The sequence below is a fragment of the Oncorhynchus clarkii genome, chromosome 22, assembly GCF_045791955.1.
Source record: "Oncorhynchus clarkii lewisi isolate Uvic-CL-2024 chromosome 22, UVic_Ocla_1.0, whole genome shotgun sequence".
Taxonomy (NCBI): Eukaryota; Metazoa; Chordata; class Actinopteri; order Salmoniformes; family Salmonidae; genus Oncorhynchus; species Oncorhynchus clarkii.
Genome location: NC_092168.1, coordinates 11,874,179 through 12,018,357, shown reverse-complemented (window position 1 = coordinate 12,018,357; position 144,179 = coordinate 11,874,179). Strand labels below are relative to the sequence as shown.

The window sequence follows — 144,179 nt, the reverse complement described above, 5'->3', positions numbered from 1 at the left end:
TGAGTCGGATGCAAGGGATATACTACGGACGCCCGATCAGACCCAGATCGCCGTGATTAGTTGGAAAGGGAAACGTAGGTTTTCGCGGAAAAAGGTTGGGATGTCTTGTGTGGATCAGGCGACGAGTGGCTAATCTGCCCTTGCCTTCCGTTCTGCTAGCTAATGTTCAATCGCTGGAAATTAAATGGGATAAACTGAGAGCACGTATATCCTACCAACGGGACATTTAAAAACTGTTATATCTTATATTTCACCGAGTCGTGGCTGAACAACGGGGGCCAGTGTATTTATGTAAACAACAGCTGGTGCAAGATATCTAAGGGAGTCTCAAGGTAGAGTATCTCATGATAAACTGTAGACCACACTATCTACCTAGAGAGTTTTCATCTGTATTTTTCATAGCTGTCTACATACCACCAGAGACCGAGGCTGGCACTAAAACCGCTCTCAATGAGCTGTATTCCGCCATAAGCAAACAGGAGGAGACCATAACTGACCATAACTCTATCCTCCTGATTCCTGCTTACAAGCAAAAATTTAAGTAGGAAGCACCAGTGACTCGGTCTATAAAAAAGTGGTCAGATGAAGCAGATGCTAAACTACAGGACTGTTTTGCTAGCACAGACTGAAATATGTTCCGGGATTCTCCGCATTGAGGAGTACTCCACATCAGTCACATCAGTCAATAAGTGCATTGAGGACGTCATCCAAACAGTGACTGTACTTAACCAGCTCCGACGCTCGTTGGATGTGGCAGGGCTTGCAAACTATTACAGATTACAAAGGGAAGCACAGCCGAGAGCTGCACCGTGACACAAGCCTACCAGACTAGCTAAATAACTTATATGCTCGCTTCGAGGCAAGTAGCACTGAAACATGCATGAGAGCATCAGCTGTTCCAGACGACTGTGTGATCACGCTCTCCGCAGCCAATGTGAGTAAGACCTTTAAACAGTTCAACATGGCCGCTGCCTCAACTGAGAAGGATGAAGAACAAGGTGAGCTGCCGCCTCTGATCTGGTCCAGAAACATGATAACTGTGCAGTCGCTGAACCTGCAGCTCTGGACATGGCCCTGATGGCAAACCACGAGCACGTAAGATAAATTGAGGAGCTTCGAGCCAAGCTAGAGAAACTGACCACACAACACGGCTTTGGTCTACAGCGATTTGCTGGTTCTGACAAGGATACATGATTTACACAAGGTACAGTAATGATTTATTATTATCCAGCATTACTATTGTTTATTATTTACTATTAATTATTATTATTAACCCCAAGGTCATCTTACCTTTAAAGAACATGTTCATTGTTATTTAAAACTAGGCTAGTATATCTTAGCATAAGTAGCCTCGTTGAATGTATATTGTCTTTACATTAGTTTTCAGTTAACCCCAAAAAATGCTCCCAGGTCGTTGCTGCAAATAAGATTTGGTTCTTAGTCCACTTCCCAGTTTAAATAACGGAACATTTAAAACAAATTCACTGCTGTGATGATAGCTGCTGTGAATTACATTACGAATTGCAGTAACAAGAAAACAGGCTACAATAACAGCTAGGTCATGTCTAGTACTACTTGATGCTCAGAGAAGATGGGCAATAATAGTAGTAATAATAATCGTTTTTTTTGGTATTCAAATACTCTGGGTCCGTCTTTAGATACAAGTGTTACTCGAAGAAAACCAGTGAGGGGCAACTTCATTAAATACGGTACTTAAGAGAATATTATTTGATCTTACTGTAATTGTTAAACATGATTTACTTTTTGTGTTATGGACCGAATGTAAAGACTATATTGTACTAAAATGGTTTTCTTTATGTTCAGACACTGCCATCAATCGACGAGTTCTTCTTGTTTATGACTCATCTGTCGTTGGGTCTGAAGCAGAAGGATTTGGCCCATTGGTTCAGCATCCACCAATCGAAAGTGAACTGGATTATCCTCTCTTGGGCCAACTTCCTCTACTGTCTGCTTGGATCAGCACAGATATGAATCCCCAAGGAAACCATCAAAGCCCACCTGCCACCTGAGTTCAAGGACTACCCAGACACCCAGGTAGTGATCGACTGCACTGAACAGACACCATCTTCACTACTACTGCAGAGTGAGGTGTTTTCTTCCTACAAGTCACACTGTACTTTTAAAGGCACGTTGGGAATGTCACCACATGGAGCTGTCACTTTTATGTCATCGTTGTCTGCTGGATCTATAAGTGACAAGGAGATCTTCAAACAGTCTGGAATTATTTCCTTTCTCACCCCTTACATGGCCATTATGGTGGAGGAGGGCATTCTCGTAGATGACATTGTTCCGTGCAAGGTCTACCGGCCAGCTTTTCTGTCAAGACGCACACAGATGCCAGCGCATGAGGTTAGGGAGACCCAATCCATTGTCAGGCTGAGAGTAAAGGAGCACAAGCTGTTTGACAGTCATCCCCTGACCATCTCAGGCATCATCAATCAATTATTTGCAGTGGCGTGCCTGTTGGTCAACTATCAAAACGGACCTTTGGTCAGAGCTTGGGCCAAGCCAGTGTAAATGTACATGTGTTTATTTGCTTGCAGCAAAATATTAATTTATCAATGACATGTATCAATCATTTGTGTTTTAGTGAATATAAGTTTGTGTGGAGCTTGTATTGGCTTTAATTAGGCAAGGAGTTTAGGGGTGGGGGAAAGAAATCACGTAAACACAGAATAGCCAGAATGCAAGTGTCACGTTCTGACCTCTATTTCCGTTGTTTTGTATTTATTTAGTATGGTCAGGGCGTGAGTTGGGTGGGCAGTCTACGTTTGTTTTTCTATGTTTTGGGGCATTTCTATGTTTTCGGCCTAGTATGGTTCTCAATCAGAGGCAGGTGTCATTAGTTGTCTCTGATTGAGAATCATACTTAGGTAGCCTGGGTTTCACTGTGTGTTTGTGGGTGATTGTTCCTGTCACTGTGTTTGTTGTCACAGGATAGGCTGTATAGGTTTTTTCACGTTCCGTTTGTTGTTTTGTAGATAAGTTATTTCATGTATCGTTCATTTTCCATTAAAGAACATGAGTAACCACCACGCTGCTTTTTGGTCCGCTTCTCCTCCTACAGACGAACGTCGTTACAGCAAGCTTGAATACAATGTTAGAGATGTGAAATTGATTAACTGTTGAACATTTGCTGAATTTTATTTTTTGAAACAAATCTATTCCACTGTAGTTTTCACAAGAACATCAACATCAATACTTCATAATGCCACTAAACTTGGCACCCATGCAGGGGATCCATTCAGGTGCAAGATAGATACTTTTGCAAGTAGTGGTAAAAAAAAAAAAAAGGGCGTCAACCTTCTCTCTTATAGTTTTTGAAACCTGTAGATCTTCATACAGTGCCTTGCGAAAGTATTCGGCCCCCTTGAACTTTGCGACCTTTTGCCACATTTCAGGCTTCAAACATAAAGACATAAAACTGTATTTTTTTCAAAAACTGAAAAATTGGGCGTGCAAAATTATTCAGCCCCTTTACTTTCAGTGCAGCAAACTCTCTCCAGAAGTTCAGTGAGGATCTCTGAATGATCCAATGTTGACCTAAATGACTAATGATGATAAATACAATCCACCTGTGTGTAATCAAGTCTCCGTATAAATGCACCTGCACTGTGATAGTCTCAGAGGTCCGTTAAAAGCGCAGAGAGCATCATGAAGAACAAGGAACACACCAGGCAGGTCCGAGATACTGTTGTGAAGAAGTTTAAAGCCGGATTTGGATACAAAAAGATTTCCCAAGCTTTAAACATCCCAAGGAGCACTGTGCAAGCGATAATATTGAAATGGAAGGAGTATCAGACCACTGCAAATCTACCAAGACCTGGCCGTCCCTCTAAACTTTCAGCACATACAAGGAGGAGACTGATCAGAGATGCAGCCAAGAGGCCCATGATCACTCTGGATGAACTGCAGAGATCTACAGCTGAGGTGGGAGACTCTGTCCATAGGACAACAATCAGTCGTATATTGCACAAATCTGGCCTTTATGGAAGAGTGGCAAGAAGAAAGCCATTTCTTAAAGATATCCATAAAAACTGTTGTTTAAAGTTTGCCACAAGCCACCTGGGAGACACACCAAACATGTGGAAGAAGGTGCTTTGGTCAGAAAAAAACAAAATTGAACTTTTTAACAAAAATGCAAAACGTTATGTTTGGCGTAAAAGCAACACAGCTGAACACACCATCCCCACTGTCAAACATGGTGGTGGCAGCATCATGGTTTGGGCCTGCTTTTCTTCAGCAGGGACAGCGAAGATGGTTAAAATTGATGGGAAGATGGATGGAGCCAAATACAGGACCATTCTGGAAGAAAACCTGATGGAGTCTGCAAAAGACCTGAGACTGGGACGGAGATTTGTCTTTCAACAAGACAATGATCCAAAACATAAAGCAAAATCTACAATGGAATGGTTCAAAAATAAACATATCCAGGTGTTAGAATGGCCAAGTCAAAGTCCAGACCTGAATCCAATCGAGAATCTGTGGAAAGAACTGAAAACTGCTGTTCACAAATGCTCTCCATCCAACCTCACTGAGCTCGAGCTGTTTTGCAAGGAGGAATGGGAAAAAAATTCAGTCTCTCGATGTGCAAAACTGATAGAGACATACCCCAAGCGACTTACAGCTGTAATCGCAGCAAAAGGTGGCGCTACAAAGTATTAACTTAAGGGGGCTGAATAATTTTGCACGCCCAATTTTTCAGTTTTTGATTTGTTAAAAAAGTTTGAAATATCCAATAAATGTCGTTCCACTTCATGATTGTGTCCCACTTGTTGTTGATTCTTCACAAAAAAAATACAGTTTTATATCTTTATGTTTGAAGCCTGAAATGTGGCAAAAGGTCGCAAAGTTCAAGGGGGCCGAATACTTTCGCAAGGCACTGTATATCCTTTCAACTAGGATGTCCTCCTGTGCAGAGATGACAAAGTCACACCAGCTACAACCTGTGAGAAGGATTTGACCTTGCACCTGCCAGTAGTAGGCATGAGATCTCTTCAACTTCAGCTCTCCATTCTGTATCTTCAGGTAAGGGTGGTCAACATAACTTGGTACATTTGGGCACATGACTGCTAAGAGTCCACAGTGTGGTCTCACACTGCGATCAAATATGATGCCATCTGGAGAGGATCCGAACCACGAGGCTTCTGGGTGCACTACGAAGCCACATGGAAAGAAGTTAACATTCTTCAGTGTGCAGTACTCCTGTACAGCCACTGGCTCCATGGCCCCCTCTTCATCTCCATGGTCTGCATACCAGATCCCTTGAACATCTGCTTAGCTAGGCGGCCAGCTGAGGTCTCTCCCAGTACATGGCAAACATCTCAGAAATGAGAGGATGTTATTCTCATTTTCCTGAGCTGATGCCATTCTGGGCTGCTGCTCTGCTCCCTTGTAGCAACCTCGACTTTGTGTGACATCTCATAGGTTGTCTCTATATCTTGACGTGGAACTGCTCGTGATGGCTAAGGATGCAAGCACACTGGGAAGACTGTAGCCTGTAGCCATCTAATAGAAGTATTGGTGGAGAAGAGGCATCTGCAATCTTCACAATTTCACGGGTCTTTGGCTGTGGAAGTTGATAGGACAGCACACTGCCAGCTTGCACTGGCCCAAAGGCGGACTCAACCAGCTGACATTTCCATTGTTGTCACAAGAGGGCCAGTAAGTGGAGAAAAGTTGGCATACGTAGCTGAGACGCGGAGAAGGTCCATATCAGGCATGTATCCATAAAGTGCTTTGTAGAGAGAACTTCTGCAAAACATTTTAAAACCTTAACATCAGGTTGGAGAGATTGCTATAACAGACTTATGTAACTTTTCCAGAAACAGCACAAGCCCGAAAGTTCAAATAACATGAATTAAAATATACAGATTTATAGATTATTATATATATTCCCCCCAGTCTTTGTCCCAAATATTTGTCATTACATCGTAAAGACGCCACTGTTTAGGCTAGTCATCTGGTTACAAAAAATCATAAGAACATTTTTTCAAAATTTTTTCCATTCTAGGGACCAACAATTTACCTTATTCCATCAGCACACGAGTTAGTAGGTTTACAGAACTCTATCACATCAACCGGACCTGACTTCACACCCTAATTAACCAGGATTTACTGTTACACAGGCTGAATACTTTTCAGGTGCATTTTTTATGGATATTGATAGACTCACAAAGTGTTCTTGGCTTGTGCCAATGCTGTTCTGTGTCTGTGCAGCTGTTGGTGCAGCAGGAATGTTTAGTTAGAGTAGTGTGCTGTCTGGTAAAGAAGGGCCACCAGATGATTGCACATAGCACTTCCTGCAACACAGTAGCAGTGGCTTTCAAATCAAATCAAATTGTATTTGTCACATACACATGGTTAGCAGATGTTAATGCGAGTGTAGCGAAATTCTTGTGCTTCTAGTTTTGACAATGCAGTAATAACCAACGAGTAATCTAACCTAACAATTCCACAACTACTACCTTATACACACAAGTGTAAAGGGATAAAGAATATGTACATAAAGATATATGAATGAGTGATGGTACAGAACGGCATAGGCAAGATGCAGTAGATGGTATCGAGTACAGTATATACATATGAGATGAGTAATGTAGGGTATGTAAACATTATTAAGTGGCATTGTTTAAAGTGGCTAATGATTCAATTTCCAACAATTTCCATTATTAAAGTGGCTGGAGTTGAGACAGTATGTTGGCAGCAGCCACTCAATGTTAGTGGTGGCTGTTTAACAGTCTGATGGCCTTGAGATAGAAGCTGTTTTTCAGTCTCTAGGTCCCTGCTTTGATGCACCTGTACTGACCTCGCCTTTTGGATGATAGCGGGGTGAACAGGCAGTGGCTAGGCAGTGGCTCGGGTGGTTGTTGTCCTTGATGATCTTTATGGCCTTCCTATGACATCGGGTGGTGTAGATGTCCTGGAGGGCAGGTAGTTTGCCCCCGGTGATGCATTGTGCAGACCTCACTACCCTCTGGAGAGCCTAACGGTTGTGGGCGGAGCAGTTGTCGTACCAGGCGGTGATACAGCCCGACAGGACGCTCTCAATTGTGCATCTGTAGAAGTTTGTGAGTGCTTTTGGTGACAAGCCGAATTTCTTCAGCCTCCTGAGGTTGAAGAGGCGCTGCTTCACCTTCTTCACAACGCTGTCTGTGTGGGTGGACCAATTCAGTGTGTCCGTGATGTGCACGCCGAGGAACTTAAAACTTACTACCTTCTCCACTACTGTCCCGTCGATGTGGATAGGGGGGGTGCTCCCTCTGCGGTTTCCTGAAGTCCACAATCATCTCCTTTGTTTTTTTGATGTTGAGTGTGAGGTTATTCTCCTTTGGACCTCTATCACTGGTACGCAGTGCTTTAACACCATCTGTGAAGTAAAGATAAGTGTTATGAAAGACTGAAGTGAGAAACAAGAATGATGTGGCCCATAAATAACAATAAACATAGTAGTGTCTAGTCTTCTTAACTGGGGGCTCATTTAACTATAAAGGAATACATTGTGTCTCAGTAACAAAATGACCAAACACCGCATCAATAGATCTTTGCCAAATAACCTGTAAGGGGGCAATTCTAAATTCGGACCCATCATTAATAGGTATCTATTGACAAGATTAAACACTGACACTGTCTCCAACACATTTTGACCATGATGACAGTGTCCCAAAGGAGATGTTTAACAAGGTCTCTAGTAGCTATCTATAACCTTTCCCTGCTCTCATGCTGTGCGGCGTTTCACTCTTCCTTGTGGACCTGTGACATGCAGCCCAAACGGTGATCTCCCCTGTCAATGTATCTTTGTTGGATACTGTGTAGAAGACATGCATAACAAATATTTTTAGCTAGCAAGCTAACGAAAATACATACATTCTCAGGTAGATTCTGTCAACGTTACATAATTTTACAAAGTAACTAGCTGGCTACAGTTACTAGTTAAATTAGCTAGCTAGCTAATATGATTGTAGCTAGCTAACGTGATATCTGTCACTGTCTTGGTACTCACCTTCATAGTTGTCTATGTAGCCTCCTACATACATTGTGGCATACAGCAGGTCAGCCACCAGGGGGAGATTCGTCGAGGCCTGGTGACAGACGGAGTATACATCACGAGGCGATGGCTCCATCTGCTGGACGTGCCAGGTCTCGACGGGCTGATTGAGGAGTTGGTGAGTAATCAAAGGCTGTACAAGCCCCATAAAGCTGCCAGAAGGGCAGCACACAGGAGAGGACTGGGGGAAGGAAGGTGACTTCCGTGTAGTTGGAGACGGTGCCCGAGCTAAGATGAGGGAGTTTGAGTTTATGTGCCCGACAGGATACAGCAAGACCCAGAGCCCAGAGGATGGTATCCCGGAGAGGGTCTCGTGGGGGAGACCTATCCTTTACTTTTGATTTATTATTTAATAAACACCATTGAAACCGAGCTAATCATACTCTGTCCGTGTCTGATCTGTGTAAACGTCTTGACCCAACCCCCTGGTCTGCCACAACATCTTGAACCTCTTTTCGTTCTTGCCTGCTGGAGTCTCGGAGGCTGATTTAACAATTCGATCATTAATATTAATTTGAGGCAAGTCCTGAAGACACCTAGCAACAAACTGCGACATCGTGGTGATATTTCATCATCGATAACAACTAGACTGACTTCCGTTCTATAGTATGCGTCACCGGAAATTGCCACACCAGTAGGAAGTATGCTTAGAACGTTCGGTCATGGAATGTGCATAAGGGCTAGTATTTGTTATTCTTATCTCTTACTTTTTTTTATTTATTCTTCTTGAAACTGCATTGTTAGTTAAGGGCTTGTAAGTCAGCATTTCACTGTATTTCACCCGTTGCATTCAGCGCATGTGACAAATAACATTTGATTTGATTTGGAATAGTTATGTAAATAATGTTTTTCTGTTTTTTATTTCTAATAAATTAAAATAAAGGATCATGTTTTATTTAATCAATTTTATAATAAGGCTGTAACGTAACAAAAATAAAAAATCTAGGGGTTTGAATACTTTCCAAATGCACTGTAGCTTCCTCACTTATTTCTTGTATTTTTTATGTTTATTATTAGTTATACTATTTGATATTGAATACTGTACTGTTGGGCAGGGCTTGCAAGTTAAGCATTTCACGGTACTTGTGCAGGTTACAAATCAAACTTGTGTTGTACATGCTGTACCCTGCCCCAGGTCCATCTGAAGCAGTGTTTCCCAACTCCAGTCCTCGAGTACTCGAGTACTTTGATGGTTTTGACTGGTGAGTACTCATTGTCCGGGACCGAGCCAAGACCTAGTAAAACTCTATCTGACACCGAGACAAGACCGAGACCCTCAGTTTGTGCTAGTACAACACTGGTTATGGTGTTCCTCAAGGTTCCATTCTAGGACCACTATTGTTTTCACTATATATCTTAAAAACACAATATCAACTTTCACTGCTATGCAGACAACACACTGTTCAATTTCTTTGAAAAATGGTGAAGATCAAAAATTGCCAAAAGGAAGTAAATGGCGTCAAATGTTTTACTTTTAAACTCTGACAAAATAGAGATGCTAGTTCTAGGTCCCAAGAAACAAAGAGATCTGCTGTGGATCTGACAATGAATATTTATGGTTGTACAGTCTTCTCAAATAAAAGTGAAAGGCTCTGGAACCTGATCTATCTTTTGACAAAAATATCAAACATATAATTTCAAAAGCACCTTTTAGATAAGGATAAGGATCTTTGTAGCATTGCAAGAATCTGAAACTTTGTCAAAAAAAGTTTGCAAAAAAGCTACTCCATGCTTTTGTCACTTCAAGATTAGACTACTGCAATGCTCTACTCAGATAAGACACTAAATAAACTTCAGCTAGTGCAAAATATGGCAGATAGAATCTCAAAATGTGATCATATTAGTCCAGTGATAGCCTCGGAACTGGGTTCTTGTTAAGGCTAGGGCTGATTTCAAGGTTTTACTGGTAACCTATAAAGCATTACATGGACTTGCTCCTACATATCTCTCCGATTTGGTCATTCCATACATACAGAAAGTATGCATATGCCTTGACTTTTCCCACATTTTGTTGTGTTACAGCCTGAATTTAAAAGTGATTAAATTGAGATTTTGAGTCACTGATCTACACACAAAACACCATAAAGCTGAAGTGGAATTACATTTTTTGATATGGCAAGTCTAAATAAGTTCAGGAGTAAAAATGGGCATAACAAGTCACATAAAAAATTGCATGGACTCTGTTTGCAAAAAAAGTGTTTAACATGATTTTTAAATGACCCTATATCTGTATCCCATGCTCCTTTACATGCTTCTTTGCATGCTCCTTTGCACCGCCGTATCTCTACTTGCCCATTCATCTTCTGCACATCAATCACTCTAGTGTCTAATTGGTATATTGTAATTACTTCACCACCATGGCCTATTTATTGCATTATCTCCCTTTTCTTACCTCATTTGCACACATTGTATAAAGATTTTCTTCAACTGTATTATTGACTGTATGTTTTGTTTATTGCATATGTAACTCTGTGTTGTTGTATGTGTCGAACTGCTTTGCTTTATTCTTGGCCAGGTCACAGTTGTAAATGAGAACTTGCCTACTTGGCTAAATAAAAGTGAAATATATATATATATTTTAAACCCTGCCCATAAAATCAATTATTTACAAGGTCCTTCAGTCGAGCAGTGAATTTCAAGCGCAGATCCAACCATATAGGTTTTACAATGGTTCGTGAAGAAGGGCACCTTTAGGTAAAACAAAAAGATGCAGACATTGAATATCCCTTTGGGCATAGTACAGTTATTAATTACTTTGGATGGTGTTTCAATACACCCAGACAATACAAAGATATAGGCGTCCTTCCTAACTCAGTTTCCGGACAGGAGATAACTGAGGAAGGATCAAAAACATTGTAGTTACTACACAATACTAATACGAGTGAAAAGAAGGAAGCCTTTACAGAACATGCATCCTGTTTGCAATAACTCAACAAACGAATCATGAAAAAGATAAAGCAAAGAAATTATATTTTTGTCCTTGAAAATAAAGTGTCTCAGATTTACATTTACAGTGCATTCAGAAAGTATTCAGACCCCTTGACTTTTTCCACGTGGAGTGTTACAGTCTTATTCTAAAATGTATTAAATTAAATCCTCCTCAATCTACAAACAATACCACAGGTTTTTAGACATTTTTACATAAGGTATTTATGTTTTTTATTTTGAATAACTATCTACATAGGTATTCAGACCCTTTTGCTATGAGATTTGAAATTGAGCTCAGGTGCATCCTGTTTCCATTGATCATCCTTGAGAGGTTTATACAACTTGATTGGAATTCACCTGTTGTAAATTGATTGGACATTGATTTAGAAAGGCAACCACCTGTCTATATAAGGTCCGACAGTTGACAGTGCATGTCAGAGCAAAAACCAAGCCATGAGGTCGAAGGAATTGTCCGTAGAGCTCCAAGACAGGATTGTGTTGAGGCACAAATCTGGGGAAGGGTAGCAAATCATTTCAGTATAGAGATCCTTGATGAAAACCTGCTCCAGAGTGCTCTGGACCTCAGACTGGGGTGAAGGTTCACCTTCCAACAGGACAAGGACCCTAAGCACACAGCCAATACAACGCAGGAGTGACATTCTCTGAATGTCCTTGAGTGGCCCAGCCAGAGCCCGGACTTGAACCCGATTTAACATATCTGGAGAGACCTGAAAATAGCTGTGCAGCGAAGCTCCCCATCCAACCTGACAGAGTTTGAGAGGATCTGCAGAGAAGAATGGGAGAAACTCCCCACATACAGGTGTGCCAAACTTGTAGCGTCATAGTGAAGAAGACTCAAGGCTATAATCGCTGCCAAAGGTGCTTCAACAAGTACTGAGTAAAGGATCTGAATACTTATGTAAATCTGATTTAAATTTTGGTTATATATATATATATATATATATGTTTTTTTTAATTAAAAAAAGTATTTACTTTGTCATTAAAGTGTATTGTGTGTGTCGATTGAGGGGATAAAAAAAAACTATTTTATAAGAAGGCTGTAACATTTGAACAGTATGGTTGGTACTGTTTGTCCATTTGAGCGCTGTCTCTGATTCCAAAAATAACTCTGATTCTCTCATCGTCTTCGTTCTCAGTCATCTGGTGTAAACGGTGCGTTTGCTGAAGCGAACAGCAATATTGACAGATAAAAAATAAACAGCTGATGTGGGTGATGACTCACACAATAGCCCCAGCAATATGCTGAGACATTGGAGCACCTTAGGGAAGCCATAGAAAAATGAATCTGGTTGATATCCCTTTAAATGGAGGATAGGCATGCATCCTTGATTGGATTTTCCTCATGTTTTCGCCTGCAATATCAGTTATGTTATACTCACAGACAATATTTTTACAGTTTTGGAAACTTTAAGCCTTCCAGCGGTTACCCCTTGCTCCTGTCTTTTTCTAGTTCCTGTTTTCTAGTCTTCCCGGTTTTAACCATTCTGCTTTCCCTGAGCCTGCCTGCTGTTCTGTACCTTGTCACACCACCCTGGATTACTGATTACTGTTTTGCCTGCCCCCTGTTCTAGTAATAAACTTTTGTTACTTCAACACTGTCCTCATCTGGGTCTTCTCCTGCAACGTGATAGAAAACCATGTGTTTGAAACCGTTCCACCTATTCCACTGCAGCCATTACTACGAGACCCTCCTCCCCAATTAAGGTACCTCCTGTGATATGTATAAAGTACCAGTCAAAAGTTTGGACACACCTACTCGTTCAAGGGTTTTTCTTTAATTGGACTATTTTCTACATTGTGTAATAACAGTGAAGACATCAAAAATATGACATAACACATATGGAATCATGTAGTATCCAAAAAAGTGTTAATCAAAATATATTTTATATTTTAGTAGCCACCGTTTGTTTGCCTTGATGACAGCTTTGCACACTCTTGGCATTTTCTCAACCAGCTTCATGAGGAATGCTCATGAAGGAGTTCCTACATATGCTAAGCACTTGTTGGCTGCTTTTCCTTCATGCTGCGGTCCAACTCATCCCAAACCATCTCAATTCGGTTGAGGTCGGGTGATTGTGGAGAACAGGTCATCTGATGCAGCACTCTCTTTGGTCAAATAGTTGAAAAACAAATTAAAGTCCTGCTAAGCGCAAACCCGATGGGGTGGCGTATCGCTATAGAATGCTGTGGTAGCCATGCTGGTTAAGTGTGCCTTGAATTCTAAATAAATCACTGACAGTGTCATCAGCAAAACACCCCCATACCATCCCACCTCCTCCTCCATGCTTCACGGTGGGAACCACACATGCTGAGTTCACCTACTCTGCAGCTCAAGACACGGCCGTTGGAACCAAAATTGTTAAATTTGGACTCATCAGACCGAAGGACAGATTTCCACCGGTCTAATGTCTGTTGCTTGTGTTTCTTGGCTCAAATGCATTAAGAAGGAAATTCCACAAAATTAACTTTTAACAAGGCACACCTGTTAATTGAAACGCATTCCAGGTGACTACCTCGTGAATATGATTGAGAGAATGCCAGGAGTGTGCAAAGCTGTCATCAAGGCAAAGAGTGGCTACTTTGAAAAATCTAAAATCTAAAATATATTTTGATTTGTTTAACACTTTTTTGGTTACTACATCAAATCAGATTTTATTGGTCACATACACGTGTTTAGCAGATGTTATTGCTGGTGTTGCGAAATGTTTGTGCTTCTAGTTCCGACAGTGCAGCAATATCTAACAAGTAATATTTAACAATTTCACAACAAATACCTAATACACACAAATCTAAGTAAAGGAATGGAAGTAAGCATATATACATATAAATATATGGATGAGCAATGTCAGAGCGGCATAGACTAAGATAGTAGATAGTATAGAACACAGTATACACACATGAAATGAGTAATGCAAGATATGTAAACATTATTAAAGTTACATTATTAAAGTGACATGATTCTATATGTGTTATTTCATAGTTTTGATGTCTTCACTATTATTCTACAGTGTAGAAAATAGCACAAATAAAGAAAACCCTTTGGAATAAAATTTTATCTGATCTTCATCTAAGTCGTAACAATAGACAAATAGTCTGCTTAAGCTAATAACACACAAACAATTATATGTTTTCATGTCTTTATTGAACACACCGTGTAAACATTCACAGTGCAGGGTGGAAAAGTATGTGAACCCTTGGATTTAATAACTGGTTGACCCTCCTTTGGCAGCAATAACCTCAACTAAATGTTTTCTGTAGTTATATCAGAACTGCACAACGGTCAGGAGGAATTTTGGACCATTCCTCTTTACAAAACTGTTTCAGTTATGCAATATTCTTGGGATGTCTGGTGTGAACCGCTCTCGAGTTCATGCCACAGCATCTCAATTGGGTTCAGGTCAGGACTCTGACTGGGCCACTCCAGAAGGCACATGTTCTTCTGTTGAAGCCATTCTGTTGATTTACTTCTGTGTTTTGAGTCGTTGTCCTGTTGCATCACCCAACTTCTGTTGAGCTTCAATTGGCGGACAGATAGCCTTACATTATCCTGAAAAATGTCTTGATAGACATGGGAATTCATTTTTCCATTGATGATAGCAAGCTGTTCAGGCCCCGAGGCAGCAAAGCAGCCCCAAACCATGATGCTCCTCCACCATATTTTACAGTTGGGATGAGGTTTTGATGTTGGTGTGCTGTGCCTTTTTTTCTCCACACATACTGTTGTGTGTTCCTTCCAAACAACTCAACTTTAGTTTAATCTGTTCACAGAATATTTTGCCAGTAGTGCTGTGGAACATCCAGGTGCTCTTTTGCGAACTTCAGACGTGCAGCAATGGGTTTTTTTTTGGACAGCAGTGGCTTCTTCCGTGGTGTCCTCCCATGAACACCGTTCTTGTTTATTGTTTTACGTATTGTAGACTCATCAACAAAGATGTTAGCAAGTTCCAGAGATTTCTGTAAGTCTTTAGCTGACACCCTAGGATTCTTCTTAACCTCATTGAGCATTCTGCGCTGTGCTCTTGCAGTCATCTTTGCAGGACAGCCACTCCTAGGGAGAGTAGCAACAGTGCTGAACTTTCTCCATTTGTAGACAATGTGTCTTACCGTGGACTGATGAACAGCAAGGCTTTTAGAGATACTTTTGTAACCCATTCCAGCTTTATGCAAGTCAACCATTATTAATCTTAGGTCTTCTGAGATCTCTTTAGTTCGAGGCATGGTTCACATCAAATCAAATTCATTTATATAGCCCTTAGTACATCAGCTGATATATCAAAGTGCTGTACAGAAACCCAGCCTAAAATCCCAACAGCAAGCAATGCAGGTATAGAAGCACGGGGGCTAGGAAAAACTCCATAGAGAGGCCAAAAAATGTGCTTTAGTTGAAGTCATTAGCCTAGGGGTTCAAATACTTTTTCCAACCTACACTGTGAATTTTAAAATGATGTATTCAATAAAGACAAAAAAAGTACAATAATGTGTGTGTTATTAGTTTAAGCACATTGTGTTTGTCTATTGTTGTGAAATTGTTTGACTAATTTATGTAGAAATCCAGGTAATTCTAAAGGGTTCACATACTTTTTCTTGCATCTGTATACATGAATGAGAGAAAGAGAGAGGGAGAGCGAGAGAGAGAGAGAGCGAGAGAGAGAGAAATTCAGTTTAGCGTACGTTACTGAAGCTGACGGTGTTGTGTGCAGTACAGTCCATAATGGAATTATTGAAATGAGCCCAATGAGAGTTTGTGGTTCATTTCAGCGCTATTGCTTGGTTTGAATTAATGAATGTCTTTCTAAAATGAACACAACACACACATTCACAAAGCAGTTCTATATTCTCCCTATCCATAGAGCCTGAACAAAATACAGCCAACAAACATAATTTTTCTCCCTCTTCTTCATTCTCCATCCCTACCCTATGACACCAATAAATACTGTACCCTCTGACTACTCTGAACCTTCCTCACTCTCATCAAATCCCCCTCATCCCATCCACTGCCTTTGGTCCCTATAGCTTCACGCATAGGCTATTTACATCCCTCGCTGCTATAAATAGCTCCAGCACCCCCCCCCCCACCCCCCCCCCCACCCCACCCAGTGCATGGCAGGCACCCTGCATCTTCTCTGCAACACAGAACTGCAGTGCGCTGGGCTGGCAGCACGCATACGCCATGGCAGAAATAGGATGAATGGCGATGCAGTGTGTGTGCTCAAAGCACAGTGTCGCAGTGCCTCTAACTGGAGCAGAGAGATGAGGGATAGAGAGAGAGGTGGGAGCATGGCTGCTGTATTACACCAAACAGCAGGATAGAGAATGAAAAGGGAGTGCAGAGATTTAGAAAACCGAAAATAGATAGTCCTGATCGTCTTTGTAGGGACTTGGTTATCACCGTTATTGCCATTATAGTTAGTGAGGATTTCCATCGCACCATCTAACCCGAACATGGAGATAATCAAAATCACACAGTCCCGCACTCCACATTTACTCCAAGACACACAGATAGGAAGAATTAACCCAAATCTTCTCTTCAACAAACCAGATTGACAGTTCCTTCGGCTCAGCTATTTTCATTCCTTTATTCTCTCTTTCTCTCATCTTTTCATTTGGACAGAGATGGAAACCAATGCCTTGTGGGTTGGTCCACTGGGGATAAGTTCATAAGCTTGGTCTTCCCTTTCCTCCACCAGCCCTCAGCTTGGCTACTTATAGATCAGTCTGTGTGTGTGTGTCCCTCACATAGATCCAATGACGTTATTTTCTGAATTGTTCTAGTAGAACTTGAACCCAAAGTAAACACAGTATATGTATAAGTGACCAGACCCATTGGACTGTAACTCAGTCCACAGAAGAGATGGATGAAGGAAGATAGTTTCCTTAAATTTCACCACGTGTGTAACGGTTTTCTTGTGGTGAAGGAGAGGTGGACCAAAACGCAGCGTCGTTTCTATTCATGGTTCTTTAATAAAGCACTTCACATGAACAGACTACCAAAAACAAGACCCGTGAAAACCTAAAACAGCCCTATCTGGTGCAAACACAGAGACAGGAACAATCACCCACAAACACACAGTGAAACCCAGGCTACCTAAGTATGATTCTCAATCAGAGACAACTAATGACACCTGCCTCTGATTGGGAACCATACGAGGCCGAAACATAGAAATACCCAAATCATAGAAAAACAAACATAGACTGCCCACCCCAACTCACGCCCTGACCATACTAAATAATGACAAAACAAAGGAAATAAAGGTCAGAACGTGACAACGTGGTAATTCTATAACTACAGCAGACATATTTTGAGGAACGGAACGAACACAATTAATATGTTGGTATTATTTTACTCTGTGCAGGTATTTTGTAGATGTTACCACAACCTTATTTCTTTGCTAGTTCTTCCACCTAGTGGTGCTAGAAGGACACATCCATACCACAAAGAAACACTGCTACCAATGGTCTAATGGTTCATGTATGATAGAAGAGGGGGAAGAATTAGACTGGTTCTTCTACTCTGGTAGGAAATATTCTATCCTAATCTGGTCCCAGATCTGTATGTGCCATCATGTCATCTCACTCCTTAACCAGGTTTCCCTCCAACCATTTCATGCAGATGAATTACCTAATGCATAAAAAAATGTAATGACTGGCCTGATAGAAACAGGGAATTATGTTTCAATTTAGTAATTGCCAACAGACCATTTGTTTGATCGACATGATGGGATCTTTTTGTGTGTCAAATTAATTATGCGAGAAACTTGCAATGATACAATTTATTCAGGAGTGTGAAGTACTTAAGTAAAAATACGTTAAAGTACTACTTAAGTCGTTTCTTGTGGTATCAGTACTTTATATATTTTTGACAACTTTTACTTCACTACATTCCTTAAAATAATAATGTACTTTTTACTCCATACATTTTCCTTGACACCCAAAAGTACTTGTTACATTTTGAATGCTTAGCAGCACATGAAAATGGTCCAATTCATGCACATATCAAGAGAACATCCCTGATAATCCTTATTGCCTCAGATCTGGCAGACTCAGTAAACACAAATGCTTTGTTTCTAAATGATGTCTGCATGTTTAGTGTGCCCCTGGCTATTCGAAAAAAATAAAGAAAATGTGCCGTCTGGTTTGCTTAATATAAATGTATACTTTTACTTTTCACACTTAAGTATATTTTTGCAGTTACATTTAATTTTGATACTTAGGTATATTATAAACCAAATACTTTTACTCAAGTACTATTTTACTGGTTGACCTTCACATTTACGTGAGTCATTGTCTATTAAGGCATCTTTACTTTAACTCAAGTATGACAATTGGATACTTTTTCCACTACTACTGCAGTTGTACTAAACCTACAACGTGAGAAAGCATTAAGAGTTCATAGGCAGATTAAATAAGTTATGATGAACTTCATGGTGGCTAAGTGACGGACAGTGGTGAGCTTGATGCAAATTTGCAATAAATATTGAAGGTGTTATTTGAATGCTGGTGACATGCATGTCACCAGCATGATGATCGATGCTTGGCTGCTAATTGTATTTGATTGTTTTAAGGATATTTCTCTCATCCATATCTCATCATATAAGCTACCAGAGGGTTTCCTAAATGTTTTGTGTTAGCAATTCGTAAGGGACCCCCCCCCCCCCCCTCATAATCAAAACAACTTGAGTGCGATAAAAAATAGCATATAATGAGTTTTACTATGATGTCTGCAGATCATTGCTGGTGGTGTGAATGGGATTACCTAAGAAAGTTCTGTGTGGACTTCGATTGATGATGTTATAAGGATTCTGTGTGATGTGTGAATGAAATTTGGGGAAATAGTGAGGTGGTGTGTGAAGATATGACAATTACCGAATGTGTTGTATTTATAGAACACTAGTGTGAAGGAGGAATTTGTGAATAATGAATATCTAAAGAAAGAAAAGAAGAAAAGCACCACTTATTTTTAAAATTAGGAATCCAATGTGCCATTTGTTTATTTCTGTGTTTACGTGACTAATGCTACTACTTTTTGGAAAATGTGTATTATAAAAGAAAGAATGTAATTACAAAGACACAAAATACAACATTGATATGGACAATAATGCAGACTTTTTTTTTTGGGGGGGGGGGGGTACAGCTGTATTTTACAACTACAGTATTGCCGATTTATACTTCAGGTGTGTCTGTTTCAAGATAGGGAGCAAAAAGAGAGAATGGGGAAGTGTTGTAGTAAACGAAAATACAAGTCGCCCCGAATTTCGGGGCCTGCCAAAACGATGAGTCAGAAATTTGGGAATGGGGTGTTAGACCAAATAGTTAAATGGGATAAATGGACAAATGGAGCATTCCCTTAAGATGGGATACAGAGAGACATGTAGAAGCCAGAGAAAAACTGGAAGAGGCAGAGAAGCAGAATCACTGAAATAGAAGGACAGAACATTGAAAGTGTTAATGGTGACGCAAGTAGTCAAAAAAAAGGAAAGAAAGTGAGAGAATGGTAAAGAAAAAAGAGAACAGCCTTTATCCAGAATTTCCAACAGCCCCACCTGAGGCACAGCCCTTACTGCAGCTGATGTGCTACAGTGGGGGAGGGAAAGAAGGAAGAGGAGGAGGAAGAGGAGCTTGAGGAAAAGGTGGAGGATGAGGGAAAGACGGGGGAGAGGTGGGAACCCGCGGAAAGAAACAGTCGGAAATGGTCGGAGGTGTTATAACTGTGGTAAACCAGGACATTTTGCCAGAGACTGCCAAGAAAATGAAGGCAGGGAGGAGTGGAATGGACCTCCCAGAAACATGAGGGTAAATGACCCTTTCGGAGACCAACAATAGGATGAGACAGAAACAGAAAATGAGGAAGAAACACCCCTACAGATGTTACAACTAACTACTCTCTCAACAGAAAATCCACTAATTAACATTGAGATACTGGGAGAAACAAAATCCATTCCTAGTAGACACTGATGCAGCAGTCTCTGCCCTGAAGAAATCAGCTGTTACGTTCATTGGATGAATTAGACCAAGGTGCAGCGTGGTAGGCAAACATCTTACTTTATTAAAATGAACCCCGAAAAAACAACAAAATACAAAACAAACGTAAAGTTCTGCAGGCTACACAGCACCTATACAAAATGTATGCATCCTCATGCCCAGTAAATCTACTGTGAAGAGACCTCATGTGCTAAATTAATCTCACCCTATTGGGCATCAGCAAGAGCCAGAAGAAAGAAACTACCTCTCCCCACCGAATAAGTAATGGTGGTGGCTGAAACAAATGACACGATTCCATGGCTAAAGAAAGTACCAGACAAATTATGGGTCAAAGGGAAGACAGACATTGTCAAAACAAAAGGAGCAGCAACCGTGGTGAGCAAAGAGGCAGATAAAAGGCATAATTCCAGTACATACAGCATTAGTGGTAACTAATTAGCTGGTAACACTCCACCTCCCAGGAAGAAAACCTCAAGGGATTTCAGATTCGTTAATGATGCTGTAGATGGTCAAGTACCACTTGTGCCTAATACGGTGACCATTCTCTCTCAAGTTACACCTGGAAGCTGTTGTTTTTCAGTGATTGATTTGGCTAATGCATTCTTCAGCATTCCAGTAGCTGAGGAATCGCGAGATAGGTTCTCTTTCACGTTCCTCTGCAAAAAAATAGACGTGGACTGTCATGCCCTAGGCTCAGGAAATGGCTAGAAACCTGGATAGCTGGATGTCTCCATCAGGAAGTACGGTTATCCTGTTACTCCCTGATCTGTTTCACCTGTTCTTGTGATTGTCTCCATCCCCCTCCAAGTGTCGCCCATCGTCCGCAGCAGTGAGAGTGACAGCAGCGAGAGTGAGGCTGCATTGGAATCTGTTGACAAGCAAGTTGATGAGCAACATACTGAAGTAAGATACATTGACACGGTTCCTGTTCTCCGTCATGGATAGGCTTAGTCCTCCTACTCCTATGCAGTTAACAGGCAATTTAGCTGACAATTGGAAACGTTTCAAGCAGAGATTCAATATCTACCTAGCAGCAAGTGGTGTCTTCTGGAACAGAAAAATGAATGGGAATGGTCCCATGAACAGGAAAGCTGCTTCAAAAACCTAAAGAAGACAATCACAGAAGAGCCAGTGCTCAGGTTCTATGATCCAGAGAAAAGCACAAGGATTTCTGCAGACGCTTCACAGTTTGGCCTGGGAGCAGTTCTTCTGCAACAGCATGACGACACATGGCAACCCGTCGCTTATGCAGCCAGAGCCTTGACAGGCGCAGAGACAAGGTATGCACAGATAGAGAAAGAACTACTGGCGAGCACATACGCGTCTACAAACGAGACTTCGAAGTAGAAACCGACCACAAACCATGTCAATCATGTCTAAGCCACTGAATGATTGTCCAATGAGAATCCAGAGAATGTTGATCAGACTGCAAAAGTATGATGTGAAGATGATCTATACCCCGGGAAAGTTCATGTTCTCCGTCGACACTCTTTCTCGAGCAGCCGACAAAATCAAATCAAATCAAATCAAATCAAATGTATTTATATAGCCCTTCGTACATCAGCTGATATCTCAAAGTGCTGTACAGAAACCCAGCCTAAAACCCCAAACAAGAAGGAGAGCTTCGACACACAGAAAAACACTGAGAATCAGGCCTACGTCGACATGATCGTAGAATCACTTCCTGTGTCTTCTGAGAGAATGGAGCAGATCAAAAGAGAGACCGCAGCTGACCAAACAATGACAGAGTTGAAAGAAACAACACTGATAGGATGGCCTGCACAGAAAAACAACTGTCCAAGGAGAATACAGGATTACTGGATGTGCAGAGCAGAGCTCACCGTTGTGGATGACATAGTGTTCAAAGGCAACAAGATTGTCATTCCCATGACACTACGCAAAGAAATGCTACAGAAAATACACGAGGGCCACTTGGGTGAGGAAAAATGCAAACGACAAGCACGAGAAGTAATGTACTGGCCAAGAATGAACCAGGAAATCAGCCAGACCACTGCTTCATGTGAACTGTGTTTCACCTACAGGCCAAAGCAGCAAGCAGAGCCGCTAATGCCTCATCCAGTACCCAACAGACCCTACTACAAAATTGTCAAAGGTCTGATGAAAAAGGCACATGATGGGAAGGAGTATTTCCTAATAAAACTGATGACCTACCGAAACGCACCACTGCAGAACGGACTTTCACCTGCACAAATAATGATGGGACGTCGCATCAGAAACAATCTACCCATCCATGAGGACTCGCTAACGCTAACACCCAGAGGTGCTCACAAAGTCAAACTCGCAAAGGAAAAACAGAAAGACAAACAAAAAAACCTGGAGATCATGTGCGACTCCGAGACATCACTACAGAAACCTGGATGCAGCAAGGGTGTGTGCAGAGAAAAGTTGCACCGCGATCCTATGAGATCCAAACGGAGCATGGATCACAACTGAGACGAAACAGAGTAGATCTAAGGCTGCAGCCATTCACTCAAGGGACTAAGGATAATCAGGAGGATACTGCTGAAGCGTCAAATGCCTTTAGAAATGGACAATTCAGTCAGAACACCCTGACTGACAATGAACGCTGTCCAACTGTTTCAGGAAGCACTTCAGCAGAACGACCAAAAAGGACTGTCAGAGCCCCTGAAAGGCTCATTGAGAATTGCAACAAAAAAAATACAAAAATAAATAAAAGGGGCACCTGGACTGAATGTTTTGTCAATGTGAAAAGAAATAGAGCCACAATAGAGTATTGTTGGACAGACTATATTTAGTTGAAAAAAATATATATTTTTAAGTGGAAAAAAATTGGTAAAGAAATGTGTGTTATTGAAAATGGCATGTTATGCAGGTTGAGTAAACAAATGTGACGTGTAGTTACATAGAAAAGTAGTTTTCTTTTAAAGGAAAGAAGATGTGTTGTTATGTGTTAATAACATTTAGACTACGATACCCAGCAGGCTATGCGGGAGGCAGATGGTTAAAGAGTTTTCTAGCTGAAGTATATGTTCATCAAAAGTAGTTAAACCTACGCCCCGGTATGTCATTATATAAGGAACAAACATAACACTTGTGTTCTCTGTTTGTCTGTTGTCAGTTCGTCTTGCTTGTCAAGTCAACCAGCGTTTTTGTGTCTCAGGTCCTGTTTTTTCCAGTCTCTTTTTCTAGTCCTCCTGGTTTTGACCCTTGCCTGTCCTGACTCCGAGCCCGCATGCCCCTGAGCCTGCCCGCCGACCTGTACCTTTGCCCCCCTCTGGATTATTGACCTCTGCCTACCCTGAACCTGAGCCTGCCTGCCGTCCGGTATCGTTGCCCCACCTCTGGTTTTCTGCCCTCTGCCTGCCTTGACCTGTCTATTGCCTGCCTTGACCTGTCTATTATTTTCCAGGGATATCGTCCCCCTGCAGCAGACAGGTGGAAGCGCTCACTGGCCGGGATTACTCATATACAAACTACCCTGTCATGATTAACTGGTGTGATGCTCCATAATTATGGAGTGGCATGTGCCCTTGATACAATTCGAGATGTATCTTATTGATCTTAATGATAAAAAGTGTCTGGTTTTATGTGTTGATTTCGCTTACTTTTAATATGTGTTTTTATAGAACCTCCTTTAATAGTTTCAGCCATAATCTAATTCTTACCTTAAAATGTAACAATAGTTATCACAGAGTGATAAAAGGAGGGAGTGTGATGGAAATGTATTTTCATGCCTATGTCATCGTATGTCTAGCACAATGCTGCTTTTATTAAAACGCCCTTTTCAGGGTTTCGTCAGGCTTCTATTGAGTTTGTGAACCTCTCTGGCCGTGATAGTAAAGCTTGTCTCATTTACTTTAAGTTTGAGTCTTTAGTGGTGAATTTCCACGACACTATCTTAAATGATTTTAATGTTGTTGTTTTTTAAAATCTTGGTTAGGCACACAGTAGTAATTTATTAGAATAGCTGACTGAAGATCTACGGACAGACATTATCACACTACTGGCAATGGGCTAGAATAAGAAGAAGTTTGCCAACATGGATCATATGTTGGCAAAGAGATATGTGAAGGTATGGATTTTTTTTTACCTGTATCTTCTTGTATCTATTTATACATGTCTGATCTTCTGTCTGCAATCCTGACTCAGTTTATTTTATTATTTTTACCAGTCATCTTTGTTGTGACTTTAACACTATTCTGAAGACTGTTGTTTATCTAATTATATAACTATGTTTAATTGTTACCCAATTCAATTAATCATGTAACAGTTAACTAATTACAATCTGGGGCACCACGAGAGTGGTTCTTTAAAGAGTTACCATTTTTTATTTTTTATTTATTTATTTTTCACCTTTATTTAACCAGGTAGGCAAGGCCATGGTGGCGAAGTAAATACAATATAGCAAGTAAAACACTGGAATGGTTGATTTGCAGTGTTTCCAGTTTCAGAGATTTTTGTAGTTCGTTCCAGTCATTGGCAGCAGAGAACTGGAAGGAGAGGCGGCCAAAGTAGGAATTGGTTTTGGGGGTGACCAGAGAGATATACCTGCTGAAGCGCGTGCTACAGGTGGGTGCTGCTATGGTGACCAGTGAACTGAGATAAAGGGGCACTTTACCTAGCAGGGTCTTGTAGATGACCTGGAGCCAGTGGGTTTGGCGACGAGTATGAAGCGAGGGCCAGCCAACGAGAGCGTACAGGTCGCAGTGGTGGGTAGTATATGGGGCTTTGGTGACAAAACGGATGGCACTGTGATAGACTGCATCCAATTTATTGAGTAGGGTATTGGATGCTATTTTGCAAATGACATCGCCAAAGTCAAGGATTGGTAGGATGGTCAGTTTTACGAGGGTATGTTTGGCAGCATGAGAGAGTTTACAGTCTAACCAGACACCTAGGTATTTGTAGTTGTCCACATATTCTAAGTCAGAACCGTCCAGAGTAGACAGGCGGGCAGGTGCAGGCAGCGATCAGTTGAAGAGCATGCATTTAGTTTTACTTGTATTTAAGAGCAAATTGGAGGCCACGGAAGGAGAGTTGTATGGCATTGAAGCTCGCCTGGAGGGTTGTTAACACAGTGTCCAAAGAAGGGACAGAAGAATACAGAATGGTGTCGTCTGTGTAGAGGTGGATCAGAGACTCACCAGCAGCAAGAGCGACATCATTGATGTATACAGAGAAGAGAATCGGTCCAAGAATTGAACCCTGTGGCACCCCCATAGAGACTGCCAGAGGCCCGGACAACAGGCCCTCCGATTTGACACACTGAACTCTATCAGATAAGTAGTTGGTGAACCAGGCGAGGCAATCATTTGAGAAACCAAGGCTGTCGAGTCTGCCGATGAGGATGTGGTGATTGACAGAGTCGAAAGCCTTGACCAGGTCAATGAATACAGCTGCACAGTATTGTTTCTTATCGATGCCATTTAAGATATCGTTTAGGACCTTGAGCCTGGCTGAGGTGCAGCCATGACCAGCTCTGAAACCAGATTGCATAGCGGAGAAGGTATGGTGGGATTCAAAATGGTCGGTAATCTGTTTGTTGACTTGGCTTTCGAAGACCTTAGAAAGGCAGGGTAGGATAGATATAGGTCTGTAGCAGTTTGGGTGAAGGGTGTCCCCCCTGTTGAAGAGGGGAATGACCGCAGCTGCTTTCCAATCTTTAGGAATCTCAGACGACACGAAAGAGAGGTTGAACAGGCTAGTAGGGGTGGCAACAATTTCAGCAGATACTTTTAGAAAGAAAGGGTCCAGATTGTCTAGCCCGGCTGATTTGTAGGGGTCCAGATTTTACAGCTCTTTCATAACATCAGCCGACTGGATTTGGGAGAAGGAGAAATGGGGAAGGCTTGGGCGAGTTGCTGTGGGAGGTGCAGTGCTGTTGACCGGGGTATGGGTAGCCAGGTGGAAAGCATGGCCAGCCATGGAAAAATGCTTATTTAAATTCTCAATTATTGTGGATTTATCGGTGGTGACAGTGTTTCCTATCCTCAGGGCAGTGGGCAGCTGGGAGGAGGTGTTCTTCTTCTCCATGGACTTTACAAGTGTCCCAGAACTTTTTTGAGTTTGTTTTGCAGGAAGCACATTTCTGCTTGAAAAGGCTAGCCTTGGCTTTTCTAACAGCCTGTGTATATTGGTTTCTAGCTTCCCTGAAAAGTAGTATATAACGGGGGCTGTTCGATGCTAATGCAGAACACCATAGGATGTTTTTGTGTTGGTTAAGGTCTGGAGAGAAGGGCTATATCTGTTCCTGGTTCTACATTTCTTGAATGGGGCATGCTTATTTAAGTTGGTGAGGAAGGCATTTAAAAAAATAACCAGGCATCCTCTACTGACGGGATGAGATCAATATCCTTCCAGGATACCCAGGCCAAGTTGATTAGAAAGGCCTGCTCGCTGAAGTGTTTCAGGGAGCGTTTGACAGTGATGAGTGGAGGTCGTTTGACCGCTGACCCATTACGGATGCAGGCAATGAGGCAGTGATTGCTGAGATCAACAGAGGTGTATTTAGAGGGCAAGTTGGTTAGGATGATATCTATGAGGGTGCCTGTGTTTACGGCTTTGGGGTGGTACCTGGTAGGTTTATTGATCATTTGTGTGAGATTGAGGGCATCAAGCTTAGATTGTAGGATGGCTGGGGTGTTAAGCATGTTCCAGTTTAGGTCGCCTAGCAGCACGAGCTCTGAAGATAGACAGGGGGCAATCAGTTCACATATGGTGTCCAGAGCACAGCTGGGGGCAGAGGGTGGTCTATAGCAGGCGGCAACGGTGAGAGACTTGTTTTTAGAGAGGTGGATTTTTAAAAGTAGAAGTTCAAATTGTTTGGGTACAGACCTGGATAGTAGGACAGAACTCTGCAGGCTATCTTTGCAGTAGATTGCAACACCGCCCCCTTTGGCCGTTCTATCTTGTCTGAAAATGTTGTAATTAGGGATGAAGATTTCAGAATTTTTGGTGGTCTTCCGAAGCCAGGATTCAGACACGGCTAGAACATCCAGGTTGACAGAGTGTGCTAAAGCAGTGAATAAAACAAACTTAGGGAGGAGGCTTCTAATGTTAACATGCATGAAACCAAGGCTATTACGGTTACAGAATTCATCAAAAGAGAGCGCCTGGGGAATAGGAGTGGAGCTAGGCATTGCAGGGCCTGGATTCACCTCTACATCACCATAGGAACAGAGGAGGAATAGGATAAGGGTATGGCTAAAAGCTATGAGAATTGGTCGTCTAGAATTTCTGGAAATGAGAGTAAAAGGAGGTTTCTGGGGGCGATAAAATAGCTTCAAGGTATAATGTACAGACAAAGGTATGGTAGGATGTGAATACAGTGGAGGTAAACCTAGGTATTGAACGATGATGAGAGAGCTACTGTCTCTAGAACCATCATTGAAACCAAGTGATGTCATTGCAAGTGTGGGTGGTGGAACTGAAAGGTTGGATAAGGTATAGTGAGCAGGGCTAGAGGCTCTACAGTGAAATACGCCAATAAACACTTACCAGAACAGCAATGGACAAGGCATATTGACATTAAGGAGAGGCATGCTTAGTCACGTGATCATAAGGGTCCAGTGAGTAGTGAGGTTGGTTGGGGTCACGGCTATTCAGACAGCTAGCCGGGCCATCGGTAGCAAGCTAGCATTGGATGGAGGTCTGATTTTAGCCACCTCGTGCGTTTCCGTCGGTAGATTAGTGGGGTTCCGTGTGGTAGAGGGGATCAATCCAATTGGCAAAATAGATATAGTTATAGTGACGCAAGAAAAATTGTCCGATAGACCTATTCAGTTAGCAGCCGATAAGACAGCTAACGATTAGCGGATGGGCATTCAGGTAACGTTGCGACGGAGGGGCCAGATGGATAACTCCATCCGGCCGATAACGTCGGTAGTCCAGTTGTAAAGGTCTGGGGGGGCTCCGCATCGGCAGTAAAATGGGTCCGGATAGGTGATTGTAGCCCAGGAGTGACTGATGGAACTCTTCAGCTGGCTAGCTCTGGAATAATTGATGTTTGCTCCGGGATCGACGTAAGCCAATAGTCACACGGATAGCAGCTAGCTAGCTGCGAGATCCAGGTGTAAATGTCCAGAGCTTGCGGTTGAAATCCGGGGATATGGAGAGAAAAATAGGTCCAGTATGTTCTGGTCTGAGTCGCGTTGTACAAAACTGCCGATAGCTTTTCGAGCTAAAGGATAGCTGATGACCACAAACCATGGTTAGCTGAATACTAACGTAAACTGGCTAGCTTCTGGCTAGCTTCTGGTTAGCTTCTGGCTAGCTTCTGGCTAGCTTCTATTGTGGATTTCAGATTTGAGGTAAATCATTTTTTCTTTTTTAATTTATTGGTGAGGCGGGTTGCAGGAGAGTGTTTTGAAGTTGAGTTTTTGGAAAAGAAAATATATAAAAGATATGCGAAGAAAGGTGTAAATATATATATACACGGAACACGACAAGATGAGGACAAAGGACGTCTGACTGCTATGCCATCTTGGGTAACCAACCATCTCCCAAATCAAACTCTAAAGGTCTTTACCTATCACATCTATAAACAGTCAACTTATTAATCATAACCTTGTATCATATCACCATTCTGGACAGTCGTAACCTCCTTGCATCTGTAAAAACCAGAACCTTACTTATGATCCAGTACTTCACAAATTGGTTTAATTATTTGTTTACTAGCTAATTAAATGGGAACACAGGATAAACATACCCACTTTACATTGGTTATTTACTTGAACGCTGAAAACAGGTCCCTAGCAGAACGACAACAACATTGATGCTTGTTAAAGAATCGATGGAGAGGGAGAGAAAGAGGGACAGAGACCTACAGTAACCAAATATTCCTTAATTGAATTGTATTTTTTTTTCTGAATGTCAAAAGACTGAAGGAGGAGACCAGCCTAAATTTGAACCTTCACCTATGTTATTCCTTAATTGAATTGTATTTTTTTCAGAATGTCAAAAGACTGAAGGAGGAGACGAGCCTCCTTGAAGAAAAGCGGCACAGCTGGACATCAACGGCGCTGTGCTACAGGAGTGGGTTGCTGAGGTGCAGCAGTGGCCTGAAGGTATATTAGTTTCTGAACAAATAGAGCAAAAACTCAAATCGGACAACCAGAAAAAGTTTATTCAACCCACAAGCATGTATTTTTATACCTTACGACTAGGCACCACCTTGCATGTCTACGATAAAGCATCATTCTCTATTGTTAGGCAGAAACACAGTATGTTCCTCTCACTGGTAGTGTCATGACCTGCCTAAGTCTAGGACTTTCTTGGGCGTGGAAGTGTGTGTGTGTTAGTGTTTGTGTAACTGGCCTGCCTTATGAGGAACTGAAACTAAACTGTTGCTCTTTTGCCTCCTTCCTTAGAAATATTAATATTCAGCGACATGTTTTGAACAGAATGTGAACTTTCTGCACTTCCCCTAGTCTCAGCAGTGTAGTGGAATTGTCAATAATTTAGCGCTTTACTTATTACTTACAGGTAATGCAGTGGAGGGAGGAATGGCCTTCTCTGCCTCTTGAAGAGAAGATTGAGTGAACTGACACAAGACCAAGGAAACACCAGGAACACCTAGCAAAAGCTGGCCCTATTGCTGAGAGCTCAGATAACAACTGCTATGCTTTCTGAAATCATTCAGCAACCCTGCCTCTGCTCCCTCGGGAGCAGCCTGGTCTCCTGACGTTGACCCCTGACCCCTCACCTTCTGAACCCACCCAGAGAAATATAATTTGCCTTGTGATGCGCTAGTGGAGAAGCAAAGTGTTATTTCAGTGCATTTGTTGCCATGTTTCCTCTCCTCACCTCCTCTCCTCCCGTTTCTTCCGGTTGTAGACTATGGCAACATCATCAGCTTCTAAAATAAGTAAGTGAAGTAAAGGTCTTCATAAATAAATGCATTAAGCACTAACAAGTCACTGTGTGTGTGTGTGTGTGTGTGTGTGTGTGTGTGTGTGCGTGTGTGTGTGTGTGTGTGTGTGTGTGTGTGTGTGTGTGTGTGTGTGTGTGTGTGTGTGTGTTTCAATCGATTACATAGTATGAATTCATTATTTTGACATAATAAAAAGTGTTGATGCAGCCACTGATGCCACTTGCAATGTCACAGCATATGATTTGATAGTTGTTTTGCCAAAATTAATTGATGTCTGTTCAATACACAGTTCACAAACTATAGCCTACTAAGAAAGGCACCTGTACCAATGCTGATTGATATAGGTTATGAGCAGTGAGCCTATCTACTAGTTATGAGCAGTGGATTGGTCCTAGGATTGGTCCAACTTAGTAGACCTAGTGATTTTCTTGTGAGTAATGAGAAAACAATCATCAAAAATGATGGGAATATTGCATTTTGTAAAGCAAATACTTAGATTGAATATGTAGGCAAATTCCGACATCAGTGGACCTGCATTAGGGGTGTCATGAAGAATTAGGGCATTTTGAGGGGGTTGATACAGTATTGCACTATTTAGGCAGCGCAGGGTTCCTGTTACCATTTGTAACAGGGAACAACTTATTAGGCTATAGCTTATTATATTACCAACTGACCTTCAAATAGGCTACAGACAATTTCTTCGACCTCATGGCTTGGTTTTTGCTCTGACATGCAAAGTCAACTGTGGGACCTTATATAGATAGGTGTGTGCCTTTCCAAATCATGTCCAATCAATTGACTCCAATAAAGTTGAAGAAACATCTCAAGGATGATCAATGGAAACAGGATGTACCTGAGCTCAATTTCGAGTCTCATAGCAAAGGGTCTGAATACCCATATATTCAAGATGGACATTTATATAATTCACAGATATTAATATACTGCAAAATTCACCTGAGCTCTGTAGACTGGTCTTCCCTGGCTGTCTGACCCTGCTGGGACCCCTATCACCATCTGATCCTGCTAAGACATTATGTTGTGTACTGACTGTGCACTAGAGGGTTGGTCGGCATCTTTCATGCTGCGGGAGGTCAAACAGATGACTTTGGGATGAAAATATTTTTGTTGTCCCGTAAATGATTTGGAAACGGTCCTCTTTCTGGATTAAAATCACATTTTTCACATTATTCACACACTCAGAATTGGCTGCTTCAACATCAACCTCTTCGTGTTTACATTTTTGGCATGGATTTAATTTGGGCCATACTGGTACCGTCGTAGCCCTATCTGTTTCCTTCCATATACTTCCTGTATGCTTTTTACAAAATAACTGTGATGTTCATCTCAAGCAGTCAGTCAACCATATAGAGAGCACACCCATGACAGTGAGTTGAGGGTTACATAGGAGCTGCAGCACAATGACTCTTGTGAGTAGCGTCCATACGGCTATATTTATAGTGTATATTTTGTTGATACATTTTTTTACTAGGATCAATAACTTTTTTATTACTAAATTTAACAATTGGGACTTTCTATCTTTAGGAGAAGTGAATTGTGATTAATGTTTTAATGTAGACTAATAATAATGTAATATTGTGCCATAGGAGATCAAGGATTTAGGTTCAGAATTTATATTTATCAGCCTGTAAGGATTTGCATAAAAGAAGTCTCCATTACACTTGAGGCATATAGTACACCATATGATTATTCCATATACTACCACAGCATAGGCCTAGAATGTGAAGCTAGCACCAATGTGTAACTGTACCCTGAGATAATTTGGTTGATTTATAAATACATTTAAAAATATAAATAAATAAGAAGAACTAACATTGTAATTCTAATGACCAAGTAAAGAAGCTAAACAGACGCTCAACGAAAATAAATGACAGCAACTATCCAAAAGTATCACAAATGAAAGTTCATTGCCTGTTTTATCAGGCTTTTATTGGTTTATTCATAGCCGACAGTGGAGCATTTAATGTTTCTAATATTAACTAAAATAGTTTACTCATATTTGTGGCAGATTTCTCACCTTTTTCTAAATGATAGTAAGGCAAAAAAGGGAGACCGCTCATGCCTAAGAGGAGTGAATTGCTTAAGTACTTCTAGCCAACTATTTAAGAAGTGAGATATTTCACAAGAGTCTGGGACAATTTCCCAGACCCAGATTAAACCTATTCCTGAATGAAGAGTACTCTCAATGTCCAGGAATTCAGCCCCATAACTTTGTAGACTCATATGTACTGAATGACTGATTGTCTTCCAATTCACAACCTGTCAGCTATACCTCGCTGGGCGGTAACATTTAAAAAAAAATGTGTTCTTAGATACCCGCTTGGGAAAATAATGGTAATGAATCATTTAAATACTGGCAATGGAGGACATTTAATTTAACAACAGCTATGCTTTTGAAAGATAATTTTATCTCCTTTACTCTCTGTTCATATTAGTGGCTTTGTCTTCAGCAGGGGAGGCTCCTGTTACGTTCTGACCTTAGTTCCTTTTTTATGTCTTTATTTTAGTTGGTCAGGGCGTGAGTTGGGGTGGGCATTCTGTGTTGTTTTTCTATGTTTTGTTCTGTTATTTCTATATGTTTAGCCTAGTATGGTTCTCAATCAGAGGCAGGTGTCAGTCGTTTCTGATTGGGAGCCATATTTAGGTAGCCTGTTTTCTATTGTGTTTTGTGGGTGGTTGTATCCTGTGTTAGTGTTTTCCCCATACGGGACTGTTTCGGCTTGTTTGTACTTTTGTTCTGTTGATTTATTAAATATATCATTATGGACACTTACCACGCTGCACATTGGTCTGGTCCTTGCTACTCCTCGGAGGAGGAAGAAGAAACCCATTACAGCTCCTCAGTGGAGGAAGGGGAGGACTACCAAAATATATAGTGAAACATAAAAATCATTTTTAGATAAAAATGAAATAAATAGAACTACATGACTAATAATAACAACAAAATATAGTGCATTTGGAAAGTATTCAGACCCCGTCAATTTTTCCACATTCAAGTCCAAGTCAAGGTAAGCTTTCGGTTTTGTTAATTTATTGCCACCCGGGCCCGCCAGTGTTACTGCAATGCTGTACACTGGAGCGGATTTAATAACAGGTTAGTTCTAGTAGCTATTGACAATGGCGTTAGCTAATATGGTGACACCGCTGTAGGGGCTGCATGAGGCGGTTGTGGTATAAAAAGTTTGGAGTTTTTTTTTTCCTGGTTACAGACAGCTGTTGTGTTGGGCACTGAAGCGAAAGGAAACCATGAGAGGAGGAGAGCATGTAGATGTGAGAAGGAATTATACAACGAGCATTCTGACGATGCTGTTTGTATGTGGCTGCTATGAAAGTGAAAGATGCACACTTCTGTTTGGGTGGAGGGGTGGGTAGATCTGCTTTAATATTGATGGATTGTGGCTTCCATCTACAGTATATTTGTCTGCCTAATTTCCAAGCCCCCATATATATATATATATATATATATACTTTGTTTGGACACACCTTGTAAAATTCTAAAAACCTGTTTTGACTTTATCGTCATGGAATATTGTGTGTACATTGCTGAGAATCTTTCTTATATTTAATCAATTTTAGAATAAGGCTGTTACGTAATGACGTGAGAAATCAAGGGGTCTGGATACTTTCCAAAGGCACTGCATATGCACGCAGTACCAGTCCAACGTTTGGACACACCTACTCATTCAAGGTGTGGCCACCAAATATTGACAGTCGGAGACAGTAGTTGATATTGCTCAGAATATTGGACAGTGGCCGTGTGTGCATCATATTCTAATAGTATAGGAGCTCTTACAGTGTACAGCTCTTACAGTGTGTGTTTATCTACAGTGCACTTTTACTGGTGCTTGAATGGTAAATATAGATGACTGTAATAGTCTTTGACATTTGGTCATGATTGATGGAGTGACAAATGGCTGTTCCCTCTTTCTGTCACCAGGAAATGTATCCGTGTGTGTCTCTCCTGCTCCTGCTGATGGGCAGAGGTGGTACGTTTTTAAAAAGTCAGCAAAATCACCTCTTGATTTTTTTAAAATACTCACAATTATAATATGAGTCATCCTGTGTGTCTGTCTGTGTGTGTGTGCGTGTGTGTGTCAGCCATTCCCCTAGTGCTCTCCCAGGAGGTGAAAGTATGTTCCAAAACAGTGATCAACTCCTGCAGTGACTGCATCAAATCAGGAGCGTACTGCACGTGGTGCAAACAACTGGTGAGGAGAGCCATATACAGTAAGAAGTCTGATGTTTACATACACCGTAGCCAAATACATTTAAACTCAGTTTTTCACAATTCCTGACATTTAATCCTAGTAAAAAGTCTCTGTCTTAGGTCAGTTAGGATCACCACTTTATTTTAAGAATGTGAAATGTCAGAATAATACTAGAGAGAATGATTTATTTCAGCTTTTATTTCTTTCATCACATTCCCAGTGGATCAGAGGTTCACATACACTCAATTAGTATTTGGTAGCATTGCCTTTAAATTGTTTAACTTGGGTCAAACGTTTTGGGTAGCCTTCCACAAACTTCCCACAATAAGTTGGGTGAATTTTAGCCCATTCCTCCTGACAGAGCAGGTGTAACTGAGTCAGGTTTGTAGGCCTCCTTGCTCGCACACGCTTTTTCAGTTCTGCCCACACATTTTCTGTAGGATTGAGGTTGGGGCTTTGTGATGGCCACTCCAATACATTGACTTTGTTGTCCTTAAGCCATTTTGCCACAACTTTGGATGTATGCTTGGGGTCAATGCCCATGTGGAAGATCCATTTGCGACCAAGCTTTAACTTCCTGACTGATGTCTTGAGATGTTGCTTCAGTATAGCCACAATTTTCCTCCCTCATGATGCCATCTATTTTGTGAAGTGCACCAGCCCATTCTGCAGCAAAGCACCCCCACAACATGATGCTTCCACCCCTGTGCTTCACGGTTGGGATGATGTTCTTCGGTTTGCAAGCATCCCCCTTTTCCTCTAAACATAACGATGGTCATTATGGCCAAACAGTTCTATTTTTGTTTCATCAGAGTTTTCATCAGAGTTTTCATCAGAGGACATTTCTCCAAAAGTACGATCTTTGTCCCCATGTGCAGTTGCAAACCTTATTCTTTATGGCAGATTAAGAAGCAGTGGCTTCTTCCTTGCTGAGTGGCCTTTCAGGTTAAGTCGATATAGGACTCGTTTTACTGTGGATATAGATACTTTTGTACCTGTTTTGTCCAGCATCTTCACAAGGTCCTTTGCTGTTGTTCTGGGATTGATTTGCACTTTTCGCACCAAAGTACGTTCATCTCTAAGAAAAGGAATGAGTCTCCTTCCTGAGCAGTATGACGGCTGCGTGGTCCCACGGTGTTTATACTTGCATACTATTGTTTGTACAGGTGAAAGTGGTACCTTCAGCCATTTGGAAATTGCTCCCAAGAATGAACCAGACTTGTGGAGGTCTACATTTTTTTCTGGGGTCTTGGCTGTTTTCTTTTGATTTTCTCATGATGTCAAGCAAAGTTTGAAGGTAGGACTTGAAATACATCCACAGGTACACCTCCAATTGACTCAAATGATGTCAATTAGCCTATCAGAAGCTTCTAAAGCCATGACATAATTTTCTGGAATTTTTCAAGCTGTTTAAAGGTACAGTCAACTTAGTGTATGTAAACTTCTGACCCACTGGAATTGTGATTAAGTGAAATAATCTGTCTGTAAACAATTGTTGGAAAAATGACTTGTGTCATGCACAAAGTAGGTGCCCTAACCAACTTGCCAAAACTATAGTTTATTAACAAGAAATTTGTGGAGTGGTTGAAAAATGTGTTTTAATGACTCCGACATAAGTGTATGTAATCTTCCGACTTCAACTGTATCTATGTGTGATTGATTTCCAGTGGTGGAAAAAGTACTCAATTGTCATACTTGAGAAGGTCAAATTGGGTTTTAAATATACTTCAATATCAAAAGTAAATGTAATTGTTAAAATATACTTGTGTAACAAAAGCAAATGTTCAAATAACTAGAAATTCCTTATATTAAGCAAATCAGAAGGCACAATGTTCTTGTTTTTTTTAACTAAAACACTCAGACATCATTTACGAACAAAGAATTTGTGTTTAGTGATTCCGCCAGATCAGAGGCAGTAGAGAAGACCAGGGATCTTGAACCATTTCCTGTCCTGCTAAACATTCAAAATGTAACGAGTACTTTTGGGTGTCATTGAAAAAGTATGGAGTAAAAAGTGCATTACTTTCTTTAATAATGTAGTGAAGTAAAAGTTACCCTAAAAAACTACTTAAATAGTACTTTAAAGTATTTTTACTTAATTACTTTACAACACTGGTGATAGCAGTGCTTAAAATATAGATATAAACAAGGCGTAGGCCTAAATACGATCACCTCTTTGAGACCCATGCATGGGTAAGCTAGGTGCTAACATGCATTTGGTTGTCTATGTAAATCGGTGTATGCAAACAGAGCTGAGAATATGCATGAAGGTGCTAAGCCACAGCATGTGGGTGGGTGTGCTAACAGCAGTACTAAAATATACATGTGAAGGCCCATTTGTATTTCCATTTCTTGGTAACACTGACAGTCAGACCTCTTGAAACCAACCGAGAGAGATGGTCTTAACTAGGGGTCCTACTAATTTAAAATTCATTCCAACACATTTTACTACAAATTCAGAGTGGATTACAGAGCAACTCAATCACTAGCTGCAGATTTGTAACTGGCTAATGTGATTCTCCATTTGCCATTACAGGATTGCTTCTGTTTGGCGTAGACAGAGAATTTTCGATCAGCCTTAACTTGGCGATACTATCTTTGTTCTCAAATCGGCCATATTCTAAAATGTCTGTGTCAAGTTGCAGGTAGTTGAAATTGCGACATTATTAAAATGTTTTTTGCTCCATGAAGTAATCCAATAATGTGTGTGCCATGACAAGCGGCACTTCAGGGTGGACCCACCTGTATTAATCAATAAGAGAAGATTTGAAATAGACAAGACGACAGCATGCACATAGTTGGATTACTTCATGGAGCAAAACATTCTCTATTTTAATAACGGAGAATTTTCTAAATTCAAATGAATCACCAACATTTTAGAAGATACATGGTTGGCCGACTCAAGAACGAAGATAGTGTTGCCTATGCTGTAGGGTGATTGTCCTAAAACCAGTTTTAAAATGTTTTATTTCAAAAACGATTTTTTGAAAAATATGTTTTTTTTAAACTAATTTGAAATAAAACACAACGTTGCTGTGGATTGTCCATAAATCATAAAAAAATGTTTACATTGAACTAATATATTTATTGCGTACAAACAGTGTCTGTGGACATGTCTTATTACCGTAACAATTTTTCAAGTTCCTGTTAAAACTCCAATCAGTTTTTGAATAGTTTTATTCACCCATGATGCATAATGTAGAAGAGTAGTCCTTAGATGAGCACAAGTTAAGTTAATTTGCTTACAATGCACTCAGAAAGTATTCAGTATTCAGATTTCCCACATTTTGTTACATTACATCCTTATTCTAAAATGTATTAGTTTTTTTCTCATCAATCTACACACAATACCCCATAATGAGGTTTAGACATTTTTGCAAATGTATTTCAAAATAAAAAACGGAAATATTAAATTTACATAAATATTCAGACTCTTTACTTAGTACTTTGTTGAAGCACCTTTGGCAGCAATTACAGCCTCGAGTCTTCTTGGGTATGACACTACAAGCTTGGCATAACTGTATTTGGGGAGTTTCTCCCATTTATTCTCTGCAGATCCTCTCAAGCTCTGTCAGGTTGGATGGGGAGCTTCGCTGCACAGCTATTTTCAGGTCTCTCCAGAAATGTTAGAAATGTTTAGGTTCATGTCCGGGCACTGGCTGGGCCACTCAAGGACATTCAGATACTTGTCCCGAAGCCACTCCTGCGTGGTCTTGGCTGTGTGCTTAGTGTCATTGTGCTGTTGGAAGGTGAACCTTCACCTCATTCTTGAGCGCTCTGAGCAGGTTTTCATAAAGGATCTCTCTGTACTTTGCTCCGTTCAACTTTTCCTCGATCCTGACTAGTCTGCCAGTCCCTGCCACTGAAAAACATCCTCACAGCATGATGCTGCCACCACCATGCTTCACTGTAGGGATGTTGCCAGGTTTTCTCCAGACGTGACACTTGGCATTCAGGCCAAAGAGTTCAATCTTGGTATCATCAAACCATAGAATCTTGTTTCTCATGGTCTGAGAGTCTTTTAGGTGCCCTTTGGCAAAGTCCAAGGGGGCTGTCATGTGCCTTTTACTGAGGAGTGTCTTCCGTCTGGCCACTCTATCATAAAGGCCTGATTGGTGAAGTGCTGCAGAGATGGTTGTCCTTCTGGAAGGTTCACCCATCTCCACAGAGGAACTCTGGAGCTCTGTCAGAGTGACCATAGGGTTCTTGGTCACCTCCCCGACCAAGGCCCTTCTCTCCCTATTTCTCAGTTTTACCACTGTGTTCTTGGGGACCTTCAATGCTGCAGACATTCTTAGTACCCTTCCCCAGATCTGTGCCTCGACACAATCCTGTCTCGGAGCTCTATGGACAATTCCTTCGACCTCATGGCTTGGTTTTTGCTCTGATATGCACTTTCAACTGTGGGACCATATATAGGTGTGTGCCTTTCCAAATGATGTCTAATCAATTGAATTGACCACAGGTGGACTCCAATCAAGTTGTAGAAACATCTCAAAGATGATCAATGGAAACAGGATGCACCTGAGCTCAATTTCGAGTCTCATAGCAAAGGGTCTGAATACTTCTTTTAAAAAGGTATCTGTTTTTATTTTTTATAGATTTCTAAAAACCAGTTTTTGCTTTGTCATTATGTGTGTGTAGATTAATCAGGATTTAAAAAAAAATCAGTTTTAGAATAAGTGTAACGTATCTTGAGGTGAAGGAGAGGCGGACCAAAATGCAGCGTGGGTGTTATTCATTGTTCTTTAATAAAGAAACTGTACATGAATAAACTAACAAAACAACAAACGTGAAAAACCAAAACAGTCCTATCTGGTGCAAACACAGAGACAGGAACAATCACCCACAAAACCCAACACCAAACAGGCTACCTAAATATGGTTACCAATCAGAGACAACGACTAACACCTGCCTCTGATCGAGAACCGTATCAGGCCAAACATAGAACTAGACAAACTAGACATGTAACATAGAATTCCCACTCAGATCACACCCTGACCAACCAACACATAGAAACAAACAAAGCAAACTATGGTCAGGGTGTGACAATAAGACTGTAACGTAAAAATGATGTAAAAAGTCAAGGGGTCTGAATACTTACCAAATGCACTGTATATGTCTTCAGAATGGCCTTCTCATTACCAAAATAGCTCAAATTGGGCAAAAGTCTGATTTAATTTGATCATAATTGTATAATTTAATTTTAAATATTTTTTTTTCAGTGTTATGTTTATCAGGCCTTTTCATTGGGGGAGCATTTTTTATTTTTTTTTATAGTAAAAATATGGATTTTATTTACTTTTTTGGACATCTAAAACTGCTTCGGTAATAATAATAATCTCATTAAAAAACATCATAAATATGAAATAGATAAGTACAGATGCTCATCTCAGTGATTCAAGAGGACATTTCTTGAAAAAATACACTTGAGAATTGTTTGGTTTTATGGACAGTTTTGTGAGAATTACCTTGTAACGGCTGATGGAGAATCACATTATCCCGCTGCAAATCTGTAGCTACTCCATCACAGTACTTTATTAATTGAAGCCAGTCTGTTCCATTCCCAGAACTTCATCAAACCAGGGGAGCAGGAAGCAGCTCGCTGTGACACCTGGGCTCAGCTCATAGAAAGGGGCTGCATGGAAGAAGACATCATATCTCCCAAGAATGACTTTTCTTCTTCTAAGAACATCTCCCTGTCCAACACTGCATTGGACAAGGGGGAACCCATCCAGCTCCGTCCTCAGGAGGTCAATCTGAAGCTCAGACCAGGTGAGGGTTCTCAAAATGGCCACCATGTAGTGATGTGACGTTTGATACCGGATATCTGAGGCATGGGTCGAAATTGCGAAGCAGCTAACTTCAAAGCAGTCTGCAGATACGTGTGTATCACTTTATCAGAAGTAAATCATGACGTCCGAAGATTCGTTTGATCACGTGCTTTTTCAAACCGTGTGTTGCAAAATGCGAGATCCCACTGATTTCGCCATGGTTCTGGTGCTTTCTTGGATTCCAAGCTGCTTTTTAACACCAACCTCTACTGGAACCCATACTTACAAATATAGTTTGGGTTTTGTACTAAAGGTTAGCAGGTAGAGCAGGTAACTATGTAACATTCAGGAAAGTGACAATATGATCCCATTTGAAGACACACTATTTTGAAAATTGTTTTATGTGAAACCACACTTTCTGAACTGTTGTTCAAATAATTTGTTTTATTTAGTATAGTTTAAACTTCTGTCTTAAGCATGATGGAAGTTGTGAAGGATAATGTAAGATGCAAATCTGGTATTCCAACTGACGAGAGGCAAACAAAGCCAATGACTTTCCGCTGAACCATGTAGATTTGAGGAAAAGAATGGAGAAAGATAAGTCAATCACACGCTGCTATTCATTGCTGACCATTGCATTGTGAACAGGTAATGAAGCTCCGAGTAATTAACAATTTTTCGGCACAATTTGGTGAAAGCACCAAAGCCTTCAGAAAGCCTCAGTTTCCCATCACTACCACCATGTTATGAAAATGGCTAAAACCACACCTGTTTTTAGCATGGGCAGAGCATTTTTTTCCACCGAATTAGTCAACTGGGTTGAAATTTTTATGGGTTAAATGAGGATAACAGAATTTCATTCAGGTCAGCACCAGGGATCAGCCAATTAACTAAACTCCTCAGCGAACATTTCCTAACTATAGGTGGCAGTAAATCACCAACCTTGGCTTTAAGCTCTCTATCCAACTCTATGGCTGTAACAGATTCAAAGTAGTCAAATGTAATCACGATAAAAGGATCTTAAAATGGAAAATAAACATCCTCAATTTCATCATTACTGTTATCCTTGCAGTGTATGTTTGTTTTTATGACAGTAATACATATTTTCATTTAATTTTTACTTTTCTCTTGGGCATTTCAGTTTTCACCTTGATGTTGCTTTTTTTCAGGACTGCCTCATACATTCACGCTGGACTTTCAGAGAGTGGAGGGCTATCCTGTTGATCTCTACTACCTGATGGATCTCTCCTACTCCATGGAGGATGATTTGAGGAGCATCAAGACTCTGGGAAACGAACTGTTTAACGCTCTGCAAGGCATCACAAAAAAAGGACGAATCGGTGACACCATCTCAGAACTGATCAAATTGTTCAAATACTATTTGATTATTTTATTTGCATTAGCTTCAGTTTGCCTTGGGTTCCACGTGGGCAGGGCTGGCACTTTTGGGACTTTTCTATTAGTTCCCTTCCAACAGCACAGCTAAAGTATTTCAAATGATTTCAAATAGTATTTGAATCCAGGTCTATCTCAGCTCCAATTCCTACTCAAAATCAATGTATGTCCATGGGTGTCCATGAATCTCATTTCTATAACCATTATCTTTTGCTCTAGGTTTTGGCTCTTTTGTAGACAAGACTGTCCTGCCGTTCACTAACACCAACCCAGAGAAGCTGAATAAGCCATGCGCCGAAACAGAGATGTACTGCCAACCTGCTTTTGGCTACAGACATGTTCTTAGCATGACGGAAAACAAAGTTGAGTTTGAGAGCGAGGTCAACAAGCAGCGGATCTCTGGGAACTTAGACTCCCCCGAAGGGACGCTGGACGCCATCATGCAGGCTGCAGTCTGTGGGGTAAGAGTAGTCTAATCCCACAGGGCAAAAATATGTTGAATCAACATTCTGTCAACATACTGACGTTGAACATCAGTGACATTTTTGGTTAGCCTGTTGTCGAAGCAGCATTGTGTATCATAGATAAGTACATAAGTTGCCAAGTACTGTACATCAACTCCTCCATGGAGTTGAGTGCAGACTATAGTTTATTAAATGAACCTCTGTCTCGCTACGCTTCAATACTTTAAACATTTTCATTCTTAAACACTTACTGTGTACCCATGTTTGTCCTCTGTTGTTGCATGTCTTCATTAGTTGAATCAATACTTTTCAATAAAACGTTAGTCAAATACACCCACCGACTGTTTCCTGATTGAGATCCAATTGGCACATGCGCATTCGCGCTGAGTTGCCATCTTCGAACAACAGCAATAAGGAAACAGTCGGTGGTTGTATTTGATTAATGTTTTATTAAAAAGTATTGACTTCACCTAATGAAGAAAGACATGTAGAGACTAGGAGTCAGAGGTTCATTTCAATGTAGAAGTAGTACAGTAGTAGTGGTGGTGGTGGTAGTAGTTTATCTATCAGACGCTTTTATCCAAAGCGACTTAGTCATGCTGTCATACTTTTGATGTATGGGTAGTCCCGGGAATCAAGCTCACAATCCTGGCATTACATGCTCTACCAACTGAGCTACAAAAACTATAGTCTGCGCTCAACTCTGTGGAGGAGTTGAGGTACTTGGCAAGTACAGTAGATAGGTAGCCCTATATAGACAAACAGGGAAATAGTCTTCTGCAACACAAAATTCACACGGAGATGTAGTCGGCCTATTGTTATTCCAACAATTTTCATAATTCAATGAAATGGAGCAGAATGATGAAATATAAGGTAAAAATATAAGGTATTTCTGTATTTTTACACAATACAATAGGCTGCAGTAAAAAAAAAGGGTACTGCTAGTGTAGCACTCGAAAGAGAAACTCAGGCCCCTAACAATGTATGATGAATACTTTTTCACCTCTTTTGTCATTCATTTTATATGACGCCCCAAATTGTTTTCCACAGGAAAGGATTGGCTGGAGGAATAGCAGCACTCGGCTTATCGTCCTGACCACCGACGATGGCTTCCACATGGCAGGGGATGGCAAGCTGGCTGGCATACTGGAGCCCAATGATGAGAGATGTTACATGGACAATAAGCTGTACAGCAAGAGCAATGAAATGGTATGTGATGACATGCGGCGCACTCAGATCAGTATCATTGGTCCTCAACAAAACTATATGAAACATACCATAAGAGATTATGAGAAATACGTAGTGAATGGAACCGCATGACTTTAGAAGCCTGCATTCCAGCCCATTTGTCCCTAAACAATTGCATTGTTGAGGTTGTACTAGTTAAGTGTCTCTGTATGTAGGACTACCCATCTGTTGGTCAAGTGGCTAATCAGTTAGAGAAGAACAACATTCAGCCAATCTTTGCTGTGACGAAGAACATGGAGAAGGTATACAGGGTAAGTGGACTCTTTCTTTCCTTAATTTTTCCTCTGTCTTTCTGTTATTCATTTGAATGTTGTCTAAAGGCCCTGGGTTTCGGTACCAATATTTTTGACACACTTCAACATATCTAATGCAGGCACTTATTATTCCTGTGACATAATCAGCACCTTTATTCCAGGAACTCAGTAAAATGATCCCCAAGTCTGAGGTGGGAGTGTTGTCCGCTGACTCCCATAATGTCGTTGAACTGATCAAAAATGCCTACAACGTAAGACATTTATAATCTTTTGTTATTAACTTAACAAATCACAAACGAACAAAAAAACTGTACTCCAAGAAATCATATTGTAATTATGTGTGAAACTTTACTTGAGTTCAGTGGTGGAAAAAGTACTAAATTGTCATACTTGAGTAAAAGTAAAGATACTTTTAATCGAGTCATTTTCTATTAAGGTAAGTCACCCAGTAAAATTCTACTGTCTGGTTTTAAATGTACATAAGCACAGTGGGAAAAGTAGTTAGTCATACTTGAGTAAAAGTTCAAGTAAATGCCACACATCAAATTCCTTATATTAAAGCAAATGGACAGACAGGGGCACGCGCCAACACTCTTAATTGACAAACTCAGTAATTGTGTTTAGTGTGATATTTATAGGTACGGGAATTGGACCATAATTTTGTCCTGCCTGAGCATTTGAAATGTAACAAGTACTTTTTGGTGTCAGGGAAAATGTATAGGAGTAAAAAGTGCATATTTTCTTTAGGAATGTAAGTGGAGTAAAAAAAGTACATATACCCTCAAACTACTTCAGTTTTACATTTAACGTATTTTTATTTAAGTACTTTACAACCCTGCTGGAGTTCATCATAAACTTGAAACTCTAGTATATCTAGGAATAAAGTGTCAGTTTGGATTTTCTTGGGTTGTTTTTTCTGGTGATGTAGCGTTGGTGTAACGGGATTCTTTCGTTGAAGGAGAGGCGGACCAATACGCAGCGTGGTTGAAGTTCATGTTTTTTTAATAAGAAAAACTATACATGAACAAACTACAAAACAATAAATGTGAAAACCCGAAACCAGTCCCGTGTGGTACAAACACTGACACAGGAGACAATCACCCACAAAACCCAACACCAAACAGGCTACCTAAATATGGTTCCCAATCAGAGACAAAGACTAACACCTGCCTCTGATTGAGAACCATATCAGGCCAAACACAGAAACAGACAAACTAGACACAACATAGGATGCCCACTCAGATCACACCCTGACCAAACAAAACATAGAAACATACAAAGCAAAATATGGTCAGGGTGTGACAGTTGGTGTCAGCTCAAAGACTGTTTTGTGTCTCTGACACAGAGGCTCTCCTCCAAAGTGACGGTGACTCATGATGCTCTCCTTGACAACGTGAGAGTCACTTACACTCCGCTCTGTCCTGAAGGGGGACCCTCAGGGGACAAAGGAGTGTGTAACAATGTGGGAGTGGGACAGATGGTAAGAGCTCAGCAGCAACACTATCCCATACCAAAAATAATATGGTAACACTTAACTTTAATGAATAAGCATTAATAGACTGTTGACAAAACATTCATTAAATATGTATTTAATTACTTGTAAACATGTACAGTGGGGCAAAAAAGTATTTAGTCAGCCACCAATTGTGCAAGTTCTCCCACTTAAAAAGATGAGAGAGGCCTGTAATTTGCATCATAGGTACACTTCAGCTATGACAGACAAAATGAGAAAAAGAAATCCAGAAAATCACATTGTAGGATTTTTAATGAATTTATTTGCCAATTATGGTGGAAAATAAGTATTTGGTCACCTACAAACAAGCAAGATTTCTGGCTCTCACAGACCTGTAACTTCTTCTTTAAGAGGCTCCTCTGTCCTCCACTCGTTACCTGTATTAATGGCACCTGTTTGAACTTGTTATCAGTATAAAAGACACCTGTCCACAACCTCAAACAGTCACACTCCAAACTCCACTATGGCCAAGACCAAAGAGCTGTCAAAGGACACCAGAAACAAAATTGTAGACCTGCACCAGGCTGGGAAGACTGAATCTGCAATAGGTAAGCAGCTTGGTTTGAAGAAATCAACTGTGGGAGCAATTATTAGGAAATGGAAAACATACAAGACCACTGATAATCTCCCTCGATCTGGGGCTCCATGCAAGATCTCACCCCGTGTGGTCAAAATGATCACAAGAACGGTGAGCAAAAATCCCAGAACCACACGGGGGGACCTAGTGAATGACCTGCAGAGAGCTGGGACCAAAGTAACAAAGCCTACCATCAGTAACACACTACGCTGCCAGGGACTCAAATCCTGCAGTGCCAGACGTGTCCCCCTGCTTAAGCCAGTACATGTCCAGGCCCGTCTGAAGTTTGCTAGAGAGCATTTGGATGATCCAGAAGAAGATTGGGAGAATGTCATATGGTCAGATGAAACCAAAATATAACTTTTTGGTAAAAACTCAACTCGTTGTGTTTGGAGGACAAAGAATATTGAGTTGCATCCAAAGAACACCATACCTGCTGTGAAGCATGGGGGTGGAAACATCATGCTTTGGGGCTGTTTTTCTGCAAAGGGACCAAGACTACTGATCCGTGTAAAGGAAAGAATGAATGGGGCCATGTATCGTGAGATTTTGAGTGAAAACCTCCGTCCATCAGCAAGGGCATAGAAGATGAAACGTGGCTGGGTCTTTCAGCATGACAATGACCCAAAACACACCGCCTGGGCAACAAAGGAGTGGCTTGGTAAGAAGCATTTCAAGGTCCTGGAGTGGCCTAGCCAGTCTCCAGATCTCAACCCCATAGAAAATATTTGGAGGGAGTTGAAAGTCCGTGTTGCCCAGCAACAGCCCTGCTCTAGAGGAGATCTGCATGGAGGGATGGGCCAAAATACCAGCAACAGTGTGTGAAAACCTTGTGAAGACTTACAGAAAACATTTGACCTCTGTCATTGCCAACAAAGGGTATATAACAAAGTATTGAGATAAACTTTGTTATTGACCAAATACTTATTTTCCACCATAATTTGCAAATAAATTCATAAAAAATCCTACAATGTGATTTTCTGGATTTTTTTTCTTCATTTTGTCTGTCATAGTTGAAGTGTACCTATGATGAAAATTACAGACCTCTCTCATCTTTTTAAGTGGGAGAACATGCACAATTGGTGGCTGACTAAATACTTTTATATGCATCTAAAAGGATTATAAACATTATAATTAATATAATGGCTAATTAGTGAAATGTGTTATACTTTAGGAATACATTTAGTTACCTGATACATAGCAACAAACATTATCCAAACAGACTAAAATTCTAAAAGAAATCCTCTCTTGAATTCCTCTCAGGTGTCTTTCAATGTAACAGTGACAGCGGATGAATGTATGCAGAGTGAAATTTCTTTCCTGATTGGTCCGTTGGGTATGAAGGACAAGCTGAAGGTGAGCTTGTCGACTCTCTGCAAGTGTAAGTGTAACGACCCTGTGACGGTCGATTCCTCGTACTGCAACGGGAAGGGCCAAGTCAACTGTGGCATGTGCAGGTAAGGCAGGCATTGGCCGGGATATTTAAAAAATAGCATACACAGTATTATCATTCTTATTTTGATTTAGTCAATATTGAATTCAATATGTGATTCATGATTCACCCTCCTTCCCGCTCTGCGTGCATTGAGTCACCTGAAAAACAAATGGCCTTCTAGGAAACATGATTGACATGATTCATCTATTTTCTATACTGTATTTTTTTCTCTTTATTCAGGGGGGACAAAACACAGTCACCATGGTGGGAGGGGGGGGACATGTAAAGTATTCACAAGCAATCTGTACATTTGCCTATTTTCCCCAACTCTGTGTAGTTGCAAAGCCGGCTTCGTGGGCCAGAAGTGTGAGTGCTCCATCGGGGAGAAGGACGAGAGCTCTCTGAGAGCGGCGTGCCGGAAGGACAACGGCACGGAGTGTGAAGGACGAGGGGACTGTGTGTGTGGCATTTGCCAGTGCTACACCTTACCAGGCGGCAGCACCTACTACGGCACGAATTGCGAGTGTGAAAACGAGAGCTGCGAGAAGTTCCAGAACAAACTGTGTGGAGGTGGAGTCTGATATATAGGAAAATACTGTATCAATTTGGGGGGGGGGTAGATAATAGATAACATAGGAAATATAGATGAAAACATATGCGTGCATTTGTGTATAACAATAGAAAGAACACGTTCTGTTAATGACAGTTCCGTTCTGATTTAAGCTACATTCAAAACTCTGACATAAGATCACTTCTCTGTGTTGAAGGGAACGGGAAATGCCGCTGCAAAAATTGCGAATGCAAACCCGGGTACGAGGGCACCGCCTGCCAATGCAAGAAGTCGGACGAGCAGTGTCGCACACCAAGCGGGAGTGTGTGCAGCGGCAGGGGCACGTGCAAGTGTAACCAGTGCAAGTGTATGGAGGGCTACCAGCGGCCCTACTGTCTGACCTGTCCCGCCTGCCAAACCACCTGTATAACCAAGGGGTAAAATGGCCTGGGCCCTCCTTTTCCACTCACATAAACACCTTTTTCACTGGCCCCTTGGGGTAATGTTGTTGGAGCCATTGTGTACACGTTAAAAGCCACAGGACAACGATGGCTATCATGGATCGTAAAGGAATACCTAGGAGAATAGAAAATACAATTTCTGGGTGTTGCCATCTTACTCAAAACGAAGATTTTTTTAATCAAAGCATGCATTTATGTGTTAATAAAGAAGAGAGGAAACGTTGAGCAATGACGTTTCTCACTATTTACCTCTTGTTCTTCTGTTTTCAGGAAATGCATTGAGTGTCTGGGCTTTCAGACAGGCCCATTCAGTAAGAACTGCTCCCAGGCCTGTACGAGTATTAGTGAATTCAAGATGGTGGAGACGTTGCCACCTGGTAAGCCTTGTGATGTGAGGGATGTGGAGAGCTGCCGGGTGTTCTTTGCCATTAAACAGTTGGACGGAGAGGACAACTACACCGCCCAAATACTAAAGACCAGAGGTAAGAGACATGTCTTGTGCAACTGAAAAGTATGCCCATGTTACCTTCATTGCCCACAGAGACAGAAATATGTGCCGGGGTTAATTGACCGCCCATATTGTTTGAAGGGCATCAGTCATCTTTTTAGTCAGCTTAATCTGGGTCCAGGAAATTTCCCCTACATGCAAATATACTCCATAAACTATCAGTTACATTTTTTCCCCAGGTAAGTGGCAACTTTGCTGATGTGGGAAAGCTAGATTTAACATGGTTAGACGCATCTTAATTGCATGTTAACCTGCTAGAGGGAACGACGTCAAAACGAAGTGTAACCAAGTGTTTTCACAGCAGAAACATAAACCTGTGATAGCTTCCAGGACTGCCTAAACTGACGTGTGTTTATGTCCGTCCTAAACGTGTTAGAGTGTCCCAAGTTGCCAAACATCTACGCCATCATTGGAGGCTCCATCGTAGGCGTGACTGTCATCGGAATCCTGATCCTGCTCTTCATCAAAGTCCTCTTCACATTGCAAGACCTGAAGGAGTACCGCAAGTTTATGAATGAGGCGCAGAAAACCAGGTGGTCAGAGGTGAGTGACATTTGCTTGCACATAAAAACCATCACTTTGTGGATGGCAAAACTGCACAGCAGTGGTCTACACTACACAACCTGGGGGGGGCGGGGGGGGGGGCTCGTTCCTAAAACACTCTTGCGAGATTTGATCCGTAATTGTACAAAGTCAAAAATCCACGCCAGCGTTGTGATTTTTATTAACCTTGTATGTCAGTTGCCCTAAATGTATGGCTGGCAAAAACGGCAGCTATGGAAAAACATGATGCTGTGTCTATCGCTCCAGACATCTGAGTTCCAAACATTACGGCTCTTCTGTAATTTCTCATTTGTCCTCTCAACAGAATAAGAATCCAATATTCCAGGAGGCAACCACCACCGTGGCTAACCCTACCTTCAGTGGAGAATAACTTCAGAGAAGTCAGTCAAGACATTCGGTTGGATGCAAATGCATACATTTATTGTTTCTGTTTTAATGTGCATTTATGTAGATTAGTTCATTTAATTTCTACATTGGTCTGTCTTTTTGTGTGTCTGAACATTTAGAGAATGACTCGAAACTTGTACTGCTGGAGTGTTGCTACATTATCTTATGTCTAGTTCGAGTCAATTCCATTTTAGCTCGATTAAATGCAGGAATTTGTTTAGAAAAGCACCGAATAGTTTTGTGCAAGCCTGGTTTTATTTTGTTAGGGATTATAAACTGGTGTGTAAAAAGTTGGACACGTTGTTCAACTTCATGAAACCTATTAAAGGCCCAATGCAGTCAGCGTAATTCTCCAGTGTTTTATACATATTCCCACACTGAGGTTGGAATAATACTGTGAAATTGTAAAAAGAATGATAGTGCCCTATTAGTGTAAGAGCTGTTTGAAAAGACCACCTGAAATGTCAGCCTGTTTTGGTGGGATGGAGTTTTGGTGCCTGGTGACATCGCCAGGCGGCAAATTAGTTGATAGACCAATAAGAAATAGTAACAAACCTCTCTGCCAATAACAGCTAGTTTTCAGTATTACCACTCCCAGACAGTCCTCGCTAAATTATTGCTTGAGAAATGTCTCATTGCTAAGATTTTTTTTGGTACAATTTAAAATGAAAACAATCACATGTTACTCAGAAATGATTTGATATCGAGATAAAATGGCTGCATTGGACCTTTAAGCAATTATTTTTGTAGCTTTTATGTAGTTATCTGCAATGGACCATGACTGTACATCATCATGAGTAAATAGTGTATAAAGAAGCAAGTGAATTATGAAATAAAACTCTCTTGATTTGATGGACTCCAGCTCATGAATCAAAGAAAGAGAATGTGATGCACTCTGCAGTCATCACAACAACAGAGCACATTTTTTTAATAACCTACAAACATCTACTTTTGTGTACACTAGCAGTGCTTCTCTCCCTTCCTTTCTCGATATTGTTAATATTCAAATTTATATTATAAACAAATCTCTCATCTTCCTATTGTGGGGGGGGGGGGGGGGGACTAGGGAGATAGGCGGGGGAGCTGGGTCTCCTACTCACGAGTGTTGAGGTTGGGTCCTAGCCCCTCCTTTGAGGGCCTGCAACCGTCCAGAGCACTTTCACAAAGGGAGAGCCATGGAGCTGAACTAACCATTCGCCCAACACCTCAGGCTTACATAAGCCTTGGGAAGGGGAGTTGAGAGTCCGCCAGCCCATGCAGCACAGGAGGGGAGCAATCAGTGGCAGCCAGTCAATGAGGGAAGCAGCTCTGAGGTGCAGGCTCTCTTTATCTCCTTCCAAGCACTTCCAGGCACCACCACCACCGCAGTACCAAGGGGCTGGTTAATGAGTTGGAGGAGCTGGAGGGAGTGGCTGTACAGAAGGGGCTGAAGTTCACCGGCACAAGCAGCAGGTGGAAGAGTGAGAGAGAGTGTGAGAAACCCTGATGCACTGACTCTGTCAAGGAGACTCACGCCCTTCACCTGACTGAGGTAGTTTTTTTTTTTTTGATGGGTGAATGTTCGTTGTTTTGTTTTCTTGTGTTTGTAGGGGGTTGTGGTGCATGGCGCAGGTGTGAACAGGCTTTGATTTCGTGAGAGGGTTGTTTAGTGAGCCAGCTGAGCGAGAGCTGGTGTAAAACCCTTCCTTAGGGCTGACAATGGTTTCAGAGTTGTCAGGAGTGAGCAGGTGTACGTGTGTGCGTTTGCGTGAATGCATAAGTGTGTCGGTTTCTGGAAGCCTGTGTGCATGTGTGCACTGTTTGTGTGGCCCTGCTTGCATTGTTTCTATGTTGTGTATCTGTATGAGCCTACTGTGTGGGTGTGTGTACGTGTATGCAATTACAGGTCATTATAAAGATGAGGGGATACGCATAGTACGTATGGCCCTGCTTGCATTGTTTATGTGTTGTGTCTTTACTGTTTGTCCATAGAGGTCTTTCGGTAACCTGCCTTGCTCTGAATTTTCCAATGACGTCTCTCCTCTCTAACCAGCAAGGTTTCTCGGGGCTCTTTATGTTGAGTTGCTGCATGACTTCAAGGGAACAAAAGTCTGAACCATTAGTGGAACAAACAGCTCCCTACTGTACCAACACATCTCCCACTTAGCATTCGCCAAATTTGAATGGTCCGTTTAGCTTGGTGAAGCACTCTGAAGGTCTCTGAAGAGCCCACCCATTCGTCATGTGACGTGGTGGTCCAAATATCACCAAGTGAGGCCATAGTGGTCCGATCCTCTGGACAGTGGATAGACAAAGAGGCCAGTGAACGAGGAGGCAGGACATTAGAGAAGAGAGTGGGTGGCTCAGGGAAGGGGCCTCCATGATAAAGAGAAGGCTTCAGTAATGGCCTGCATTCGATATCTGGTTCAGCTGTAGTTCAAACTGTGTGTGTGCGTGCAATTACAGGTCATTTCAAAGCTGTGAGGAACTGTGAGAGTTAATCACTTGTGCATTCCAAGAGTTTGGCTTGAGTGTTGGTAGAATTCACTTAATCTGAAAATCAGGGAGCTTTTAATCTCCAGACTATTATCCAGAGAGCTCTGGCTGAGGTTAAACCAGTACAATGTGGCACAACTACAACCTACATAAAACCAACAGAGGAAAGAGAACACATACTACAACCTATAGACAACCATAATACAAGTTACCAAAAGAGGATAAAAATGGCACATACAGGATCATATGTATTTTGCTTCCCTTTACTGTCTAAATCCACAGAGAGACCCCTACTACATAGAAACAACCACTACTGACAAAAAAACAAAACCACCATGCAACTTCATTGTTACCGAATAGAAACTTAACTTATCAGGTTCAGTTTGAAAGTAATTGATGACCAAAGCCCACTCAAACACAATTACATCTAGCTCTCTGTGGTATTCACCATGCAATTGTGTTCTAAAAATATGCACATCTAGTACTTTCTTCAAAGAATTCAACACAAGACCTTACAGTGAAATTAACAATAATTTCCATATACAGTGCATTCGGAAAGTATTCAGACCCCTTTTCCACATTTTGTTGAATTACAGCCTTATTCTAAAATGCATTAAATAAATAAAAATCCTCATCAATCTACACACAATACCCCATAATGACAAAGCGAAACAGGTTTTTAGATTATTATTATTTTTAAAAACAGAAATACCTTATTTACATTATTCAGACCCTTTGCTATGAGACTTGAAATAGAGCTCAGGTGCATCCTGTTTCAATTGATCATCCTTGAGAACTTGATTGAAGTCCCCCTGTACTAAATTAAATTGATTGGACATGATTTGGAAAGGCAAGATTCAAGATTCTCTGGTCTGATGAAACCGAGATTGAACTCTTTGGCCTGAATGCAAAGAGTCATGTCTGGAGGAAACCTGGCACCATCCCTACGGTGAAGCATGGTGGTGGCAGCATCATGCTGTGAGGATGTTTTCAGAGGCAGGGAGACTAGTCAGGATCGAGGGAAAGATGAACGGAGCAAAGTACAGAGGGATCCTTTATGAAAACCTGTTACAGAGCGCTCAGGACCTCAGCCTGGGGCGAAGGTTCACCTTCCTACAGGACAACAACCCTAAGCACAGAGCCAAGACAAGGCAGGAGTGGCTTAGGGACAAGTCTCTGAATGTCCTTGAGTGGCCCAGCCAGAGCCCGGACTTGAACCCGATCGAACATCTCTGGAGAGACCTGAAAATAGCTGTGCAGGGACTCTCCCCATCCAACCTGACAGAGCTGGAGATGATCTGCAGAGAATAATGGGAGAAACTCCCCAAATACGTAGTGTCATACCCAAGAAGACTCAAGGCTTTAATTGCTGCCAAAGGTGCTTCAACAAAGTACTGAGTAAAGGATCTGAATACATATGTAGATATAATATTTAAGTTTGTTATTTTCAATAAATTTGCTAACATTTCTACAACCCTGTTTTTGCTTTGTCATTATGGGGTATTGTGTGTAGATTGATGGGGGGAAACAATTTTATCAATATTAGAATAAGGCTGTAACATAACAAAATGTGAAAAAAGTCAAGGGGTCTTAAAACTTTCAGAGTGCACTGTAAATACCTGGTAATTGTCTGTACCATAAAATGAAGTGTTAGGCTAAATGTATATTCTCCAAACACACAACAAGGGCAGGAGGGAAAGGAAGTACCACAAGTGTCACGGCTGTTGGAAGGAGCAGACCAAGGTACAGCGTGGTGAGCGTACATTTTCTTTATTAATCCAAATGACGCCAAACAAAACTATAAACACTAAAAAAACAAACCGTGAAGCTCACAAGCAAAGTGCTCTAAACAAAGTCAACCTCCCACAAACACAGGTGGGGAAAAGGGTACCTAAGTATGGTTCCCAATCAGAGACAACGATAGACAGCTGTCCCTGATTGAGAACCATACCCGGCCAACCACAAAGAAATAGAAAACATAGAATGCCCACCCCAACTCACACCGTGACCAGATCAAAATAGAGACATAAAAGGGATCTCTACGGTCAGGGCGTGACAACAAGTGAACATGAGGAGGCCAAACACAATAAGACATCTATAGACTAAGGACAATTCCACAGAAACAGAATGACAATGAGACTCCAGTTTTTCACTTTGAAAGTACACCAAACAAAAAACATTGATTGCAAAGTTAAACAAACCAACTCTATTTCCCACTTTTAACAATTTCCACTGAAAATTTTACAAAAACACATTTTGTTCGAAGAACTGTGCAGGAGTAAATCTTGGTAACAGATTGTAGGTAAAATCTCCCTCAGTTTTTGTGACCACGTTTTTTTTTAACTCTGTTATATCTACTTTGAATTAAGAATGGGGTGTCAGCTATGATATAACACCTTGAGTAAAAAAAAAAGATGTTTAAATTCTAATTGGTACAGACTGACATCATGGGTCCCCGAATTGTACTATACAGAAATGCATAATTCTCTTCATGGTTATGTATCCTGAGTAGGTACACAAAGGTAGAAAACTTTAATATCCTCCTTTGCATGTTTGGGTATGATTCTACACACTGGCTATTATTCTAATGAGCTCTGCCCCCAACAAGACCACATTTGGTTTAGTCCAGACCAAATCTCTACCAATCATAGACTATGTTTCACAAGTTTGGACATCCCAGTACAGCACAGTAGAGTGGAGTCCAGTACAGTACAGTATAGTACAGTACAATACAGTAAATTATACTGTACTCTACTCTAGTGTGTTCTAAGGTACTCAATGACTGATTAATGAATGGACAAAGCCATCGATCACGTAACATCCTTCATTCCTATGTGAAGATTCAATAGAGCATTTGAAGCCAAGGATGTCAGTTAAGGTGGTGTTTCATGGATACATAACATGCACAGCTTGAGCTACTTCAAGAAGCTATCTCAGTGCTGCCCCTTCTCATTGAATATCTAAAGTTGAAGGCCGACCAGAGTACTGCAGGCTGCCATTAGCAACTAAACTATCCTAACTTCTTCTGTGTGCGATTTTAAAATAATCAGTTCGGGAACATACATCTGCTGTAATAGAAGCAATTATTGGTTCCTTGATTGTCTTCTAAATATACATATATTTTTTACACAAAGATCGACATTTTCCAAGTCACTATAATGGGGAATCCTGTTTTCTGCAAAGAATACCTGCAGTACCACGGGTCGGCCTTGAACTTAGTGGCTTCGGTGAGAGGGGTCAGTGTTCTTACCTGACTGTACTGCACTAAACTTTACTCTAGTGTTCTGTTCTGTACTGTACTGTACTGACTTCTACTCTACTTGACAAAATGTCAACCACTTTTCAACATCCATTGACGTCCGGTGTCGGTCGGTGCTCAGTGGGTGAGAGGGCTGGTTACAGTACAAGGAAAGAGAGGGGGCTCGTGGGTAGGTGTCAGTAAGAGCCGGGAGAGGTGACATTAACTGGAGAGAGAGAGAGAGAAGAGAGGCAGAGAGACAGAAGGAGGGGTTGTCCAGACTGTTTTCACACTTTCTTTGACCACCAGATGACAGAAAGGAAACTGTAATGAGCTGAACATAACAGTTATGAGCTGAACATAACAGTTATGAGCTGAACAGTGGAACAGTAGCCAGTGGAAAGGAGGACAGTAGCACTAGACCCAACTGTGGTTTGTGACTACTATGAATTTTCATTGTAGCTAATTCATGCTGCTATTCTGTTCCTCATTTTTCTGTCATTCTGTTACCGGTTTGGTAACAGAATTAAATGTTTTAATCCATTAATAAATTACAAAACAAATTGTTATCAGTAAAATGAGGGAGAGAAATGGAAAATATCTTAAAGATATGTGGCTTTTTGGTAAAGTTTTTGTGCTCTATTTGTTGTGCTCCTATGAGCTTTTTACATGTAAATGCCCATAAACATTGTGGGGTCTAGGAACAAGGTCGCTCGTCACTAGATAAGAGAAGGCACACACCTGTATGCATATCACCTCTCTCTTCCCATATATGGAGGGAGGGAGAGAGGGAGAGAGAGCGCAAAGTTCAGGTGCTGTTAAATCGCATGGTGAGATGTACAGGTAGTCTGCTGCTGCCTGCTAGATCCTGACACATCTCGCCCTCTCCTCTCCACTCCTGTTCCCTCCACATCAGGTGAGTCCTTTGTACAAAGTAACAAGCTAACAGTCGGTTTCTGTGTGTTTTCGCAAAGACGTCATGTAGAAAATGGGCATTTATGCGGCATGAGCTCTATTGATGTGGACAATTAAGGACAAATTATGTCTTGGTCGCTGTGGAACCATGGGAGGTTAGCCAGGGAAAATTGACCTATCAGATGTAGATATCAGCTAAAGTAGTAAAAATGTCTGCCTGCAAATGTATTGATATTGGTTATAGGAAAATCATTTATTTGAATGGAAATGGGATTTGTTTGAACAGTATATTGTTACAACAATATGTCTAAAATAAGCCAAATCAAAAAGGGTAGTTTTGAGATATTAATATTTTAAATGTCATTTATACTCCTTAATTTAATGAATCTGAAATTTGCATTACAGAATCTAGACATACTCCATATTTGAGAGAACACTCTAAAGAGTATAATGACATCAAGATGTTGTCTGTATGGTTGACAGATCAATAGGGTTTTACAGGAGGCATGTATCGGTCTAAAAAATGTCATCATGATTTTCAATGCAAAATGTGTGATGCTTCCTCCCAATGAAGTTCCTATGTGAGAATTCATAGCGGTGGGAAGTAGTGGTGCTGAGGGAGCTGCAGCTCCCCCAGATAAATCAGAATAAAGAAATGACAAAATACAATTTTACAAAAATCAACAACAACAACAACAATGATGTATATGGGCCTTTATTACACCTGTATGAGCGGCCAAAAATAGTCGCCAGTAGCACGGGGATAAAGAAAATGTCTCTAAACATTGGCTTGACGCTAGGCAATATTTCCTATCCTTACAGAAGGCAAATGTTGATATTAGTTGGCAAGGGTCTTATTACAACAGTATTGTGTTTTGATGTACACTATATATATAAATGTATGTGGACACCCATTTAAATTAGTAGATTTGGCTATTTCAGCCACACCCGTTGCTGACTGGTGTTTAAAATCGAGCACAACAGACCATGAAATCTCCATAGACGAACATCGGCAGTAGAATGGCCTTACTGAAGAGCTCATTGACTTTCAACATTCCACCGTCATAGGATGCACCTTTCCAACAAATTTGTCAAATTTATACCCTGCTAGAGCTGCCCCGGTCAACTGTAAGTGTTGTTATTGTGAAGTGGAAACGTCTAGGAGCGACAACGGCTCAGCTGCGAAGTGGTAGGCCACACAAGCTCACAGAATGGGACCGCTGAGTGCTGAAACACTCACTACCGAGTTCCAAACTGCCCCTGGAAGCAACGTCAGCACAATAATGGTTCAGCAGGAGCTTCATGAAATGTGTTTTCAGCCGCACACAAGCCTAAAATCACCATGCGCAATGCCAAGCGTCAGCTGGAGTGGTGTGAAGCTCACCACCATTGGACTCTGGAGCAGTGGAAACGCGTTCTCTGGAGTGGTGAATCACACTTCACCATCTGGCAGTCTGAAGGATTAATCTGCGTTTGGAGGATGCCAGGAGAAAGCTACCTGCCCCAAAGCATTGTGCCAACTGTAAAGTTTGGTGGATGAGGAATAATGGTCTGGGCCCGTAGTTCCAGTGAAGGGAAATCTTAACGCTACAGCATACAATGACATTCTAAACGATTCTGCACTTCCAACTTTGTGGCAATAGTTTGGGGAAGGCTATTTCCTGTTTCAGCATGACAATGCCCCCATGCACAAAGCGAGGTCCATACAGAAATGGTTTGTCAAGATCGGTGTGGAAGAACTTGACTGGCCTGTGCAGAGCCCTGACCTCAACCCCATCAAATCCCTTTGGGATGAATTGTAACGCAGACTGCGAGCCAGCCCTAATCGCCCAACATCAGCACCCGACCTCACTAATGCTCTTGTGGCTGAATGGAAGCAAGTCTCCACAACAATATTGCAACATCTAGTGGAAAGCCTTCCCAGAAGAGTGGAGGCTGTTATAGCAGCAAAGGGACGGACCAACTCCATATTAATGCCCATGATTTTGGAATGAGATGTTTGACGAACAGGTGTCCACATACTTTTGGTCATATAGTGTATTTCTAATCCCTTTTAAGACTTTTTATGTTAGATGTATTGTAAGACCCCTTTCCCATATTTGACCAGAAATCTAAGCATTTGCTTATTCCTAATTTTCAGGGTGGAAAATGGTTGAAAAAATGTATATACCTTAATTACTCAAAATTATAGACTCTTAGCCTTCATTTTACACCAAAGTTGATATGCTCCTATAAACTTCACATGTTAGTGCTCATGGGTCTTTTTACATGGTACACATTGTGGGGTCTAGGAACAAGGTCGCTCGTAACTAGATAAGAGAAGGCACACACACCTGTATGCATATCACCTCTGTTTGCCATATATGGTCACTAAAGTAATCGACAATCAAAAGTGTGCGTGTGTGTGCGTGCATGTGTGTGTGTGTGCGTTAGAGAGAGATGTTAGAGAGAGAGAGAGAGACAAAGTTCAGGTGCTATAAACAGGTTGGTGAGATGGGCAGGTAGTGACACATCTCACCCTCTCCTCTCCACTCCACTCCTGGTCCCTTCACATCCGGTGAATCCTTTGTACAACGTACCAAGCTAACAAACCGTTTCTGTGTGTTTTTCAAATCTGTGATGTAGCAAATGGGAGTTCATGTGGAATGAGCAAATGGGTGTTTATCTGGAATGAGCTCTGTGTTGAGGTGGACATTTAAGGAGAAATGATGTCTTGGTCATTGTGGAACCTTGGGAGGTTAGCTAGGGAAAATGGCCTCAACACGTATCAGATATATAGCTATCATATCATTTTTTGACTGCAAACGTATTCATATTGATTATAGAAGAAACATTTATTTGTCTGAAAATGTGTCTGATAATGTGTATATTGTCAGTAACAATATGTCTAAAAATAAGCAAAATCAAAGAGTAGTATATTAATATTCATATTGTTAAGGTTGAATAAATGAATGTGAAATTTGTTTTACAGAATCTAGACATACTCCATATTTGAGAGAACACTATAAGGAGGATAATTACACCGAGGTGTTGTCTGTATCATGTACGGTTCACAGATCATATGGTTTTACAGGAGGCATGTATAAGGTCTAGAAAAGGCCCATTTCATCATGATTTTCAAAGAAATTGCATGTGATACATATTTAAACACCATGTTAAACATCCTTCCTCCCATTGATGATCCTATGTGAGAATTGCCCGTACAATCTGATATACTAAAAATATTTTCCGCCCTATTATCCAATCATGACACAGGCAAGATAAGTGTCGTTGTGATGAATCATTATTGTATTACTCAACAGACCTCTGAACAGCAGTTATGGGAGGAAAAATGGTGCTGATAAGTTGACTCAAAGTTATTGTTTTATGATAAGCAAACACGCATTTATACTGTGGTTACTCTACAAGTAGAAAGGCTCATTATGAGCGCAACAGTCTGACTTATCGTCAATTTGAAATGAGCATCTTGTGAACAATCACTCACTTGGTTTTATTCCATTTGACAACATACAGAAACGAAAATCAAATAGTTTTCAATATCATGAATTTGGCTGGGATGTGCAAATCAGAGAGAGTGTTTTTGAGGACATACATACACTGCATGGAACAGAAAGGAAAGATAAGCTATAGGTTTAGCAGTGATACACATTCAAACAATATACACACACAAACCTACATGTACAAATGACCTCGACTAACCTGTAGCCCCGCACATTGACTCTGTACCGGTACTCCCTGTGTATAGCCTCGTTATTGTTATTTTATCGTGTTACTTTTTATTATTTTTTACTTTCGTTTATTTGGTAAAAAATGTCTTAACTCTTCTTGAACTGCACTGTTGGTTAAGGGCTTATAAGTAAGCAATTCCCTGTAAGGTCTGCACTGGGTAGACATGTGACAAATAACGTTTGATTTGATTTGAAACCAGCATGGAGCAACTACACAGTAACGAGTTGATGAAGCTGTGAATCATGGGTCTTTGTAGTTATGAGCCTTATATTTATTATTGAATCTACCCAGGGTGTTGGGGTGGGTCATTTGATTGGTTGACAAAACACTCAGGATACAAAGGGCACAATGTAATAGGCCTGCTAGTCTGTTTCAGCGATGGCTGCTGTTTGGTTTAGAAGCCATATGGAGACGAGTCTGTGGTTACAAGAAACAGACAGAGTGCAAACACAGCACAATATTACTTTATGGTCCACTGCTCATAAACTGAACTGGTCTTCCATGGTCTATCAGCAGCCAGCCAACTAGCCAGCCTGCCAGCCAGTCAGCCACACAGTATGCTGTTCCAGCCGGCCCTCTCATTCTCTAAATGAAGATTCTATTAATCGGGAGAAATAGTTCTGTTTAGTGGATGTTTTGCTCCTATATGTTGTTGGGGACTATCGCTACTTGATATTCAATTGAAGCCTTTTCACAGTGGACATTTGAATAAGAGTAGCCTACTCTGTGTCCGAGAAACCAGTCCTAAAGGTTTAACGCCTTGACAAGACCACAGTTCTCTATGTCTCCCTTAGATTGATCGAGAAATTATATTAGCATTATCATAAAAAATTGGCTTCGCCTCAGCAGCCAAATGTACCAACTAAATGACAAGCCATAAATGTGTCAATCCCTGTATTTACAGCATGCTGTACAATGGAATGGACCACGAAATTAAGCACACGTTAGACATATCTATTCATAATTCTGGCAGGTCCTCGATACAAATAAGGCATGAGACCATGATGCAAAAGTTGACATTCAGCTATCTGTCAATATATACCAATATAGCAATATAACTGTAGACACTGTAGTAAGGCACCATATGTTTTGACATTCACAAAATTGGAGACTGCTGTGTTTAAGACTGTGGTAACAATTGGGAGGTACTGAGACTTTCACTTCCTGCTTTGTGGCAGCTGTTTACGCTCCCCCTGCAATGGTGGCTTCAAAATATGTTGTTCCTTTTGTGTAGTACAATGAGCACAGACTTAGACACTCTTGAGCAGTATACTCCCGTTACCATTCTTTGACCTGAGATAGGAAATACTCTACTGAGGTCACATCCAGGAGTGAAAGTAAGGCAGTACGGTCTGGTACGGCGTGCCGGCAAAATAAATAGTGGGGGTATGGCATACCGGTAAAACATGATTAAAACAAAATAATTAAAGCAAAATGCCAAGAAAACTGTAGGCTATTACACTATTATGTATCATTGCCGCATGAAAAATGAGCAAATGGGATTGAAAACGTGTAGTATAGCTTATGCTCCAAAATGTGATGTGGTTCTACGAGAACACTCACACTTTGCCAAGGCATGGAGAGATGAGTGGCAGACAGCAGTAGACGTACTGTATAAATTCTGGCCTAATGGCAATTGCCAAATGCCGTTACACTTTTTGGTGTTTTGTGTAACAGATGTCTTTTTCCATTCACCACTGTTTGGAGTCTGGAAATATGTTGCGAGTGGATGAACATGTGCGGTTGGCCTAGTGAAGGGTTAGGGTTAGGGGTTAGGGTTAGGGGTTAGGGTTAGGGTTAGGCCTAGTGAAGGAGCTCTTTGAAGTGATTGTTTGACAATCAGATGACAACATCAAGACTGGTTGTGTTTATGCCACAGTAAAAGGTCAAACATTTTAATAGTTAAATGAGAAATCTTTACGGCTTGGCCCACAGAGATCCTATTGAATCAATGGGGATTCTGTATGGAATTCTATGATAACCCAACACTAAACAATACATTAATTGCACTATAACAGTGACAAACAGTGCCCACAAACTGTTAGGGCCTACATAAAGCTGACCCAACAGCAGTCCCAACACCTTACGACTGCTACACCTGGCTTTCAACGGAGCCTTGTCTGGCAGCGAAACAGTTAATTCAGCCTCATTTATTGCCTTTAAAAGAATCTAAGCTGATATGGCTGACTTGCTTGAACAAATGTGATTTCTACTGATGATTGCGATGTACAAAATATGGCATAAGGGGACGACAAGCGGATAAGAGGCCATCCGTAATTTCGATTAAGACATTAATGAGCGAGCAATGACGAACGTCGTCAATATAACTGTTTGTTCAGCACTTTTGAAATGTACAGCGACAGAATTCAGAACATGGGCAGCAGTTCTTACAGTGTACTCCCTGTACAACAAGTCAGAACCATAGGATAAATAAAGGGGGCATATAAACAGACAATGAAAGCTCTTACAACATTCAACGATTACATTTCTCTAAAACAGGTTATAGGCTACAGTACATGTGCACCACCAAGTTAGAACAGTAGGTGAAATTAAGAGGTGAAAATAGACGTCAAATAACACAATTCTATTATAGAATGTTGCGTGTGCTGAATTTTCACGTGCAAGCCAAGTGCCACCACTACTATCAGTGGCACTGTCAAAGCTGTACAAAAAAAAGTTGGCAAACAAGCACACGGCCACGAACTATGTGTTTACAAAACCGTGTTGGTGAAAGTAGACCAAATGATTAGGTTGAGGCACATGAGCTACTAACAGCGTATTACATAACATACACTTAGTATTACTTTCTTAGCTACAGTATACATGTCTCCCTGGCATATTACATTGTTTATGCAGCAGCATACAAGACATTTTTGGACTCGCGGCAGTTCTTTGTGGGCAAATTTTGTCATGAAACTTTGTCATTAGTCCGGCATACTCTGGATTTATCGTGGGAACTCTGAGAAAAAAACACACAGCCACTCCACTGAATAGCAGGCTAACATTAGTGATTGCTTTGCAATGCTTGAGGTTAGCCACTGATTCCTTCCAAAAGACTCATTGTTGAATTTGCGATTTCCAGCTTGTTGTGTAATGTTTATGTTCAATGACCGATGAGCACCGATACGTTTTATCTATAATTTCTCTTCATTATTAATCTTTATATGACAAGGATTAAAAATGAGTTGCCTGTAGATTGTCGACTTGATTCATCATGATAACTGCTAGCTTGCTAGCTAAGACTTTGAAAGTAAGATATTGACATGATCAGTCCAATCAAAGCTACTGTGCATATAACGTGATTTGACATCATTTTATCTGTGGCCAATGACCTTGAGCCTTCTTGAAAGGGCACTTGTAATATAACTCTATGGCAGGACCCAAAGGGCTGAAATTCTGGATGTCTACCCTTACTAAGGACTTAAACTTGGTGATGACATACTGTCTCCATGAGTGACAGAAAACTGAGCCAATCAAGGCGCAATGCTCATATTTTCTGCTGGATCGCCCCACCACAGAAAGCACTGAGCTAGGCTGAAACACCTGCATTTTGGAGCTGCCTTACTCAAGAAAACAAAAAAGAGACCATGTTTGTATGCAGCTTTATTAACTGAATTATATATATACTTTTTTATACATTGTTTGCAAACTAATATGAGATATGTATTAATGCCAAAATAATGACTGAAAAACAGACAAGCCACCCCCAAAAGAAAAAAATACATTTATTTATTTATTTTAAAAAAAATGTGGGGCTCAAAACAGGTGGGGCTCTGATTAGGCCCACACACAAGCGTGTGCACACAAAGGGCATCCAGTACAAGGAATACATTGAATCTACTTTCACCCCTGTCACATCATTGACTCTGCCAATGATCAACTCATTGACTTATGGATCAACTCCTCCCCTTAGCCAGTCATGTGAGGTAGCAGAGCAAGATAACACTAGGCAACAGTACAGATTATAGAGTTTGTGTCTGTTTTGATGATGTTTTTCGGTATTTCAAGCCCTTTGAATCATTGTCTGGAATACTATTGAACATGTAAACAACAGAATATGAATAGGTTAGCTTCATTAATAAATAGTGAACAACCACTAACTCACTCACACACCCCCACCCCCCCTTCCCTCTAGGTATCTTCTCCAAGCTGAATCTGGCACCATGCCACAGATCGAGGTCAAAACCCAAGTTGCAAAAGTCCTCAATAAAACCACGCCAGGGCTGCAGATATGGAGGATAGAGGTGAGAGAACAGCACATATTTCCTTTGTCATCACTACATAATGAATATGCCGAACATGTAAATAACAATTTAGGTTCATTATCAAACTTTTTCACACAATGAAATGAAATGCAATTGAACTGGTTCCAATTTTCCAATTGGTCAGGCCTTGGAGATGGTGCCTTTCCCTTCTAAAGCATATGGAAATTTCTATGAAGGAGACAGCTATATCATTCTATACGTAAGTAATCAATGCAACGTTATGATGCACCCAAAATAATACATACAGTGACATCCCAGTAACATCATGTCTCTCTCTGTCTGATCTCGTAGACCAATAAGATGAACAGCTCATTCACCTACGACATCCACTTTTGGCTCGGAAAGGACACCTCCAACGACGAGCAGGGGGCGGCAGCCATCTACACCACCATGATGGACGAGCACCTGGGGGGTGTGGCTGTGCAGCACCGCGAGGCGCAGGGCTATGAGAGCGACACCTTCCGTGGATACTTCAAACAGGGCATCATGTGAGCTACGTAGTCCACACCCTACACCTGCCTACTGCATGGAAAGAAAAGGAACAACTCTGATACAATGATTCCCATTGAACACAGACAAATTAGCAGCAGCTCACGTGTATCCAATGCAACGTCACTATTTACACTAGAGACAAGCAACTTAAGTTCCTCCAACTCATCACTCAAATAAGCCACCATGTTGGCTTAACCTTGTGGTGACGTACCTAACATGTAATGGTTTTCAGAAGCATCAGAGGTGTATTCACTAGGAAACGAGTAGAGACAAACAGGCTGAAACGGGAAGGGATCTACCTGAAGATGTCCAATAAGAAAAACACATTTTTGAAATTTGCGCTAATGAATACAATCCTGGTAATTGCCAAATAACAACAGAAATGGTTCCATCTGACAAAATTTATTGTGCATGTTTTTCTGCAGCTACAAGAAGGGCGGCGTGGCATCTGGGATGAAGCAGGTGGAGACCAACACCTACAACATCCGTCGCCTGCTCCATGTCAAGGGAAAAAAGCATGTGGTGGCTGGAGAGGTGAGAAAGCTCAAGCCAACAGTGACCCTTGTGGAATATACTGCCTTCACAGCCTCTGCTCTGCCCCTGACTAGGATGTCTACTTCAGTTACTATATTTTCTTCTTCAATTTAACTTGAGTAGAAACAGCTCAGCCGGTGCATGTCACTTCCTTTTCTGCCTCGGAACAAATGCAAAACACTTCATGTACAGCGGATTGAACTTAAGTTCAAGTGCATCAATTATTAGTCACATTTGCTGCGCCACTGGCTACCGTGTAGCTCCTCACTGACATAATCACAAGAAAGCCTATCAAGAAATTACACTGACGTGCCTTATCCATTACAAAAATTCCAAGGTTAAAGGTTGACTCAGCCAAATGACATTGCGACAAGCAGCACCTGAGATATTGAGATGAGCGAGATGCAAGCGGGACAAAAACAGCAGAGAAGTTGAGCCTATTAGTTGTTTGCGGAAATTGACCCATTATGCTGTTTATTTTCTGCATCTATGTCATATCGCTGAGTCTACCTTCAATGTTCAACTCAGACATACTACTAATTGTGAAAGCTGAGTAGAATAAGGAAGATATTGTTAACCCAACGAGTACCCCATAATGCCGGTGCGTTTTAGACTTCTAACCCCTTTTTCAAAAAAAATGTAGCTACAGACTTCTGGGTTGTACCATTGGATTAGTCTAGTTCATCTGCATCCACACATACCAACCATTCTGTGTGATTAACGGGGGCTGTGCTAGAGTGGTGTTTGTGAATCAAGGGTCCCGGTGCCAGGTCTTTTTACAGAAACATCTGTGGAGTCCAAATCATTGGAGCTACAAACTATTAAAATCTATCTATAAAAAGCTGAGACTCCCACAGGTATTCTACGATGCTTACGTGCGACACAAGAGTCTTTAGAAGATAAGGTTTCTACATAAAATATCATAGGAAATCCCAGGACATAATGTCTGTAATACTGTAATAATCTCACAAAGTCACTGTCCCAAACTCCAAACTCCATACAGTTGTCACTGACTAGTTGGATATTCAATTCCCAGTGAGCCAACAATTTCCCTACTTATAGCATTTATATTCATTTTTTATCAGATTTTTTAATCAACATTATTATGGAATTCATCTGTGTCTTTTCCATCCCCATCAATCCCCCTTTCCATCATCATCAATCCCCTTTCCATCCCTATCAATCCCCCTCTCCATCATCACCAATCCCCCTTTCCATCATCATCAATCCCCCTTTCCATCCCTATCAATCCCCCTTTCCATCCCTATAAATCCCCCTTTCCATCCCTATAAATCCCCCTTTCCATCCCTATCAATCCCCCTTTCCATCAACATCAATCCCCCTTTCCATCATCACCAATCCCCCTTTCCATCCCTATCAATCCCCCTTTCCATCCCTATAAATCCCCCTTTCCATCCCTATAAATCCCCCTTTCCATCCCTATAAATCCCCCTTTCCATCCCTATAAATCCCCCTTTCCATCCCTATAAATCCCCCTTTCCATCCCTATCAATCCCCCTTTCCATCCCTATAAATCCCCCTTTCCATCCCTATAAATCCCCCTTTCCATCCCTATCAATCCCCCTTTCCATCATCATCAATCCCCCTTTCCATCCCTATAAATCCCCCTTTCCATCATCATCAATCCCCCTTTCCATCCCTATCAATCCCCTTTCCATCATCATCAATCCCCCTTTCCATCCCTATAAATCCCCCTTTCCATCCCTATCAATCCCCCTTTCCATCACCATCCATCCCCCTTTCCATCACCATCCATCCCCCTTTCCATCACCATCAATCCCCCTTTCCATCCCTATCAATCCCCCTTTCCATCACCATCAATCCCCCTTTCCATCATCATCAATCCCCCTTTCCATCCCTATCAATCCCCCTTTCCATCACCATCCATCCCCCTTTCCATCACCATCAATCCCCCTTTCCATCACCATCCATCCCCCTTTCCATCACCATCAATCCCCCTTTCCATCACCATCCATCCCCCTTTCCATCACCATCATCCCCCTTTCCATCAACATCAATCCCCCTTTCCATCACCATCAATCCCCCTTTCCATCACCATCCATCCCCCTTTCCATCACCATCCATCCCCCTTTCCATCACCATCAATCCCCCTTTCCATCACCATCATCCCCCTTTCCATCATCATCAATCCCCCTTTCCATCACCATCAATCCCCCTTTCCATCATCATCAATCCCCCTTTCCATCCCTATCAATCCCCCTTTCCATCACCATCCATCCCCCTTTCCATCACCATCAATCCCCCTTTCCATCACCATCATCCCCCTTTCCATCATCATCAATCCCCCTTTCCATCATCATCAATCCCCCTTTCCATCCCTATAAATCCCCCTTTCCATCCCTATCAATCCCCCTTTCCATCCCTATCAATCCCCCTTTCCATCAACATCAATCCCCCTTTCCATCAACATCAATCCCCCTTTCCATCACCATCCATCCCCCTTTCCATCATCATCAATCCCCCTTTCCATCCCTATCAATCCCCCTTTCCATCACCATCCATCCCCCTTTCCATCACCATCAATCCCCCTTTCCATCACCATCATCCCCCTTTCCATCATCATCAATCCCCCTTTCCATCATCATCAATCCCCCTTTCCATCCCTATCAATCCCCCTTTCCATCATCATCAATCCCCCTTTCCATCCCTATCAATCCCCCTTTCCATCATCATCAATCCCCCTTTCCATCCCTATAAATCCCCCTTTCCATCCCTATCAATCCCCCTTTCCATCCCTATCAATCCCCCTTTCCATCCCTATCAATCCCCCTTTCCATCCCTATCAATCCCCCTTTCCATCCCTATCAATCCCCCTTTCCATCCCTATCAATCCCCCTTTCCATCATCATCAATCCCCCTTTCCATCAACATCAATCCCCCTTTCCATCAACATCAATCCCCCTTTCCATCACCATCCATCCCCCTTTCCATCACCATCATCCCCCTTTCCATCATCATCAATCCATCCTTGAGAACAGGTGGACATGAGCTGGAGCAGCTTCAACAAGGGGGATGTGTTCCTGCTGGACCTGGGCAACCTCATCATCCAGTGGAACGGACCCAAGAGCAACCGCATGGAAAAACTCAAGGTAATGAAACATTTTCGACCACAGCCATAGAGATACTACCGCAATACTACTTTAACAGAACTTTTCGGGTGACATTTTCGTTGTCTAAACGCTGCGAGCAAAATGGACAGATCTTGTCAGAGTTTAGTTCCTGTCTGTGCTTCAAGATTTTTTTATTTAACCAGGCAAGTCAGTTAAGAACAAATTCTTATTTACAATAACGGCCTAGGAACCGTGAGTTAACTGCCTTGTTCAGGGGCAGAACAACAGATTTTTACCTTGTTAGCTCGGGAATTCAATCTAGCAACCCTTTGGTTACAGGCCCAACACTCTAACCACTAGGCTACCTGCCACCCCATTTTACCACCCAAAGTTTTAATGAAGTGAAACTCTGGAGCGGTGGTACTTTCTTTTTACTTTGGTGCATCATGAATGAGAGATAAGTGAAAGCAGGGGTTCAACCACATTGCTTTCACACCTCCAAGCATGTCAGGTCAGTAATAACCATAAGGAAGAGAAGTGAGGACGGGTGCATTTTTTAAAGTATTCAAACAAGGCCCCTATGTAGGAAGACCTCTGCCTCTAAACCTAACGCTTCCAGCATGGAAAGTGTAACAGTATAGCTTCCGTCCCTCTCCTCGCCCCTACCCGGGCTCGAACCAGGGACCCTCTGCACACAGACAACAGTCACCCACGAAGCATCATTACCCATCGCTCCACAAAAGCCACGGACCTTGCAGAGCAAGGGGAACCACTACTTCAAGGTCTCAGAGTAAGTGACGTCACCGATTGAAACGCTATTAGCGCGCACCACCGCTAACTAGCTAGCCATTTCAAATCGGTTACACTCAACCACCTTTTCCGCAGCAACCAGTGATCCGGGTCACGGCACTAATGTAACAGTATAGCTTCCGTCCCTCTCCTTGGGCTCGAACCAGGGACCCTCTGCACACAGACAACAGTCACCCACGAAGCATCATTACCCATCGCTCCACAAAAGCCGCGGCCCTTGCAGAGCAAGGGGAACCACTACTTCAAGGTCTCAGAGCAAGTGACGTCACCGATTGAAATGCTATTAGCGCGCACCCCGCTAACTAGCTAACCATTTCACATCGGTTACAACTAAGAAAGGAGTGTGGTTCCAATGGCTCAATAAGGTAGAGCGTGGTGGGTTTGATTGTAAAGTACTGCCCCTGCACTCAAGGTGCTTTGGATAAACGCATCAGCTAAAAACTAGCATTCCAGAGCGCCCTAGTCCCCTGGTGGTGGTATGATTGGTGGATATTGTCACGTTTGTTTTTCTCTGCAGGGGATGACTCTAGCCAAAGACATCCGTGACAGGGAGAGAGGGGGACGGGCACAGGTGAGCGTGGTGGAAGGGGACGACGAGAAGTCTTCAGAGGAGGCCATGAAGCTGATGAAACAGCACCTAGGAGAGACAAGACGGGACATCAGGGAATGCATCGCACCTGACGACATCGTCGACCAAAAGCTGAAGTCCAGCGTGAAGCTCTTTCAGTGAGTGCTGACCACTGACATGACCTCAGGGATATCTATAACCTCCTTATGACCTGTCATAGACATGATAAGCTCTTGTGACCTGTCATTGACATGTACTGTAGCAGATGTGAACTAGCTACTGAGAGCGGGCCATTTTTCTTCCGGAATTATTTAAAAAAAATGATGTGTAACATTCTGTTTGTTCTGTGCAGTATCTCAGATGCCCAGGGGAACCTTGTGGTGCAGGAAGTGGCAGTGAAGCCTCTGACTCAGGACCTGTTGAATCACGAGGTGATTCCCCAATCAGGGAAAGGGGAGGGGGCATGTTAAAGGAGAAGGGGTTTAAAGTGCACATTGTTGCCACTTGTCTACTCAAGCAAAATTGTATCCAGAATTCAAAGTACAGTATTTGGGCGTGTGCTATTAAATTATATTGACTGAGCTTAAGCCTAATAAAATGATCAGGTTCGTACAAGAATGAGAAGATGATAAGGATAATGATAAAGATCCTTCTGCGAAATGTGTAAGCTAAGAGAGATAAGTATGTGTAAGTTTTACACTAGTTCTGTGATGTTTTAATGAGAACTGAAAGAGAGACTATTTCTGCCCTGTGACACCGAACAGAGATAAACATGCTTCCCCTTGAGGGCTTGCATGTGGTCTCAACAGTCAAAATTAGCCAAACTTCTAATACTAATACATCTAGATTACAAGGGGTACACAGAAAATAAATCCACTGTCTGTCTGCGTCTAAGTATTTCAGTAGCCAACACTGATGTGGTTTAAAACCATGAGAAATGAGGCTCACATGAAAATTGAGGATTACAGTAACTGGTTCTCATAGTAATTGGTTCTCATTTTTAGCGCAGTGAAAATGAATCTGTTGGGATTGTTACAGACATTCTCGGTATGCCACATAATAATTGTCCCTATGTACAGAAGTGAATAATGCAGTACTGGCACTCAGGAAAACAGTAAACCTCTTTGCTGGGCAGTAGAGGTATAAATAAATGTAATTTCATACATCCAGACATCTAATCTATATCTACTAATTTCACAGGACTGCTTTCTGTTGGATCAAGGTGGTACACGAATCTTTATCTGGAAAGGAAAAAAGGCTTCCAAGACAGAGCGGTCTGAGTCTTTGGATAAAGCAGAAGTGAGCCGCGCCTCGACACATATTAGTTTCACAATGGTTTTGATACCCCTTTGCTGTCCCCTATAGGCTTTTTAGGGGAATTCAGACTGACTGTTATAGGGGGTCCTAAAATATCAGACACCCTCGGTTTGTACATCCCATATAACAAATACCCAAACAAGTTAACCCTGAAAACCAGCTGAACACCTAAGACACTTATTCTGGTCCTGGATCTTAAGCTCCACTCAATGATTTACCCACTCTCTCTGACACCCATATATCTATAACATTCTAATCTATGAATACTTTGGTAAGTTCTTAGCAAAAGGAAAAATAAACAAAGCACAGGAATTACATTCCATGTGATCCCTACAGATGTACAATTTTAATTTGAGCCAGTTTGGAAAATAATCCTGCAGCAACAAGAAATGTGAACTATTATGTGGATTGTAATGAATGCAATGATTTTAGGGGTTGATACATTTTCATCAACAAAATAGTGATCAAATTAAGATCCCACATCTGTATTTTAACATCTAAAATCTTGGAATTCTAGGCATACAAGAAGGCGAAGGGCTACCCTATCTCCACCTACATCGAGATGGTGAATGATGGTGCTGAGTCTGCCGTATTCAAGCAGCTTTTCCAGAGGTGGACCGTGAAGGGTCAGACTGTGGGGATGGGCACCACAAGCAGCACAGGGAAAATTGGTGAGCAAGTCACACTGGATATACACTCAATGCACAGTAAAACTCAAATGATGTCAATTAGCCTATCAGAATCTTCTTAAGCCATGACATCATTTTCTGGAATTTTCCAAGCTGTTTAAAGGCACAGTTAACTTAGTGTATGTAAACTTCTGACTCACTGGAATTGTGATACAGTGAATTATAAGTGAAATAATCTGTCTGTAAACAATTTTTGGAAAAATGACTTGTATCATGCACAAAGTAGATGTTCTAACCGACTTGCCAAAACTATAGTTTGTTAACAAGAAATGTGTGGAGTGGTTGAAAAATGAGTTTTAATGACTCCAACTTCTGACTTCAACTGTATTTCTCAACTTGACTAATGAAACTAAGCACTCAGTATTCACTGGTAAAAAAAAATGTTTTCTTGACAATGCAGCCAAGGTTGAGCAGATCAAGTTTGATGCAACTTCCATGCATGCAAGGCCTGACCTGGCTGCCCAGCAGAAAATGGTGGACGACGGAACAGGCGAAGCAGAGGTTGGTTGGTAACAAGAATTCTTCTGTCACATCCTGTTATAACTAGCTTTGACACAATAATGATTCATAATCCTCCCCTTTAAACTATACATCCAATGGACACCAATATGTCCTATTTTCCTCCAACCAGGTGTGGAGGTTAGAGGACAGTGAGCTGGTGCCTGTGGACAGGAAGTGGTTGGGCCACTTCTATGGAGGCGACTGCTATCTCATCCTCTACAAATATGAAGTCAGCAACAGGAGTCACTACATGCTATACATGTGGCAGGTCAGAACACCCTGCTAGCCACCATTCCCTGTATGACATAGCTCTTTTTCTGCTTGGCAATCAAGCTTTTGTTAATACCAGAAAATGTTGATACGAGAAGAGCTTAATTTCATGACTTAGTCTCTGGCTTGCTTTCTGCAACCTATGCAGATAGATAACTAGGATGTGTTTGATGTGTGCAATATAGGGTCGTCATGCGACCACGGGAGAGCTAGCTGCCTCTGCTTTCCAAGCCGTGAACATCGACCGGCAGTACAACGGGGAGCCAGTTCAGGTCCGAGTGCCCATGGGGAAAGAACCACTCCACCTCATGGCCATATTCAAGGGCAAGATGGTGGTCTATGAGGTAAGCCCTCATAGATGTGTTCCTTTGTCAATTACTTTTCAAGGAAATTCTTGGAATGTTTCAAATCTATCGTCTTAAAAGATTCTCATTGGAATCTCATAACGATTGTATGTAATCATTCGATTGTAATCATGGTTTGCAGGAGGGGAGCTCCAGAGTCAACTCTAAACATGTCCAGCCGGCAGTTCGTCTCTTCCACATCCACGGCACCAACGAGTTCAACACCCGCGCCATTGAAGTGCCGGCACGCTCTTCGTCCCTCAACTCCAACGATGTCTTTGTGCTCAGTACTGACACTTGCTGCTATCTGTGGTACGGAAAGGTAAGCAGCAAAAATGCCATAACCTTGTAATCCAGGTTAAGCAGAGTAACAGGTCTCCAGCTAAGCATTGATGAGGAGAGTACAAGCAGTGGCGTCATGCCCAATGGCACGTGCCCCCTCAGATTTGCCCAGTTTAAAAAAAAATTCTGATGCTAATTCCGAAACTTTATTTTTAAGCTCAAATGTTATCATAATTATCTCTAAAAAAGATCTGTCAGCGGTATTTGGGTGGAGGGGCACAATGATTGGACCAGCCAAAAAGTACAAGGAATGTTTTTTTTTTTTAGATAAGCAAGAAATTACTAAATGTACTAAAGGTTCTTGGGTTATGATACTATATACTAGTGTGGCAGTTGTACTAAACTCCTAAGTCATAAAATATCCTAAATAATCAATGTGCATGATTAATAAAGAATTTAACAGGTATATACATATTTTTACATAGAATTAGGCGATTATGGCTCTAGATTGAAGGAAAAGGATGATTCAGGTGTTTGAAAATTGCACATACTTCGTGCCCCCTCTAAAATAATGGGTGTCTGATGTCCCTGAGTTCAAGGGCAGTACTTTACCTAGTTATGCGACAGGTATGACTCTCATCCCTTGCAGGGCTGCAGTGGCGATGAGCGAGAGATGGGCAAATCCCTGGCAGACATCATCTCCAGGAGGGAAAAACAGGTCATTGCAGAGGGCCAGGAGCCGGCTCACTTCTGGGTCAATCTCGGAGGCAAGTCCCAGTATGCCGACAGCAAGAGGTACTACACTTGATCCCTTGGTTTTATAGTTACCTAAGGGCCCTGTTCATCTGAATTCAGTTAGCAGATTTTAACTTGTTTTATTAATGAACTCAGAAAAACATTGTTTACAACTGAAAATTACATCCCTTTTTTGATGCCTTCTTCCTGATCCGTCTGTGGTCTCTGCCAAGGCTTCAGGAAGAGCACACAAATATCACCCCACGTCTCTTCGAGTGCTCCAATCAGACAGGCCGCTTCCTGGCCACGGAGATCACCAACTTCAACCAGGACGACCTGGACGAAGATGACATCATGTTGCTGGACATATGGGACATGGTGAGGGCCTGTCGTTTTAGCATTTATTTGTATTTATTAGGGATCTCCATTAGCTGCTGCCAAGGTACTCTTCCAAGGTACTCTTCCAAGGTACTCTTCCAAGGTACTCTTCCAAGGTACTCTTCCAAGGTACTCTTCCACTCTTTCATTAAGGCATTTACATCACAAATTAAACAAAAGATAAAACAGTACATCATATAACATTACACCACTACGTATCTACAATAGAAAATGTATAATGCCACCATACAACAATATTGCAATGAACGTGTGTGTAGAGTGAGTGTGCTAGCGTTTGTGTGCGTATGCCATGTGTCTGTACCTATTGTCCGCTATCATCCTCAGTAATTTTCTATCAAAGTTGTCAGATCCCGGTGGCTTGTTAATGTTGATAGACAAAAAAAATAATGTAATGACCTCTTCTGCACTCACTTAATAGAATTCAAAATTGCAATGCTTGTCTTTCATAATTTGTTCAGTTATACTTGAAAGTGTAGAATCAGCATTTGTTGCTGGCATGTCATGCCTAAGTTTGCTAATCTTGCCAATGAAAAAAAACATTTTAAAGTAGTTGGCAATATCAGTGGGTTTTGTGATGAATGAGCCATCTGATTCAATGAATGATGGAGCTGAGTTTGCCTTTCTGCCCAACATTTCATTTAAAGTGCTACAAAGCATTTTTACTATCACTCTTTACATCATTTATATTTGTTTCATAGTATAGTTTCTTATTATTTTTATTCAGTTTAGTCACCTGATTTCTCAATTTGCAGTACAACTTGCCAATCGGTTGTGCCTGGAGTCCAAACTGATTTACCCTGTTTCCCCATGGTTACAGTTTGGGTTCCAGGCTACTAGTGTACTGTCCTTTGGTGGCCACTATCAATCTACGGTCTGGAGGTCTGGTTCTTGTAAAACACAAGCCGCCCTGAGAGGACATCCTTCCTTACAAACCCTTGACCTCTTCTTACTCAGGTGTTCCTGTGGATCGGCAAGGGAGCCAATCAAATTGAGAAGGACAATGTGGTCCCCACGGCACAAGAATACCTGAAGTCCCACCCAGGGGGTCGGGATGTAGACACCCCCATCGTGATGATCAAACAGGGCTTTGAGCCTCCCACCTTCACTGGCTGGTTCCACGCCTGGGACCCACACATGTGGAGTGTATGTAGCAAGAATGAGTAATTATGAGATAATAATACACATTGTAGCAGGGTCATGTGCTTTTAACAAGTCTAACAATGCATTATAACTGCATCATAATGCATTACACCTGTTGGTTTCAAGTGTTACCAAAATGTGTTTACTCGGGGCACAAAATATTGATTTAAACAAGCTGATTATTATGTCCACAGGGAGGGAAGTCCTACCAAGAATTGAAGGCTGAGCTTGGAGATGCCACTGACATCATCCAGATCACGGTGGTGAGTCTACTCTCAAGCGCACTAACATAATCTGATTCACGAAACTTCTCATGTAAGCATTCTTTACAAATGCAGTGCATCTACAGTATGCAACTGGAAATGTATTTAAGTGTTAGTGTTAATCTTACTCACGGAAAACAATGTCCACCAACAGAGTGGCCGAAAGGTCTAGCCACCAGTTCACCTGGTGTTTTAACCTAGCCTAGCCATTTAGGAAAAATGATGGCATTGTCACAGAAACCAGTCAGATATGATTTTCTGCAACGGTTAAAGGAATGGTCTTTGTCTGTTTTTGGCTACAGGAGAGGACCACATCCAATTCCACTCAGAATAACTCCAAGAACACTGGAATACCACTGTTGCAACCTACCGTTCAGGCCACCTTCCCTGCAGACAAGCTGTTGAACTGCCAGACAGAGGACCTGCCCGAAGGGGTTGACCCCACCAAGAAAGAGGTAAACTACACCCTTGGAACTCCATGATTGGTCTCTCTTCAGTCTGTATTTCAGAGTAGCTGCCAGCTAAATGCATGCTTATCGTTCTCACTCATCTATTGTAACATGTACTATACCATACCTTTATCTTTTCCAGGAGCATCTTTCCAATGATGACTTTGCTCTGATCCTGGGTGTGTCCAGGGCAGAGTTCTACTCCATGCCCAACTGGAAGCAGCAGAATATGAAGAAAGAGAAGGGTCTATTCTAGGAGTATATCTACACCGTGGGCCTCATTTTGACAGTGTGTAATAACGGCACTGTTGTCAAATCTTCTCAAACTATATTTCAAAAGAAGTTTGGAATGCAAGCGTTCGAAATTCTGCATCTTGAATCTGCACTGTTATTTGTGCATCTTAGACCTGCAGAAATATTACTCTAGCGTGGACATGACATGATTTTTTAAATGATCCCCACTAAAACAAAAGTATATGGAGTATTTCAGACATGGTTGACACTTTTTCGCGCTTTCAAAATGAGGCCCCTCGTGTTTTGTCATCTAGCCTTGCACTTCTACTCTTAGCCAAGAGAGTGTGTGAATGAGTGGGTCGATCTCAAATAACTGTAAACAACATATTAAAGCGCCTTTAGGTTTAGTCTTGCAAATGATCTATGATTTGTTTTCTTGCTTCTGAAATGTCGCTGTTAAAATGTAGGCAATCGAGTTATGAAGATGACATTTGTAGTTGATAGAAAGGATTCTACACATTCTATTATTGGAGATTTAGCATAGGCTTCATTTGCAGCACTTTCCCCCTGAATTGCTACTTATGTCACAGAATTATATCTGGATATGTAATGTGCCTGTCAGGCATTTCAAAATAAGTAGAATGTGATGTTGGTTCTATACTTTATGTCCACAATTAGCCTTAATATTGAAAACATATCTGCAAAAATATATTTGCAATCTTCAGAGGACCACAAGGGCTTAGTTTATTAGTAGGTACTTTGTGTTTCATAATATACATGTTGAGGTGTAACATATCAATGAAATTATGACTGTCAAATGGAGATATCTATTGGGGTATTTTGTTTTTTGCTATGTTGGATAAGCAGATGAATACATCTCTATGAAGATCCTTTATTTGCAATGCTACAATGACAGTCAATAAAGATCCTATTCCCCAGTTTGTGTTTTCAATACCTTCAGCAAATCATAATGAATCATACTGATATGTGCATCAACTTTTAATGTGAAAACAAATGGCAGTGTGGCATATCTAATTGGGATCCAATTAATATATTCATCCCACAAAAAATGTATTTGTCAACAACAAAAAAGGTGTCATTTAAAATTACAGCTACGGTTTCAAGTTACACGAAAAAAGGAAAAAGGTCATTACATTATAAGTCAGGCAATCTTAGTATGCTAACCAATCCCTAAAAGAAAGAACTGATACTGTGACATACAACTACAATTACAAAGCACTTCAACTTTAACACAATCGTATGATGGTGACCAAAGTCCACAGCTGAATCCATAGTGGCGACATTCATAGTGGCTAATGATTTCAAGCAGCTGCTTACTAGATATCGAAAACAATTCATGGTCATTTCATCAGTATTAGTAACCTGCTGACAAGCTAGAGTTCTTAGTAAATGAGGCGTTTTGTGTATCACTCGTTAGAGGAATCGGGGCTCACTATCGGAGTAATGGTCAATGAGTCTTTGTGCTTCTCTGATGCCCGTCATGTAGGCCCCATGAGTGGTGGTGTAGAAGTTCGCGTGGGTGGCCTCGCCAGCAAACAGCACCTGAAGAGGCTGAACATACAGAGACCAGAGTAGAGGTCAATTCGGGGAGTAAGTTGAAATTCTACTCATCATTTGAAAAATCTTCATAGAAAACAATGGATAATTTCCATTTCATGAATATAATTTTAATTCACTGACTAAATTGAAAACTGAATTTACCCCAGGACTGACAGACACAAACACACAACTGACAGACACAAACACACAAACTTTGGTCCCTGAGTATTATCTTTACTGTAAATCACATGTGTTTATTGTGCAATTCTACAACGCATCATTAAAAAAAGAGGTCACAGTCTACAAAGCACCACCATAAAATGAATATTGACTGAGATCATTCTGAGTGATACCGTGGCTTAATTGATGCCGTCTCAAATGCAAGTTAGCTAACTTAAGAGACATATCGCTGGTTCATACACTTACAAACTTGACTGTGTGTGTACCAATATTAGCCATGTCAAAATACTGTACATGCTTACTAACATGTTATTAGGAAGTAGGTATGTCAAAGATATTAGTTATTGCAATAATGAGCAGTTAGAAGCATGCTTAATGTTACTAGAAGCTATCTTCATTTTAAAGTGTTGCCAACTGTACATGAAAGTTGTTGTCAGAATCATGTGCGCTCCGGAAGGGTTGTGAACGTCATGTACTGTACCTTTGCCTGTGAGTATCCAGCCTCACAGGGCAAAGGAAGAGGGGCTGCCAGGGCTGTGTGTTCCCTCACAGCGTCCACTCCTGGAGGGGGGTACGTATATGACCCACGGACAAAACGCTCACTCCCCCACTTGGACATCAGGACCTGGGCTGGCTCTGGTACTGACCAGCCAGTGAAGGACCTGAGCATTCTGCCAAAACACAAGCCTGATTGTTACTCATCCTGAACATTCTCACACAGTTTGCCAAAAGAATAGCTGACTAATGATGGGATTAAAAGTGATGACTGTGTGTTTCTGATTTAATTCTTCATGCATGCATTCTCACACAGTTTTTTTGCTTTGTGAGCAATAGCTCATGCTTGAATGTTGCAAAATAGGTTGTTTAAAAATAAGAATAGCTTATTTTACTTACGAGTTTTCTTTACAAAGTCACTTTTGTCATCAAGCACAAAACAATAGCAGAATAAAATGTCCTTAAATATTAGTGTGGTAAACCATTGTAGGGTATTTAAGGGCATAAAAAGCATGGAATCTGAGGCCATCTACAGATACCACCTTAAAGGCAGGGTGAAAGGTTCAACATGAATGTCACATATCTCAGTGATGAGATATGATGGCCACAACTCTCTCCCACACACTCAATGATTGAACCGTTGACCTGTACACCTGATTGATAAGCAGACCTGATACACACCTTACACACACCTCTCCCACTATCTTCTCGTCCAGGCTCTCCATGTGTCGGGCCTCCCGGCCTGTGATCCAGCCGCAGAGGACTGTGGGATGGCGGGCCACCGTGTCAAAGCCACAGATCTTCTTATACCACATGTCTCTCCAGGCCCCACCCTCTGACTGAGAGTGCTGGTATACCTCCTCATCCTCGGGCCCAGCGTCCCACACCAGCTGGATCCCGGCACAGTCGTGGGGCCAGAACCTGTCCTCGAACCGCAGGTAAATCTTATCCACTGTGCCGAAGCCCAGTCTCTCAATGGCGTCGGCCTTGGACTTGGGGAGTGCTGGCTCAAACATGGCCACTGCATTCTCTTTCAGGAAGCCTAAAGGGACGGTCACGATGACATGGTCTGCCATGAAGCACTGGCCCCCCTGGCACAACACTCTGACTGGACGGGTGTGGTTCTTCTCCTCCTGCAGGGCCCAGTGGATGCTGTGTACCGGCCTGTCACACAGCAAGGCTCCAGGCGGAAGGTTGTCCACGAGGGTGTCTGCTAGGGCCTGATAGCCTCCGGGGCCCAGAGAATTGAAGAAGCCCCCCTCCAAGGCCACATAGTGACCCAGCTGCGAGGCAGACACCTCATAGAGGGAGGAGCTGGCCTCATCCGTGCATTCGCTCCTCTTGCACCACTCGAATACCCTCGGGCCGTCCTCCAAGGCCGCCAGGGGTGACTGGGCGAACTCCTCGTCCAGGTAGCCCCCCAGGCTCTGACTGCTGTGCCTAGGCTCCAACTCTGATTCGAAGGCCCTGGAGGTGAGCCCGCTGAAAAAGGAACACACCTGCTCCACCTCTTCCACCGGAAGCTGTCGCCTGCTTTCCCGGAAGAAGTAGTCCCTAGGGGTGACAGAGCCTGGCAGGCACATGATGCTGGCTGAGCCTCTCTCCTCCAGCAGCAGGCCCTGCTCCTGGGCTAGCAGGAAGAGAGGGTTGGCCTCCTGACCGTGGATCCAGTTGGCCCCCAGCTCAATTACATTCTGGCCAAAGGGTCTTGTGGTGTAGACCCGGCCTCCGGGCCTGCCCATAGCCTCCAGGACTTGGATGTGCCGAAAGCCAGCTTTCACCAGGGTGGAAGCTGCAGATAAGCCTGATAGACCAGCACCAACCACCACCACTCTGGCAGCACTGTGTGGACTCATTCTGCAGTGAGCTGTCTCCTGAGGGAAGGAGGTGAGAATGGTAGTTTTTGCCCTGTCACCATAGAATCGCTTGGGACACATTCCTTCACCAAAAACTAAACTTTTCAATTGCATGCTGTATTTGTGCAGCTGTTTAACAACAAATAATAGACCATTTCAGTTGCTCAAAAGTTTAGCCAAAAATGTAAGGGACAGAGGGGTAAGTCGTGCCAAAGGTTTAGTTGAGTCACTCTTTGTTTATAGGAAACTATACACAAAATGAATCATGTGACCAAATATTTAAGAAGAGGTCATCATGTTATGGAGTCTGTGAAGGAAGAAACCACATGGAAAAATTTAGGTAAAAAAAGGTATTAATCAAGTCCAATTATTGTGTTATAGGTTTCATGATGCTTGTATCTAAGCCAAAATCTATAGTCTTAAAACTGTTTCACACATTAGTTAGCTACAAGATGAGGTCCTAAACCTATCATGAAAGTGTATCCTTGTAGCTGTGTGGGCTAATATAGTCAAAATGGTTGCTTTGGGGTAAATTGTGCCCTTTGGCGAGTTGAGCCAATGGCTAATCTATATAACCCATACAAATTATTACATTTTGTTCGTTTTATGCATAATATGAATAGAATTTTGAAGACACCTCGCATTTGTTTGATTCAAGTTGCCTCTAAGCCACACTTGAAGTGTTTTATTCCCAGGCATTATGCAAGGCATTATAGCTGGGATATGAGTTCACACCCGGGCCTGAGCCTATGTTAAAAGTGTACAAAAAAAATACAGTGTTAGAAATGTGTCGCTGTTCTCAATTTATCGCCGAGACCTAGCGCTGAGTGTCCTGGTAGGCGTAGTTCTTCCTGATGTCGTATTACCTCTAGGTGTAGATTATGTTTTCTCGGTTAAGTTTGTCCTGGTTTTCGAGTCTTCCTCCGTTTTTTCATGTTTTCACTCTCAAAATCACAACAATGCTTAAACCACATCAGGAGCACGTTTGAGGTCTTGGGAACAATCAATACAGTACATTTGGAGGGTGTAGTTGCCCTTTAATTCAATTGCTCGCTTAGCGAGAACGGGTTGTGTTCGGCTAGCGATGTTTTTTAACTCTACAATGTACAGTGTGTCAATTTCCTAGTGGGCATAGTTCTTCCTGATGTCGTATTACCTCTAGGAGCCAACGCTGTCAGCCTCGACGGTAATACACTCGTGTCCCCTCCATGGACTGACATACATAAAGCATCCTTTATTCTGGCTGTGAAGGCATCGGTTTCCTCCTTAACTAGATTTAATAGCTCGTCTATGGAACAAAATATGGGAAATTTGCATACTATACTGTTAATAAAACACACATGTCTACCACCATGTATGTGGCTAATGCTACTTCCTGATGTTGTGGTGCGTGTTCAGCCAGTGGTAAACAAGACTCACGAGGTGTGCAACATCCGGAAGTTGTCAGAAAATCCTGAAAATGGTGGTGGGAAATTATGTTTTATTAAGAGAGCACAAATATTTCCCCCATTTTTTTTAACCGAAAAGCCATTAAGTCTAGTTCAGGAGGAAACCGAAGCAAGTTTTCACAACCTTGTACGTGGCTTGATTCATGCGTCCTTCACCAAGACAAATCTTCCCGATTCCAGCCTTGCTGAAGCACCCCCAGATCGTCACCGATCCTCCACCAAATTTCACAGTGGGTGCGAGACCTGGAGAGGCCTACAAGCCACAGTGTCTCGCACCCACTGTGAAATTTGGTGGAGGAAGAAAACAAACTTCCTTCTGCTCTGGCAATATTTGTGATACATGTTGTCAGTAGTTTATAGAATAAACCAAACACATAAATAGTAAAATGCAGTGGTCTCTTAATTTTTTTCCAGAGCTGTGTACTTTTCATAGTCATGGTACGCTTTGTGTAAAATTGAAAGTAAAAAATAAATGTAAAAAAATAACTACATTTCAACAACAAACAAAAAGTGGATTTTTATCCATCCTCCCCGATTCAGAATATATAATTTTCAGAAAAGGAAATAAGGAAGAAAGTGGAGCATATTATTAATCAACATGGAGTGGAGGATAACACAGGCCTTCTAAAAGATCTAGTGAAGGAGAAGATAATGGACAAGAAAAAAAGGAAAGCAGTGGAAACGTTTGAGGGAATATGGAATGAGGGATTTCACAGAACTTTTGGAAGAACTTTAGGAAATGGAGTAGGACGAGTGTGAAGATGAATTAGATGTGAAGAGGACTGGCCACCCCACATAGCCTGGTTCCTCTCTAGGTTTCTTCCTAGGTTTTGGCCTTTCTAGGGAGTTTTTCCTAGCCACCGTGCTTCTACACCTGCATTGCTTGCTGTTTGGGGTTTTAGGCTGGGTTTCTGTACAGCACTTTGAGATATCAGCTGATGTACGAAGGGCTATATAAATACATTTGATTTGATTTGATTTGGTGGCAGGTGCAGTGATGACTGTTGAGAAGAAGTTGAGTGTAGAGGGAAGCAGTGTGACAAGGAAGGTTGGTTTCAAGTACAAAAAAAGGGATACGTGTTTCAGTAGCTCAGTGATGGGCCCTGACGAGAGTGTGGAGGAAGTTCCTGCAGTGAGGACCACCAAGGTCGGGCCGTGTCCGAGGATGTAAAGGATGATTCTGGGCCAGCGCGAGTGATATTTGTGTAGAGAATGGATCCTTCCATTTTGGATGATCAATATGTGGTGGTAGGTTGGGTGGAGAAGAGGTTTGAGACTGTTGAGTTGGTGAAAGTAACTAGGAGTGGACTAGGGATGATTTATTGTGTTTCTTCAGCCCAGAGGGAGCGGGTGCTCCGGATCACGTGATTAGAGACAATAAATGTGACTTGCTTTGATCTCCAGAGCAGGGCACCTTTGAAAGGAGTGATAACGTGGGTAGCATTATATGTTGAGGAAGATCAGTTGAAAGTGAAGATTCCCGGTGTCTGTTCGCCATTTGTTGCGACCAGGGTTAGGTAGGTGACTTTCTAAATGTAATCTGTTAGTTACTAGTTACCTGTCCAAAATTGTAATCAGTTACGTAACTTCTGGATTATCCAAACTCAGTAACAATCTGATTACATTCAGTTACTTTTAGATTACTTTCCCCTTAAGAGGCATTAGAAGAAGATAAAAATGTATGTTACCAATTGAACGACATCTATTGCAGAATAAATCAATGTTCAAGTTTACATAGCTGGCCATATATGGATGTACAATTTTACTTTATGGGTTGGTTATGTAGGCTGCTTTTAACCCATTACCTTCTACATATAGTAATACGATTAAATTATAAATGACATCTTTACATTAAAAACCAAAGTCTATCAGAATTACAGTCATTCCAGTAAATGTTATACCCCTTGATCTTCAAGAATAGGACTTGGAAATATGGAAGTATAGATTAGCCAAATTGCTTTACCCGAGCGAGCATAACCCAAAAACTAAGGACTTATTGGCCAGGCCTACTCTGTTGCTTATGATTTTGATGTCATGGTTCGAGTTGAAAAAAATGCTGCGCTCATGGAATGGCATGCTTTGGGCACTACTGAAAAGTGCTATTTACATGTGAAAAATGAATGCCATGTGCTGCATTTGCTATAGGCCTTAAACAATTTGAAGGCAATGCTACCAAATACCAATTGAGTGTATGTAAACTTCTGACCCACTGGGAATGTGATGAAAGAAATGAAAGCTGAAATAAATTATTCTCTCTAATATTCTGACTTTTCACATTCTTAAAATAAAGTGGTGATCTAACTGAATTGTGAAAAACTGAGTTTAAATGTATTTGGCTAAAGTGTATGTAAACCTCCGACATCAACCGTATATACAGTATATATATATATATATATATATATATATATATATATATATATATATATATAGAGAGAGAGAGAGAGAGAGAGAGAGAGAGAGAGAGAGAGAGAGAGAGATCCAAAAATTATCCAAAAATGGATGTAGCAACTACAGATTGCAATAATCAAAACTGGGGGTTGTTGCTAATGTTTCCATTAGGGCTATGGATTAATGTTTTTTATCAGCATGAATTAGATTGAGCAAATAGACATTTAGATTGGTGAACAGTCACAACAACCACCATAGCTAGGCGCAAATAGCTAAATGAGAGAGCAGCAGTGTGATTCACATCAATGTGCTATGTAGATATCAATAATAAGTGATATCCGTATCGCCTTTAGACTACACCACTGCTGTTGTCCTTACCTCCAAGTATTTATTCAAATGGATTAATCTTTAGATGCCAACCGCAGTCGCACCACTGTAAGACATAGCTTGGACTGTAGCCTGGTTGCAAAAACCTATTCCTGAGCTTTTCCAGCGATCCCATCAAACATATTTGGTGTGTCATCAGGGTGGTTTCTGACTTGTGCTCAGACATGCTCAAGTGGAACAAACTTAAACTTGCACCTTTTTTCAATGTTGATTTAAATGGCATTGAGAAAACAAAGAAGTGTGAAAGCATTTTTAATACGCTACTCCCCAACCCTGGTTGCGACACAGATCCTGCCGGAGAGCGTTGGGAAACGGAAAATAAGTTGTCTGTTCTGTTGAGTTTTGCTGTAATCTTTGGCAGATAAGGTTAGGGTAGGAAGTGAGAGTTATCCCGTGAAATACTTCGGTGTTTAATGGGTCAAATTTATGGGCATGTTGCAGCAGTAAGTAGAAGGAAGAGTCCTAGATGTGAGAAGTGTGCAAGAGCGCATGAGATGATGGAGGTGTCCGGTGAGAGAAAGGCAGGTTGAGGTTGCTACCGTCAGAGTAGTACAGATAGTGTCGTATGCGGAAGTGGTGAAGAGAGTGGTAGAGGAAGATGGGTACAGGGTGAGGGATCCTGAGAGGATTCCTGCGATTAGGCAGAGACTAATAGAGAGTGATGGGAAGAATACTGTATTTGCTTCAGTGAGGTAGTTTTCTTGGCATTCATAGCTATGGTTGCCAATTGTACTGCATAAATTATTTTATTTTTTAAATCACAGAAAATAAAAGGTTGTTGGCAGCAGCAGAGAAATACTTGGGACTGCGAAGTTTTACTGCATAACAGTTGCGGGGGTGTTGTTCTGACCTCACAGACGTTGGTCTGGAGTGGGATTAGACAGGTTAAATAGTGGAATGTGGTGGTGTGGTATAGAGGACTATTTTCTCTATGCTAAGTAGACTAGCTAAAGATGTAGTTTAAAATGTATTGGGCTGTAAGCTAAGGTTTCAGTCAAACAGGCTATACATTTAAGCAATAAGGCACGAAGGGGTGTGGTATATACCACAGCTAAGGGCTGTTCATATGCACGACGTAATGCGGAGTGCCTGGATACAGCCCTTAGTCGTGGTATATTGGCCATATACCACAATCCCCTGAGGTGCCTTATTGCTATTAGAAACTGGTTACAAATGTAATTAGAGCAGTAAAAATACATGTTTTGTCATACCTGTGGTATACAGTCTGATATACCACGGCTGTCAGCGAATCAGCATTCAGGGCTCGAATCAACGTTATAATTGAAAACAATTGCAGCCTACCTGTGTTGATTTCGATAGCATATAGCCTAGGCAGGCTGGGCTGGGAAACTCAAGGACTCAGATTTCAAGAGAGAATACTGTTATGTAGGAAGAAGAAGACTAAAGTCTTTATAAACTGCTTGGGTGTGTCTACAACTCTCCTCACATTGTTGAGCTAACATAACTGGTTAGTTAAAGTATGGTGGCTCCCGTAGGACATTTTAAGTTGCGTAAAAAGGAACACACAACAATAATATACAAGGGCTACATAGCGACCATAACAAAAACAACTGTTTATATGGATTCTCATGATAATTCAAATTGGCATACGCTATGTACTGTATATGGATTGATGCTCTCTACTCTCTCACGCAAATTCTGACAACGCCTCTCCGTGTGGTTTCTGCCTTAAATCCTGGACTAAAATCTCACACTGGGTAGGCTAGCCTTTGGACCCATACAGTTTAGCACAGTTAGAACAAGGTTCTTCGAATGTCTTCGGTAGTCCTCTTTATAACACGTTATAAAACGCAAAATAACATTTATCTTGCAGTGGCATCTTAAGAACACTCTGGAATTCTATTTTATTAATTTGTGCACTCCATAATTTGTACATTCATGCATATCCAGACCTCATTACAACTTGCCGGACATGTGTAGCTACAGCAGCTGTTTGAAAGCATGATCTTCCTGGTGACTGTTATGCTACTGACATCTTCTGGACATTATTAGAACATTTTTTGCAACATTGCCAGGTACCAATGACTGATTTTATTACTGATAGGGAAATGGAAAAGGGGATACCAAGTCAGCTGTACAACTGAATGCAATCAACTGAAATGTGTCTATTGCATCATTTAACCCAACCCCTGTGAATCAGAGAGGTGAGGGGGGTGCCTTAAACGATATCGCCGCCCAGGGAGCAATGGGTTAATTGCCTTGCTCAGGGGCAGAATGACTGATTTTTACCTTGTCGGCTTGGAGATTCGATCCAGCAACCTTTCATTCTATGTGGTATTGGTGCACCTGTATGAAGTTGATGTAAAGTATGTTAGTAAAACATTTTTTTTTTTACAGCAGGCCTACTCAAACACACAGACAAATATCAAGTTTACAACATCATTGTAGTGAATTTATTTAATTTAAATATAGAACAGACTTTCCATAGAGAGAATACATATATATTTTCTCAATTTAAAATTAAAACAAAACAGTGTGGTCTAGATATAGCAATTTATATAGTAGCCTACATTTTAATGAGTCATTGTAAAGCCTTTTCAGAATTCCCAACATAGAAGACAGCTGAACCCCAACTAAACCAACTAGTACATAACGTTCTGAGAACCATATGTTTCTTAAGGCGTGGCCTATGGTTATTTTGCATACAACCTTCCCACAACTTTCTGATAATGGTGCAGGATAGTTTCTTGGTGTTGGAATATTCTCAGCACATTTTAAGGAATTTGACAACAAAAAAATTGTACACTGAACAAAAATATAAATAACATGTAAAGTGCTAGTTTCAAGAGCTGAAATAAAAGATCCTACACATTTTCCATTCGCACATAAAGTGTATTTCTCTCAAATTTTGAGCACACATTTGTTAATCCATCCACGATAATCCATCCACCTGACAGGTGTGGCACATCAAGAATCTGATTAAACAACAATCATTACACACATGCAGCTTGTGCATGGGACAATAAAAGGCCACTCTAAAATGTGCAGTTTTATCACACAACACAATGCCACAAGTTTTGAGAGAGCGTGCAATTGGCATGCTGACTGAACAAAAGTTCACCAGAGCTATTGCCAAAGAATTGAATGTTAATTTCTCTACCATAAGCCACCTCCAATGTTGTTTTAGTAACCATGCCAGCCCAGGACCTCCAAATCCGGCTTCTTCACCTGCGGGATCGTCTGAGACCAGCCACCTGGACAGCTGATGAAACTGAGGAGTATTTCTGTCTGTAATAATGCCCTTTTGTGGGGAAAAACTCATTCTGATTGGCTGCGCCTGGCTCCCAAATGGGTGGGCCTATGCCCTCCCAGGCCCACCCATGGCTGCGCCCCTGCCCAGTCATGTGAAATTCATAGATTAGGACGTAATTAATGAATTTCAATTGACTGATTTCATTATATGAACTGTAACTCAGTAAAATCATAGAAATTGTTGCATGTTGCAATTATATTTTTGTTCAGTATATTTTCTTGGTATTTCATTACCTTAACAAAACATTTCCTAAAAGTATAAGACAATTAATTTCAATTTTGTTAATTTTTTAGGAATGTTCTCCAACTGGTTTGACATTGGGAATGTTCTCAAATAGTTTTGAGAATGTTAAGAAACAACATTCTTCTGTGGGAATTTCCTCATGGTTCTATTTTCCTCATGGTTCTCATGGTTCTATTTAAAATCATCTTCTCAAATTGTTCTGAAAAGGTTAAGAAGACTTTCCATAAAAACCACAAGAAAACTCTGTCAAGTTGGAAGTTGATTATTACTAGACAACGATCTTCAAGTTTTGCTATAGATTTTCAAGACGATTTAAGTCAAAGCTGTAACTAGGCCACTCAAGAACATTCGATGCTGTCTTGGTAAGCAACTCTAGTCGATATATTTGGCCTTTCCTGCTGAAAGGTACATTTGTCTCCCAGTGTCTGTTGGAATGCAGACTGAAATAGGTTTTCCTCTAGGATTTTGCCTGTGGTAAGCTCGATTCCATTTATTCTTATCCTAAAAAAGTGCCTAGTCCTTGCTGATGACAAGCATACACATAACATGAAGCAGCCACCACCATAAATATGAAGAGTGGTACTCCGTGATGGGTTGGATTTGCCCCAAACATAACACTTTGTATTCAGGACATAAAGTTATTTTATTTTCCTCATTTTTGGCAGTTTTACTTTAGTGCCTTATTGCAAACAGGATGCATGTTTTGGAATATTTTATTTTGTTCAGGCTATTTTGTTCTTTTCACTCTGTCGTTTAGGTTACTATGGTGGGGTAACTACAATGTTGATCCATCTTAAATTTTCTCTGATCACAGCCATAAAACTGTAACTGTTTTAAAGTCACCATTGGTCTCATAGTGACATTCCTGGGTGGTTTCCCTCCTCTCCGGTAACTGAGTTAGGAAGGACTCCTGTATCTTTGTAGTGACTGGGTGTATTGATACACCATCCAAATTGTAATTAATAACTTCACCATGCTCAAAGGGATATTCAATGTCTGCTTCTTTTTTTTTTACCCATCTACCAAAAGGTGCCCTTCTTTGCGAGGCAAAGACTAGACACTCTAATGCACTTGTCCTCTTGCTCAGTTGTGCATCGGGGAGTAGTACACAGTGTTGTACGAGATCTTCAGTTTCTTGCCAATTTCTCGCATGGAATAGCCTTAATTTCTCAGAACAAGAATAGACAGACGATTTTCAGAAGAAAGTTATTTGTTTCTGAAAGTAATTTGTTTCTGGTCATTTTGAGCGTGTAATCGAACCCACAAATGCTGACGCTCCAGATACTCAACTATTCTAAAAGACAGTTTTATTGCTTCTTTAAAACAGAACAACAGTTTTCAGCTGTGCTAACATAATTACAAAAGAGTTTTCTAATGATCACTTTGCCTTTCAAAATGATAAACTTGATTAGCTAACACAACTTGCCATTGGAACACGGGAGTGATGGTTGCTGATAATGGGCCTCTGTACACGTATGTAGATATTCCATAAAAATAAAATCAGCTGTTTCCAGCTACAATAGTCATTTACAACTTTATCAATGTCTACACTGTATTTCTGATCAATTTGATATTATATTAAATGGACAAAAAAATGTGCTTATCTTTCTAAAACAAGGACATTTCTAATTGACCCTAAACCTTTGAACTGTAGTGTATTTTTATTTACATTCAGCGATAGATATTGTAGGCTGCTTGGTGACAAATGGCTATCACATGTCTTTAACATATCAAAGGGCAGCTTTGTCCGTCCTCTCCAGGAAGTGCAGATTGACTTGCCTGTCTGCTACTAAGACGGAGCGATTGAGAGCTTTCACCTCTCTTATGCTGGGGTCCGGTCTGATTTCAAATAGCTTGATTATCTGGGGGAGAGAAAATATCATTTTCAGTCAATGTCAGGGTCTCTCCAGGAGTATTCATGTCCAAAAAACATTCCTGTCCTATCGGCTTCCTGACAACAACCAACCGCTTTGAGTTCTAGATCTAGTAGTAACTGAAGTAATCCTACAGATCAAGATGCCTTTATATATTCACTAAGAGAGAATAGGCCTAAGTCGTCCACCTAAGCATCAAGCAAGACTCCTGGCCAGCGTTTCCTTTTTAGGAGGGTATTTTCCACAATTTTCAATACCCTGTCCAAACCTTTAACTACACAGTCTTTCTTGAGGAGGAAGTATGTCTGTGAAATCTTCATATTAAACACTATTGCAGTCAATTGCTTTTTTTCGATAGATATTCTCATTGTTCAACTCAAAGTTGGATCAGTTTAATATCAACCAACATCTATAATGATGTATGTAGGCCAATACGCAATTCAGAATGACTATATAATCTTGAGACTCAGAATAATATTTTTTTCTTCCTTTTAGCCACTGATGCTATTAGCCTTTGCAACACCTGTGCCATTGTTCCCTTCTCCCTGAGTGCTGCGGGCTCTCCATCAGGTGATCGGGTCTTTCTAACAGGCTACAAGTGAAGACAGACACTTCGGGGATGCAACAGCGCCCGTCCTTATCAAATTCCGAAGTGCATATTGAATATATTGGAAAACTGTCCACATTTACTTTTCATCAGCCAACAAGATGGCCTAACAAACAGCAAAAGCACTAGCCTAGGTCAATCTACTATCCCCCATAGTGGCGGTAGGTAGCCTAGTGGTTAGAGTGTTGGGCCAGTAACTGAAAGGTTGCTAGATCTAATCCCCGAGCTGACAAGGTAAAAATCTATCGTTCTGCCCCTGAACAAGGCAGTTAACCCACTGTTCCTAGGATGTCATTGTAAATAAGAATTTGTTCTTAACTGACTTGCCTAGTTAAATATATATATATATATTTTACAAAAGTTGACCTATTCTGTGAGAAATAAATATTCCAAACAGTCTGGGTCAGTTGTAGGACGCGATAGATACCAAATTAATATAACCACTAGCATAACAAAATCTTTTTTACACAATGAGGCAACAGATCAGAATGTTAAGCTTAAAATGTGACAAAATATTAGGCTATTTCTTCACATTATAAGAGCAGCAATGTGCACATGGCAGTAGGCTATAAGCACGAATGTTCCATTAGCGGGAAAACACCATTATCAAAAGTGACAAATACGATTATTACATGCAAATACGATTATTACATGCAATGCTTTTATTATAAAGGTGCATTTTTATGGTGAAAATGATCTTCCCCAAACTTGACTCACGGGCTGCATATGCCAGTTAGGCTCTACACCCCTTGTAAAGCGGATTAATGTGCTTAATTTTAAGAAGTTATTTGGTCACTTTAGTTGTGATACAAACCTTACCAAACATATAGGTCTATGGGCTAGGTTACATGTGTGCGACTATGATTCGAAAAAGTTGCCCATCAGAATAATATTGTCACCCATCAGACTATTCTTGATTTAATATTGTCTTTACATACAGTGCCTTGCGAAAGTATTCGGCCCCCTTGAACTTTGCGACCTTTTGCCACATTTCAGGCTTCAAACATAAAGATATAAAACTGTATTTTTTTGTGAAGAATCAACAACAAGTGGGACACAATCATGAAGTGGAACGACATTTATTGGATATTTCAAACTTTTTTAACAAATCAAAAACTGAAAAATTGGGCGTGCAAAATGATTCAGCCCCTTTACTTTCAGTGCAGCAAACTCTCTCCAGAAGTTCAGTGAGGATCTCTGAATGATCCAATGTTGACCTAAATGACTAATGATGATAAATACAATCCACCTGTGTGTAATCAAGTCTCCGTATAAATGCACCTGCACTGTGATAGTCTCAGAGGTCCGTTAAAAGCGCAGAGAGCATCATGAAGAACAAGGAACACACCAGGCAGGTCCGAGATACTGTTGTGAAGAATTTAAAGCCGGATTTGGATACAAAAAGATTTCCCAAGCTTTAAACATCCCATGGAGCACTGTGCAAGCAATAATATTGAAATGGAAAGAGTATCAGACCACTGCAAATCTACCAAGACCTGGCCGTCCCTCTAAACTTTCAGCTCATACAAGGAGGAGACTGATCAGAGATGCAGCCAAGAGGCCCATGATCACTCTGGATGAACTGCAGAGATCTACAGCTGAGGTGGGAGACTCTCAGTCAGTCGTATATTGCACAAATCTGGCCTTTATGGAAGAGTGGCAAGAAAGCCATTTCTTAAAGATATCCATAAAAAGTGTCGTTTAAAGTTTGCCACAAGCCACCTGGGAGACACACCAAACATGTGGAAGAAGGTGCTTTGGTCAGATGAAACCAAAATGTAACTTTTTGGCAACAATGCAAAACGTTATGTTTGGCGTAAAAGCAACACAGCTGAACACACCATCCCCACTGTCAAACATGGTGGTGGCAGCATCATGGTTTGGGCCTGCTTTTCTTCAGCAGGGACAGGGAAGATGGTTAAAATTGATGGGAAGATGGATGGAGCCAAATACAGGACCATTCTGGAAGAAAACCTGATGGAGTCTGCAAAAGACCTGAAACTGGGACGGAGATTTGTCTTCCAACAAGACAATGATCCAAAACATAAAGCAAAATCTACAATGGAATGGTTCAAAAAGAAACATATCCAGGTGTTAGAATGGCCAAGTCAAAGTCCAGACCTGAATCCAATCGAGAATCTGTGGAAAGAACTGAAAACTGCTGTTCACAAATGCTCTCCATCCAACCTCACTTTTTTTGCAAGGAGGAATGGGAAAAATGTCAGTCTCTCGATGTGCAAAGCTGATAGAGACATACCCCAAGCAACTTACAGCTGTAATCGCAGCAAAAGGTGGCGCTACAAAGTATTAACTTAAGGGGGCTGAATAATTTTGCACGCCCAATTTTTCCGTTTTTGATTTGTTAAAAAAGTTTGAAATATCCAATAAATGTCGTTCCACTTCATGATTGTGTCCCACTTGTTATTGATTCTTCACAAAAAAATACAGTTTTATATCTTTATGTTTGAAGCCTGAAATGTGGCAAAAGCTCGCAAAGTTCAAGGGGGCCGAATACTTTCGCAAGGCACTGTATATGTGTGAAATTTGTTTTTATTTAGAATGGACGATTATCATGCACCTGTCTCAGAACAGGGGCAGGGGAAATATACATGTCATCTATGCACTTAAATAGCACATGGAGAATGCTTTTCCCATGGTTCATTTTCATGCCAGTCAGGTAGTCTATACTCCTTTTGTAAATATAAGCAATGTGCTTAATATTAGGAAAGTTGAGAAATAAATATAGTAGGCCTAGCCTTGATGGGATCCTCCTCTCTTTAATAGAGGCCATCACTCTGTTTTCTCTCGCAATTGCATAGCCTATATGAAGTGTTTGATTAGATTTTAGATAACATTTGCATTGATATCAAAGTGATTAGAGGGACAATAGAGTGCTGAGTACCAGGCAGTTAGCAAGTTTGGTAGGTTACTAATGACCATCACCAACATCAGAGCTTGGAGAAGCCTAATTACCATGACTAAATGGTCACATGGAATTTGACTGCCCTCATGAATCGTGACCGTAATAAGGTCACCGCAAATCACATTTTTTATTTGTCACATACACATGGTTAGCAACAGCCCTACCTGAACCCTGAAAGCTCTGTATTAAAACTTTTACTTCAACTGGATCCTAGAACGCAAGTTTCCTCTTTAACCTTTACCAAGTCAACTGTGCTACTGTAACAGTATAACTTTAGACCGTCCCCTCGCCCATACCCGGGCGCGAACCAGGGACCCTCTGCACACATCAACAACAGTCACCCACGAAGCATCGTTACCCATCGCTCCACAAAAGCTGCGGCCCTTGCAGAGCAAGGGGAACCACTACTTCAAGGTCTCAGAGCAAGTGACGTCACCGATTGAAACGCTATTTAGCGCGCACCACCGCTAACTAGCTAGCTATTTCATATCCGTTACACTCACCCCCTTTTGACCTCCTTTTCCGCAGCAACCAGTGATCCGGGTCACGGCACCAATGTAACAGTATAACTTTAGACCGTCCCCTCGCCCATACCCGGGCGCGAACCAGGGACCCTCTGCACACATCAACATCAGTCACCCACGAAGCATCGTTACCCATCGCTCCACAAAAGCGCGGCCCTTGCAGAGCAAGGGGAACCACTTCTTCAAGGTCTCAGAGCAAGTGACGTCACCGATTGAAACGCTATTTAGCGGGCACCACCGCTAACTAGCTAGCTATTTCACATCCGTTACACTCCTACAAAATCCACTCTACACAATCTATTGTTGGTTGAAATAGTCTAGTGCAATGCATCTGTAAACTGCTCTTACCCGTGACAAAGCCAGGTACATCTCCAGTTCAGCTATCCGACGACCTACGCAACCCCGAACCCCAAAACCAAATGGGATAGAGCCAAAGGGGTTTGGCCGGACTCGGCCGTCCCTCAACCATCGTTCAGGCTTGAACTTTGATGGTTCTGGGAATGTCTTTTCATCTTGGCTGATAGCGTAGTGGCACATTGTAAACGAAGTCTACAGACACAAAACAGCAAAGAGGGAAATAATTGTTACAGCACTATACCAACAACGGCATGATTTACATGCATTCAAATGTTGTTTTGTTTTTATGGTTGGGTCAGTTTTAGGCCAGTAAAGTGAAGATGTACTTGAAAGTTGGTTGTTTCCCTAAAGAGAGATTAACCTTCTTGGGGAAAAAATGTCCGCCAATAATGACATCCTTCTCTGCCATGATGCGTGAGTTCAGGGGGACAACAGGGTACATTCTGAAGAACAGGAAGTACATCAGAAATGGTGTTAGAGCAAGATAAGGGAACTTTCAAGAACTCCATCCTTTCCAAAGTGACATACACGACCACTATTCACATTTCTTACCTTAGTGTTTCCTTGATTACAGCCTTGAGGAATGGCATGCAGTTGACATCTTGAGCAGATGGAATGTTGTCTCCTGGTACACAGCGTGACACCTCCTGATAAAGGGTGTTCTGCACATTGGAGTCCCTGGACAGCAGGTACATCGCCCACATCATGGTATTGGATGTCTTAAAATATGACAACAGCAGCGGTAGTGACTCAGGAGGCTACTGCCGGGAGAACGGCTCATTATAATGGCCGGAGGAAAGCAAATGGAATGGCATCAAACACCTGGAAACCATGTGTTTGATGTAATTGATACCATTCCACTTATCCCGCTCCAGTCGTTAACATGAGCCCGTTCTCCCCAAATAAGGTGTCACCAACCTCCTGTGGTTCGTGAATACATGCCCTTATCGTACAACACACTGGGGCCATACTTGTGAACTTTTGGTTAGAACATGGTTTAAATCAGTGCCCCCCCCACCCCTTCCCTCAGTTAGGCATTCAACTTACTCTTCAAAGTTGTAATAGAAGAATGCAGAAGGTGCCGTGTCGAATTTGGACAGTGCATAAGCAGTTTTGCTAATGTAATGTCAGTCATTACAGACCTTAGATCATGTTTATATTGTCAGAAATGTCCAGATCACCTAGCCCATGTCAGATAATATTTTTAGCTAGGTTTTTATAGCCCATTGATTTTGTTGTAATGTTTGAGTTACTCAGACATGAAATCCGTGTTCATTTTGTCAACAAAAATAGTGACCAAAATATTTGTCAAACACCTATTTTTCAGTGGCAATTGACGAGACTATAACTGACTAAATAGAGCCAGAAAAAAATATATAACTATTATTTTTCAGTTTACTAAAACGAAACAAAATGATCTCTGTGACTAAAATCTTACTACTAACTGGACTGGACAAAAGTTTTTGGAGTGATGTGAAGCTTTTCAGTGACAAACACAATTAATATTAGCAGCACAGATGAGCAGCCTTCATCAGCTGGTGAGCTGCTGGGAGCAAGCAACTAGTGTAGGCAGACAGGTTCTGCTCCAGCTCCGCCTCCGATTATACACATCGCGCAGGTGACCCTCTTGCTTCACTTTAGCTAAACAGTCACCACCAGCCTTCTAGTTAGCTACTCTTTGCCTGGTTAAAAAACACAAGCTGCTTTACGATATCACAGACAATAGCAGCATTGAGTTTAATGGTAAAACAATAGTCTAGCTATGTTTTTCTCCCACTTCAGTAGGCTTTAGAAAAGTAGGCTGTCTTTGAATTTGTAGTCTCGATCAATCCTTCCACATTTCTCACTGAATTTCATATACAGGTTCTGTATCCAAGTCTCCATCTTTTCTTCAGAGAAAACGTCTTGATTCTAGCCCTTAGGCTACCATTCAAAAGGCTTGACTCATAAAAGGGCACTACGTTTTTTTCTTTCTATTGGCAGGCCGCATTTTACATTCATAAAGCATATCGTGGGCTGTTCTAAAACCAACCATGCTACTTTTGGACTGGGCCGTCAACCATTTGTTTCGGCTACACCTTGTTCAGTGATGTTACCTCATTAGCTAGCTATAGCTAACAACTTGGGGGAGCGTTCAGCAGGACACGTTTTAGAAATATACTATGAAGAACAAACAACTTAATTCAAGAACATTTTTCAACTGAACGTGGCCCTAGTAACATTACCAGTAGCGTATATGCAAACATTTTGTGGCACAAAAAGAAAGGAAAAGGGATAGCAAACAATTTAATGACAATAGTGTCCAAAAATAGTGTTGATATATGTTAGCCCAGCTAATAACACATCCATGACAATGACATTCGCCAAAGTAATGAGTTGGCCTCATGTATAGACCCCCAAACAAATAAATAAGACCAAGGACATCCAAAATCCATCAGATTAACAGTTTTTAATGAAGCCAGTCTGATGGCCTGGAGATTGAAATATAGTTTGTCTCTTGGTACAAGCGTTGATGCACCTAAACTGCCTCCACCTTCTAGATGGTAGCGGGGTGAACAGGCAGTGATTCAGGTGGCTGAGGTCCTTGATGATCTTCTTGGCCTTCCTGTGACATGGGGGCGTGCTCTCTCTGCTGTCTTCTGTAGTCCACGATCAGCTCCTTTATTTTGTTGACATTGAGGGAGAGGTTATTTTCCTGGCACTACTCTGCCAGAGCTCTCACCTCCTCCCTGTAGGCTGTCTCGTCATTGTTGGTAATCACTACCACGTTTGTGTCGTCAGTAAACTTGATGATTGAGTTGGAGACGTGTGCGGCCACGCAGTCATGGGTGAACAGGGAGTACAGGAGGATGCTGAGCATGCACCCCTGTGGGACTCCCGTGTTGAGGATCAGCGTGGCAGAGGTGTTGTTGCCTACCGTCACAACTTGGTGTCAGCCCATCAGGAAGTCCAGGACCCAGTGGCACAGGCATGGGTTTCGACCCAGGGCCCTGAGCTTAGTGATGATCATGGAGGACACTATGGTGTTGAAGGCTGAGTTGTAATCGATGAACAGCATTCTGTAACACTTCACTTGACACCTAGCGTCACAACGTTTTGACACAGTCCAAAACATGTCATAATATTTCATAACAGCTGACATGACCGGTTACAACAAGTTATGTCAGCTGTTATGACACATATATTTAGACCTACTGTGACAATAATTGCATTATTTTATGGCTGGATATGACAACTACTGTACATTAGTGTCAAAACCCCCAAAAACCTACCACTGTAGTTATTTTATGGCTGGTTATGACACCTACAGTACTAGTCAAAAGTTTGGACACCTACTCATTGCAGACTTTTTATTTTTTACTTTGTAGAATAATAACACATACGGAATCATGTAGTAACCAAAAAAGTGTTAAACAAATCGAAATATATTATGTGTGTGAGATTCTTTAAAGTAGCCACCTTTTGCCTTGATGACAGCTTTGCATACCCTTTGGCAGTCTCTCAACCAGCTTCATGAGGTAGTCACCTGGAATGCATTTCAATTAACAGGTGTGCCTTGTTAAATGGAATTTATTTCCTTCTTTATGCATTTGAGCCAATCAGTTGTGTTGTGACAAGGTAGGGGTGGTATACAAAAGATAGCCCTATTTGGTAAAAGACCAAGTCCATATTATGGCAAGAACATCTCAAATAAGCAAAGAGAAATGACAGCCCATCATTACTTTAAGACTTGAAGGTCAGTCATGAGGACCGCCACAGGAAAGGAAGATCCCAAGTTACCTCTGCTGCAGAGGATAAGTTCATTAGAGTTACCAGCCTCAGAAATTGCAGCTCAAATAAATGCTTCACAGAGTGTTCAAGTAACAGACACATCTCAACATCAACTGTTCTGTGTGAATCAGGCCTTCATGGTCAAATTTCTGCAAAGAAACCATTGGGGCGGCAGGTAGCCTAGTGGTTAGAGCGTTGGGCCAGTAACTGAAAGGTTGCTGGATTGAATCCCCGAGCTGACAAGCTAAAAATCTGTCATTCTGCCCCTGAACAAGGCAGTTAACCTACCTTTCCCTGGTAGGCAGTCAATGTAAATAAGAATTTGTTCTTAACTGACTTGCCTAGGTGGGTTAAATGAAAAAAAAATACTGAAGGACACCAAGAAATACGAGCAATGGACAGGTAGAAATCTGTCCTTTGGTCTGATGAGTCCAAATTTAAGATTTCTGGTTCCAACCGCTGTGTCTTTGTGAGACGCAGAGTAGGTGAACGGATGATCTCTGCATGTGTGGTTCCCACCGTGAAGCAAGGAGGAGGTGGTGTGATGGTGCTTTGCTGGTGACACTGTTATTTATTTAGAATTCAAGGCACACTTAACCAGCATGGCTACCACCACATTCTGCAGCGATACACCATCACATCTGGTTTGCATTTAGTGGGACTATCATTTGTTTTTCAACAGGACAATGGCCCAACACACCTCCAGGCTGTGTAAGGGATATTTGACCAAGAAGGAGAGTCATGAGTGCTGCATCAGATGACCTGGCCACCACAATCACCCAACCTCAACCCAATTGAGATGAGTTGGACCACAGAGTGAAGGAAAAGCAACTAAAAAGTGCTCAGCATATGTGGGAACTCCTTCAAGACTGTTGGAAAATCATTCTAGGTGAAGCTGGTTGAGAGAATGCCAAGAGTGTGCAAAGCTGTCATCAAGGCAAAGGGTGGCTACTTTGAAGAATCTAAAATATATTTTGATATATTTTTGGTTATTACACGATTTCATGTGTGGTATTTCATAGTTGTGGATGTCTTCACTACTATTCTACAATGTAGAAAATAGTATATTAGCATCTCGAGTGGCGCAGTGGTGTGTTGGGTTGTGTTTCGGAGGAGTTGCAGCAGTTGCAGTGATGAGACAAGACTGTAACTACCAATTGGATACCACGAAATTGTGGAGAAAAAGGGGTAAAATATATTTAAGAAAATTGTCAAAATAAAGAAAAATCCTTGAATGAGTAGGTGTCTAAACTTTTTTTTTTACCGTGTTTATTGGATTTTCAAACACCATATTTACAAAATAATTGCACTTGTAAGTTATTTGGTAGTAATATAAAGCAACACATCAAGGACAACAATACAGCAAAACAAAGAGTGCGACAGAAATAACAAAAAAAAAACAAAGACAAAAGAAAGATATTTTGATAGTTGTTACAAGTCAACTAACACAGATAATACAGTCCTCCTTATCATCCGAGATTCCGTGTATACACATACCAGGCCTCTTACATCACCGATATATAAATATACATCACTCTGGAACTGCAGGGAAATCGTTTAACATAAGAAAAGAAGGGAGCCCACAATGCATAGAATTTGTCTATAGACCCATTGAGGGGGTGTTACATTTTTTCCAACTTTATGCAATTCAAAATGGATTTAATACAAAGAGCATGAGAAGGGGGTGCAAAGGATTTCCATCTAAGTCAAATGAATCGTCTCGCTAACAAAGTGACAAAGGAAATTACATCCTTATTCATTTTGGCCAGTTGTATTGTGGGAAAGGAAACCCCAAATAATGCAAGAAAAGGGTCTAGTTCGATGTGTGTGCCGCTTAATTCTGAGAGTGCGTTAAAGAGGTCTTTCCAGAAACCAACAAGAGATGGGCAACATCAAATTATGTGTACGTGATTAGCAGGAGACTGGTTACATCATACACAATTAGGGTTCACATCCATTGTACATTTTGGATAATCTCGCTTTGGTCCAGTGAGCCCTATGAATGAGTTTGCATTGAATGAGACCGTGCCGAGCGCAAATAGAAGAGGTATGTACCCTTTTGAGTGCCCCTTCCCATAGCTCATCAGATATTTCCTCACCCAGTTCCTCCTCCCATGAGGATTTAATATTGTTTGATGAGGTGGTTTGTAGTGAGCAAATTTGACTATTGATTATTGACAAGATGCCTTTCAGAGTAGGAAGTGGGATAAGAAATGTGTCAAACGGTGTTTCACCAGGAAGGGTGGGGAATCGGGGATCTATGCTGTGGACGTAACTCCTGATTTGTAAGAACCTAAATAAATTATGTCTGGGGAGACCAGATTTAGCTAATAATTGTTCAAACGTACTTAATGTATTGTTAATATAGAGATCTCTAAATCTTTTAATACCAAGACTAGACCATGTTGAGAATGCACCAGCAACCATAGATGGGGGAAAAGCTGGGTTTGAGGCTACCGAAGCGAAATGAGAGGTTGTCTGAAACCCAAAGTGGCATCTAAATTGACTCCAGATCTTCAATGTTGTTTTGACACATATGTTTGGTGAAGGAGGAGTAAGGGTCTGTAACGGAGGAGTGAGCGAGGGAAGACAATGATGCCGGTATAGATGAGGCGGCCCCCATCTCTATCCAAATTGGGGGTAGGAATATCTCCCTGCTCTGCAACCAGTACTGAATGAGCCTAAGGTTAGCGGCCCAATAATATAATCTTAAATCCGGTAGCGCTAGACCGCCGTCTGATCTGGGCCTCTACAAAAGCTGTTTTCATATCCTAGGGGGCTTTTTGTCCCATATAAAAAAGGTGGAATTAGGCCATCGATCTTTTTGAAAAACATATTGGGAATAATATCAGTAGGCACTGATAGAGAAGAATTTAGGGAGAGTATTCATTTTAACACAATTAATTAGTGCGACTAAGGAGAGGTGTAGCAAAAAACAGCGTTCCAAATCGTCCTTAGTACGGGTTAAAAGAGGAGCTGAAAAAGTTTTTATTTTTTGGTTTAAAAAAGGTTTTCAAATCTGATTGTGACGTGCACCCCAAGATAAATAAAACTACCGTGAGCAAGTTATGTAAAGGGATTTTTTTTAGCGGCCACATTAAGTGCCATCAATTAGCTTTTATTGAGATTCAGTTCATAACCTGATAAGTGACCGAAGGATGTGAAAGTGGCAAGGGAAGCAGGAACAGAAAAAGAAAGCTCAGATGTGTATAATAATAAATCTGCATATAAAGACAGTTTGTGTTCGTGTCAGTATCTGACTATACCTTTGATGAGGGGGTTGGAGCGAAGTGCTATTGCAAGGGGTTCTATGGTGAGGGCAAACAGTAATAGACTTAAAGGGTAACCCTGGCGTGTCGATCGTTGCAAAAGGAAGCAATCTGATTAGTGTTATTAGTCCTGACAGAGGCTTGAGGGGATGAGTACAGAAGTCTTATCCAAGTAATGAATTTGGAGCCAAAGCCAAATTTATTTAGTGTAAAAAATGTATTTCCATTCCAAATGCTTTCTCCACATCCAGGGATAGAATGGCTTTAGAGGCATTGGTGACAGAGGGATTACATATAATATTAAATAATTGAAGAATGAGTGTCTATTTTTAATAAGTCTTGTTGATCCGGAGAGACAATTGATGGGAGGACTGTTTCAAGAAGTTTGGCTAGAATTTTATAGTCGACATTCAGCAGACTAATTGGACGGTATGATACACTGTCGGGTCTTAGACAAGTCCCCAATTGGGTCTTATTCTTAAAAAAAAACTAAGACAAATGGTTGCCTGAGTGAGAGCACCATTTACAAATGCTTCATTGTACATTTCAATAAGAATAGGGGCTATTTTGGAGAGAATCTTGGGCTTCTCCTGGATTGAATGTATTTGACAGCCTTAGACAATTCTTCAACAGTGATCAGATGCTCTAATTTTTTAACCAAATCCCGGCGGACAGAAGGCACAACAGCAAGTGAGTGGAAGAAATCATTGACGTACAGTTGAGTGGTTAAAACTTTTTTGGGATCGGTGTCCCTTCCACGGGACGGTTGAGCTAACATAGGCTAATGCGATTAGCATAAGGCTGTAAGTAACAAGAACATTTCCCAGGACATAAACATACAGTTGAAGTTGGAAGTTTACATACACCTTAGACAAATGCATTTAAACTCAGTTATTCACAATTCCTGACATTTAATCCTCGTAACAATTCCCCGTCTTTGGTCAGTTAGGATCTCCACTTTATTTTAAGAATATCAAATGTCAGAATAATAGTAGAGAGAATAGTTTATTTCAGCTTTTATTTCTTTTACATTCCCAGTGGATCAGAAGTTTACATGCATTCAATTAGTATTTGGTAGCATTGCCTTTAAATTGTTTAACTTGGGACAAACGTTTCAGGTAGCCTTCCATAAGCTTCCCACAATAAGTTGGGTGAATTTGGTCCATTCCTCCTGACAGAGTTGGTGTAATTGAGTCAGGTTTGTAGGCCTCCTTGCTCGCACACACTTTTTCAGTTCTGCCCACAAATTTTCTATAGAATTGAGGTCAGGGCTTTGTGATGGCCACTCCAAGACCTAGACTTTGTTGTCCTTAAGCCATTTTGACACAACTTTGGAAGTATGCTTGGGGTCATTGTCCATTTAGAAGACCCATTTGCGACCAAGCTTTAACTGAAAAGATGTTGAGATGTGGCTTAAATATATCCACATCATTTTCCTGCCTCATGAAGCCACCTATTTTGTGAAGTGCAGTAGTCCCTCCTGCAGCAAAGCACCCCCACAACATGATGCTGCCACCCCCGTGCTTCACGGTTGGGATGGTGTTCTTTGGCTTTCAAGCATCCCCCTTTTTCCTCCAAACATAACGATGGTCATTATGGCCAAACAGTTCTATTTTTGTTTCATCAGACCAGAGGATATTTCTCCAAAAACGATGATCTGTACTGTGCAGTTCCAAACCGTATGGCTTTTTATGGCGGTTTTGGAGCAGTGGCTTCTTGTTCTGAGATTGATTTGCACTTTTCGCACCAAAGTACGTTCATCTCTAGGAGACAGAACGCGTCTCATTCCTGAGCGGTATGACGGCTGCGTTGTCCCATGGTGTTTATACTTGCGTGCTATTGTTTGTACAGATGAACGTGGTGCCTTCAGGCGTTTGGAAATTCCTCCCAAGGATGAAGCAGACTTGGAGGTCTACAATTTTTTTCGGAGGTCTTGGCTGATTTCTTTTGATTTTCCCATGATGTCAAGCAAAGAGGCACTGAGTTTGAAGGCAGGTCTTGAAATACATCGACAGGTACACCTCCAATTGACTCAAATTATGTCAATAAGCCTATCAGAAGCCACAACATAATTTTCTGACATTTTCTAAGCTGTTTAAAGGCACATTCAACTTACTATATGTAAACTTCTGACCCACTGGAATTGTGAAAAGAAATGCACCCTGATGACAAATGGTTGAGGGGGTTCTCCATCCCGGGGTCGGCTACACAGGTTGCGGTGGGCCCAGTCTAGCTGCAGCTTCTCCTGCAGGCCGAGCAACTTCTGAAGCAGCTGGGCCATGAACTCCGTCGGTCTTGGGCCCTCCACTCCCTCCGGTATTCCCAGAAGATGAATGTTGTTCCTCCGCATTCTACTTTCCATATCTTCACATCTATTGTCGAGGTATATCACCCTAGTTATTAATGAGCCAACGTTAGCCTCTAGCTCGCTAATGCGAGTGCTGTGGTCTGTAGCACCAAGCTCCAGCTCCGATAAGGCTGCTACGTGTGTCGAGCTTATTCTGTATACTCTATAGATTTTTTAAGCTCGTCTTTGACCATTGATATCTCTGACCTGAGATCGGTAAAATTGACTCTCCACCAAAAATATCAGTTTTGAGGGTGCCCATCACGGATTGTAGCAACTCTACAGTCAGTGTTCCTGTGGGTCAGTGTTCCTTCTCCTGATTTAGCGGCTGAATCCACGGCTGAATCAGGAGAGGGCACGGGCTTGCTGCGGCCTGCTCCGTTTTTGGCTGGGTAGAAAGCATTACATAATACATACAATTTTTCAAGGTTAAATATATACATTTGGTCACTAACTAAGGAAATGCGTTCTACATCCTTAGCTTCCAACAGCACCCCCTGCGTGTCCAAACTTTTGACTGGTACTGTACCTGCAATAGGCTACTTTATTATAAAGGATCCCCCCCCCCTGGTTGCTTCCCCTAATTTGAAACTCACACACCGCATAAACTGAGACGGTAGTTAAAGCTCCGCAGATTTACTTACCGTATCGACTCCAGCCAATAACAGCTCAGCGACGCTGCCATACACCTCCTTATTGGTCATCTTTGTATTGGAGAGGAGGTACGTTAAGTATTCTCCCTCAACTTCCTGGTTTGTGTCCACTCGCTTCTGAATTGCCTCCATCTTCATCTCAATAAACTTCACAGCTGAAAAAGAAAGTAATTATCCATCTGTACTAATAGGTAATCAAATTAATTCCAATATCAACAATGCACACTCAAATCCAGTGCTCTTAAATCATTGAGATGTGCAGAAGTGCACAGAATGTCTTATGCTGAAGAATTCACAGAATTTGAAGATGCCCTCCCAGCCAGCGATGTAGCGCCCATAGAATGGCAGGATGTTGCGGCTCCACTTGGGCAGCATGGCCACCGGCAAGCTGTAGGAGAACATCTGAGCGATGGAATCGATGAAGTGCTGCGTCTCCACTGGGATCTCTTCCTCCAGACAGCCGATCCGAGTCTCAAACAGGATGGAAGAGATTCCTGAAGAACAGAGATTTAAAGTTTAAGATAAACTTTTGTCTGCATGTGAATGGTGAAGCCATAGACTTATGGAGCACAGACACCATCACTGCTGATACTGTACATATGATGCAAAGGGACAGATTAACAGCAAAGTCATCACTATCATTTGCTCAGCTCAGCAGCACGAAGAGAGAGTAAACACAGCTTTAACTACCTGTTGAAAACATTTTGACCCAGAGGGACAATTAGATTTGTCTCTGACCCAGTTCTCCAATCACAGCTGCAGTGCAGGCGAGGCCAGCAGAACTCCACATCAGGCTGGTCAGAGGTTCTAAACAACTCTCCATGACACCAAACTCTTTTTGTACGTCCACATATATGTTGGTGAGAGTAAACCAGGAGCAAAGTTCATGTGAATCAGCCCTTGAAGACAACACCAAATATGTTTGTCAGATTCACAAAGTCTGAATCTACTTTCTTCAGCGAAGTGAGGAGGATGAATGCAGACACTTCAATGTGTACAAGTGGGTTATTATGCAGGATTAGTGTTTCCAAGCTGTGCAGACCAAATGAACTGTTCTTTGTAATCATGTTTTTATCCAAGCAAAAATCTAAATTTACCCAGTCCCTTAAATGTAAAGTCTACAATAGTGGTGACTTTATTAACAAATAAATCCAGCCGCTCGAGATTCATCAAGCAACTCTGAAGTGATGTTTGTGATGTGTAAATTACTCAAGGAAAGTCTCCACAGCAACGTGACAGGACTCAAGTGTTATAAAACATACCGAGCTCAGGTGCGCATGTTAACAGTCATGTCTGTTAGAGTCTTCAAAGAATGGATCAATGTGAAGTTAACAGTGCCATACCCTCAAAGTTGTATTACCTTTATACCCTGGCAGTTTCTCAATGCAGAGGTGTAGTTGTACCTACATTTAGGAAGCTTTAAGACCATTTTTGTAATTGACGGTTTGAGTACTGTTTTACAAATGGATTCAGATGAATTTTCCCTGTCAAAGGAAAATTATATATTCTGCTGATTCCAGACTACAAAAGCTCTATTTACAGGTTATTAATATTGGACAAAATGAGATACAATATAATTTCAAAGTAATGGAATGCTCCTTTTGTTATATGACGTGCATTAGGAACAGTAAACATTACCTCTTGAAGATGGAAATAAGGTAGCTGAAGAATGACTGAGCAGTTTTGGTGTCTCAAAATGACTATCCCCTCTGACTCAAAGTCCAGGGTTGTCAATGACTAACATATTGACTATGCTACATAGCAAATCAGAAATATCCCGTATACAGCTGATGATTGTGAGTTTCTTAAAAAAAGGGATCCCACCCACAATGCATCTCACTTCCTCCTAGCCTCTGTCTACTTCAGAGGTAGTGATAAGCATTGTCTGTTCATCTGACATACTAAGATGCCAGACACTATGTAAAGCATAATTTTCCATATCATTACAAAACAACACCTTAAACCATGACAGGAGAGACTTCACAAATACAGCAAAGAGCTAGTGTTTTTATGAGTAAGTTCATATTTAAAGTTGTTATTCAGCACTGTCAACACTTTTTTTAACACTTAAAAACCATTGAATGTGCTTTCTCCCTACTTCCACTCCCGCTACAACCAGCACAACAGATGCAATGAAGGGATACAGCAGTGTTTCGATAAGCTTGCGTTGTTATTATTTAAGTAACGTTTAAAATCAAATCTAGGCTTGCATTTTGACTCAGAACGTGATCTTGACTCAGAAAAGGTTGGTGACCACAGCTTTACAGCATCCAGGTATGAGGCATTAGGATGCAGCTGTAATGCATAGCAAGACTAGCATGTATGACCCCGTTATAATGTCGTATAATCATCTCATAATGAGCCGGACTAAATAACAGCCAGTTTGAGACCGTTGAAAATGTTAAGCAACGAGATAGCCCACATGACATTAAAAGCCTTGTTATTATAAGACATTTCAAAGCCTAGTAATGCTTATAACAAGTTAGAATTATATTATAATTATACCTGGATGCTTTAAAGATCCAGTCAAACATGCAACTTGACCCAACTTGATCAAATCATTGAACTTAAAATGAACTGTAGATATAGTGAAGGGTGAAAGAATCGCCGTCCCAACTCATAGGCAGAATTTCCCACGTACCCTCCAGAGAGAATCGGTAGAGCTCATTGGACAGGTTGTTCACCCGGTCTCCCGTGGGGCTGGTCCGGCGTAGGTGGTAGATCCTCTTGATCAGGTCGCTGACCACCTCGTTGACCACGTCTCCGTACTGCACCGAGTCTTTAGGGTGCAGCATGCGCTTGTTCAGCACAGTCCTCAGATTGTACCACTTCACCCCTTCCCTGTCAGGAAACATATACTGTATCAGGAAACATGCATGACACATTCACAACAATAACATTGATGATGCATTAATTAATTGGTACATGTTGGAATTTAGGTAACTTCATATTGAATTCAAGCAGGATAAGATGGGATAAAGCTTTAACTTCAGCTTCTGTGTAAATTGCATACAGTATGTAACAATAGTGTATTACTACTCTTACGTAACCGGCTCATTTAAATGGATGTACTGTTTTTGAGCATCCAGTTTGATTAACGTGACTGGACCTTGACCTAAAAAGCCACACAGGGTGTTGTGCTGGTCTTGCAGCACTTGGAGTTCACGGAACACAAAACTAAGGAAATAAATCAGAATGACTGCACTGCTTTTCGATTTGAAGCATATGTGTTGATATACATAGGAAATCTGACAAAGCTAGATAGCTGCTAAGTAAAAATACATGTCATCTCATACAGTTTGATGGTTCTAAAAGGACACTCCCAGTGCAAACTGTGTTTGTCCATAGTTCACGTTTCCTGCCTTGCACACACGCATGGTCTATAGAAATGTGTAATGACAGCCTTTTTTGAATCACTGGATCTGTAGCATTTTCTTTCATGACAGAGCACTAGTGTATCAATGGCATCACTGCAGTGATGTGTAGTCAAGGTAGGCAGGGTAGACAGTGCTTACCCTGTGATATATATACTGTATATATATATATATATATACAGTGCCTTCAGAAAGTATTTACATCCCTTGATTTATTCCACATTTTGTTGTGTTACAGTGTGGGATTAAAATGGATTCATTCATCATTTTGTGTCAACAATCAACACAAAATACTCTGTCAAAGTGGAAGAAAAATATTTACAAAATGTTAGAATTGATGAAAATAAAACACTCATTTATCTTCCTTACATAAGTATTCATCCCCCTGAGTCAATACATGTTAGAATCACCAGTCTTTCTGGATAATTCTAAGAGTTTTGCACACCTGGATTGTACAATGTTAAAATTCTTCAAGCTCTGTCAAGTTGGTTGTTGACCATTGCTAGACAGCCATTTTCAAGTCTTATCATAGATTTTCAAGCCGATTTAAGTAAAAAAAATGTAACTAGGCCACTCAGGAACATTCAATGTCGTCTTGGTAAGCAACTCCAGTGTATAGTTGGCCTTGTGTTTTAGGTTATTGTCCTGCTGAAAGGTGAATTTGTCTCCCAGGGTCTGTTGGAAAGCAAACAGAACATGGTTTTCCTCTAGGATTTTGCCTGTGCTTAGCTCTATTTCGTTTCTTGTTTTCGTTTTTTAAAAACTCCTTAACGATGACAAGCATACCCATAACATGATGCAGCCACCACCACGCTTGAAAATATGAAGAGTTGTACTCAGTAATGTGTTGTGTTAGATTTGCCCCAAACATAACGCTTTGTACTCAGGACAAAGTTCATTTTGGGCTGTTTTACTTTAGTGCCTTATTGCAAACAGGATGCATGTTTTGGAATATTCTTATTCTGTTCAGGCTTCCTGCTTTTCACTCTGTCATTTAAGTTAGTATTGTGGAGTAACTACAATGTTGTTGATCCATCCTCAATTTTCTAATATCACAGCCATTAAACTCTAAATGTATTAAAGTCTCCATTGGCTTCACTGTGATATCCCGGAGCGGATTCCTTCCTCTCCGGCAACTGAGTTAGGAATGACGCCTGTATCTTTGTAGTGACTTGGTGTATTGATACACCATCCAAAGTGTAATAGTCAAAGTGATAATCAATGTCTGCTTTTTATCATTTTTACCCATCTACCAATAGGTGCCCTTCTTTGAGAGTATTTGAAATTCACTGAGGGACCTTGTGTGGGGTGCAAATAATGTTAAACCCGCTCACATTCTGAAATTGCATTTTTGTCCCCCCCACCCAGTTTTATAATTTTGGCATCAGTGTGCTTTAGGAGTACGTAGACGCCTCTGAGCGGCTGGATTTAGGGCTGTGCAGACAACAGAGCACATGTGGACAGGCTGTGTGAAGGTAAAGCTTCCGAAAGGCTGGCTTAGGAACGGCACAGGGGAGTTGAACAAATGTAGTTATAGATACACAAATATCATACCCCCAAGACATGCTAACCTCTCACCATTAAAATAACAGGGGAGGTTAGCATTTTGGGGGGGGGGGGGGGGGGGGTACGATATTTATGCCTATGTAACTTTCACTCATTATTATTTCCGAGTCATTCAGGGATATAATGTAATCATGGTAGGATCCATATTAATGTAGAAGTGTTTAGAAAACATTCTATTCTTATTTACAATAAAAGTGACCCAAAATGTCACAATACATGATTTACCATTGAGTTTGAGTTAACTTTGTTTTTACAGGGACAGTGCACATTAATCAATGTTTCAGTAAAAGTGCCGGTTTTAGCCAGCCGGCTAATTTTCAACCGCAGTCCCTGGGCAGGTTATTAAAAACAATTACAATATAGACAATCATTGAGCAGTGAGCACACGCAGAGCAACATAGGACAAGCAGAGCAACATAGGACAAGCAAGACGTAGCATACAGACAGAGCAACCTAGAACAAAAAGCAGCAAGACAAAATTCATAAAAGCAACAGTGTTTCCACACCTCACAAGCTACAGACAACATGGAAAGCGGCAATACACCGCTAGGGATTATATTCACAAATCTGACTGACCTTAAGCCATGTCTTCATGCATTTTGTGAAAGTTTGATATGTGGTGCAGTTGTGTGTGTCTGATGGCAGTGTATTCCAGACATAGGAAGCTCTCACAGAGAAAGTGGATTTACTAAAGGTGCTTTTCTTTAAGGGAACTATACAGTCACCTCTCATGGCAGACCTTGTGGATCTGCTGCCATATGTTTGGGTTTTCTGTTTAACAAAAATACTGAGTGGAGGGGGAGCCAGGCCATTTACGATCTTGAAAACAAGACGTGAGTCGGTGTATTGCACAAGATTTTCCCAACTCAGGAGCTCATGCTTTCTGAGGATGTAACAGTGATTATGGCTATTGTGTGACCAAACACTAGTTCAGCCGGGCTGAAACCTAGGGACTCCTGCACAGTTTCACGAGCAGCAAACAAAACTAGAGGAACTCCCTCATCCCAATCTTTCTCAGATTCCAAACAATATTTACGTAGCATAGACTTCAGTGTCTGATGCCATCTTTCAAGCGCACCCTGAGACTCTGGGTGATAGGCGCTTGACACACGGTGCGTAATTGACAAGGATTTTAACACCTGCTTGAAGAGCTTGGATAGGAAATTGGTACCTTGATCGCTTTGTACCACCTTAGGTAACCCGAATGTCGTGAAGAATTTTGTTTCAAATATTTTTTATTAAAAACACACAAGAATGGTGTATAGGTATACAAGACAGGTATACAATTCTTATCTAAACATAAAAGAGCATAAAGGAACAACAAGACCCAGAGTTCTGGGTGCAGAACAAATAATACAAAACACGACATACAAAACAAGGACACGTAGAGAGAAAGAGGGAAGATGTCCCCCCAACCCCCCCCCCCCCCCCCCCCCCCCTCCCAACTGCTCGGGTGGCAGGGCCAGCACATGCTGCCCAAAGGTAGATTAAAATATTACAATTGAGAGTGCGTTAATAAGTACAAATTCACAGCGCCGACTCATCCAAGTAGGAGAGGAAAGGCTGCCAGATTTGATCAAATGTTGATAATTTATTGTTCAGAATATATCTAATTCTTTCTAAGTGTACAGTGTTTGCCAATTCACTGAGCCATAATTTGGTAGAGGGCGCTTCCCTCCTCTTCCAAAACAACAAGATTAGTTTTTTTGCCGAGATGAGACCGTACGAGATTAGTTGTTTTTGGGGGTTGGTTAATCCGTTTAGGGACTCAGATACTCCCAGGATTATCAGAAGCGGGTCTGGATCTATTGAAGTCTCCAAAACTTCAGAGAGGATCCCAAAAATTCCACTCCAATAACCATGCAAGCTAGAGCATAGGGCAAAGCAGTGGAGTAGTGTACCCTGCGTAGCCTGACATTTATCACATGTAGGGGATGTGTCAGGAAATATCCTATGCAGTTTAGTTTTGGAATAGTGTAATCTGTGTAATACCTTGAATTGTATGAGACGATGTCTGGAATTAATGGAGCATGTGTGGATACTCCAAGCTCTCTTCCCAGTCTGCCACCGAGATGTCAGTCCCTAGTTCTTCCTCCCATTTTGCCTTGATGTCATCAGTGGAAGGTGTGCTAACAGATTGAAAAGCATCATATAGACGCGATATCAGTTTATCGGAGGTGGGGCATATTTTTATACATCCGTCAAACACGGAAGGTTTAGCATTCCCAAATGTTGGGAGGTGTTTTCTAACGTAGTCTCTAATTTGTAGGTATCTGAAAAAATTACTTCTGGGAAGGTTATAAGTTTCCCTCAGCAGCTCAAAGGAAGCAAAGGTCCCTTCTATGTATAAATCCCCTATGGTACTTATCCCCAATTCTCCCCATCGCTCAAAGGTGTTATCAAGGTTAGAAGGGGCAAAGGAGGGATTCCTGGCGACAGGGAGCATGAATGACATTGGTCTAAGCTCAAAGTGGACTTTAATTTGCTTCCAGATTCGGACTGTGCTATGTATAATAGGATTGTTACAATAAAGTGACATCTCCAGATTGACAGGTGACAAAATCACAGCGCCAATAGAGAAGGGGTGACACTCCTCACGCTCCATACTAAGCCAGCTGGATGCCGGAAGTACGTCATCCAGCAGAAACGTAACAATGCGGAGGTTAGCGGCCCAGTAATAAAATATAAAATTTGGGAGAGACAATCCTCCTTCCATCTTGGATTTACAGAGGTGTTTTTTACCTATCCTGTGTGTTTTATAATCCCAGATGAAAGGATTGATAATTGAGTCCAGTTGTTTATGAAAGGATTTAGGTATGAATACTGGGATGTTCTGATATAGGTAGAGCAGTTGTGGGAGGAAGACCATTTTAATGGCATTAATTCTTCCGAGCAGAGAAATTGGGAGAGTTCTCCAAAATAGTATGTTTGCTTTGAGTTTTTGTATCAGAGAGGGGAAATTCTCTTTAAATAGCAAGGAGTATTGTTTGGTAACTACAATTCCTAGGTAGGTACATTTTTCCGAAGATAACGTAAATGGGAGATGTTCTGGCCAGGAGGTATTTTGCGACCGTATGGGCATTAATTCACTCTTGTTCCAATCTATTCTGTATCCCGAGAAGGTACCAAACAAATTGATCACATCAAGAATAGCTGGGATACTAGCCTGGGGTTCTGTTACATAGAGGAGGATGTCATCTGCGTATAGGGAGATCTTATTTAGAGTATCTTTAGTATTATAGCCGTGTATTGCTGCATGAGATCTAATCGTCTGAGCGAGCGGTTCGATAATTAGGGCGAAGAGCATAGGCGACAGCGCACAACCCTGCCTTGTCCCCCTGTTGAGGTTAAATCGGGGCGACAATGATTGGTTAGTGAGTATTCTGGCACAGGGGTTCCTATATAAAAGCTGGATCCAATTTATGAACCTATCTCCAATATTAAATTTCTGTAGGACCTTGAATAGATAGGGCCACTCAACTTGGTCAAAGGCCTTTTCGGCGTCAAGAGATATGACGGCAAGGTCTACGTTGGGTAACCTCTGAGAATACATAATATTGAAGAGGCGCCTGAGATTGAAGAATGAGTTTCTGTGAGAGGATAAAGCCGGTCTGATCCGAATGGACCAACTTGTCAATTAAAGTGCTAAGCCTGTTAGCCAGAGTTTTTGCTAAAATCTTTTGGTCTGTATGACCCTACCTCTTCTGGATCCTTACCCTTCTTATGTATAACTGTAATGAACGCTTCGTCCAAAGTAGAAGGGAGAGCTCCATCCTCATTGGCCTGAACCAACATTTTGTGCAGATAGGGAGAGAGCATGTTGCTGAATGTTTTATAGAATTCACCAGGGTATCCATCTGGGCCCGGGGTCTTGCCACTCTTTAGAGATTTAATTGTTTCTCGAATTTCATCAAGAGATATTTCCTTATTCAGGAAGTTAGAATCTTCCTGGTTCAGGGCAGGAAGATTACAGTCCTCCAAAAATTTTTGCATCATTAAGGGGTTAGGATCCGCTTTAGATGTATATAGAGTCTCATAAAACTGCTGGAATCTGTCATTGATGTCTTTGGGGGAAGAGAGTAATTCCCCAGATGCAGATTTAACCCTGTGAATCATTCGGTCACTCACATTTTTTCGAAGTTGTCTGGCGAGTAATTTGTGTGGTTTGTCACCAAACTCAAAATATTTTTGGTTGGCATAGAGAAAAGATTTAGCAATTTTAGCTGAGAGAATCTGATTATATTCTAATTTTAAAGAGGTCATTTTTTTATGTTTCTCCATAGATGGGTGGCTAGCATTCTCCCTATCCAGTAAGTGAATTTGTCCCTCCAGTTCTTCCAGTTTTCCTCTGTTTTGCCTACTCCTGATGATACAGCCTCTCAGATAAGCCTTCAGTGTTTCCCACAATAATGCTGGGGAGGTCTCTGTGTTGTCGTTGGTATCAAAGAAAAATGTAATTTGGTCTTTAAGATATTCACTGAGGATTCAACCTCCAGACCCTCTCGTTTGGTACAATGTCACCCAATCTCAGGAAGAAGGTGAGTGGACTGTGGTCCGAGATTATAATATCATGATACCTCACATTACAGGTATAGGGGAGTAGTCTAGCATCCAACAAAAAGTAGTCAATTCGAGTGTAAACCTTGTGAACATGAGAGTAAAAGGAGTGTTCCCTACCCGTAGGGTTAGCGATCCTCCATATATCAAATAAGTTTGAATTTTTTATGTAGGTATTCAAGAATTCGCTTGAATAGGAGGTAGGGGTTCGCCGGGTAGAGGATCTATCCAAATTTTGGTCTAGCACACAGTTAAGGTCCCCTCCAATGACCAGGTTAGTATGGGAGATATCTGGAATCAGGGCAAGGACTCTGATTCAATGTTTGGCCCATAGATATTTAGTAGAGTTACTGAGGTAGAGTGGATTTCTCCTATTGCGATCACATACCGACCCTCTTTATCCGCAATAGTGGTTTTATGTAGAAAGGGAATTCCTTTCCGTACCAGAATCGCTGTGCCTCTCGTTTTGGCAGAGAAGTTAGAATGATACACTTGCCCCACCCACCTACACTTAAGTCTGCTATGAGAGTTATTCTTCAGATGGGTTTCTTGCAAAAATATAATATCAGACGAGAGTGCTTTCAAGTGGGCTAGGACCTTGCCCCTCTTAATTGGTTCGTTTAAACCCTTGACATTCCAGGAAGTGAATGTAAGCCCCGCCCTCCTCTCGTTTGTAGTTCCTATGGTGGCCTGCATACCATGTAACTTGATAAAAAGGTAAGAAAGCGCACCAAACCATCACGATCAGCATATGTAGCACCTACACCCGAGCAGTATCCAACCCACCCCTCCCCCCCTGCAAGCACCTTTACTTCCCACCCTGTTCCCCTAATTTCCCCAACACTTACCCCCCCATCAACCCACATTTAACAGGCATGCACAAACAGGAGAGAAAAAAAAAGGAAAAATAAAAATAATAAACACATTGTCTGGCCGATGCCAAAAAAGCACGGCGCGACCTCGAACAAGAGGTAAAACAAAATAAAATCCCAACTATACGTTCACCTCTCACTATCCTAGAACTTCTACTAACATATGAACTGAGGAGGCTCCCGCGAGTTAAGTGTTCAGTTAGCATCTAATAAACCTAAACCGAATAAGTTGCAACTTAAACATATTGCGCATTTAAGCGTCATCCTGGGTCAATCCCAGAGATAAGCAAGATATAGCCTCAAGATTATATTGCTAAGCACTGCCGGTCAAAAAATAAACCATCCGCAACCGACATAGTCAGCTGTACCTTTACATACTGTGGGTCAGGAGATCGGAACAAGGATTTGTTAAAAAAGTTCCCCCCCATAAACAAAATATGTTTAATAAAAAATAAATAAAAATATATACATTTTACATTTTTATTAAACATATTTTGTTTATGGGGGGAACGTTTTTAACGACACACACACACACACACACACACACACACACACACACACACACGTATGTATACATACCCACACAAAAATCATATATAAAAATATATATTTAAAGAATATGTATATACATCCATATGCACATATACACATACAAACATTCATACCCCAGAATAACAATCTACACTGATTTAAAATATACACATACATAATACTAAAATGCTAAGAGAAAATAGTAATAAAGTACAACTAGTAATTATATGTACGCACACCTACACAGACATAAGCACTACAGCGGGCTGGGCTGGTGGGACTCTAGTCGGGAGAGAGGCCCACGGCCAGACAAAGGCAGAACGGCACAAAACATCAACCTGCTAACCAGGTGTCTGCCCCCTCCCAACCATCACCCCCAGTCCCCTGCAAGCAATAAATAAATGGTATGGTAGTAAGAATAATGTAAGGATTGTAAAATAAATAACGAAACAAAACAAGTGGGGGAATATAAGTATATCCGTCCGAAGGTGTCAGTGATCAAACCTGGAAGTAAAAAATATGCATCGCTGAGCACAGCCGGGATGAAAGTGAATGTAACGTTAATTGAGAGCTCTGACCGCCATCCATTGGTCTGCTCAGCGTCTTACATGTTCGGTAGCCCTTGTTGAGCCCGTTTAATACGTTTTCACCCAATATGGTATAGTATGGATTCAAGTCCATGAGCAGACCCTAACACGCAATAACAAGGCACTCTAACCCGTACATCTGGGTTGCCTTTATCCGGGGATATACATATGGTGTATATCCCCGGATAAACTTCTCTGCGTCCAAAACCGAGGAGAGCCAAATCTTCTCACCGGAAGGCGGGGTAATTCTTAGTCTTGCAGGGAAGAGTAAGGCTGGGCGAAGATGGAGTTTGTAGAGTTTGGTCATGACATCTCTGTAGTCGGCGCGATGCTTTGCCACATCGGGCGCATAATCCTCATAGACACGAATGGATGCCCTTTATGCGACAGGTTGCCCCTCATTCGAGCTTCACGCAGGATAAGATCCTTGGTCTTGAAACTGTGACAACAGATGATTACTGGGCGAGGACGTTTGCCCGGTCCAGGCACTGGGACAAGGGAGCGATGTGCGCGGTCCAGCTGGGGATCCGAATCCAAAACATCCGATCCCATTGCATCCTTCAATAGCTTGGCGAAGAAGTCGGTGGGGCGAGAGCCCGCCTCTACCCCCTCTGCCAGACCAACAACGCGAAGGTTATTACGTCTGGATCGGCCCTCCAGGTCCACCACTTTCACAGAAAGCCTCTGCACAGTATCCTGCAATGACGTGCATAGCTTCTCTAACTCGTTGTCACGTTGTTGCATGTGCCTCCCGCCATGTCTGTCTCGTTGTTTAGTGAGGAGTAGGCCTCCGCTGTGGATTTATTGTCCTTTGGTCGCTTATTACTCAGCATTTTCACATAAAAAGTTACAATCTTGTATTAGAAAGAAACGTTTGTTGTAAAAAGTGCCATAAAGTAGGTTAAATTAGATTAATTCGCAAAAAAGTTGCAGGAGCCTCTCAAGCACAGCCGTTCACTCCAACATGCTAGCTCCGCCCCCGTCGTGAAGAATTTTAGTAAGGCTTTACTCACTACCGGGGCTGTAATCCTTCTCAGAGGAATAGCCTCGGGGTATCTTGTAGCCATACACATTATCGTTAACAAAAACTGGTTACCCGATTTTGTCTTCGGTAACCGTCCGACACAATCAACCACCACATGCTCGAATGGTTCACCTATGACAGGTATGGGACAAAGAGGAGCGGGAGGAATAACCTGATTTGGTTTTCCTGTTATCTGACATGTGTGGCATGTCCGACAGAACTGAGCCACATCTTGTTTTAAACCCGGCCAAAAGAAATGTCGAAGGATCCGATCATAAGTCTTTGTGATTCCTAAATGACCAGACCACTGGTGATCATGAGCAAGGGATAACACATTTTGTCGAAAGGCTGTAGGAATCACTATTTGGTAAACAGCATTCCAATCTCCACCCGCGTCAACATGGGATTTCCATTTACGCATGAGGAGATTACCATCAATGAAGTAAGCCATGTTCTTCTTCTTTACATCTTCCAACGAGACAACACTAGAAAAACATTTAGCAAGCTTGTTGTCAACCTTTTGGTTAGCAATCAGCTGCTCACGAGTGACTGGTAACTGTATTGCAGCAGCAATAAGTTCAACGTTCTTTGATTCTTTCCTGGGCTGTTTGTCAGAGGTGATCAACTTCTCAGAGGTATCACACAATCCATCCTCTTGATCAACCTCTTTGAACAGAACAGTGTTCGGCAATATCGTTACCCATTATAAAGGTCACACATTTCACTGGCAACATAGGACGTACCCCCACTCTGAATATTCCACTGATTAACTCAGAGTGTACTTTCACAAAGTGCAATGGCACAAAACCCATTTCAATACCCTGCACTAACACACTGGAACCACAGTATGTATCGTCAGATAAGGGCAACACATCAGAAAATATAAACGACTGCGTATTTCTAAGGATTTTAACCGGACGCTGAGACGCATCGTCATTCGTTAGGGACACAAACCCCTTGAAAATGAATGGTTCATAACTGCGGTCGGGGACTGAGACTTTCAAACTGCAGTTACCCTGAGGCACCTGTTTTGTTGCAGATCTCACAACCGTACGAATTAGACCAACACCTGTTGGCGGCTTGGCACGAAGAGGCATCCCTTGTTTGCGTTTAAGCATGAAGCAATCATTAATCATATGTCCCACTTTATGACAATAGAAACAGGAACGCTCATTCTTCTGGCGTGCTTGATATACTACCGCTGGCCGACTAGGGCTAAACGTAGGAAACTCAGTGGCTCTACTCTCAGTATGAGCCGAAAACACACTCTTGTGCGTCAACACAAACTCGTCTGCCAACACAGACACTTCTGCCAGGGAGGATACTTTCTGTTCGTTTAGGTAAACTGCAATGCGTTCGGGTAAGCAATTTTTTAACTCTTCCAACAAGATTAACTCCCGGAGAGAGTTGAAATCAGTTACCTTACTAGCAGCATGCCATTTATCACAGATTTCCTTTGTCTCTAGCAAATTCCACAAAAGTCTTACTAGAAGACTTTCTATGAGACCTAAATCTCTGTCGGTATGCCTCAGGCACAAGCTCATAAGCACGAAGAACAGTAGCTTTGACCACTTCATAATTCAAACTGTCCTCCAGAGGTAGCGCTGACAAAACCTCTTGGGCTTTACCAGTTAATGTACACTGAAGTAATAGGCACCATACCTCTTCAGGCCATTTCAATGCTACGGCTATACGCTCAAATACACAAAAATAGGAGTCAACCTCCGACTCTCTGAACAAAGGTACTAAGGCAATCTGCCTACTAATGTCAAACGTGTTTGAGGACACAGCAGGTGAGGACGACTCACTAACAGTGACAGCAGGACCGGAGGCTAGCCTCGCTGTCTCTGCCTCCAGTTCCATCTGGCGCATTTTAAACGTCATCTGCCGTTGTTCTTTATCTGCCTCAATTTTACACATCTCCAAATCTAAATGCCGCTGTTCTCTTTCTGCCTCAATTTTACACATCTCCAACTGGAGAGTCTCTCGCCTAATTTGGGCTCTCACAGTTGGAACTGTGCTAAACGGACATCCCTCCTGGCATCACCATTTGACAGTGGGGAGAGTGGATCAAAACGGGACAACAAGGCTGGTGTATTAGCCTCTCCCTCATTATCAGACACCAATGGGCTTACAGGAGCAGCAACATCCGCTACAGGGGTAGTAGGCTCAGGCAGCGGTAACACAAGCACCTGCTCTTCCAACAATACATTTAACACTAGCTGTTTAACCTCCGCCTTAACTAAACTCTGAGGAATCAATATTGAATAATGGTCAGCCAAGGTCATTAAGTCAACTCTACGACATTTGTCAAAAACCTCCCACGAAGGGTTATCCAAATAGGATTTCAAATCAAAAGTAGCCATCTTAAACTACTTCACAAGAGCCAAAGAAAATAGCAAACACTAATTCTACTTCAGCTATGACGCTCAACACTGAACTATACCACTATCACAATCTACATGAGCGGCATGGGTGTCAGTTATGACAAATCCCGGATGAGCCCCCACTTATGTTACGAATCCCTTTTGGCCCGACAGTCTAGGGGGGGGATGGTAATGAGACCCGTAACATAACTCATGCAAATTATAATTGTGACAAAGTAAAAATGTGAACGAAATAACCACGACAACTGAAATCTACCGTCAAACTCAAGGTTTATTAATAAACACACAGTAATGGGGGGGGGGGGGGGGGGGGGGGGGGGGGGGGAGTAGGAAAAGGGGCTGAGCTGGACCCAAGGAAAGAAACAATAAGCATCCAAAACACCCCTAAGCTAGACTAGCCTACTTTAACAACAGCTAACTAACTAACCAAAAATACAGTGGGTGGTCCGCCCAATTCTAACTAGTGTATTTAACAAAGTCTAACTACGGGTAGTGTATGCTTAAAACACAAAGAGAGAGTGAAACACAGTGATCTACAGACATGGCATTTACAGAGAGATTGAGCTCTAGAGCAAACAACTGATGGGGTTTTTAAACCAAGGGAAAATAACTGTGATTGGGTAGGAAACAGGAGGAGGAGGTGTGTCTTCTGATTGATGATTGGATTGTTGACTGATTGGGGAGTGATGATTTTCACCTGTGAGGGGAGAAGGAGAAAAAAGAAACACACACACACAGGATACTTGTATCCGTAACAGGCTTCCTATCAAGCACTTTGAGAGCCTGTTTGTAGACAGACTGAATAGGTCTTAATGTTGTACAGCAAGCTTGGGCCCAGCTAGTAAAGCAGTATGTTAAGTGGGGGAGTATCATATATTTGAAGTACAGTTTTGCTACCTCTGTAGTCAAACAATTTCATATAAATAGGAAATTAGCTAGGTTGAATTTTGTTATTTGAATTACCTTTTTCACATGCTTTTTAAAAGTGGAAGGAATCAAGTATGATGCCAAGGTACTTAAAATCAGATACCACCTGGAGCTTCTCCCCTGACACATAGACATCTGGCTCAGTAACATCTGTTGCCCTCTTTGTGAAGAAGGGCACAGGTCGCAATTGTAAATGAGAACTTGTTCTCAACTTGCCTACCTGGTTAAATAAAGGTGAAATAAAAATAAATAAAAAAGAACATGCAAACAGTTTTTTTCACATTGAGATGCAAACACGAGTCACTGAGACACTTTGTAACCTGGACCATTACAGTATTGGACCATTACAGACCATTACAGTTCTTGTGCAGCTTGTTGTTTGCTCTTTGCATGCACATATCACTGTATCATCTGCATACATTTGAACTTCAGACCCAGTACAAACAGAACGCAGATCATTAATGTACAGGCTGAACAGGAGGGGCCCCAGTATTGACCCTTAGGGCACGCCCACATCAAAGCTAAGAGTGGGCGACAGCTCATTGCTCACTCTGACACACTGAGTTGTGCCTTCAAGGTATGATTTCATTCATTTCTATTGGGCGTAAAATAATCAGCAAATGAATCCAACAAATGTCTAGAGTCACAAGCTTGATGTAGTTATTGCGTGCTATGAATATGGGACCAAATAAATTAACTTTTTACTACTTTAATGCACATACACTACTGTTCAAAAGTTTGGGGTCACTTAGAAATGTCCTTGTTTTTTTTAAATAAAAGCACCTTTTTTGTCCATTAAAATAACATCAAATTATTCAGGAAAACACTGTAGACATTGTTAATGTTGTAAATGACTATTGTAACTAGATTCTTTAGACTTGTTGAGTATCTGGAGCTTCAGCATTTGTGGGTTCGATTATAGGCTCAAAATGGCCAGAAACAAAGGACTTTCTTCTGAAACTCATCAAGTCTATTCTTGTTCTGAGAAATGAAGGCTATTCCATGCGAGAAATTGACAAGAAACTGAAGATCTCGTATAACGCTTCACAGAACAGCGCAAACTGTCTCTAATCAGAATAGAAAGAGGAGTGGGAGGCCCCAGTGCACAACTGAGCAAGAGGACAAGTACATTAGAGTGTCTAGTTTGAGAAACAGATGCCTCACAAGTAATCAACTGGCAGCCTCATTAAATAGTACCTGCAAAACATCTGGCCCAAAGTCAACAGTGAAGAGACGACTCAGGGATGCTGGCCTAGGCAGAGTTCCTCTGTCCAGTGTCTGTGTTCTTTGGCCCATCTTGATCTTTTTTAAAAATTGTATTATTGGCCAGTATGGCTTTTTCTTTGCAACTCTGCCTAGAAGGCCAGCATCCCGGAGTCGCCTCTTCACTGTTGACGTTGAGACTGGTGTTTAGAGGGTCTTCTAGGCAGAAAAAAAATTACCTGACAAATGTACACTATTGTACCTCAAACAATAACAGGCAACCACCGTCTCCCACACTGCTAGCTGTCGGGCAGGCGAACAGTGAGTACTGGAATGTCCACTAGTCTGAAACGTCATTACCAAATAACACTTTTACTAAGCTAACATATGCAATTGTTTTAAGATGTTCGAATGGATCATTTAGCCATTTGATTTAGAGTTTTAGGACACCTTTAGGTATAAAAAAAAATGGCCTTGACTACTAACCAATGGAAACACATTGAATAACAAGTTCATAAATGGCAAAACAGACCGTCAAAAAATAAATCATAAGGAATAAGGTTTTTAAGTGTCTGTCCTATATCTAGGAGATAAGAAAGCTCAGGAATTTTGCCTCCCGGGTGGCGCAGTGGTTAAGGGCGCTGTACTGCAGCGCCAGCTGTGCCATCAGAGCCTGGGTTCGCGCCAAGGCTCTGTCGTAACCGGCCGCGACCAGGAGGTCCGTGGGGCGACGCACAATTGGCCTAGCGTCGCCCGGGTTAGGGAGGGCTTGGTCGGTAGGGGTGTCCTTGTCTCATCGCGCACCAGCGACTCCTGTGGCGGGCTGGGCGCAGTGTACGCTAGCCAAGGTGGCCAGGTGCACGGTGTTTCCTCCGGCGCATTGGTGCGGCTGGCTTCCGGGTTGGATGTGCGCTGTGTTAAAGAAGCAGCGGCTTGGTTGGTTGTGTATCGGAGGACGCATGACTTTCAACCTTCGTCTCTCCCGAGCCCGTACGGGAGTTGTAGCGATGAGACAAGATAGTAGCTACTACAACAATTGGATACTACGAAATTGGGGAGAAAAAGGGGTAAAATTCAACAAAAAAAAAAAAAAAGAAAGCTCAGGAATTTCATTTTTGTTAGCACAAAACTACCTCTGTACTGCCTTTCATTCCTTTGTATGGATTACCTTCAGACCTTCCGAGTAAAACGGAGGACAGCATCACGTTTGTGAGTGTCACAGGTCTATAGAGTGGTCATAAGTTTGTAGGCCGTTCGAATGCTGCAAACCTTTTTATGAGAAGACATTTTCGGGATGTCTCGTGGTCTGAAAAACACTGCTGTAGCTCGGCCACCTTCCACCACAGGTGTGGAAGGCCACCACAGGCAGATGCGGTGGATTTAGACACAGCCCATGCAAAAAATACAGTATCTCTAGCTTGCTTCTGACAGATGTTTATGGGGATTTGTTTATTATGTTACTTACATTGACGCACAGGTGAGTCAATAGAGGATTTTAATAGCCTATGTCACTCTGGTTGTTGGAGCTTCATCAAGGTTTGTAAGTAAACCTGGCTTTCATAAGAGCCCGTGCTTACCCAGACACCGACCTCACCGCATCACTGAGTGTGATCATAAGACATACTATTTATGTACAGTATATTCTAACGTGACTGCTTTCCCCTTGCCACTGCTATATCCCTCTTTTATGTGATCTCATCACTTCCCACCAACAGATGGCATCCCTGGGCCTTACTCAGTGAAGGGGCCGTAACCAATGCCCCTCAGGTCCCGGTAGTCTGTCCAGAGGGACATGTCTCCTCGGCTGGGGAACCTCTCATCCTTCCTAAGCAGCTCCTCCAGTAGCTCCACACTGTTGAGAACAACGGAGTTAATGCTGCCTACGCCTATTTTGTACATGGGGCCGTACAGCTGCTTCTCATACACCTAGCACACAGAGGGAAAGTGAGAGAGAGAGAGCGAAGAGCGGGGTTACATATAGTATAGGCCTACTTTGTTGTACACACATCTACTATTCAATCTTTTCCACATTGTTATGTAACTGAAAAGCTGGATTGATATTAGTAAATGGGGTCAACAAATCTTTCAACATGCATTCTGGTACAATAAATGTAAACCGCTGTACTTTGGTAATCCCTGCTGTGTCAATGGGGATTGTATTTCCAGGGCAAGACAGCTCTTGGAGAAGGTAAACAACACTGCACGTCAGCAGAGACTGCCTGTTTTCCTTAAGTTGCACTCCTCTGCGGGATACTACGGCAACAAATATAATATATATATATATATATACTGCTCAAAAAAATAAAGGGAACGCTAAAATAACACATCCTAGATTTGAATGAATGAAATATTCTTATTAAATACTTTTTTCTTTACATAGTTGAATGTGCTGACAACAAAATCACACAAAAATTATCAATGGAAATCAAATTTATCAACCCATGGAGGTCTGGATTTGGAGTCACACAAAATTAAAGTGGAAAACCACACTACAGGCTGATCCAACTCTGATGTAATGCCCTTAAAACAAGTCAAAATGAGGCTCAGTAGTGTGTGTGGCCTCCACATGCCTGTACGACCTCCCTACAATGCCTGGGCATGCTCCTGATGAGGTGGCGGATGGTCTCCTGAGGGATCTCCTCCCAGACCTGGACTAAAGCATCCGCCAACTCCTGGACAGTCTGTGGTGCAATGTGGCGTTGGTGGATGGAGCGAGACATGATGTCCCAGATGTGCTCAATTGGATTCAGGTCTGGGGAACGGGCGGGCCAGTCCATAGCATCAATGCCTTCCTCTTGCAGGAACTGCTGACACACTCCAGCCACATGAGGTCTAGCATTGTCTTGCATTAGGAGGAACCCAGGGCCAACCGCACCAGCATATGGTCTCACAAGGGGACTTGGAGTTACATTGTGTTGTTTAAGTGTTCCCTTTATTTTTTTGAACACTATATATATACATACATACATATACACACACACACACACACACACACACACACACACACACACACACACACACACACACACACACACACACACACACACACACACACACACACACACACACACACACACACACACTCTCCTTTATTTAACCAGGTAGGCCAGTTGAGAACAAGTTCTCATTTACAACCTGACCAAGAAAGCAAAGCAGTGAGGCAGGATGAGGGAGGTAACGTAAACTCATCCCATTCCGTACAAATGTGCGCAACCGCAAAATTCAAACGAGGCTACAAAGAAAACTAATGGGACTGTAGCGACTGTGTTGACTTCAAAATCGTGGGTGTGAACTACGTTTCTATTCAAGCGTTGATCGACATGGTAATGGCTCTAAAGTATTGGAGAAAAGTTGAAAAAACTGACCCTCAGTTACATCGGGACTTGTCATGTCGTAATGTACAGGACGCATAAAGAAATTATTTCTGTCTTACAATCTCTCTCCACCAGGTGTAGCACTACTCTCTTCCTTTAAAAACAAGAAATGGACAGTGACGGGGTAAGGGGGGATACATAGTTATTTTTTGCGTCATTGCATGCGATCATCATTCTCAAAAACGCTGTTTATTTCTAAGATCACTTTACGACCGCCCTAAAAACCTGTTTCATGACACATTATATAAACTCTTTATAGTGTTTTATTTACACTTTAGAGGCGATAAGGTGATAAGTTGGACAGATCGAGTGAAGAAAAAAAAATCCCACAACATCTCTCCGTCTCACTATCACGCATTAGTTTCGCTTCCCCACCCGCCATTTTTAAAAAGACCCGACGGGGCTCATTGCCTGCTTGAATTATGCAGAAACGGGCAGTTTAAGTCATGTAATTAATTGAGGTTCCAGTTATTAGGTCTAAAAAAAAATAGCAGATCCGTACCACGTTGGGTGAGGCGGGTTGGAGGTATATTTAATTTGAAGATGGAAAGAGATTGAAATGTATATAGAAAAAAAAGCTGAATATTTACAAGGGACAAAAATAAACATGTCTTGGGTTAAATCCACGGTCTCTGTGGGTCAGCTGTGGCTAAACACAAAAGCTCACCCTGGCTGACACGGATCTCATGTTTCAATTTGTTAGTAAATATCAGAAACACACAGTAAGATATTGGAAACTTACAGGACCCAAAACGTAGAGAGGGGTAAATATTTGCAGCAAGCCACCTTGAGTACCAAAGAAAACATAGAGAGCCCGCTTAGAATACACACATTTCCTTTTTTCCTGTACCTGTAGCTCATGTAGACGCTTGTAGTAGCCTTGGACATACAATCTGTACAACATCTCCCTGGTTTTAATCCTGGGGAGGTCATCCTCGGTCCGAATCTTATCCTGGGAGGTGGACGGTTGGGCGACTGAGGGAGAAGGGGTGCCTCCTGCAGCCCTGGTGTAGACCAGAGACAGGGCAGTAGGGAACGGCAGGAGCCAGCGGCCGCTCCTCTGCACCATACTCTGGGCCAGACAGACTACCATGATGGGAGCAGTACAAGGAATGTCTGAAAACACAGGGCTTCTGTTTCACCAGTGAGACTGGGGAGGGGCCATATCCCTGGGATCCTAAGGAGGTTAACCCTTCAGCTCCAACACTGGAGAAGAGGAATAAAAGGAATGTCCCCTTGTTGAAGAGAAGCCCTACAGGAAGTAATGCTTACTTGGAACAGAGAAATAACAGAAGGCCACTGTCACTGTCTCCTGTGTTGAGAAATTAAAAATCTCAGATAAAAAAACGTCTGTGGGCAGTGTTGGGGAGTAGTGAACGACATGTAGTTCAACTAGTAATTTAACTACATTTTTGCAGTAGCTTTGTGGTAGTTGAACTAAATTCAAAGCTTGGTAGTGTTTGAGTTGTTAATGACTTTTTTGCCATATAGCTGTCTAGTTAACTACTGGAACTACACACTACTTTCTTTGCAAAAACTAAAAGAAAGAATTAATACCCATTGACTTATTCCACATTTTGTTGTGTTACAGCCTAAATTCTAAATTGATTAAATATATTTCTCTCATCCATCTACACACAATACCCCATAATGACAAAGTGAAAACATGTTTTTAGAAATGTTTCCTAATTTATTGAAAATGAAATACAGTATCTCACTTACATAAGTATTCTCACCCCTGAGTCGATACTTTGTAGAAGAAACTTTGGCAGCGATTACAGCTATAAGTCTTTCTGGGTAAGCTTTCCACACCTGGATTGTGCAACATGTTCCTATTATTATTTTCAAAATTCTTCAAGCTCTGTCAAATTGTTTGTTGATCATTGCAAGACAACCATTTTCAGGTCTTGACATAGATTTTCAAGTAGATTTCATTCAAAACTGTAAATCGGCCACCCAAGAACATTCACTGTCTTCTTGGTAAGCAACTCCAGTGTATATATGTCCTTGTGTTTTAGGTTACTGTCCTGTTGAGAGGTGAATTAATCTCCCAGTGTCTGTTGGAAAGCAGACAGAAAACGTTTTTCCTCTAGGATTTCGATTGTGCTTAGCTCCATTCCATTTATTTTTCATCCTGAAAAACTACCCAGTATTTAATGATTACAAGCATACCCATAACATCAAATTCAATCAAATTGTATTTGTCACACACACATGGTTAGCAGATGTTAATGCGAGTGTAGCGAAATGCTTGTACTTCTAGTTCCGACCGTGCAGTAATATCTAACAAGTAATCTGACCTAACAATTTCACAACAACTACCTTATGTAAAGGAATGATTAAGAATATGTACATACAAATATATGAATGAGTGATGGCCGAACGGCATAGGCAAGATGCAGTAGATGGTATAGAGTACAGTATATACATATGAGATGAGTAATGTAGGGTATGTAAACATTATATAAAGTGGCATTGTTTAAAGTGGCGAGTGATACATTTATTACATCAATTTTTCCATTATTAAAGTGGCTATAATTGAGTCAGTATGTTGGCAGCAGCCACTCAATGTGATGGCTGTTTAACAGTCTGATGGCCTTGAAATAGAAGCTGTTTTTCAGTCTCTCGGTCCCTGCTTTGATGCACCTGTACCGACCTCGCCTTCTGGATGATAGCGGGGTGAACAGGCAGTGAACAGTGTTGTATTGGATTTGCCCCAAACATTACACTTTGTACTCAGGACAAAAAGTTAATTGTTTTGCCACCGTTTTTGCAGTATTACTTTAGTGCCTTTTTGTAAACAGGATTCATGTTTTGGAATATTTTTATTTTTTTTAAACATTTATTTCACCTTTATTTAACCATAATTCCACTTTGACATTATGGGGTATTGTGTGTAGGCCAGTGACAGACAAATCTAAATGTAATCAATTTTAAATTCAGGCTGTAACATAACAAAATGTGTAAAGGGTGTGAATACTTTCTGAAGGCACTGTATGGGTGAAATAGGCAAGAATTTCCTTATTTTTTTCAGACCACACTTGAAACATAGTTTGGTTTTTAGTAGGCTAAATTAGATTTTTTTTTTTTTTTTTTTTTTTTTTTTACATCTGACTCCAGAGTGATCTGTTCTTGCAATTTGTATGACATTTCAGATTAAATATGATAATTTATCACTAAGGGTGACAGGGCCTGAACTGACCCTACTTCTGTTCACTGGCTTCCTCTGTTGTATGTGTTGATGTTAGCCTAATCATTGAAATACTGGCCCCTCCTCTAACCACATCTTGTACATTTCTCTGAAGGTGTGTTGGTAGTGCACTGGGCCTTTATTAGTATTAGCGGACTGATATAGACCTCTGTATCACGGGCAAGAAATCTTTTTCAGCATCTCTGCTTTGGCAAAAAAGGTACTTGTATAATTAAGGTATCTTGCAGGATTCAATAGGTGGAATTGTAAGATTTGTTGCCCTGTCCCTTTATCTGTGATCTTCATTCTAATGGAATCCAGAAATAACTAAATCCTGCCCTCAAACATTTTCATCAAAAGGTGCCAAGTTATGGGCAAAGACCCGAAACACCCACATTAAATTTCATATATTTCTTGATAAGATCTAGGTTTGTACCTGTAGACTTTCCATCACCATGAAGAAAAACAATGACCAATACAGTAATTGAGTACATTGAGACAACAAGTGGTTTGCGGTGTGATGATGTGGCTCAGTTGCTAGAGCATGGTGCTTGCAATGCTATGGTTGTGGGTTCGATTCCCATGGGGGACCAGTATGAAAAATTATGAAAATCTCACTACTGTAAGTTGCTCTGGATAAGAGTGTCTGGAAAATGAATGAACAAACCAATTCAGTGTTTAGGGTTCTACTTGGAACCAAAAGGGTTCTTCAAATGATTCTCCTATGGGGACAGCCGAAGGACCCCTTTAGGTTCTAGATCGCACCTTTTTTTCTAAGTGTGCGACTCTGTTTTACCTGCAACAGGCATCTTCAGCACAGAGTAAATTGCATCTGCATGTGGTGGATTAGTCTGACCTAACATGTAGAATAATTGAACAGCATTAGAAAGACAGTAATGATCCCTCTACTCTTTAATCCAGTATATTCGCTATTAGAAAATGCAGGGGGCACTAACAACCATGCATAATATGGCGTCATGGATCAGTTGATTCCTTAAAGCTGGGAAGGTCTGCAGTGTATGAAGTCTGTCCATCCCACTTACACTACTGTTTTGAGTAATTAACTATCGATTTAATAGATCAAGGTCTTCCACAATCATGTTTAATCAGTCGTGTTATAGCTGATCTGGGGGGGAAAAAAACTCCAGGATCAGATTTGCCCACCCCTGCCTTAGAATATTACTAATCTATTCAATAATTCAATGTGATAATTGATTACATGGGAGGCTAATTGAGAGAAAAAAATAACCATTTACATCATAGTCATAGCTTTACATGATTCATAGAGTACATTAGATCAGAGCTTGAAGTGAGAAGAAACAAGCGGACTGACCATTTTTAGTAGGCAGATAAGCAGCGCCAGTAGATCAACGGCCACGATCAGTACCACAACCACTCCCACGGCAATTAGCGTAGTAGAGGGCCTAGGGGCTGGAGACTGAAATAACAGACGTGAAATTGTAGTACAAGTTTTAAATGGACGTTAAATATATGTGGATTTGGATCAATGAGAACTTTGTGTACAAAGATAATGTCTTACCTTTCCAGCTCTCTGGTGATTCTCCAGAGCCTCGGTATTTACACTTGTAGAAGCCCTCATCAGTCTTTGATGCTGAGGGGATGGTCAACTCTCCTGTAGTCTGGTTCCCAATGGAGTGATCCATCTTTATAAAATGTTGGGATGGAATGGGAGGGAGTAGTCTTATTTCTACAGCAGAGTCACATATTTTCCCTGTCACAGGATGCGTAGGAATCTCCAAGGTCACATTACCACCTGTACAACCGCAGAACAATCATATTATGCTGTACATCAACCCCATTATTATACAATTGGAAAGTAGTTATTAAACTACTACGTAACAACATGATAATGACACTGTTACCATAGTAATTACAGCTGTACTACACAGGTATAGAGCAACTTTGTCAAACGTTAGCCAACTCAGGTCAACACCCTGTCACTTCTCCTGACTCTGCCGTGAACCTCTTCAATCTCCATCCATGAAGACTTTCCTTAACCTCACAGCGCAGCGAAAGAGACTGGTTCCTAACGTGTTGAACTCTGTCAGGATTCATCTTCATCATCAAGCCCATATGAAACCAATAGGGACTAGGTCAGACTGACCTGCTAAGCAGAGAAACTGAGTTTTGCTGTCTCTTTGTTTAACAGCCACCTCTCCCAGCTTTACACTTGTATCTTCCTCTATCGGTTAGTTTAACAGAGCTGAAATTGTAGCAGGACCCAGGGGATTCATGGGAAGAATCTTGTCCCAGACAAACTTGCAGCCTGTAGAAGAGCCCTCAACCCCACAGCTCTGTCACCGAGTCTCCTACATTCAGCCACCATTTTTAAACATTTGCTACAGCTCTGGGCCTCTCTGTAATGGGGAGATGCATTGGAAATGTTCACAATGTACTTCACAGCTGAGCATCTTACATCAGCCTTACCAGTCCTTCTAAAACATCCTAATGTCTGTGTTAGATAAACTTACCTGACACAGTAAGATTAATAGCATTGCTTACAAATCAAATTTGAAGCTGCGAGCGTGCATGTGTATAGTTTGAAAATGGCATGTGTATATCCTGCTCTTTTCACACCAATACAAGTGTAGGCATCCATGTAAACTGCTGAAACAAAATGGATTCTGTATTCATGATCTGTATTGGAATTTACTGACGTATCATTCAATCTCCATTTATAGTCCCAGTCAGTGGCTCCTCCATCTTCTGTCATATCTAAACAATGACAGTCTCTCTTTTGAATATCTGAGTCCAGTTTGGCTGCAGGGTTAAGAGCAGCCACAAGTCTCTCTGGCAAAACATAACTTATTTCAGAGAAAAAAGATATTATAACGGAATTCAATTAATAGTGTGAAACTGAAATACGGCAAGACATCAGATGAAAAGGATAGAAGATCAAGGTCAGTTTTTTGGTCAATTGCACATAGGTCCAACTGAAATTACATCCGCTTTTAACCCAACCCCTCTGAAAGACACACATACAGGTTTTGGAGAGGTGCTGGGGGCAGCCACACAGGCTGTTGTTGTGGGGAGTTCATTACCTTTGACAATGGCATCTAGGACTTTACATTTTTTTTTACCTTTATTTAAGTCAGTTAAGAACAAACTCTTATTTTCAATGACAGCCTAGGAACAGCGGGTTAACTGCCTGTTCAAGGGCAGAACGACAGATTATCAGCTCAGGGATTTGAACTTGCAACCTTCCAGTTACTAATCCAACACTCTAACCACTAGGCTACCCTGCCGCCCCATAAGCTGGAGATATGAAGGGATGGAGAATCTGACTTTACTACAGAACATCCCATTGGGCAACCAGCTTAGCCCGCTGGGTAATTGCTGGGGGGAAAAATCCATCTTGACTGTATCCAGAGTAGGTGAATGTAGAGTAATTAGTACTAAAACACAAAGAAATGTCTTTAAATTATACAACCACTCATCTAAAACAAAACCCCCAAAGTATACAATTATGTTGTAAATCAAGGAGAAAAATACAATAGTGATAAACCCAAATGATTGGCACATACACTTACAGAGAAGCACTACTTCTGCAGTACTTAGTTTTCTCCCAATCTCAAAGCTCAGTAATACAGGTACCAACCAACCTCAAATCAATAACACTGTATAAGCTAGGGACGTCAATACTTAAGCAGTTGCCAAACACAGATTGTGACAGAGACTTCTCAAATCAACCTACGAGAAAGGCTACCTAGGTGAAGGTAGACTTATGCCAATCTGCAATCAAATGCAGAGTGGATTTGAGAAATGTGTTTGATTTGCACAGCAGCGTGTCCCGGTAGGAGGGAGTTGAGACTTGTTATAGAAGTGTGGTTCTGTGAACTGGATGGCTTCTCAGACAGAATTTCCCTTGAATTATCAAAATTCTTAGAATTCGGAGTGTAATACATGCCACAACCCTTTAACTTTGAATCTCTATATACTGTAAATACCACGTCAATAGTACCAACTTACTCACGTGCCTTTGATTTTATTTAAAACATGTTTCATTTACACTCACTTTTATTCAGTATGTGACTTGGCAATAAAAAAAGCACATAAAAAGTTTGAGAAGTTACAGCATTTTCCGTCTCAAACAGAGTCCCTTTAACTTCTCCTTTCCTTCTTCTGTGACCTTCCTTCCCAGAGTCCTTTAAGTCTCCTCACTCCTTCATCTTGGCCACGTTGTCTATGGAGCCCGTTGGGTCCATTTTGAACAGCATGAAGTGCCCCTGCACCTGGGCAGCACTGATGTTGGGGTGGGTGGCCAGCGCGCTCTCCGCAAAGCGGTCCCCCTCTGTGGCCGACTCAGCTGGGTAGAAGCGTCGGAACATCTGGGTGAGCTGCCAGTGGGTGCAGTGGCCCACATATTGTTTCAAGTCCACACGGCCCGGCCTGATCAGAGCTGGGTCCAACCTATAGGGATGAAGGGAGATTGTAGTCAGGATACACAAAGGATTAGATCACAATACAAAATGTTACTAAATCTGTATTAAATCTCAAGGTGGCTCATACCTGTCTATGAAGTTGGTGGTCATGAAGACTATTCTGGCCTCTGACGAGGCCACTCCATCCAGAGCATTGAGGAGGCCACTGAAGGTCAGCCTGCCCATGCCCTGGTAGGCCAGAGGGCCTGTGGGACAGAGAGATGCAATAATGAGTCCTAAAGAGCAACCGAACTGGAAGGAAGAGTATTGTTTTTATTTTATTAAACCTTTATTAAAGTAAAGAGTCTTGATCGAACCGTCCTCATAGTAAGCATAGTGAATGACAATCAAGTAAACATTAACTAACCAACAGTTGAAGGCGGAAGTTTATATACACTTAGGTTGGAGTCATTAAAACTCCTTTTTCAACCACTACACAAATTTATTGTTAACAACCTATAGTTTTGGCAAGTCGGTTAAGACATCTACTTTGCGCATGACACAAGGCATTTTTCCAACAATTGTTTACAGACAGATTATTTCACTGTATTACAATTCCAGTGGGTCAAAAGTTTACATACACTAAATTGACTGTGCCTTCAAAGAGCTTGGAAAATTCCAGAAAATTATGTCATGGCTTTAGAAGCTTCTGATAGGCCAATTGACATCATTTGAGTCAATTGGAGATGTACCTGTGGATTTATTACAGACCTCTACATGCTCTACATGCTTTGGAAGTAGGACAACCGGCAAGATCGGCAGTGTTTCAAATACTTGTTCTCCCCACTGTACATACTCTCGGTGGGCAGCAGCTCTCGGCTGACGAAGGCGGCGTCCACGTCCTCCAGCAGGATGATACTCTGCTGCGGCGCCACGCTCAGCAGGTGGTTGAGGCGGTCGTCAGACAGGCTGCGGTCGCTCAGACTCATCAGGCAGATGCTGTAGCCCAGCTCTCCAGCCAGGGCAGTGCTGAAACACACAGACAGAGCATGCAACAACAAAACATTAAGTTCAAGGAGGCTAATGCCATCTCGGTAAACTGGGCCAATTGACAACAGCAAAGGTAAGTGGAAAATCATGTCAACTTGTATTTTGAGAGATCTATCCCTTTAAACTGAATAAATGTTTATAAGGGATTATACACAGATAAGTGTGGAGAGTAAACACCACTAACACAAAGCTTCAAAGCAAGATTGGGGCTGCCATACTGCCATCATCAGCATACTCACATGAAGCTGCTTTTCCCACAGCCTGGAGGTCCATACAGCAGATAACCTCTCCTGTAGGGGATCCCTGAATGCAGAACACAAAACACAACCACATTAACCCTGACAAAAACCACACACTCATCTGCTTGTATGGTGAACAGGAATGGGGTCAATTCAATTTCAAAACAGCTATTCATTTGTCATTAATTACTGAATTGGAATTACCTCGGTCTGTGTACCACTTGGGGTTTCCGATGAACTCCTTCACATCATCTACAATCCTATCGGCCAAGCCCTCTTCCAGGACCACTGAGCTGAGGGGCCGTCGTCGCCGTGGGAACCCAAAGGGCCTCCACTCGGAGCCCAGGGCCGTGTACATCACCGTCCGACCCTCCTCCTGCTTCAGGGCCAACTCCCTGGCTGCATCACACCCAAACAGACAGACAGAGCCAATCAACTCCATAATCACAAGCTAGTAATACAGCCAATCTCCCTTATCTGCAACAGCCAATCAAATCAGACATCAAGTTGTGTGCACATTTTCCTGGGCCACTCTCAGTGTCTACTTGTCTAGATGATTCTAGTGTACCTTCTTGCAGGATGTTGAAGAAGACGTCTCTGTTTCTGCCCATGGCGGTGAACGTGACTGACTCCCAGGGAGTGCCTGTGTGGAGATCCACCATCTGTTTCTCTCTGGTCCTCTCCACTCGGATCCACTTCCTCCCATACCTGCACTCAAACAGGGATGGCAGTCAGCACAAAGTTTACCAACTCACACTCTGAAACAAAAGTGTTATTCTAAATTCGGGTATGTGTTGCTACAGAGCTGTGTGCATATACAGCCAGGTCCAAAATAATTGGCACCCTCGATAAAGAAGAGAAAAAATAAAATAAAGTGAAAATTGAAAATGTTATATTAATACAATTGCTCAAAGGAGAGGAAACCAGTTTTCTGCTAAAATGTCCTGATACTGGGTAAAGTTCATGACGCTGTTGACCTTAACAAAGACCCCGTGTGGCTCAGTTGGTAGAGCATGGCGCTTGCAACGTTTGATTCCCACAGGGGATCAGTAGGGCTGAGAATTGCCAAGGACCTCACGATACGACATTATCGCAATACTTAGGTGCCGATACGATATGTATTGCGATGAGATACTATGATTTCATTAAGATTAGATGTTCCAATCCTATTTCTCACCATATGTCTGCTGCAGAGGGATAAAAGAGAGCCATGAGAAAAAGATTTGATCAGTCATGGAAATAAAAGTGCTGAAAACAAATTGGCTCCATATTTAAAAAGAAGATGGAGAACAAGCTATGAAGGAAAGACACGAGTTTTGGTGCAGGTACAGCCAAATAGCGCAACAATATTGCAATATTGTCAAAATGATATATAAAAAAATAATATCCCGATATGTAACCTCATCAATATTTTCCCCCCAATCACTAAGTAGGTATGGGGTTCTTTTATGAATATGCATATTTCTTTCTACGCAAAACTCACCACTTGTGTGCATGGCCAAAGAGCTCTATTTTCATGTAATCGGACCATAGCATCAGTTCCAATCCAAGTGCCAATGCCATTTAGCTATCTCCAGGCATTTGCATTTGTTGGATGACATCAAAAAACATCTCTTTCGCCACACACACCAGTGTTGGGTTTTGCGTCGAAAGAATGATATTCAGAAAATAACCACTTACCTACTGTAAAATATGGTGGTGGATCTTTGATGTTACTGGTCCTGGTGCCCTTGTTAAGGTCAATGGCATGATGAACTTACCCAGACAGTAGCAGGAAATTTTAGCCAAAAACCTGGTTGCCTCTGCCAGGAGGCTGAAACTTGGCCACAAGTCAATCTTCCAGCGAGACAAAATCCACACAATTTTTTTTTTAAATTGACCACAAAATCTACATTTTGCAATGGCCATCTCAGTCTCCGGACTTGAATCCCATTGAAAACCTGCGGTTTGATTTGAAGAGTGCAGTCCGTAAGCTCAGACAAATGATATAAAGGATTTGTAAAGATTCTGTATGGAGGAATGATCTAAAATCCCTCCCAATACTCAGTGCTGTAATCCTCGCAAAGTGAGGTATTAAAAAGGTATTGAAAAAATAGTTTTTACCCCCCATATTTTTTTGAAGAATTATTACTTATTAAAAAATACATCTTTATTTGAGTATAAAACATATTTTGAGCGCACAATAAAGCTCAGTATGTTCATTTATTTTATAGTGCATTTTTTGCTCATCTTTATCAACGGTGACAATTTTGGACCTGACTGTGCCTACCCCCTACCTGTGAAGAGATGTCCTACTTTATAGTATCTGTTGACAATGTTAAGTTCCGCATATACAGAGCAGAACTATGAGAGTCCACTACGACAACTAATCTCTAACTAATCAGAGAGTACAGTCAGGGTTATTGAGTCTTGTCAACATTTTACCAGATTATGTGGTTGCCAGGGCTGGGGTGGAAGTCAAACTGTGTGTGTACCCGTCCACTCTCGTGCTGCATGTAAGAGGTCTCCACACTCAGGTGCTGCGTGTGCTTGGCGTGCTTGGTGATCCAGCTCAGCAGCCAGTGGTAGCTCTTGTCCCGACTGGGCACCTCCAGGGTGATCATGTAGTTCCTCCGGAAGAAGATCATCCCAAATTGAGCTGATTTCCTGGCCACAGCAATGGCCGAGCCCACCCCCACCAGTCCAAAGCCAGCCCCAAAGTAAGGGTTGTCCTTCAAGGCATCCACGAAGTCTGATAGAGGCATGGTCCTTGTGTTTCCTAGCTATGTAGCTAGGCTACTCAGAAGCTATACAACACCTCGACCTAGAAGAAAAATAAGACTTTCTTACAGCTAGCTAAATTACAGTCAGTATCATTATTAGTTAGCTAGCTAAAGAGGCTCAGGCTGGTTGGATGTCTTGCTCTGATCACGCCGGTAAATTTAACTGTCAGAATGTTGTAACAACAGACAGAATATTTGAGTTTGTGCAAAGCTAGCTAATTAGCTGGCTATATTATAGCTTTCGGACACAACATCGGGATTTGTGTAAATCAAATCTGTTTATTGTTTTTTATTGGTTGGAGTTCAACCAATACACAGACACCTGATGTTGTGTCCCAAAACTTATTACATACGTTATGAGCATCCCAAAGAGGTGTCCTCACAGTCTTCCCTTTCCAGTCTCATTCCTAGAACCATGGCACCCTTTGCCTTGTTACACTACAGATCTGGCATATAATTTCCACAGTGCTGTGGCGATGCTGTGGTTTGGTTCATCAGCGTCTCGTCAGCAACACTAAAAAGGTACTTCCGGGTCACGGAATTTCGAAAATGTTTTTAATAAAAGTCCCCAGCGTAATAGTAGAAAACTGTCAATAACCTGTATTTATTCACGATATATGGAAATTGTCTAAACATGAACAACTATTTATATTTGTTCATATTTAAGTGACAATTGCATTAAAAATGGTCCGAGGTCAAATAAATGCCCCCAATGCAAATAAATCACCTTGTATGAAATACATATTGGCTTATAGAGCTAAACCTATTCTAGGTGCTGCAGTAAAAGTATAGTATACTCAGTACTCAGTAGGGTAGGTAGAATGTATATATAGTGGCATTTCATGTAGCACTGAATTACACAGAGTGTTGCTGGCCTTTTAGTATATTTTCAATATCATAAATTTTCAGTCGCTCAGAAAAGGATAGAAAAGCAAACATCTTAAATTAAATGGATAAGTTATTGTTCTGGACACTGTGAATGCACTAGATTTCCATGTGCCATATTCAGGCCATATCATACATTCAGATGAAGATGGTATAAAGACCATTTCGAGCACACTCACTTTTCCAAAATGTGATTATTACTCAACAGGACAGTTAAACCGCACTGTCCTCAAACCAATCCATGCTGCCTGCTAATTATCTATAGACTGTTTCAACTTGTCAATTTCTAATTATTTTCAAAAAGTTGTATTTTCTAACAACAGTTTGAATTGAGGTGTGTTCCGCCTCCTCATTAATTCACATAGAAGTAGCCCATTTCACTGTTGCGGGCAATTTACAGTACCAGTCAAAAAATTGGGATGCGTAGGACAGCAGAGTGAAGGGAAAGCAGCCAACAAGTGCTGAGCATATGTAAGAACTCATTCAAGACTGTTGGAAAAGCATTCCAAAGTGATGCTGGTTGAGAGAATGCCAAGAGGCAAAGGCTGGCTACTGAAGAATCTCACTTGTTTGCTTAATTAACACTTTTTTGGTTACTACATAGTTTACATGTGTTATTTCCTAGTTTTGATGTCTTCACTATTATTCTACAATGGAGACAATAGTAAAAAATAAACAAAACCCCTGGAATGAGTAGGTGTGTCCAAACTTTTGACTAGTACTGTATATACAGAAACACAGACACACTTTTTTTTTACAATATTTTTCATTTTTTCTTCCCTTTTTGTAAATGTATTTCTATAGCTGCCTAAAACTCTGTGAAGTTTTGAGAAACAGAGGTAAAATCACATACATTTCTATAACTCTCATCCCCTTGGAATGAGTGCAACCAAAACAAAACTCATCGCCAATATGGCAAAACATGCAGTCAAAATAAATGTGTGCCAGGGCTACACACTGGCTAAACACAAAACTTATTGATTTCCCACCCTTGAAAGACAATCAGCAAACAAGTTGTCATGACCATGGACATGTCTGATTTCAAGGTGGAAACTCCTGCAATATGAGAATCCAGCAAATAAGTTGGCGATTCATGGAGCTCGTCTTTTTAAAGAAAACTAGAGGGTTATGATCGGTAAAGACCACTAGAGGGGTAGAGACCGATACATTAACCTCAAAGTGCTGTAGAGCCAGCACCAAAGCAAATGTATCCTTCTCTATAGTCGAGTAGAGTTAAGATAAGAGGTGTCACGCCCTGACCTTAGATATCTTTGCTTTCTCTATTATTTTGGTTAGGTCAGGGTGTGACTAGGGTGGGTATGTTCGTTTTTGTATTGTCTAGGGTTTTCTGTAAGTCTAGGTATTTGTATGTCTATGGTGGCCTGAATTGGTTCCCAATCAGAGGCAGCTGTTTATGGTTGTCTCTGATTGGGGACCATATTTAGGTAGCAATTTTGTCTAGGGTATTTGTGGGTTCTTATTCTATGTTTAGTTGCCTGTCTGCGCTATCCGTATTAGCTTCATGGTTAGTTTTGTTCAGTGTTGCATTTTCTGTAATAAATTAAGAATGTACGCTTACTACGCTGCGCCTTGGTCTCCTCCTTACGACGACCGTGACAAGAGGACAATATCTTTGAAAATTACCCCACAGGGTGCTAACATTGTACCCAATTTTTATACTTGTGTACAAGTAAAGATACCTTAATACAAAATGACTAGTGAAAGTCACCCAGTAAAATTGTACTTGAGTAAAAGTCAAAAAGCACTTGGTTCTAAATATACTTAAGTATCAAAAGTAAATGTAAATTCTAAAATATACTTAAGTATCAAAAGTATAAATAATTTTAAATTTCTTATTGTGCAAACCAGACGGCACATTTTTCTTGTTTTTTAAAATTTACAGATAGCAACATTCAGACAACTTACAAACAAAGCATTTGTGTTTAGTGAGTCCGCCAGATCAGATGCAGTAGGGATGACCATGGATTTTTTTCTTTAAGTGTGTGTGAATTGGAAAAATGACTTGTGCCATGCACAAAGTAGATGTCCTAACCGACTTGCCAAAACTATAGTTTAACTAGAAATTTGTGGAATGGTTGAAAAACAAGTTCATTACTTCAACCTAAGTGTATGTAAACTTCCGACTTCAACTGTGTGTGTATATATGCCTGTATTAACGCAACTTTCAAAATTATTCCATCAACCCCACTGGGAGGATGTCAGTGACAGAACCTCTATCATAAAAGTTAACATTCAAATATGTGGGCACAGCAGAGCTTCAGAATAGGTGATTAGAGAGACTACCATACTTATGGGAAACAATATCCCGGACAAGCCCCCATATTGTTACATTCCCCAGCAAGAAACCAAAAATTGCCACTAAAACAGAAGGAAAAACTAACAAAGAGTTACTATCAACAAACAAAACAGGTGGGGTTCTGGGATGGGTTCTATTAGACAATCATGGGGGTGTCCACTGAAAGTTGACAAGCAACAACAACTGGGACATAAAAGGCACCCGCAAATTTACCTAAGAAGAGGCAAATACAATTAAAACCCACACCAAACTTTAAGACTGGAAGTAAATCAAATAGTGAGAGCAAACTAAAGGTGTTAACCCTCCACATCTCTCAAGCCAACTGGAGCTCTGGGCCAGCTGCTATAAAATATAACCTGTGCCAGCACAGGTTAAACACCTTCTGACTAATGAGATGACAAGCCAGTACAGGTGTAACACATACTAACGAGTTAACACCAATCGGTGCACCCAATGCGCTAATGTCCAACCTCGAAATATAAATGAAAAAAAACAAAGCCCGTAACAGACACGTCATAAAAAGGGGTAAAATTCAATAATAATAATAATACAATTAATACAATTAATACAATTTGTGGCTGGGTGCAGCCACAAAATGCAGTCAATGTGATGGCGCATTGATTAGACAGACAGTTTGGACCATCACACCAGATATTCTTGTTATTTTTGTGCCCTGTGTAGCAGAAAATGGTACAGTAAAGAGAGACCCCATCTTTCCATCCAGTACAATTGAAATCCCAGCTGTTGGCAACGAGACACAGATTGAGATCTGTAACATGTCATCCAGGCACAAAATCTACAAGGGGGCATTTCTGGTCAGAGCTGGATTTTGACACTTTTTAAGATAGGGGCAAACGAATTACACATTTCTGTTGGCACAAATAGGGAAGGGGTTGGCACGAGTACAGAAGGGGTTATACATTTCTATGAAGTAGTTCATGAGCCTCAGATACAAACAAACCACTTGATTCAGGAACAGATGTCATTCCACAGTATGAATACTTCTCCAATCACACAGTTGATAAAATGTTACCCGTTTAAATGTTTCTAAATACTACATCAGCATAGTAAACTACAAAACAACTGATAGTAGACTACAAAACAACTGATAGTAGACTACAAAACAACTGATAGTAGACCACAAAACAACTGATAGTAGACCACAAAACAACTGATAGTAGACTACAAAACAACTGATAGTAGACCACAAAACAACTGATAGTAGACCACAAAACAACTGATAGTAGACTACAAAACAACTGATAGTAGACCACAAAACAACTGATAGTAGACCACAAAACAACTGATAGTAGACTACAAAACAACTGATAGTAGACCACAAAACAACTGATAGTAGACTACAAAACAACTGATAGTAGACCACAAAACAACTTATAGACTACAAAACAACCGATAGTAGACCACAAAACAACTGATAGTAGACTACAAAACAACTGATACTAGACTACAAAACAACCGATAGTAGACCACAAAACAACTGATAGTAGACTACAAAACAACTGATAGTAGACCACAAAACAATTGATAGTAGACTACAAAACAACTGATAGTAGACTACAAAAAAACTGATAGTAGACTACAAAACAACTGATAGTGGAACCGAGGGACATTTCTGCAGAAAGCATAGGCTTTCTTGTTGGTTCGAATCAACAGAGCAAAACATGTAATATATCTAAGAATTCAAAAGCCTCTTAACATTCAAGCTTTCATGTAACCCATGTCCCAAAGACTTTGCTTGCAAAAAATGGACATGTCTTGGATCAAATTACCTAGAAGCTTTACTCTACCTTGCATATTGTGCGATTTCCAGTATAGTTACAGTTTCAGAATACCCATTTGTGAAATTTTATACATGTCATGGCCAGCTTTGGCATGTAAACTGCACCGAAACATCAAAGTCGTCAGTGTGCTATAGTTTAGAATTACTCAACAAATTGCTGCACAAAGACACATTTTGTCTTGTTGCACATGACCGGATAAGTAGTGCATGGGTTCTCCACTTTGGTCTGAAAGTAGTCCAACACTGTCAAATGCAAGGAATGTGATTCCTCTAAACTTCAAGACATTCCTCGGCCAACTCGAAGGAAACTGAGAATTTTGATACAATAACCAATGGAAACCGGTTCAGTGAGAAGATAATAGATGTGTACCTTGATTTTGTAAAATATTATTTGGAGGATCACTTTGTGTTGATCTGCCTCGCTTCCTTTGTTAGCCAACAGTTACAGAATCTCTGTTCCGAGAGGATAGATGTTTTGCCTAAGGTACAATTGGTGGTGTTTTGAGAGTGTAATAATACCTGTGAATTTAAAAGCACTTTGAATGGCCATAGCTATAAACATGAAAAATAAAGTGTGTGCTTGCAATGGAATAACATATAACTACTTTATCTTAGTCTATGTTGCTCTGACATTTCTCATGCATATATTTATATATTGTTAATTCCATTCCTTTACTGAGTGTTACGGATACCATTATCCTGTGTGTGTGTGTATCCTGTGTGTGTTTCTTTTCTCTCTGTCTCCCCTCACAGGTGAACATCATCACTCCCCAATCAGTCAACAATCAATCATCAATCAGACACACCTCCTCCTGTTTCCTACCCTATCACAGTTCCTTCCCCATGGTTTAAAAACCCCATCATTTGTTTGCTCAGGAGCTCAATCTCTTTGTAATGCCATGTTGGTAGATCTCTGTTCTTTATAGATTTCAGTAGCGCAATCTCTTTGTAAATCCCATGTTGGTAGATCTCTGTTCTTTGTAGATTTCAGGCTCTCAATATCTTTGTAATTGCCATGTTTGTAGATCTCTGTTTCACTCGCTCTCTGTGTATTAATTAACCTCTCTTTTGTTTGAGCACCTCCATAGCACTTTGTCATCACCTGTGAGTATTGTTTTGGTTATGGTGTTTGTTTGTTGCTGGTGGGAAAAGGGGAAAACGAGACAAGTCGCCCATGGGCATACACTACCCGTAGGTAAACTTTGTTAAAAACACTAGTTAGAACTGGGCGGACCACCCACTGTATTTTTGGTTAGTTAGTTAGCTGTTGTTAAAGTAGGCTAGTCTAGCTTAGGGGTGTTTTTGCATATTTGTTTCTTTCCTTGGGTCCAGCTCAGCCCCTTTTCCTGCTCCCCCCATTACCGTGTGTTTATAAATAAACCCTGAGTTTGACGGTATTATTTCAGTTGTCGTGGTATTTCGTTCACTTTTACTTTGTCACTATTATAATTTACATGAGTTATGTTACGGGTCTCATTACCATCCCCCCCCTAGACTGTCGGGCCAAAAGGGATTCGTAACACTGAGATTTGTGTGTATTGGGTATTTGTTGTGAAATTGTTAGATATTACTTGTTAGATATTGCTGCCCTGGCGGAACTAGAAGCACAAACATTTCGCTACACCCGCAAAATCTGCTAAACGCGTATGTGACCAACACAATTTGCTTGGATTTGATATGTTAGAATAATTGACTCCTTAAAGCAGTATGAGAAGGAACTGGAGTGGATTCTTTACTCACTACAGAATTATCTGGCGCCTTCTTGCATATTTGGCATTACATGGAAAGGTTCTGGACATTTTCTCATCGTTGTGGGAATTTCAGTACTCGGGTAGATGGAACTAGTTGTGGTTCCTACACGTGTTTGTTAACTAAAACAGTCCAATTTGGAGATAACATCAATGAATTAATTCACGAAAGCAAGAGATGTTGTATTTTGTATGAATTGTCAGGAATAAAATATTGTTGCATTCATTTTATGCAAGAACGTGAATATCAGACTCATTGAGTGTGATGGTGAGCCATGAAAAGAATGCTATAATGGTGAATGTCATGAAAGAATGCCTCCATGTACATTGTCAAAAGAAGATCGATCTGCAATGATGTGATTACGTGGTGTAACCTGCACATACTATGGTTCTCAGATTGTTTAGTATATTTCAGGATCGGATATGCTGAACCCTGTTCTTTCATATAAGGGCATCCAGGACATACACTACTTGGCCAAAAATATGTGGACACCTGCTCATCGAACATCTCATTCCAAAATCATGGGCATTAATATGGAGTTGGTCCTCCTTTGTTGCTATAACAGCCTCCACTCTTTTGGGAAGGCTTTCTACTAGATGTTGGAACATTGCTGCGGGGACCTGCTTCCATTCAGCTACAAGAGCATTAGTGAGGTCGGGCACTGACATTGGCCAATTAGGCCTGGCACTCGGTGTTCCAATTCATCCCAAAGGTGTTCGACTGGGTTGAGGTCAGGACTCTGTGCAGGCCAGCCAAGTTCTGCCACAACGATCTCGATAAACCATTTCTGTATGGACCGCGCTTTGTGCACAGGGCCATTGTCATGCTGAAACAGGAAAGAGCCTTCCCCAAACTGTTGCCACAACGTTGGAACCACGGAATCGTCAAGAATATCATTGTATGCTGTAGCATTAAGATTTCCCTTCACTGGAACTAAGGGGCCTAGCCCGAACCATGAAAAATAGCCCCAGACCATTATTCCTCCTCCATCAAACTTTACAGTTGTCACTATGCATTGGGGCAGGTAGCGTTCTCCTTGCATCCGCCAAACCCAGATTTGTCCATCAGACTGCCAGATGGTGAAGCAAGATTCATCACTCCAGAGAACGTGTTTCCACTGCTCCAGTCCAGTTACATCACTCCATCTGACACGCTTGGCATTGCGCATGGTGATCTTAGGCTTGTGTGCGGCTGCTCGGCTATGGAAACCCATTTCATGAAGCGCCCAAGGAACTGACTTTGCTTCCAGAGGCAGTTTGGAACTCGGTAGTGAGTGTTGCAACTGAGGACAGACCATTTT

The 144,179-nt window shown here is 41.4% G+C and overlaps 5 protein-coding genes across 15 annotated transcripts; 2 read left to right on the top strand and 3 right to left on the bottom strand.

Annotated features, from left to right (window-relative positions):
- Positions 1–31,193: 31,193 nt before the first annotated feature.
- LOC139380378 (integrin beta-2-like) lies at positions 31,194–50,120 on the top strand. Of its 3 annotated transcripts, none has more exons than XM_071123005.1 (16): positions 31,194–31,276; positions 33,805–33,853; positions 33,966–34,075; positions 39,646–39,850; positions 41,019–41,189; positions 41,464–41,705; positions 42,759–42,917; positions 43,112–43,207; positions 43,372–43,461; positions 44,556–44,690; positions 46,564–46,757; positions 47,073–47,305; positions 47,503–47,722; positions 48,017–48,228; positions 48,631–48,797; positions 49,123–50,120. In XM_071123005.1, the coding sequence occupies exons 1-16, from the start codon at positions 31,268–31,270 to the stop codon at positions 49,186–49,188; spliced, it is 2,358 nt and encodes a 785-aa protein (XP_070979106.1). In that variant the 5' UTR covers positions 31,194–31,267; the 3' UTR covers positions 49,189–50,120. The 3 variants fall into 3 exon arrangements, with proteins under 3 accessions (XP_070979106.1, XP_070979108.1, XP_070979109.1); XM_071123007.1 differs by having other exon boundaries at positions 31,197–31,276; positions 33,805–33,850; positions 49,123–50,090; XM_071123008.1 differs by having other exon boundaries at positions 31,206–31,276; positions 33,966–34,094; positions 49,123–50,066.
- Positions 50,121–50,655: 535 nt separating this feature from the next.
- LOC139380375 (villin 1) lies at positions 50,656–76,884 on the top strand. Of its 2 annotated transcripts, none has more exons than XM_071122999.1 (20): positions 50,656–50,736; positions 63,698–63,806; positions 63,952–64,026; positions 64,119–64,315; positions 64,745–64,853; positions 67,874–67,984; positions 69,273–69,481; positions 69,676–69,754; positions 70,524–70,622; positions 71,158–71,311; positions 71,730–71,830; positions 71,961–72,098; positions 72,286–72,444; positions 72,587–72,766; positions 73,376–73,521; positions 73,695–73,839; positions 74,815–75,003; positions 75,195–75,263; positions 75,566–75,718; positions 75,855–76,884. In XM_071122999.1, exons 2-20 carry the CDS (start codon positions 63,726–63,728, stop codon positions 75,966–75,968), a joined length of 2,508 nt encoding a protein of 835 aa, XP_070979100.1. In that variant the 5' UTR covers positions 50,656–50,736; positions 63,698–63,725; the 3' UTR covers positions 75,969–76,884. The 2 variants fall into 2 exon arrangements, with proteins under 2 accessions (XP_070979100.1, XP_070979101.1); XM_071123000.1 differs by lacking the exon at positions 50,656–50,736 and adding an exon at positions 55,782–55,834.
- A 48-nt stretch (positions 76,885–76,932) lies between these two features.
- LOC139380376 (spermine oxidase) lies at positions 76,933–85,674 on the bottom strand. Of its 4 annotated transcripts, none has more exons than XM_071123002.1 (4): positions 85,563–85,674; positions 78,863–80,055; positions 78,168–78,357; positions 76,933–77,518 (listed from the first exon to the last, which is right to left on the bottom strand). In XM_071123002.1, exons 1-4 carry the CDS (start codon positions 85,581–85,583, stop codon positions 77,381–77,383), a joined length of 1,542 nt encoding a protein of 513 aa, XP_070979103.1. In that variant the 5' UTR covers positions 85,584–85,674; the 3' UTR covers positions 76,933–77,380. The 4 variants fall into 4 exon arrangements, with proteins under 4 accessions (XP_070979103.1, XP_070979104.1, XP_070979105.1 ...); XM_071123003.1 differs by lacking the exon at positions 85,563–85,674 and adding an exon at positions 81,194–81,456; XM_071123004.1 differs by lacking the exon at positions 85,563–85,674 and adding an exon at positions 80,904–81,447.
- A 977-nt stretch (positions 85,675–86,651) lies between these two features.
- Positions 86,652–125,612, bottom strand: LOC139380388 (cytochrome P450, family 27, subfamily A, polypeptide 1.1). 4 transcript variants are annotated; one of them, XM_071123024.1, is made up of 9 exons: positions 125,355–125,612; positions 122,866–123,056; positions 106,744–106,943; positions 104,399–104,596; positions 104,094–104,257; positions 94,615–94,781; positions 94,424–94,505; positions 94,054–94,254; positions 86,652–89,639 (listed from the first exon to the last, which is right to left on the bottom strand). In XM_071123024.1, exons 1-9 carry the CDS (start codon positions 125,595–125,597, stop codon positions 89,508–89,510), a joined length of 1,578 nt encoding a protein of 525 aa, XP_070979125.1. In that variant the 5' UTR covers positions 125,598–125,612; the 3' UTR covers positions 86,652–89,507. The 4 variants fall into 4 exon arrangements, 3 of the variants coding, with proteins under 3 accessions (XP_070979125.1, XP_070979126.1, XP_070979127.1); XM_071123025.1 differs by having other exon boundaries at positions 122,866–122,982; positions 125,355–125,453; XM_071123026.1 differs by lacking the exon at positions 125,355–125,612 and adding an exon at positions 124,564–124,580 and having other exon boundaries at positions 122,866–122,982.
- Positions 125,613–131,684: 6,072 nt separating this feature from the next.
- On the bottom strand, positions 131,685–136,643 carry LOC139380554 (BC1 (ubiquinol-cytochrome c reductase) synthesis-like). Of its 2 annotated transcripts, none has more exons than XM_071123304.1 (8): positions 136,481–136,643; positions 135,790–136,168; positions 133,934–134,073; positions 133,570–133,764; positions 133,366–133,429; positions 132,933–133,105; positions 132,225–132,342; positions 131,685–132,125 (listed from the first exon to the last, which is right to left on the bottom strand). In XM_071123304.1, the coding sequence occupies exons 2-8, from the start codon at positions 136,107–136,109 to the stop codon at positions 131,873–131,875; spliced, it is 1,263 nt and encodes a 420-aa protein (XP_070979405.1). In that variant the 5' UTR covers positions 136,110–136,168; positions 136,481–136,643; the 3' UTR covers positions 131,685–131,872. The 2 variants fall into 2 exon arrangements, with proteins under 2 accessions (XP_070979405.1, XP_070979404.1); XM_071123303.1 differs by having other exon boundaries at positions 131,838–132,125; positions 135,790–136,300; positions 136,348–136,578.
- Between the last annotated feature and the right edge of the window lie 7,536 nt (positions 136,644–144,179).

Bases quoted from the DNA above. Each gene is read 5' to 3' on its own strand.
- LOC139380378 (XM_071123005.1), top strand. The intron at 39,851-41,018 runs GTGAGGGTTCTC...GCTTTTTTTCAG, and splicing joins CAATCTGAAGCTCAGACCAG to GACTGCCTCATACATTCACG. The intron at 44,691-46,563 runs GTAAGAGCTCAG...AATTCCTCTCAG, and splicing joins ATGTGGGAGTGGGACAGATG to GTGTCTTTCAATGTAACAGT.
- LOC139380375 (XM_071122999.1), top strand. From the start codon at position 63,726: ATGCCACAGATCGAGGTCAAAACCCAAGTTGCAAAAGTCCTCAATAAA. The intron at 64,316-64,744 runs GTGAGCTACGTA...GTTTTTCTGCAG, and splicing joins TACTTCAAACAGGGCATCAT to CTACAAGAAGGGCGGCGTGG. The intron at 75,004-75,194 runs GTATGTAGCAAG...TTATGTCCACAG, and splicing joins GGGACCCACACATGTGGAGT to GGAGGGAAGTCCTACCAAGA.
- LOC139380376 (XM_071123001.1), bottom strand. From the start codon at position 80,151: ATGCAATTGAAAAGTTTAGTTTTTGGTGAAGGAATGTGTCCCAAGCGA. The intron at 78,358-78,862 runs GTGTGTATCAGG...GTGTTTTGGCAG, and splicing joins GTGGGAGAGGTGTGTGTAAG to AATGCTCAGGTCCTTCACTG. The intron at 77,519-78,167 runs GTACAGTACATG...CTGTATGTTCAG, and splicing joins CTGGATACTCACAGGCAAAG to CCTCTTCAGGTGCTGTTTGC.
- LOC139380388 (XM_071123024.1), bottom strand. From the start codon at position 125,597: ATGGTAGTCTGTCTGGCCCAGAGTATGGTGCAGAGGAGCGGCCGCTGG. The intron at 94,782-104,093 runs GTAAGTAAATCT...TCATATTTTAAG, and splicing joins TATTGGCTGGAGTCGATACG to ACATCCAATACCATGATGTG. The intron at 89,640-94,053 runs GTAAGAGCAGTT...TCTCTCCCCCAG, and splicing joins TGTACCTGGCTTTGTCACGG to ATAATCAAGCTATTTGAAAT.
- LOC139380554 (XM_071123304.1), bottom strand. From the start codon at position 136,109: ATGCCTCTATCAGACTTCGTGGATGCCTTGAAGGACAACCCTTACTTT. The intron at 134,074-135,789 runs GTAAAATGTTGA...GTTTGAGTGCAG, and splicing joins CCTGGCAACCACATAATCTG to GTATGGGAGGAAGTGGATCC. The intron at 133,430-133,569 runs GTAATTCCAATT...TTCTGCATTCAG, and splicing joins CAAGTGGTACACAGACCGAG to GGATCCCCTACAGGAGAGGT.